Source organism: Rhinoderma darwinii, chromosome 6 (genome assembly GCF_050947455.1).
Source record: "Rhinoderma darwinii isolate aRhiDar2 chromosome 6, aRhiDar2.hap1, whole genome shotgun sequence".
NCBI lineage: Eukaryota > Metazoa > Chordata > Amphibia > Anura > Rhinodermatidae > Rhinoderma > Rhinoderma darwinii.
The window spans coordinates 51,013,200-51,143,156 of NC_134692.1; the positions used below are offsets into that span (position 1 = coordinate 51,013,200).

The 129,957-nt window shown below is 41.6% G+C and overlaps 2 protein-coding genes and 1 long non-coding RNA gene across 7 annotated transcripts in view; 2 read left to right on the top strand and 1 right to left on the bottom strand.

Moving 5' to 3' along the window:
- Positions 1-12,882, top strand: part of LOC142655484 (voltage-gated delayed rectifier potassium channel KCNH8-like) — a 421,759-nt gene extending 408,877 nt beyond the window's left edge. The window contains exons 13-15 of one of the 2 annotated variants that reach the window (XM_075829713.1): positions 6,620-6,726; positions 9,416-9,462; positions 11,254-12,882. In XM_075829713.1, coding sequence (XP_075685828.1) covers positions 6,620-6,726; positions 9,416-9,462; positions 11,254-12,003 — 904 coding nt within the window. In that variant the 3' untranslated portion in view covers positions 12,004-12,882. The remainder of the gene's footprint in view (positions 1-6,619; positions 6,727-9,415; positions 9,463-11,253) is intronic. The other variant, XM_075829714.1, reaches the window with a different exon arrangement.
- A 24,537-nt stretch (positions 12,883-37,419) lies between these two features.
- Positions 37,420-121,239, bottom strand: ARMC8 (armadillo repeat containing 8). 4 transcript variants are annotated; one of them, XM_075829715.1, is made up of 24 exons: positions 121,064-121,239; positions 99,868-99,944; positions 99,593-99,664; positions 96,753-96,895; positions 96,557-96,654; positions 93,857-93,949; positions 93,676-93,756; positions 91,319-91,394; positions 90,109-90,199; positions 87,685-87,745; positions 87,044-87,244; positions 84,608-84,757; positions 78,082-78,177; positions 60,816-60,898; positions 59,569-59,650; positions 54,436-54,522; positions 47,140-47,175; positions 46,964-47,056; positions 46,747-46,896; positions 45,363-45,458; positions 44,791-44,886; positions 42,980-43,052; positions 40,898-40,991; positions 37,420-38,158 (listed from the first exon to the last, which is right to left on the bottom strand). In XM_075829715.1, exons 1-24 carry the CDS (start codon positions 121,115-121,117, stop codon positions 38,125-38,127), a joined length of 2,217 nt encoding a protein of 738 aa, XP_075685830.1. In that variant the 5' UTR covers positions 121,118-121,239; the 3' UTR covers positions 37,420-38,124. The 4 variants fall into 4 exon arrangements, with proteins under 4 accessions (XP_075685830.1, XP_075685831.1, XP_075685832.1 ...); XM_075829716.1 differs by lacking the exon at positions 47,140-47,175 and having other exon boundaries at positions 121,064-121,238; XM_075829717.1 differs by lacking the exon at positions 84,608-84,757 and having other exon boundaries at positions 121,064-121,236.
- LOC142655489 (uncharacterized) lies at positions 44,819-93,923 on the top strand. The gene is made up of 3 exons (XR_012849503.1): positions 44,819-44,906; positions 46,564-46,648; positions 93,683-93,923. It is a non-coding gene; the product is annotated as an uncharacterized LOC142655489 (long non-coding RNA).
- Positions 121,240-129,957: the final 8,718 nt, after the last annotated feature.

Consider the following 129,957-nt stretch of genomic DNA (forward strand, 5'->3'; position numbering starts at 1 on the left):
ACATTAAAACCACCTGCCTAATATTGTGTAGGTCCCATCATGCCGCCAAAACAGCTCTTAACCATTGAGGCAAGGAATACACAAAACCTGAAGATGTCCTGTGATATCTGGCACTAAGGTGTTAGAAGCAGATCCTTTAACTCCTGTAAATTGTGAGGTGGGGCCTCCATGGATTGGACTTATTTTTCCAACACACCACGTAGATGCTTAATCTGGCGAATTTGAAGGCAAAGTCAACTATTTTGTTGACCTATTACAATTTTTACAGTGCGGTAGGACGCATTATCCTGCTGAAACAGGCTACTTCCAATAAGGACTGACGTTTCCATGACGGGTGTACTTGGTCTGCAACAATGTTTAGGTAGGTGGTCTGTGTCAAAGTTTCATCCAGCAGAACATTGCCCAGAGCATCACACTGCCTCTGCCAGCTTACATTCTTCCCATAGTACATCCTGGTGCCATGTCTTCCTAAGGGGAGTAATGTATGGGCACGCAGCCATCTACATGGGGTAAAGAGAGGCCACCTTCTTCCATTGCTCTATGGTCTAGTTCTGGTGGTGCTCATATGCCAATTGTAAACGCTTTCGGTGGTGGAGAGGTCAGCATGGGCAGTAACTTTTTTCAGCAATTTTTGCTACATTATCACTTCTGTGGAATTGGACCAGACAGGCTAGCCTTCGCTCCCCACACACTCCAATGAGCCTTGGGCGCCTAAGGTCGGTTAACCGGTTGTCCTTCCTTGTACCACTTTTAGTAGGTACTAAGCACTTCATACTGGAAATACCCCACAACACCTGTCATTTTGGAGATGCACTGACCTACGTATCACAATTTAACCTTTAACAGAGTCGCTCAGGGGTATTACATCCTAAAGCATTTTTCACTTAACCACTGGATAGGTGATAAATGCTAGAATGGTGGGGGTATGACTGCTAGGATCCCCACAGATCACTAGAACTGGGGACCCTGGTACCCCAGCCACAAGTGCTATGCTTGCTATTTCCGTCAGTGCCATAGACTCTGAATGGAGCATTAGGTCTGACCACCGCTCCGTTTAAACTCCCCATACTGACATCTTAAAGGGAATGTGTCGCTAAAATTTTTTCTTTTTTAGTTAAACAATTATTATTTAAGTGATTACACATTGTTTTAATTTTTGTAATTTTTTCACAAGTCAGGAAATATTATAAATTAGATTCTAATTTATTATATTTCCATGTGCTGGCCACTAGAGGGAGTAATTCCCAAAATTGCAGCATGGTCAATGTGGTAAAGCAACCTCATTGCTTTATGCTGCAAATTTGGGGTAGACACACTCTCTCTAGTGTCCTCACACAATCCCCCCTCCCTTATTCTGGCTAGTGCCAGGAGAAGGAGGGGTTTGAATCCTCAAACCTCCTACACTGTGTGCCACCATTTTCTGAGTGACTGCACAGTGTAGGAGGATTAGATACAGTGCTCAGCAGACAGTATCACACGAACATAATACACACATCACATACACGAACATAAATTACCTTCCCCAGCCGCCGCCGCCTCCGCTGCTATTCCTTGCGCCTACGCTTCCTTGAACATATGGGCGGAAGCCGCGGCTGGAAGTCGTCATCTTACTGTCTGGCAGCAGCTTCCAGTCTACATGAAAATGGCGCCAGATTTCGCTCTGCGAACGAGCTTCGTTTTGGTCTGTGTGGGAGCGGCAAATGCGCCGTTCCCACATAGACGGCGTACGCTTCAGAGAATGGAACTGCTCCCGTTCGCATTCTCTATGGGGTTGTATGTGCCGTATTCCATCTATGTATGTGTCGTTAATCGACACATACAGAGATGAAAAAAAAATGGCAGCACCCATAGAGAAGTAAAAGTAAGAATAAAGTAAAAAGTAGAACATGAGAACATAAATAAATAAAATTTATGTTAATATCATATTAAAAACAATATGATAAAAAAATAAATAAATTCATGACACCTTCCCTTTAAAGCTGGGGGGAATGAGACACTGGGATCCACCGTTCTGGCAATTATTAGGGGTCCCAGCGGTTAGATCCCCATGGATATAGCATTAATCACCTAACCAGCGGATAAGTGAAAATATGCTTTATACTGGAACACCTCTTTTTGCTTGCCAATTTTTTTTTTTTGCTTGCAGCACATCAACTTCAAGAATGGACTGTTCACTTGCTACCTAATATATCCCACCCCTTAACAGGCACCATTGTAACTAGATAATCAATGTTATTTATATCACCTGCCAGTGGTTTTAACCCCTTCCTGACATCCGCTGAGTATAACCGGCAGAGGACGGGTGGGGGAGTATGGAGCAGGCTCGCAGGCTGAGCCCGCTTCATATAATGAGCATGTCGGCTGTATCTTACAGGTGCCTGTCAGAATTACGATATACTGCATTACATTATTATTACAATATATTGTATAAGTGAATTAACAATCGCTGGATAAAGTCCCCTAGGGGGACTAGTAATAAAAGTTAAAAATAGTTTAATATATATAACATTAAAGGTTTAAAAAAACACCTTTTTCATTTCCCCCCAAAATCAATGGAAATAAATGTAATTAATTAACATAACTGGTATCGACGCGACTGTAGTCGAACTAGCAAAATATAACATTATTTAACCCGCTCGGTAAACGCCGTAAAAAAAGACCTGTAAAACGCCACAATCTCTGTTTTTTGGTCACCTCATCTCCCACAAAAAAAATTAATAAAAAGTGATCAAAACACTGAGTGATTGTGTAATGACAGGGTAGGGAGACAGACAGGTGAGCCCTAATCTACCCGCCACTCAGTCCCTGCCTACTTGCAACGACCCGTCCTAGGCGACGGGGTACAACTGTGCGACGGTCCCTATGCTCAGTAAGTGCACGACAGAGAAACAGACAAGGGTACACAGAAGCTAGGGAAATGGGGCAGCTGCCCACGGAGACACCGTGAGCAATGAGAGTAGTGAACGAGTCGAGTCAAACCAGGCGTGTACGAGGTACAAAACGCTGAGCAGGAGAGTGGTCAGTAAGCCAAGGTCAATAACAAGCAGAGGATCAGTAGTTCAAGCAGCAGCAGCAGAACCAGGAAACAAGCAGAGCAGAATCACAGGCAAAGGAGGAACAGGAAAGGCAGGTATATATAGACAGTGGGCGGGAGCTAGCTCCGTCTGGCCAGGCTGTGATAGGCTCTCCCACTCCTAAGCCTGCTATCCTGAGTGGTGGAAGATGGAGTCAGTCTCACAGACATAGGAGCAGGTGCAGACTGATTACCCACGGGCGTCAACACAGAAGCTGTGTCTGGTAGATCCTTTACAGATTGTTTTTCTTTTTTCTCATCGGTCTGCCCCTTTGAACCATAGCTGTGTTTATGGTCTGCGTGTCGTCATATCACTATTCCCTCTCCCCCTCCCCATTTATTTATTTATTTTTTCTCCTTGCTAATTCTAAACGCCAACTTTTAATACACAACTGCAGCTGCAGCCTAGTAGTCTGGAATTCTGTACATTGAGAGTAAGACACCACACCCTCCTGTATTTCCGCAAGCTCCCTATTTGGGCTCACCCTGGATGACCTGCTCCCTGGAGTCCTCTCATCGGAATGACCCCTAAACGACCTAGAGACTTTTCTCAACTCTTTAATCCTCCCACCCCCTCCTGTTCTGTTCCTGTTTGCCGTGAAATTCCATGGCTGGTTGAAATAAGTTCAAAAAAATTTTACAATGAAAACATGTTGATAAAAAAAAAAAGTGATAAAAAAATCTCATATACCCCAAAACGTTACCAATTGAAACTACAGCTCACGCTGCAAAAAACAAGCCCCTTATACTTCTTCATCAAAAATCAAAAAGTTAATTTTAATAATTCATTTTTTCCTTGTAAGAGTAGTAAAAAAAAAGCAGTATAAAATTGGTCTCGCCAATTGTATTGACCTGCAGAATAAAGTTGACATTTTTACCGCACGGTGAATGCCATAAAAACTAAACCCCCCCAAAAAAAGGTAGGAATCACTTTTTTCCCCATTCCACCCCACAAAGATTTTTTTTCCCGTTTCCTAGTAAATTATGTATACGGTACAATAAATGGTAACATGAAAAACTACAACTCGTTCTGCAAAAATCAAGCACTCATACGGCATTATCGACCGGAAAAATAAAAAAGTTATGGCTTTTGGAAGGTGGGGAGGAAAAAACTAAAATGAAAAATCTGAAAAATGGCTGCAATGAGACAGGGTTAATGTTATGGTTGATTAGTGTTTATTCGCCAGACACACAATGCAGTTTGGTGTCGTTTTTTTGTTGTTTTTTTTGCCAAAACTAGAAGTGAACACCTCTTGCACACCGATTTCGGGTCGTGAAAAATAGTCCGAGTGTCGGCTGGATTTTCTGGCCCTACCATGATACAGGTGAACGGGACTCCTGGCATCATAGACATTTTATGATGATAGGAGTCCCTGCCTTCCCGCGGAACTGCAGTTGAATACAGTATAATTTTGTTCAGTACAGAACAACGGTTCCATGAGAAGGCAGCAAATCCAAGCATCATAAAATGTCTATGATGCCAGGAGTCCCATTCACCTGTACAGCAGTCGGGCCAGGAAATCCATCCGACATTCGGACCATTTTTCGCGGCCCGATCTCGGTTGTGTGCAAGAGGTGTTAATAGCGGAAAAGTATAATGGATGGACTTATGCTTCTCTCTTTGGATCCAAACACAATTTTGATTATTGCGTCCATTGATTGGCCAAGAGGCACCACATCATGTGAGTGAATTTTCTGTATCATGGTGATTGCCCAAAAAGCACCATCATTTTCATAGGCTGCATGTTTTGTGACTTCGGGCCGCCAGGGCATGCTGGGTGTTGTCGTTTTGTAACAGTTGGAGCTCCACAGGTTGGGGAACACTGTCTTGGTGACTGATCCTCTCGATTGAAATGTATCTTTGCTATTAAAGATATAGTGTTGTTACTGCATGCAGTGCTCTACAGAGCATTGTACACTAGACAAGCTCATCTGCCGATTGCAGTTTTTAGTTTGCAATTTACGCTCTACAAACAATGTCAAAATCATTTTCTTTTGTTGCACAACGATATGAATATACTTCAGCATTAAGGTCCTGTTCACATCAGCGTTGCCCTTCCGTTGAGGGGTTCCATCGGAGGTTTCCTTCGGGTTAACACCTCAATGGAAAAGCAAACGGAAACCTTAGCTTCCGTTTGCATCACCATTGATCTCAATGGTGACGGAAATGTTGCGGGGTTAACCCAATGGAAACCTCCGATGGAACCCCTCAACTGAAGGGTAACGCTGATGTGAACACGGCCTAACACACTTTTTTTGTAAGCAACAAAGATATTTGAGAACTTTCAACCAGTAAGAGTGTCTGTGCTATTATAAGGAGCTTAGCTTTATAATTACCTAAAGGCTTCTACATAATAAACTTAACAGGATTGTGCCAAAGCATAGGACTAGTACCAGTACATAGAAATATTTGTCATTAGGAATTTATGTTGCCTTTTATTATTATGTATTATAATATTCTCAAATATACTTTACAGATGATGAAGCTATCTATAAAATCAACCATTACACAAAAAGTGAAAAGTAAATTGTGGGGTACAGTGAGACTATACACCGGTACTTATCAAGTGCACCAAAGCAGGATTTTATGCTGATTCTAATTCAAAGGATGTAATATGTGGTTGTCAGGGTTGGATACAATTCTATTGTGGCCCTTTTGGGGCCCACTTCTCTATTTTTGGAAGTAGGGAAATAGCTAAAAAAATTGTCATACCACAGGTAAAGATGGGAATTGCACTACAATATTACAAATAGCAGTTTTGTACAGTGCCTAATTAATACCACCATTCACAGCCCAAATAATACCACCTTACCATGTTTAATTACTGGTGCTATAAATTGCCCAAGCAACAGTGTCTGGTTATGGGTTTCTAAGGGCTTATTCACACGAACGTTGTATACGTCCATGTGACGACCGTTAAAACAACGTCCATCATAGGGACGCATGTATTTCAATGGGGCCATTCACACGATTGTTGTTTTAATAGACCGCGTGAAGGGTCCATTGAAAATAGAACTTGTCCTATTTTCTTCCGTTTTCGTGGAGCCCTCAACTGACTCAAGTCTATGGGGATCCGTGAAAACAGGTCCCACACAGGTGCAACTCGGACATGAAAAACTGCCATTTTTCACTTTCGAGTTTGCACTCGTTCGTGTGAATCTGCCCGAAGTCTGTTGATGTTGATGTATTGGAGATCTGCTGTGAATTATCTTTAGCAGGTGGAGGCCCCAGGGTATTTGCCCACATTTTATGCTTTTTGATATAACTCAGAGACACAGCAGTTTACGAGAAGGTCGTCTAGACTACATACAAATATAGAAATCTATCAGTTGTGAGAAATATTAGCTTCGTACCTAGTTTAATCTTCTGGATGTAAACAATATTATTAGAAATTTTTCCATTCACTGACATCAAGCAGAGATCTTGAAAATGGTGGGGATTTCAACAACCAAGTATATTAGAACGTTACATAACTTTTTGTTATGGAATGATTGTTTCATTTACATAAAACCAATTTACGTGTAATAAATGCTTTATTTGAACAGGTTTGTGGATGGCATCGAGACTGAGTGCAGCTCTCCCACAACTCACACATTTGACTTTAATACCAAACAGCTAAGCCAGGAAAACTCACCAAGATGTTCTAACTCAGGTAAGGAAGAAAATCCATGAACATAATGTATCACAATCATTTCTAGTCAGTAGTAATTATCATTTTATTTATTATTCCCAAAGGAAGAAACTAAGCAATGTAATACTTTTTTCTCATTTTCTGAGACCCATAACTTTTTTATTTTTCCGTCATGAGCGGTGTGAGGGCTTGTTTTTTGCAGGCTGTAGTTTGTATTGGTACCATTTTGGGGAATATGCTACTTTTTGTTAACTTTTTATTAATTTTTTAAGGAGGTGAAATGACCAAAAAACAGCAATTTTGGCGTATTTCTTTGTTTTGTTTTTTTAAAGCCTTCGCCATGCAGGTTAAATAATGTTATATTGTAATAGTACAGATTTTTATGGACACGGTAATACCAATTATATTTATTTATATTACTTTAGATAGGAAATGGGAAAAGGAGGGTTTTGGAACTTTTTTTGTATATAAAAAATACTTTATTCAACAGTTTTTAACTTTTTTATTAGTCTACCTAGGGGACTTGAACAAGCAATCATTGAATCGCTTGCACAATATTCTGCAATATTGCAGTACATTGTGTTTTTTTTTTATTGCCTTCCATTAAGAACTGCATCTGGCACAAAGATGGCAGACCTAAGGACTTTCAGTGGGCCCCTAGGCTACCATGACAACTATTGGCACCCTGCAATTGTAATTGGTAGGGGGGTCGATGGGCTGACATCCCTACTTTCTAACTGCTTAAATACTGTGATTAAAGGCAAGTGCAGTGAGGTGTCAGCTATAATGCACAGCCAACACTCGCTGAGTAAAGAGCAGGCTCAGCCCTTTTTGGCTATGACATAACTGTACGTCAAATGTCGGGAAGTGGTTGTCTCATGAAGACAAACTTTTTTCTAATAGGAGATGGTTTTGCTTCCCTAACTTGGATGCCGTAAATTTCCCCTGTAGCGGCTGCTACATGTATTACGTATTATGTATTACTACGTATATTACGTGCCAGCCATTTAACGGACCGGGTCTACCAGAACTGGATCTGCCCTTACTTAGAGGCTCTCTGCTCTAACTCATAGAAAAGCAATGCCCACTCCTCCTGAGAGAACCCCTTTAAGCATGTAGTTTGCGACCAGTGCCATAAATGTACCTCTGCCACCACCCGTGTGTAAAAATTACAATATAGCTAAGAAATTTGTATGCATGAGATAGAATTGTCTGGTGCTGGGCCTAGGAGGATCCTCTGTTAAACCAGTCAAAATGTGATGCAGTTTCTCCCATTCATGTGACAATCCATAAGTCCTTAGAAACAAGAAGTTCGAAACATGATCCAAAGCATGCAACGTGACCCCTCTTGGCACTGTTGACGAACCAAGAGAGACCACTGAGAAGTAATGCCATCACATCTACACATTTATAAACCCTAAAAGCTCATGCACACGGCAGAGCCATGTGCACGGAGCCTATACAGAGGCTGCACCGAGTCACGCGGAGTCCCTGCACTACAGATTGATAGGCACTTTGGGTGCCCCCATATGGTGCCTCTGTACTGTGTTGTATTATGAAGATATTCTCTCTAGAAGCGGAGTTTAAGCGGAGAATATCTCCATAATAAGGCATGTGATGAATGGAACATGGCACAATTAGCTTTTTTGTTGGATTCATATGGATCGAAATCAGAGGCATATAGAGGTACCATTGTAACACCCAATAGAAGTCCATTGGTGTAGTTTTACGGCTCTGTACAATTCGTAGATTATACGGAGCCATAGAATGGTATTGTGCATGAGCAAAAAGTCCAATTTTTCTAATGCTAAAATTATTAATTTTTAGAAAGTATAAACGTTGTACTTACTGTTTGCCATTGGCATCATGTCCATTTTTTTAAATCTGATTTTCATAAATAAGGCCCATCGTTTATATAGTGAAGTGGATAGAATTGCACCCACAAGTTATGCAATACAAATTCTTATTTGAGGGGGTTATCGCATAAATCATTTTTATACCTAAAGTCCTGAAATGCTGTTAATAGCTGTTTTAAAGTATTTTACAGTGTTTCTAGCCCCTTAGGTGCTGCTGCTAATTTGTGCTGCTGGGGAAGGAGCTTTAAATAGAATCAGAGTCCTTCCCTATCTGGCGGCCGACAATATAGTTCCTTCTTACATCCACTGCAGAAGGTGTCTCCTCAGCTATACTACCATGCTACTTATATCAGTCGCTCCTCTCCTTCCCTGACAAGCAGGCCAGAAATTTATTTTAATTGGCTACTCTGTAGTGAACAGAAAATCACTTTGCATAGACCTGGCTGTGGGAAGAGTGACTGAGTATGCGTGTCCACTAGCACTCGGCCCAATAGAATGTGCACATTGCTATACACTGAACACTAGGTGGCACCATACAATGTAAGTAAATGTCATAACACTTCACTTGACCGTTTTTTTAACAGCATGTAGTTTGCAAACATTGTTGGTTTTTATGATCTACACAATGAATATGATATTTAAAGGTGGGATAACCCCTTTAAGGAACTATTCTGATGACAGATTTCTATGATTATGATGATATTAATTTAGCCATTTCTAGTCTCCAGTGATACAACGCTGAGATTGCGCTATTATGATAAAAGAAAAAAAAATGGTACCGTGTTAGCTACCGTCTCTCCTATTATTATGTAATTCATTGGTTATATATAACTTACCTTTTCTTTTTTTAAAAGCAGAAAATGCAGAGACCAGGAAAAGCATTGTGAAATTGAATCAAGAGGTGAGTTCTATATTAATGAAAATATATTTGCGGAATTATTTTTTCCTCTTGTACTATAACCCAGTCTTGCCCATGTGCATGCTGCTCAATTTTGTCTAAAAATGAAAAGATATTTTAATAATGTCCTCATTCATAGCAGTCCTTTATATGTAACTGGCTTTTCAAAACTGCTATTTATTAACTTAGATTTGCTTCTTAAATATAAAAGTAAATGCATCAATACATAAGGAGAAAACAATATTTGGTTCTCTAACCTTTCTGCAGCCTTGCAGCTCAGCTCCATTTACTTGAATAAGACTTAGCTGCAATACCAGCCAAAGTCCATGGACAAGAGTGGCACTGTTTTTGGAAGAAAGCAGACATGTCTTTTTAATCTTGTACAGCCCCTTTAACAAAAGTTAAAATATTTTAATAAGATTGTAATATTATATGCAGCCATCTATAATGAAATGTATCATATCTTGTATCATATATCTGGTTTCTACAGAGTTTAGGAAACCAAAAGTTGATAAAATTGTTCTAATAGGCAAGTTTAAATATGAAGCTTGTTCTCACCACATGGGCATTTAACCACCTGAGTTAAAGTAGTCGTTCGGCATTTAAAGAAAAATTGCTAAGAGAAGGAACGTTGACAAAATTTAAAAAAAAACAATACTCACCTATTCAATATTGTCAAGGGCCATCGTTCCGACAGTCCCCAACATTCCTTGTTGACTTGAACTGCAGCAATGACGTGCCACTCATGCACGTGACTGCTGCTGCCAATCACTGGCCTCAGCGGTCTCGTGCGGCTCCTCGCTGAGTCCATTGATTGACGGCAGCAGTCACGTGCAAGGACAGTAAGTCACCACTGCAGGGAAGTCAACAAAGACCAGGGATGACCACTGGTGCGGTGCGGGATTCAAGAGGTGAGTATTGTTTCTGTGCCTGATATATTATTTCTTGACAAATTAAACTTGGCTAATAAAATCCATTAACCCCTTCCTGACCGCCCAATATCTTTTGAAGGCAGGCGGTGCGGGTCCCCAGTCTACAGCGATGTCTTTTGGCGTCGCTTTAGAATAGGCATATGAGCGATCCAGGGAGTGTTTATTTTCCAAGCAGAAGCTGTAACTTAAAGCTCCTGTACTTAGAGGACCCTTATAAGTACAGTTGGGATCGAAAAAAGTTCAGATCCCAGCTGTTTAACCCCTTGATTGCTGTCCTTGACCGCAGCATTATCAAAAGGGGACCTCCCTCTTTGATAGCATCACCGGAAACCCGGTGACACGATTAGAGACTGGAGGAATCCTCTGCAGTCAATATTGGAGTCCTAGAAAGTACCACTGGACTCTGTTCAGTATGCTGCCCTAACTCTGGACTCTGAACACTATATATATGCTGCCCTAATTGCAGCCTGTATCAAATTGTATTGTCATACAGAAGTATGCTAATACATTATAAGTAAATAATAAAGTTGTAAATAAGGTTATTCCTTCATGGGATTAAAAAAGTTAAAAAAAACAAATCATTATTTTGCATAAAATATCTTTTATAACTTACACAAGGAAAAAAACATTCTACCCCCCAAACCTTGCAAAAAAAAAATACAATTACTTCTGCATAAAACAAGGCCTCATATAGCCATGTCAATAAAAAAATAAAAAAGTTATGACTGTTGAAAGGCAGAGAGGCAAAAACGGAAAATTTATCTGGTAATTAAGGCCTTTTTGGGCCTGGTCATTAAGGGGTTAATAAATATACATATTTATTCTTAACATTTTGTTTTTCATGTCATTTTTTTTTCTTCAGATGACCATCCTTTCTCACCAAGTTACTCAGCTAAGTAAGGACCTGAATGATATGCTTCAGCTTCTGAGGCCTGTTCTCCTAACCCAGAGCTACGTGCAGTCTCCTTCTGTAGGCCTCCTTACACCTACCCTGAATAACACCTACAGCAACAGCAGTGGGTTTTACAGTGGACAGCAGTCCCAAATTACCATTCCTAGCCTTGTTGGAACATCCTGTCCTGGTCAGACAAGGGCAGATGTAGCACAACCTAACACAACTTGGATGGAGGCCTTAAACCAGCCTGTTCAGGCTGCCCAGCCAGAGAATTCATGCAGGAAAAATGTTCACCCTGCCCTTTCTCTGGATTCATTCCTCAGACATTCATGTACTCACCACAGACAGCACAAGAGTTGTGGACCCATGACTGTGAACCAAGCACTGTCCCCTTGCCATAGCCACTTTCCCCAAACACAAATGAACCATGTGAGCCAGGTAATGCATAGTAAATCATCCCCAGTGATGGCTCTTCATCAACCATCCAACATGCAAAATGAAGCGCAGAAGTCTAGCCCTAGTTTCATATCCAGCAGATCATTCTGTAGCCCTCAAGATGCTGAGCCGGTAAAAGACAAAGTGGCTGACCTCTTGGGATTGATGTCAAGAGACTATAGAGAGGCATCTCCAGCAGCTCTGGAACTGGTGCGTAGTTCTTCTGGAGACTCACAAGGGGACATCATCAGGTTTATAGATGATGAGGGCACTAACGTGTAATAATGGAAAGATTGTGAAGCCAAAGCACTGACCATGGGGATGTTTACCAAAGTAGAGCACTCCAAGACTGGACCAAGCTACTGTAGGATAATATTATCCTGTTGACAAGAGAATGTCTAATACTGCCAGATTTCATTCTCATTGCCACAACATTGCCCGCTAGGCAACGAGAGAAACAATCAACGCCCATCGGTTTTTTTTTTCTTACAAAACTGCAATTTATATTGAAACAAACACTTTCTCTCGGTTCTTTCGGCTGACAGTAACTCCAGCCGCATCATTTTTAACACTCTGTGCACATTGACTTACTGTACAAATTTTACAAGTTACTTGTAGCGACTATAGATAACTGCTACCTGAGCACAAACCATCTTATAAAAGGGGCCAGGCCCTGTACACAAATGGTTAAGGGGAACAAATTATTCTAAGTGCATGGACCGTAAAAAAATAAATTAAAAAAAATCTTATAGCATGATCTTAAATTTGTTAATATTAACACTTAGAAAACGAAATACAAATTTGAGCCAAATATTTTAAAAGGGAACATTTCTGGAGGGTTTGAATTTTTGTTGCTTTTTCTTTTTTGAGTAAAAAAAAAAAAGGATCTTATTTTTCTATATTTGCTACTTGAAGGTTTATACTAAACTTTTTTTGTTTTATTTTTCTTTGTCATTCCAAAGCAGATAGATTTATTTAACCCTTTCATTGCTAGAGGGGACTTAAAAAAAAAACACATTGATTTGCTGTGATACTGGACCCTCTGGCAGGGAAACATACAGAATAAAAGGGATCAAACTACAGGTGCATGCTGTGCAACGCATGGAGCATTTTCTGGGAAGAGGTATACCTGAGCAACTGGAAGAATCTATTTATTTTGCTTTAATAAAGATAATGTATTACAATAAACTGTGTTTCTTGTTGACATTCAACATCAATTTCAAAATTAAATAAATAAATGCTAAGCTCAACAATCATTTACAGTCATGCTTCTCTAACTTTCATCACTCTAAACAAGCAGATTGGTATTAACGGAATAATTTACTTAAAGTGTACCTCCAACTTCATGCCCCTAACTAAATACTAGCACCGCTGCTTTCCCAATCCCTAGCAAAATAAACTGATGCCCATATTGTGGCACTTACATATAGTACCGGAGTTACTTTTTTATTACCAGGTTTCACATGATCAAAATCAATAACAGGGCCATGGAAGATGGTGGGAGTTTTCTGCTTCTTATGTCGGCGAGGGTACTGTACTTAGTTCGCGATTCCCTCACTTCCAGCGCTGCTAGGCGGGTATTCTGGTGAATTTGCTCGACAGCTCAGGCAGTTAGTGATTACAAGTCCTGGCCTCAGTTCCCCTCAACTGAGCTCGTACAGTAAACGCCTCCCCACTCCCCATACTCCAGTACAGAATCCGTATCCTGTGTCTCCAAAAGCTGAATACGGAAACCCCAGGACAAGTAGACAGGGCAAAAGTAAAGTAGAAAGACATACATGAATAACTGAGGCAAGACATGCTGATGGCAAGCAAACAGCGCAAATAAGGTTAAAAATATGTATGGCAAAAATGATATGTGTACAATGATATACCAAAAAATATAAAGTTAGTAAAGATTACAGGTACACCTTAAGGCTTCATTTACACATGAAGTTTTTGATGCAGTTTTTTTTTAGACAAACAGAGAAGTGGGTACAAAAGCAAAGAGAAGTAGACGTATTAACTTTATACTTTTCCTTCCTTTTTGGATAGACTCCTGGCTGTGACTAAAGAAAAACTGCATTTGTTTATCCAGCCTAAGGCCGGGTTCCTACGGGTCGGATACCCTGGCAAAAACTGTGCAGCGTATCCCACCTGGAACTTGCAGTACATCCTTTACGAAAAAGCACACCACACTTTTCAGACGTCATTTCCTATGATGACGTTGCAGGCCATGTGACGCTGCAGCCTGTGATTGGCTGCAGCAGTCACATGGGATGCAACGACATCCCAGGAGGCCGGACTGCAGGAAGAAGTATGAATTTCCGCACAGAATACGATTGTGGAAATTCCGCAGCGTTTATGCTACGTGGGAACCCGTCCTTAGGTTACTTTCACACAATGCAGATTTGATCCGTTTTTTGCATTCATATTTAATCCAAATCTAGGGGTGGATCCTAAACACATTTTTTCAATGCATTCCTGGTTTTGGCTTAAAAATACAGATTCAAAATACTAATCATATCTGCACTGTGTGAAAGTGGCCTAACCCATATGTTTATGATATGTTAAACACATAATTTTATTTTTGGGGGGTACATTCACAGAATATTATTGCCCACATGTTTCAGACACTGGTCGGTTGCATGTAATAAATTTTACTTAACACTTTTGATCTCCTTATGCAGATCAGTTAGGGAGGTCTGTCGAGGCCCCATGCACACGGACTGTAATTGCGGATCAAAGTATGGACCCATTCATTTCTATTGCCCACGGACACCTTCCGGTATATTTACAGTAAGGTGTCCGGGCTGTAGAAATGACCCGCAAAAAATAGAACATGTCCTATTTTTTTATTTTACGGACTGTGCTCCCATATTACTTTATAATGGGAGCACGGCCCGCAAATGCGGGTGACTGTCCGAGGCCATCGTGATTATGGGCACGGCCGTGTGCATGGGGCCTAATACCACCAGCATTTGCAGCCTTTTCCCTCCTCTTGCCTCCTACGTCATCAGTTCCTGTAAACCCAGAGAATGAAAATCTTCAGGAAGTTTTGCAGTAGTGTGCGTATACCCTTTCTTGTATAAGCACCTAATACAACACAAACATGAAAATTTATAAAAATGGAGTCTGAGAACATGTCCCATGAATGACTCATAGGATCTCTCACAGTATTAGACATATATGGTAAGCTGAACTTTAAATGTACCCCTAGTACTGCCTGTGTTAGGAAACTAAAATTCGCTATTATAGTAGGCAGTAGTTCCATGCCCTCAATAACTGGCTATTTAAAGCTGCTGTAGTCCCAAACTCCCATATGCCCACTGTCATTATGTGTACACCTGTAGTCTGAGATTCTGCTTTGAGTTTCTCTATGGCACAGCGTTCATTATATCAGCATTGTGCCCAACCTAAAACTTCCCCTACCGCTCCTAGATACGCAGTGTAGGAAGTTTCTACTAGTGAAGAGGCCGTGCAAGCAGGGGATGCAAGGCACTTGTGAGGCTGGGCTCTAAGAACTCATTGACATCACTTTGCTGAGTCTCACCGCCCATTCAGCATCAGATCGCAGGGAGAACAAGATGGCGGCCAGAAAGTAAACATCAGAAAAAACGAGATGGAAAAGTAATCAAACTTTGTAAAAAGGCAGGGAGGTGTTGTATGCTATATTACTGTACTGGGGACAAGTTTTTATTATGGGGAATGCAGTTTGATCCTCTCCTCTTGATCCATTTCACAGCGATTTGGTGATTCTCCCCTGAATGTGATACGGACCACTTCGAATGGATTTTATTTGATTTAACATCATAAGGTCATACTAAAACTGCACCATCTCTTTCTACATGGTTTATATTTTAAATATGAAATAAAAAAAATCTTCTTAATGACTTTTACTCTAATCATGGATTAAAACTATATGTTGGTACAGGATATGCTGCAATTCAAATGTATATTTACAGAGAACATTCTAAACCCCCAAAAATGATATACAAAATGCAAGCTGCCAGTGAACACAAGGGTTTCTGTAAGACTAGGGTTACACGGCTACTTTGGCCATGACATAGATCGCACAGCCAAAGATCGCCATGTAATTGTCGCAGTGTAGCCCTAGCCTAAGTACTGAGCTTGCTAGGCAGCACCAAAATAAAACCACATGGCTACATAGCAACAATCACCATAACCAGCAGAAGATAGTGCTTGATCTCCACGCTCCTACATGTGGTAGCACCTGGCAAAAAGCGAATGGGCTGTTGGAGTATATTAGTATCTGCCATCATCACTTCTAACACTGAACTTTGCAGGGAAAAGCTGACTGACATAGACAGTATTTTACACCCCGAATTACGTCTGAAAAACGGCTCCATTACGGCGACAAACATCTGCCCATTACTTTCAATGCGCTTTACGATGTACTGTGCCGACGACCTGTCATTTTACGCGTCACTGTCAAAAGACGACGCGTAAAAAAGACGGCTCATCACAAGAAGTGCAGGACACGTCTTGGGACGTAATTGGAGCCATTTTTCATTGACTCCATTGAAAAACAGCTCCAATTACGTCCGTAATGGACGCCGCGAAAAACGCGAGTACGAACAATTACGTCTGAGGGTATGTGCACACGATAACGGCAAATACATCTGAAATTACGGAGCTGTTTTCAGGAGAAAACAGCTCCTGAATTTCAGACGTAATTGCTCATACTCACGTTATTCGCGGCGTCCTTTACGGACGTAATTGGAGCTGTTTTTCAATGGAGTCAATGAAAAACGGCTCCAATTACGTCCCAAGAAGTGTCCTGCACTTCTTTTGACGAGCCGTCTTTTTTACGGGCCGTCTTTTGACAGCGACGCGTAAAATGACAGGTCGTCGGCACAGTACATCGTAAAGCCCATTGATAGTAATGGGCAGATGTTTGTCGCCGTAATGGAGACGTTTTTTCAGACGTAATTCGGGCGTAAAACGCCCGAATTACGTCTGAAACTTGGTCTTGTGAACCCAGCCTTAAACTTATACTTTTGTTGAATTCTCCTTTGACTTTATGACAACATTCAGTCTTTTTGGGTAGAAGTCTATCAGCATGGCCCATCTTGACTTGGCAATTGTTGCCCACTCTTCCTTGTAAAAGCACTCCAAATCTGTCAGATTGTGAGGGCATCTCCTGTGTACAGCCCTATTCAGGTCACCCCACAGGCTTTCAATGGGATTCAGGTCTGGGCTCTGGCTGGGCCATTCCTAAACTTTGATCTTCTTCTGGTGAAGCCATTCTTTTGTTGATTTGGAGGTTCTGCTTTGGGAGGTTGTCGTGATGAAAGGTGAAATTCCTCTTCATCTTCAGCTTTTTAGCAGAGGCCTGCAGGTTTTGTGCTAATATTGCCTGATATTTAGAACTGTTCATAATTCCCTCCATCTTGACTAAAGCTCCAGTTCCAGGTGCAGAAAAACAGCCCCAAAGCATAATGCTGCCTCCAACATGCTTCACTGTGGGTATGGTGTTCTTTTGGTGAAGTGCAGTGTTGGCTTTGCGCCAAACATACCTTTTGGAATTATGGCCAAATAGTTCAACCTTGGTCTCATCAGACCATAACACGTTTTCCCACATGCTTTTGGCAGACTTGATCTAGGTCTTGCAAAACATAGCTGGGCTTGGATGTTTTTCTTTCTTAAAAAATACTTCCGTCTTGCCACCCTACTCCACAGCCCAGACATATGAAGAATACGGGAGATTGTTGTCAAATGCACTACACAACCAGTACCTGCCAGATAGTCCTGCAGCTCCTTTAATGTAGCTGTAGGCCTCTTAGTAGCCTTCTGGACCAATTTTCATCTTGTCTTTTCATCAAGTTTTGAGGGACGTCCAGTTCTTGGTAATGTCACTGTTGAATCAAATGTAATCCACTTCTTGATGACCGTCTTCACTGTGTTCCATGATATATCTAATGCCTTGGAAATTCTTTGGTACCCTTCTCCTGACTGATGCCTTTCAACAATCAGATCCCTTTATTGTGTTGTAAGCTCTTTACGGACTATGACTTTGCTGTCCCATGCAACAAAGTAAATGTCAGGAAAATCCTAATAGAACAGCTGAACATTATATGGGGTTACTCAGAATCACTTTAAATAATGGCAGCTGTGTACTGACTACTATTTAACATGAGTTTAAATGTGATTGGCTAATTCTGAACACAACCACATCCCTAATTATAAGAAGGCATTCACACTTATGCAACCACATTATTGTAGTTTTGTTATTTTTATTTTTCCCCTCTAAATGATTTCTGTTTGTTTTTCAATGAAATTGTACAGATTATGGATCACACTAAAGGTGGAAAAAGTTCTGAAATGATTCATCCTGTACTGATTTTTTGACATGACAAAAACCTGGCATTTTAACAGGGATGTGTAGACTTTTTATATCCACTGTATGTATATTGTCAAGTTGGGGTTTGTGGACCCACTGGGCCGTACCGCCTTGGCGGTATGGCAGCTGGCCAACAGAGTGCAGGTAACAGTATATAGTTCATATAGGGTACCTGTGGAAGCTCAGACAATAGCAAGGCAGGCTCGGCTGGGACTAGGCAGCAGGCAGACGTCAGGCGTGGTGTAACAGGACAGGCGTGGTATGCAGCACAGCACGACTACAGCTCAGCACGGCACTTGACCAGGATAGCACAGGATACAGGACCTGGAAGACACTAGGAGACCATTTGCATAGACAAACTTTGGGTATGACAACGACACTCAGGCATGGGAGGAAGGGGCTGGGCCCTTATAGCCCAGGGTGCTCTGGGAGCAATCAACACAATCTCCCACCTGCGTGCGCTTTGGCTTCTTAAGTCTGGACTGAGCTCACGAGCGCACCCTGTGGAACAGGACGGCTGTATGTGCAGACATCTCTGGAGAGAAGGGCGTCGACTGGATGGAAGGAGTTTGTGGTCAGCGACCACGGACGTTACATATATATATATATATATATATATATATATATATATATACACACACCGATCAGCCATAACATTAGAACCACCTGCCTAATATTGTGTAGGTCCCCCAGTGCTACCATAACAGCTCTGAGCCATCAAGGCATGGACTTCACAAGACTTTTGAAGGTGTCCTGTAATATTTGGCACCAGGATGTTAACCAAGTATCCTTAAAGGGGTTGCCTCACAACTGTTTGTGCCAATCACTAGATATGGGTACAGTTAGGCTATTGATAGAGCGGTCATTTTCACCACACGTACACTTATTCGTCTGTTTTTAAGTCCCCCAGCAGCTATATCCTGATTGCTAGGCGAGCTTATAGACCACCCACACCTGACCACGATTCAGAGCAGTCTGCTTTAAACTGCCAGAGTCACAGACAGATGAAACATAACTTTTCTGAAAAATAATAAGTATAGCCGTCGAAGGATGAGTGCATTAGTAAAGATTAGAAAAGAGAGAGTTTGTCAGCTCACCATGAATAAATCCTCTTAGGTTTCACGTAGTCGACGTTGCAGGGAATAGAGGAGGCTCCGTGTCGGCTGCTGGTGATTAGACCTTGACTTAAAAAGATAAGTAGTTTCCAGCACTCATCCAGGAGATTAAAAACAGTGATATTTATTCCATCCATCAGAATAAAAACATTGTGCGCACAAACATAAATCCCCTGAACAAGTGCTGGATACTACTTATCTTTTCAAGTCGAGGTCTGAGAACATTTAGAGCATTCAGACTGATAATAGAAGGACAGTTCAGATGAACGCAAGCTATGTTTCCGTGTACATACAATCTGCCCGGCTTGTATGCACTGCGCATGTCCGGAGTTGACCATGCAATCTTTATGGTGCTTTCTGGAGCAATCACAGGACAGCACACAAAGAGATCTGCACATGGCTGGTCACCACAGGAGGGACTGTAGGGGACAAAGGCGCTCAAACAAAGAAGATGGCGTTTATTCTAGAAGTAAAACTCAAAGTAGGGCCATTTTCTATAATACTTTATATTAAGATGCTATCGTAGTTGTGAGACTACACCTTTAAGTTTTGTAACTTACAAAGTGGGGCCTCCATGGATTGGACTTGCTTTTCCAGCACATTCCACAAATGCTCGATCAGATTGAGATCTCAAGAATTTGTAGGACGTCAAGACCTTGAACTCTTTGTCATGTTCCTCAAACCATTCCTGAATAATTTTTGCAGTGTTCATTATCCTACTGGAAGAAGCCACTGCCATTAGGCAATACTGTGGCCATAAAGTAGGGCACTTGATCTGAAACAATGTTTATATGGTGCAAGTCAAAGTAACATCCACATGAATGCCTGGACCCAAGGTTTCCCAGGAGAGCATTGCCCAAAGCATCACACTGCCTCCCCCAGCTTGTCTTCTTCCCATAGTGCATCCTGGTACCATCTCTTCTCCAGGTAAGCGATGCGCACACACACACACACAGCCATACATGTAATGTAATAGAAAACGTGATTCATCATACCAGGCCACCTTCTTCCAACGCTCCATGGTCTAGTTCCGATGCTCACGCACTTTTTGTAGGCGCCATCATCGGTGGACAGGGATAAGCATGGTCACTCTAACTGGTCTACAGCTATGCTACCCCAAATAGAGCAAGCTGCGATGTACTGTGTGTTCCGACCCCATTCTATCATAGCTAGCATTAACTTTTTCAGTAATTTGTCTTACGGTAGCTCTTTTGCGGGATTGGACCAGACGGGGTAGCCTTCACTCCCTATGTGCATCAATAAGCCTTGGGGACCTACGCCTTTTAATAAATTTAGGTGCATCTCGGGCACTCCTTTAGAAAGAAAAAGAGCAAGCATAGATTTGTGCTGCAATTTGTGCCATTTCCTGTGCTTAAAAATAAAAAAAATGTTTTTAATTGGCCTGGCTTAGCCCCATCCTAAATAACCCAGTCCACTTTCACATAAATTTTGAAAAGTAGCAAAAAGAGAGAAAGATCGCAAGTTATTGTGCAAATGTGATGTGCGCCTTAATTTGCGACTTTTTATGCCACAAATTGCTTAATAAATTCTCCCCAGTTTGTTCCTGCCAGCAGGTTTTTTTTAGGTACCTTGTTACACTGGTAAATGCTCCTCAATTGTACAAAAAGAAATAGTTAAAGATGTAAGATGTCTTACGCGAAGACATTTAGCTAAATGCCGTCATTACAGCAAACTGATTTTAAGAAGACTCCGAAAATTCCCTCAGGGCCAAATGCTCGGCTGCTTTTCCTCCTCTATTTATTTTTAATACGAATCTCCCAGAGAGTGGGAGATTGACAGGATACACTGTGATGTGAAGAAATTAGACTATTTAACAAATCTCCACTTTGAAGGTGTCAGACAGGTCTGCAGTGAGTTGCTGACTGAGAGTTACTAATTCAGATTTTAATTACTCTAGCTCTCCGAGGATCTTCAGATGTAGTAAGTGAAACATAACCCTTTAATTGCCTTGAATAGCCTTTTTCTTTTTTTACGTCTTTTCCTATTTACAGCATTTTCCAGAGGCATACACAGGTTTTTTTCCTCTCACTAATTCTGTATGAATAATACCTTATGTGTATTATTGAGACATTAGATATAACAAAGTTTATAGAAGAGAGAATCATCGTAACTCACAGAGACACCTGCAAGCACGTGCTGGGTCTGTCTGCGCAGCAGTTCTGTATGTATAAGGCCTTAGGATTTGTTTTTTCACAAAGTTGATGGCTCCTTTAAATGAAAATGTACTCTCAATGGATGAAATAGTACATGCATCTTTATGTATGCTCTAAGTCTACATATGTGACACCCACTGAGTTCTTGTCCTGTTCTGAATCTTTTCCTGCAAATGGAATCCACTTCGGTGGGGAAACTCTCTTTCATAGTCACTATAAACCGGTGTGTTTAGGAATACATTAGATGTTTTTCTGCTTTTGCCACTAATGTCCTTTTGGGAATTCTGTTCCTCTGTATAAGTAGAAAGGGGGTTTAAATGTCAAGTACTTATAGGAAATTCCTTCCGTGTTTGCTTGCATTTTTTTGTTCATTTCACACATCTTAAAGGCCATGTATAGCTTTGAAAGCATTTAAAAAAAAAAAAAAACATATCAGTGTGACAACTTTGTAGTTACATTTTATTAAAAATAATTTTTACTTATTCAGATTGTCGTGGAAGTCAATGGCTCAAAATATATTTTTAGACTGAAATTTAGATGAGTGTTCCAACAGACACTAACGCCAGGAACTTTATCCAGCATCCTAATCAGGAGATTTCATACAGATATATATCGAGAGAGGAGAAATAACACACAGACGCTGCTGGTATGCTCAAAATACTTCTCTGGGGGTTTATTGCCAAACTCAATTACAATAGTATCATTCAAAAAGGGGTGTAGGCTTGAGGTTAACCAATCAGAGGCAATGTGACAATAATTCTTATTCAGACAATAGCAGACCATAAGAATATTTCAAATACATAATTATAATTCTTCATTAAAATGTTGACATCAGGTAACAGGGAAAGAAGATAGGATCCAGCGCTGGATCCTATCTTCTTTCCCTGTTTCCTACTTGCAACCCGTGTGCCGACACGAGGAACCGGGCGCTTTCAACGACACACAGGTGTGTGTCAGGTGAGCTGGAGGATTCCTCCACATGCTTTCTTTGGACATCAGGTAACACCTGGAGACAAGCATACAATTGAGTGGTGGTTACTGTTCTTTCCCATGAGGGAGTTTGTTGTGATAACGACAAATAGTTGCATTTTATGTCTAGGCGTTCAGACAACCCGCTAGCCATGGATGTATGAAGGCCACACGATGAACACATAAAGATAACACATTTCTTTGAGACTCGAGCAGAACTATGTAGAGGAAAGGTCATGAAAATAATGGTGAATATATAACTTAGTAATTCGGCATCCTGCTTGAGAATTCATAATGTAATTTAATACAGAGAATATGAGCAAATAGACCGTCCTTCACAAACCCGCCTTTTTGTCATATTAAATTACAGAAAGTATATATTATGATTATAAATCTCAAACAATACAGCAATAGGGCCACAACTAATAATATAATGCCATCACCAATCTTAGGTTTGGGTATAGGGTCCCACCAGTGCATTGACAAGTCCTGTACATTTTCATCCTCTTCCGTTTTCTGTTCTTCACTGTCTGTCACCCTTAGGGTAACCAACACAATTGTGGAGTCAGACTGTACAGTTGTGTCCAGTGGGGGATTTATTATTACCCTCCTCCTAGTCACTTACTGATTAAAACACTTGGATGCTGCTGACGGGTTCACTCAGGTTTTTGGTCTGTGCTTTACTATGACCTTTGCTTTACTTTGATCTTTACGGATGTCATCAGGACTTGGCTTGGTCCTTCTCATCACGGTCAGACACCGTCTCTTTTAGTATACATCACCGGGCTGTACACAGCACCTCATGCTGTGAGCCTAGGGTGAGATCCCACATAGACAGAGTAGCAGAGTTTTATTGTGACTACCACAAACCCTCCGCATCTGTCCTCTTCCTCCGGTAAGTTGCTTGTCTGCACGGCTGCTTAGAATTGTGACACTGCCATCAGTTCATAACAAGCACGTTGTATTGGCACAGGCTGCGCCTGCTGCATCTCAGTGATGGAGTTCATCATGTTAAAATATTTTAGTTCATGTTTACTGGCACTTACTGGGGACTCAACCCTTGTCAACTGTTAAAATAAATGCTAATCTGTTGATAACATTTACATAATATAAAAATTGTTCTAAGTACATACAATAACAATGTCAGGCCCTTAAACTAAATCAAACAAACACCTTTATAGAAGAAAAACTTCTCTGTTCCAATGGACAGGGCACCTAGAAAATGTGTAGTTACTGGGTAAATTTTATTTTGCTCTTGGTGTTACACTTTTCAGCAGGATTTGTACCTTTTTTTGGGCTGATTACCTGTAACAGCTCCTACCGACAAAAATATACACAGATAACATATGTTTATCTGACAAGTGTCTCAAACCACTCTGATTCCTTTCTTCTGGAGTGTGCAGAGATATTTCCATCTCTGTATATAATGTGTTGTGCTGTGCATAGCTCAGTGCTCGCTCACAGTATTATAGCTCAGTGCACGCTCACAGTATTATAGCTCAGTGCACGCTCACAGTATTATAGCTCAGTGCACGCTCACAGTATTATAGCTCAGTGCTCGCTCACAGTATTATAGCTCAGTGCTCGCTCACAGTATTATAGCTCAGTGCTCGCTCACAGTATTATAGCTCAGTGCTCGCTCACAGTATTATAGCTCAGTGCACGCTCACAGTATTATAGCTTAGTGCACGCTCACAGTATTATAGCTCAGTGCACGCTCACAGTATTATAGCTCAGTGCTCGCTCACAGTATTATAGCTCAGTGCTCGCTCACAGTATTATAGCTCAGTGCGCGCTCACAGTATTATAGCTCAGTGCACGCTCACAGTATTATAGCTCAGTGCACGCTCACAGTATTGTAGTTATACCTCAGAGTTCACTGCCCATGAAAGATACAGACAATTCGTAAGATCACACACAGTAAGACACGCCCCTAGCAACTGCCAGAACCAGGAAGTGTGAGAAAATAGATGTGGACGGTTTCACAAGAAAAAAAGCTGCAAAAAAGGTACTTTGAAGTGAAAAAAATTGCTAGGAATAATGTATTCACATAGAGGGACATAATAGCAGTTTAAATATTATTTTTTTTTGCAAAGGTTTAGCAACGCTTTAAATACCATTATTAAACAAACTAACTTTGAAACAACATCTGGAGAACTGCTGATATCTTATCATTGTACAAACACCTGTTCAATACTTGGGATAAAAACTATTCCTGTCACTACACACAACTTCTGCAGTGGGGAAGATACTGGCCAGTCTTCAGGCCAACCTGAGAACAGGTCTACACATACAAGCACCGTTTCATATACACCTACCTCGGGTAGTTTTATGTCCTGCAGTCACTGGAACAGGTAATCTGGCCAGAGTGCACTTTTCATAGGTACCTTTACTGTTTTCCCTATGTCATGCCGTGCGCATATCATGCAGGCTGCTACAAACCTAGCGGTGGCATTATTGAATCCAGAGACAAGCCAACCTACTGATACCTGGCTGCACATACTCTTGTTGTCAGGTCTGTCATCTCTTGGTTCATCGGGTAAGCCAATTGCTAGAGCAATAAAGGTCCTACTACCATTGGGCCCATAATTGTGGGCGATGCCAAAAGCGTACCTAGTCAGTGTAAATGTCGGCCGTCTTAGCTTTTGCTAGGTTACAAGCCTCAGCGAGCACCTCCAGCTCCGCTTCTTGAGATGAACAAGGTGGTGAGAGTGGTTTTTGGATAATTTACCTTGTGCCTCGTATCATGTCTTGTACATACTGTATATGATCAAGTATCTCTACATTACAAACCCATATCGCATATAGATAGACTATTTAAAAAGGGTAGAGTTTTATTTTTCCACATTCATCTGATAATCCAGAACACTTATAAATCCCACCCCCATCAGGTCCTGTAAATACCTGATTAATACAAAAACAAACAAATAATTTTACTAAAATCTGTAATAAAATGAACAATGTTCAGACAATTTTTGCCTCCTTCCCATCTAAATCTGTAAAGACTCATCTGTGAGTGACGTCACCTCGGCCTACTGTGCAGATTAGCTGGAGGGAGATGGTCTCTTACACAATACCTCATATTCAGTGACGTACAGTGAAGGAAATAAGTATTTGATCCCTTGCTGATTTTGTAAGTTTGCCCACTGTCAAAGTCATGAACAGTCTAGAATTTTTAGGCTAGGTTAATTTTACCAGTGAGAGATAGATTATATAAAAAAAAAAAAAGAAAATCACATAGTCAAAATTATATATATTTATTTGCATTGTGCACAGAGAAATAAGTATTTGATCCCCTACCAACCATTAAGAGTTCAGCCTCCTCCAGACCAGTTACACGCTCCAAATCAACTTGGTGCCTGCATTAAAGACAGCTGTCTTACATGGTCACCTGTATAAAAGACTCCTGTCCACAGACTCAATTAATCAGTCTGACTAACCTCTACAACATGGGCAAGACCAAAGAGCTTTCTAAGGATGTCAGGGACAAGATCATAGACCTGCACAAGGCTGGAATGGGCTACAAACCCATAAGTAAGACGCTGGGTGAGGAGACAACTGTTGGTGCAATAGTAAGAAAATCGAAGACATACAAAATGACTGTCAATCGACATCGATCTGGGGCTCCATGCAAAATCTCACCTCGTGGGGTATCCTTGATCCTGAGGAAGGTGAGAGCTCAGCCGAAAACTACACGGGGGGAACTTGTTAATGATCTCAAGGCAGCTGGGACCACAGTCACCAAGAAAACCATTGGTAACACATTACGCCGTAATGGATTAAAATCCTGCAGTGCCCGCAAGGTCCCCCTGCTCAAGAAGGCACATGTACAGGCCCGTCTGAAGTTTGCAAATTAACATCTGGATGATTCTGAGAGTGATTGGGAGAAGGTGCTGTGGTCAGATGAGACTAAAATTTAGCTCTTTGGCATTAACTCAACTCGCCGTGTTTTGAGGAAGAGAAATGCTGCCTATGACCCAAAGAACACCGTCCCCACTGTCAAGCATGGAGGTGGAAACATTATGTTTTGGGGGTGTTTCTCTGCTAAGGGCACAGGACTACTTCATCGCATCAATGGGAGAATGGATGGAGCCATGTACCGTCAAATCCTGAGTGACAACCTCCTTCCCTCCACCAGGACATTAAAAATAGCTCGTAGCTGGGTCTTCCAGCACGACAATGACCCGAAACATACAGCCAAGGCAACAAAGGAGTGGCTCAAAAAGAAGCACATTAAGGTCATGGAGTGGCCTAGCCAGTCTCCAGACCTTAATCCCATCGAAAACTTATGGAGGGAGCTGAAGATCCGAGTTGCCAAGCGACAGCCTCGAAATCTTAATGATTTACAGATGATCTGCAAAGAGGAGTGGGCCAAAATTCCATCTAACATGTGTGCAAACCTCATCATCAACTACAAAAAACATCTGACTGCTGTGCTTGCCAACAAGGGTTTTGCCACCAAGTATTAAGTCTTGTTTGCCAAAGGGATCAAATACTTATTTCTCTGTGCACAATGCAAAAAAATATATAATTCTGACTATGTGATTTTCTTTTTTTTTTTAAATATAATCTATCTCTCACTGGTAAAATTAACCTAGCCTAAAAATTCTAGACTGTTCATGTCTTTGACAGTGGGCAAACTTACAAAATCAGCAAGGGATCAAATACTTATTTCCTTCACTGTAACTATAGGGGGTTGCACGGGCCCCAGTTGCCATACAGCAGGCTTGTTAAATACATTTTCTGTGTCGTGAAGCCGGCACTTCCTGGTTATGATCACATGTGACCATGTTGTCACGTAACACGTCTTCCAGCCAGTACAGTGGAAGAGCTGGTACGGAGGACTCTAGGTGAGCTGCAGAGTCTGTATTATAATGTGTAGTGTTGTAATGTAATGTAATGTATTGTGTTGTGTTGTATTGTGTTGCCTTGTAATGTATTGTGTTGTATTGTGCTGTTTGCTGTGGGCGTTAAATTACAGCCCCCCTCCTCTCGCCACCGCAAACTGCACAATACAACACAATACAATACATTACACACTGTGGGTCGCGTCCCCCTGGGGGTTCGTGTGAAGGCCTCTAGGGTCACTGAGGTCTCGGCTCCATTCAATGCTGGAGCAAGGCGCTGACATCTCCTTGATCCAGCATTCACTGTGCCCTGAGCGGCCCGTTGCTGGCAGGGGATGTAGCCTGTCTGCGCCGAGTCACTCATAGCACACACCGGAGGAGGCGAAGGATCCTCCACCCGTCGTGGGAACGAGGATAGGTAAGTGATTATGCTATTTTTCTATTATGCACATATGGGGGCATTATACTGCATGGGGGGGGGGCTGATATTGCGGGGGGGGGGCATTATACTGCATGGGGGGCTGATATGGCATAGGGGCTGATAAGATGGGGGGCATTATACTGCATGGGGTCTGATATGGGGGAATTATACTGCATGAGGGACTGATATGGGGGGCATTAAACTGTACGGAGAGCTCATAAGGGGCATTATACTGTATGGGGAGCTGATATGGGGGGCATTATACTGTATGGGGAGCTGATATGGGGGCATTATACTGTATGGGGAGCTGATATGGGGGGCATTTTACTGTATGGGGAGCGGATATGGGGGCATTATGCTGTATGGGTAGCTCATATTGGGGGCATTATACTGTATGGGGAGCGGATATGGGGGCATTATACTGTATGGGGGCATTATACTGTATGGGGAGCTCATAAGGGGGCATTATACTGTATGGGGGCTGATATGGGGGGGCATTATACTGCATGGGGAGCAGATATGGGAGGCATACAGTATGGGGAGCTGATATGGGGGCATTATACTGTATAGGGAGCGGATATGGGGGGCACTATACTGTATGGGGGCAGCTATGTGGGGCATTATACTGTGGGGACTGATATGGGGAGCATTATAGGGTATGGGGCTGTTATGGGGGGCATTACACGTTATGGGCATTATTCTGTGTGGGCGGAGCTATGGGAGCATTATACTGTGTGGGGGCATTATACTATGGGGGCTGTTGGGCATGGCGTCTGGGCATAGGCGCGTGCAGGGTTCTTATGATGGTGGTGTTGGGGAGGGGTAGGGGGGCCCAAGCTGAATTCTTGCACCCGGGCCCATGAGCCTTTAGCTACGCCCCTGCTCATATTGGGTGGAGACTACAGCACAGCATACACCATCTACACAGAAAAACTCAAAATCTGGGTTACTGTCATACACATTTAATCTAGGTTACTCATTGGGGTCTCATACACATTTTGTAGACCTCCTAGAACCAAATTAATGAATTCAAAACAAAACACATAACAAAATTGTACCTGATCAGTCCCCTCACTACTCCCTCCTATTTGGACTCTACGAAAGTAAGATAGTACATATCTCAACATAGTAAGGTCGGGCACTCTATCTGGGGGGCACTAGTTTGGCCCCCTGTAATACACAATAGCCTGGAACAAAAATGACTTTCTCCTGACAAAACTACATTTTATCTTTTAAATAACTTGCAACCATTTACTTTTAAAACATTATAAATTAAAAAAAATGACATTTAGGCAGTACTATACCACTAGCCTGCATGTGTGAATAAAACCAAAACAATTGTAATTATTTATCCAATAAAACAGAAAATAATATATCTGCTAATATTAATTACTGCAAACCAAGAAACTATATGTGAGAAGAAGAAACAGTAGGGGGTACATACATTTTCAAGACCCAGAATCTCACAATATCTGTATTTTAATTCATTTGAATGAACTTCAAAACTTACATTAAATCTTATCACATCATAACACATAAAAATGCAACATAATATTTATCTTTTTGCAGACAAATTCAGCCGGCTGTAATATTTTTCTCACTTGGTGTACTTACGGACAACAGCGCATGCTCACAGAGAAGAAAAATTCCAAAACACACAGCAGAGGAACTGATTTTAACCCCATACACAAGACACTAAAAATTTTAGACAGTACTGCTGTTAAAAATAAGCGCATACAATATAGATCTGCTATATTGTGGCCACTAGTTTCAAACTTCACACATGTTACATTACACACGTCTAACACATCACACAGATGTCACATCACACCCGTTCACATTACACGCAAAGTCACTGCAAAGTACCTGGCTGCTCCGTTTTCTTGACTCTTCCTTTACTCCTGTAATTTACTCCTGTATTCAAATTGTTCTCTCTCACATCAACTTACTTGTAACCACCTGTAATCATTTACTTTGTCATTTTAACTTATGCCTAGTTAACAGAGGTTAAAGGGGTGTTCCCATCTTGACAAATATAGCTCTAAAGATTAAAAACCTAAAATTAGGAATTTTTGTAAATACCTTCTTTTTTTAAATGCTGTACTTTGCGAGATATCCTGGCTCCATCTTACTGACAGCCCCTCTTTGTTTATTGCTCGTTGCCTAGGGATCCGGCCACCACTGCTTTCCTCTAGCGGTGGCCGCGCCTGCGCTGTTTTACATCTTTATTTGCAGTGGGGGCCGGGATCTCAGGAACGAGCATGCGCAGTAGCTCCCTGCCCGACCACCTCTGGAGTTCTATTCAAGTCTATAGCACGGCCCCAGGCATGCGCAGTAGCCCTGGAGCCGTCCTGTACTCGGCACATCAGTAAAGGCCAGCCGAGTTAGCTGAGCCCTTATCAGGACTGGTATGTAACATTGTCTGTTACATACTTATGCAGCATGGACTGGCCCCTGTCCTTGGTGTAAGCTGCACATAAATCAGCTGTATGAGACAGTGTCCTGCTCGGTCTTCTGTGCTCTCATCTGCTGTAAGGAAGCCAGCCCTGTAACAGTGTGTCAGTGCGGGCTGCTGTACTGCCAACAGGAGCACAGGAGACAGAGCAGGACGCTGTCTCGTACAGTTGATTTATGTGCAGCTTACACCACGGACCCTACAGTCGGGGGATCCTCCAGGACAGGAATTCCTGGCTAGAGTGTTGGAAACTACACTCATAGGAGTCCCAATGGAGTTAGCCACAGGGAAGGGAGGGGGGGGTGGGTAACGACGTCGGGAGCGCGCACTAACAGAGCAGAGCGGCTTGATTGACATCAAGCTTGACATCAAGCCGCTCACGCCCCCTTTTAGAAAATCTAACCAGCACTAGCTGCATTATCTAGATGAGGAAAAAGGGAGTTAGGAAGGGAGTATATATTTCGATTTTTATTTATGTTTAGGATGTATTCAAAAAAAAAAAAAAAAAAAAAGACTCAACTTGGGAATAACCCTTTAACTCCTGGCCATCCACCATCCCTTATTCAGCTTTCCACTAACCACTCTATTTATCACATGCAAAACAACTGTCTTACCACTGCCATCCTCTTCACCAATAATTATTTTTTTTTTACAGTGTGTTATTTTGTCTTCACATTCTTCCAGCATCACAAGATCCAACTCCCATCACTATTTAACATTCTTTACAATTACAGCCTCAGCTCCATTTGCTCATTCTACTATAATGGTGGCCAGGACCAATGCCCCAAGGCTGTCCCGCATTTTTGTCGCACTTTCTCCTGACCCCATGGTCGGAGATCAGTAGGGTGATCTCCGGTATATCCCCTACCTCCAGGCAAACTGGCCACGTCTGCCGACAGATATTTTAGACCAGTCTTTCTCCTAGACGGTCTTACTAAAATGATATCAAAAGTTGTTCCTCCTGACATTCTAGCAGTAGGGTATCCTTTCCTCTGATCCCTCACTGTTTTGAACATCAAGAACAGACAAAATGCTGCCAATCAACAATTACACAAGCAAATTCTTCAACACAATCAACATTCGTGAACCTCCATTGAATCAAGCAGGAGTTGGTCACATAATTTCAAACATCTACAAACCCCTCACTGCCGGGGTATAGCTTTTTGTTCATACAACCTGTGATGTATTTTGGTGAAAATTTCTTTAGGGGCCCTGGGTGTGAGCCAATACCAAATGTCTTTCACTGTAATTTGTGTAGATAGTTATATTACTGTGACACAGATGGCAATTGGGGTAAGTGTCAAAGTCATTAATTGAATACAGGATGTTATTTTACAATGGTATTCAAGCCGGTGGTCAGATGTTATATTACTACAGACTGACTGACTTTGGATGCTATACTACATCAAAAGTCCATGCCGGATTATCAAATGCGTGCTAGAAATTAGTTTGCACTGATTCCCACCTTATGCCAGTCTGACAATGCACAATGCATACAACTGGTAGTTGTTAAGGACCCTTACACATTATTACAAGCTGGCAGTGTCTGCTAAAAGTGTATCAATGATTATTCAAAACAACATTCAAAGTTTTCCCTATTGCACTGGATTCTCCATTATCAGGCCTTAACCATTAAAACCCTTGTGGTACTACAGGATATTACTCACAAATATCCAACTTTTCTGTCACCTACAGACAGTCAGCACCTCGCCAGACACTATCTCAGAGCGAATAGGCAACAGGATAACTATTGATCCTTAATGATTTTACACAGCATCTAAATAACAAATGGCACAGCAGCACAAAGTTTTTTTTTCCTCATTGTCCAAACTACAATCCTTTCATTTCAAAAACTTCACAAGTGAGCTATAACTTCTCTCAACCATCCACTACGTCACTGCATTCCAAAGGGGGAGGTCATCACTTCTCACAACTTTTTCAATAATTCATTGAATCTAAAATTCATAATGCAACGCGTTTTGACCCTGCACCGTGGTCTTCGTCAGGCACATAAAAAAGTCTGAGAGCACATCTCTATAAATACAATCTCTCAAGCAAATGAACACCCAGTTCAAATGTAAAAGAAGAAAAAATAATTATATGCCCTGAAAAAACCTAAGAATCAAAAAATAATATAGATCCAAAAAACGTCATTAGTTATAATCAATCGCCGTAATCCGATGTAGTAGGATAGGAACAGGTCATGCTGCAACATCGAGTAATCATTAACATGAAGAGGAAATGTCCAATTAGAAGTGACAGCAAAATAACAACCAATGAGAATACAGCCAAAAGATGACAACCAATCAGGAACGTGGGAAAGTAAACAATGATGACGTAGGCATGGGAAAATAAAATGTAAGTAAACAAAATAGTAAAACCCTGCAGGCAATACAGTTTTATAACACACATTTTTTTTCACACACATCAATAGAGCAAATAGAAATAAAACTAATGTAGTTCAAAAACCTTTTATAAGAAGTTAGAATAACAGCAACGGAATTTTTTTGAGAAAACACGCCCACAATGAACTTTTACCTTTTACATTTGAACTGGATGTTAATTTGTTTGAGAGAATGTATTTATAGAGATGTGTTCAGACTTTATATGCCGGACGAAGAAAGGATGCGGGGTCGAAACGCGTTAAATAGTGTATTTTAGACAACTAATAAAACAATGGTTTCCTGATAACAGACTACGAATTTATACCATCGTGTGAGCGCCCCATCGAGTTTTTTATTTTCTACAATTCCTATAAACAAAAATTATTAGTAAGCCTCTTTGAAAAGTACTATAAAGCGAGAACATTTAAACAGGTTTTTTTATTTTATTTTCGTGACAGTTGGATGAATACACCAACTAATATTTTAATAATAACAAGGACCTATGGCAGTGAAATTTTTATGGACGGAGACAATTCATTGTAAGATCACTAATCTTTTCAATGTGTGCCTGACTGTTGTACAAAGTAACAATCTATAGAACCTCTAATATAAAAAGAGCAACAACAGAAAATAGTATCTGTATAAACATTACGCACGGCACAGGGAAATAATATCACACATGGAGCTTGAGAACTTTGTGCACCTCGAGTTTTAATAAACTTTTTTGACATGTAAAACGTTTTCATATTTGGGGCTCCAGTGCACTTCTGAGCAGTCCCAGATTTCACCCATCCACCACCGCTAATAAACACATATGACTTACCTTCAACCACTCCAATATCGTGGTATATCGGCCATACCGGTATACAGCCAAGCTCTAGATTATGTGTGCATGTGCTGGGTGTATCCACGGGAGAATTTTTTTTTTGGGGGGGGGCTTCAGTACCTCAAAATATTTTAACAAATAATGAAAAAGTCTCTCCTATCTAAACATGTATCATACACATACCTGGAAATACACATACAGGAATACTACAAATCAGCCTCACACCAGAAGAGCGAGACTTCGTAAAATGTGCGAGAGTTCTGGCACAAATTGCACCCATATTGAGTACATGGTGTGCGTTTAATTTGGTGCCGTATCTGCCTGTCTGGTCTAATCAGAATTAATAAACAACTCATATTGTTTAAGACCTTTTTACAAATGTCCCCAAGTCAATAAAGTTACAGACGATGGCAGGATTGATTTAACAATTGGACTTGTGTAAATGATATACAGTAAGGTGCAGATACATATATGCTTAGAATTTATTTGTAATGCAAGTTGCTAGATTTTAATATCACCGGGAGATAAAGAACTGTGGATTGTCCACTTCTAAGGCTCATTTACTTCAATAATCTAGTGCAATTCAGTTACTAAGTTCATACTAAACACCACATTGATTGGTGCAATCAATAGACTTTTAGCAATTGTAGAGTTCATGTAAATGAATTATGCATTGGCTCAGCAGTGCCACCTGCAGGGTAAATATAACACAGCATACGACACAGCAGCTCTGTAGGAACAGATGAAAGGGCCCTGACCGAAAGCCAGCGCTGATGTGAACAGGCCCTAAGATTAAATGATTCGTCAGAGCATCGGCAAACTAATGCCAAGACTACATGACGATTACTTACACCTTACCCAGAATGTATTGTGTGAGGCAACTTTTAAAGGACAGTCCTGCAGGTTGTCTGTAAAGCTCTAAGATAAATGGTGCCATACTCTGTCCAAAAAAAAAAGAAAAAGAGCATACAGTGTCCAGATAACTATGAGGGTATGTTCACAGGCAGTGACCAGAAACGTCTGAAAATACGGAGCTGTTTTCAGGCGAAAACAGCTCCTGATTTTCAGACGTTTTTTTTAACAACTCGCGTTTTTTACCGCCGTTTTTCAATGGAATTAATGAAAAACGCATCCAAAAAGTCCCAAGAAGTGTCCTGCACTTCTTTTGACGAGCCGTCATTTTAGGCACCCTATTTTAACAGTGACGTGTAAAATAAAGGCTCGTTGGAACAGAACATCGTAATTCCCATTGAAAGCAATGGGCGTATTAGGGGCGTTTTTTCAGGCGTAATTCAAGGTGTAAAACGCCAGAATTACGTCTAAAACCACTGTGTGTGAACATACCCTTAGAGTGCAAATAGAATTTAGGAGTTTTGTAATAAATACGGTTATTAAAAGTGCCCAGATAAATAGATCATACACCATCATACATGCCCAGATAAATGCTCGTCATACAGCGTCCAGTCAGAGTCCTGCAGTAAGCAGAGACTGTTATGCAAACTTAAAATATATAAAAAACTTGAAATACAAGACCCTGAGTTTTTCTCATGTGTAAAGTATTTTAACATTGTGTGAAGGGGTTTGAGTTATTTTGGAAAAATTGATGGACGACTCAAAAGGTGACGAGTAATAATGGCAGCCAATAATCCAAAAATACAAAGATCAGATAAGAAAGTTTACAAATACAGTTGCTTATATCATTCACAAAATATGTATAAATGGAAGTCTACAGAAAATAATTGGAGATAAAGAAGCGATTATGGGGGCGGCCAGTTCCTAGTCCCAAATATTAGCTGACAGACAGTAAGGCCATGTTCAAACTGGTCAGATACATATTCGTCCTCGAACCCACATGGAATTCTGGCCGAAATTTTTTTTGTAGAATGGTACTTACCCCGGTCTCAGTTGCCCATCCAGGCCAGCCTCCTGGGATGACACAGCAGCTCATGTGACCGCTGCAGCCTGTGATTGGCTGCAGCAGTCACATGGGATGAAACGTCATTCCAGGACGCAGGCCTGGATGGAGAACAGAACAAAATGTCGCTCTGACAACGCCCGGGTGGTAAGTATAAAACTTTTTATCCATTTTAAACCATAAAAAGTTTTTTTTTTTTTTCCTGAGTTGCAACATTTACCATTTGTCGCAGGTTTTACCTCCCTATTAAATTCAATGTAGAAAACCAGCAACAGAAAAGCAGCGATTCCGAAGCATAATTTGTTTAAAGCAGATCCACTCTGCTACTACTGTAATACGCTGCGGATTATCCACAATGGAATCAGTTGTGGAAAATCTGCAATGTTTACGCTACATCTGAACATATCCGAAGGGCTCATTCAGACGAGCGTAATACTCGTCCATGTGCTGTCCGTTGAATTCATTCCAATGGGACTATTCAGACATGCGTTTTCAGACAGCGAGTGTCCGTTGAGTGAAACTCACTGCATGTCCTATATTTGTGCATTTTTGCTCACCTTGTCTTCCATTGAAGTCTATGGGTGCGTCAAACTAAGGACACGGAAGTGCTTGCACGTACGTGAAAAACACATGCCACACGAAAAGCACACTGATGCATACGGACATGAAATGCACAAAATACGCACGTGAAATCAGACACACTCGTTTTGTTGTGTAGTTGAATGCAAACATTTAGGCTACAATCAAAGTAGATCATATAAGCAGTAGGTTTAGTGACCCTTTAGGCTACATTCACATGTGGCAGCTTTGCTGTGGATGAATCCACATTAAAACGGTGTAGAAAATTGGCAAGGAATAAAAATGTCCGCAGGTAAGTCATAGCAAAATAGTAGTTATTTTTTTAAACCCCATTCACTTTTAGTGTACTGTATACATATGCGCCGGTGGCCTTACAGTGCTGCTAGCGGAGTTGTCCCCCAGCAATCCACAGACCGTGAATGACCTAGAATCTGCATTGCTTGGCACTATGGCATCTGCCACCCACCTGTTTCCTCTCTCCTACTGCTTTTTCTTTGTATAAGTAGTTCCGTCAGTTCTTACATTATATTCATAAAACTCAAGGGAGTGATACAGTGAGCAAAATTTAAAGAGGCTCTGTCCGCACATTACAAGTGCCCTATCTCCTATATAAGGAGATCGGCGCTAAAATGTAGGTGACAGTAATGCTTTTTATTTAAAAAAACAATCTATTTTTACCACTTTATTAGCGATTTTAGACTTATGCTAATGAGTTGCTTAATGCCCAAGTGGGAGTATTTTTACTTTAGACCAAGTGGGCGTTGTACAGGGGAGTGTATGACGCTGACCAATCAGCGTCATGCACTCCTCTCCATTCATTTACTCAGCACATAGGGATCCTGCTAGATCCTTATGTGCTGTCTTATACTAATACATTAACAATACTGAAGTGTTTAGACAGTGAATAGACATTCTACGGGATGTCTATTTACAATCTCTGAACTTCGTTACTCTGTCTGTGGTAGTTACAGCAGGGGAAGCGTAATCTCGTTGTAACCGGTCATTTACCGCGTAATCTCGCGAGATTACGCGGTAAATGACCGGTTACAACGAGATTACGCGTCCTCTGCTGTAACTACCACAGACAGAGTAACGAAGTGCAGAGACTGTGAATAGACATCCCGTGGAATGTCTATTCACTGTCTAAACACTTCAGTATTGTTAATGTGTTAGTACAAGACAGCACATAAGGATCTAGCAAGATCGCCATGCGCTGAGTAAATGAATATAGAGGAGTGCATGACACTGATTGGTCAGCGTCATACACTCCCCTGTACAACGCCCACTTGGTCTAAAGTAAAAATACGCCCACTTGGGCATTAAGAAACTCATTAGCATAAACCAAAATCGCTAATAAAGTGGAAAAATAGATTGTTTTTTTAAATAAAAAGTATTACTGTCATCTACATTATAGCGCCAATCTCCTTATGTAGGAGATATGGCACTTATAATGTGGTGACAGAGTCTCTTTAAGGGAAGACACTTTAAATTCACATATTTTACAAGACAAAAAATTGAACAGATGTGACGGCCATGGTCATAAGTCACCGAATGCATGGCAATAATGACACATTTTGAATTGACAAATTATTATTTTCCATTACGCACCGGCAACTATTAGAACCAGACACATTCATCAACATTGACAGCCCAAAAAAAAATCACTAAAAGACCTTAAAGAATTTTTTTTAATGAATTCAGATTTGATTCAACAGGCAAACAGTCACCCATTTATCTGTAGAAAACCAAAAATATATACAAAGACTCACTTCAGAAATGCATATAGTTTACTTACAAATATCTGTACGCTCAAAAATTTAACATAAACTTTAGGGGCACTTATTGTCCTGCACATCTGTGCATGTATATATTTATATATATTTATATTTTTACATTTTTTTTTTTATTAAATAACATTTTACAAACTGTATAGAACATTTTGTTTTTGTACAGCAAATTCTTTGCCCTGGTAAATTAAAGTGGAAAAAAAAAAAATGATGGAAGGTCCATGTTCTTGTGTGAAGTCTCAAGAGGTGTGCAAGTAGAGGAAGGAAATGAAGGGGTTGAGGTATTTAGCCACGCACACAAAGAGACTGCAGCAACAGCATTAAAAATCCAAAAGTAGCTCAGAAAATCCCAAAATGTGAAAAATAAAATAAAAAAAATTAATACTAATAACCCATTTGGGGCAGGTTGGTTATATATAAAGTAGTCCATTCTGCTGACACAGCTCTTTTTCGCTTTACATGCTGCATAGAGCAGTCCAAGGTGACTGTGTGCACTAGAGAGACAGACTAGTTTCTTGCTCATCCGTAAGTGAAGTGAAAAGGAGGCGATGTAAGAAAAAGTAGAACGGAGGATATTCTTTTCCAAGATCATGCAAAGTATTGCTGTAGAGCCGTTTTTGCCCTAGAAGAAGGTAAAATGACATTTTACATATCGAGCTCATTCAAAACTTTGCTTCTCCTGACTAAAGGGTAATGACAACATCTCATATTTCAAGGTCTTTTATAAATATAAGAGCAGTTCAAGTCTGTCATCAGCAAGACCATTATGGATCAAGCATAGGGTGTCCTGATACAGAACCTCTGATGAAAGGATGCGGACAATCCTTTATAGTCCAATTCTACTGTAGCTGGGTTATTGGAATTTTTCTGTACTTTGCTACCTACGGGTCCTAAACGTTAATAAAATCATGCCTAAAAGGCAGCAATAGGGATATAATGAAGCTTTTGGATATATTCACTGGCCTAATTTGCCTACAGCAGCGATTGCGAGGCGTCTGGTAAGGAGTACGCGCGCGTAGCAGTTTGCTGACCATTCAGTATATTAGAAGGTTGCACCTCATCCCAACTGCTGCCTACGTCGCATAGCATGAAAGTACGGAACTCCTTCAATTCAATCGTCATTTTAAAGTGCAGCTTTAAGAAAATGTATCTTCCTATACTTTTATGCCCTTCCCATGATCACTTTAACGGCATGGTCCTTATTGCCCTGAGCCTGTTAGTTTGCGTGCTCACTTTAATGGCACTGTGCACTCCTGCACGCAGTGCTATCGGCAGGATGGAGCTGGCACAGGGATAGGGAACTGAAATAATCACCATCACGAATACACCTAAATACAGCACTCATAATGAGTGTCGTGTCCCAGAACGCAGAAGCCGCCAGGATTCCCTGTGCAGAGAGGCTCGGAGGCATGCAGAAAAGACATGATCTACGTTTTATTTACAGGTCAGTGTAAAAAAGATCACCGATAACCGTGATCTACTGGGCCGTTGCCATTAGATCATTATTATTGATCATTGTACGGGGTCGGCAGGGAACAAAGGTTATTTGTTTCCTGCTAACCTAAACTCCAATAGTATAAAATAAAGAATTAAAAAAAAAAAAAACAATTATATATTCTATCTATCTATATATATTTATAAATCCAAAAAAATCAGGCAGCACTCCAGCAGTGTATCAAAAATAGTAGAAAGGGCTTTATTGATCCATCAAGTGCAATGTTTCAGCTCTACAATAGAGCCTTTCTCAAGCTTTTTTGGATTTATACGTTTGGGTGCCATTGGTCGTGTCCGTGGCGGGCTTGCACCCCCTACTATTTTGGCTGTGCAGCTGACATTTTTTGTATTTCTATATCTATCTTATATATCTATAAATCCATACATCTCTAAATATATCTATATAGTTTTTTTTTTTTTTTTAAATGGAGAGTAAAAAGAAAATAACCCCCACACCCCCAAAAAATGCCAACTGTGCTAATTCCTATGCACCAGTATTACACATTCTGAGTGACTCCAATGCATTTTGTATAAGCGTCAGATGCTCGGGTATTAGAACACATAACGTTCATATCTCGCAGAATGTAGGGTACCCTAAATATACAATAATTTCCATGGGCACCAATTTTTGGCTGCTCTACCCTGCCCCATCTGCTGGCAGAAAAAAATTCTATACTTTGATTATTACCGTTGTACAGATGCTGCGTCTACAGGGAAGAGATACATTCAAAACTAAATTGGGCTCTTTGTTCTCTGCACTATAGTGAAGTCATATGTGATACAATGTACACATATGTGGCATCCCTATGCACTGAAGAATTAGGCTGGGTTCACACCTACGTTCGGCTTATCGATGTCCTGCGCCATCAGAGAAGAATATCGGAAATACCGGAAGCATTAGTTAAGTTGCACGACGGATACCTCCAGCGGCCAACGGTACCTATTGACTATTGTTTCCAGCATTTTCGGACAGATCTGCCACGGTGGCCCCTGACGGGGCCTCCAACGCAGGTGTGAACAAGGCCTTAGAGAATTAAGTTTTGGGGAAAATAAAAAAAAAACCTTCACCTTTAGAATTCAGCATTTTAAAAATGGTGAGATTTTTTCCTCTGAGCAGAACACCCCATGTCATAACAGGTTAATAAAGTTTAGCTGGAGTGGATACTTTCCCTTTGGCGAATGTAATGCAAAAGCAACAATATTTTCCTTCGGCCTAGAGGTGTTAAACCATTGACATACTTATGACTGTTAGGGCGGATTTACACGAACACGATATACGTCCGTGCCACCCGCGTGTCGCACGGACCTATGCTAGTCTAGTCTATGGGGCCGTGCAGACAGTCCGTGATTTTTGCGCAGCGTGAGTCCGCTGCGTAAAACTCACGACAGGTCCTATTTTTCTGCGTTGTTCGCGCATCACGCACTCATTGAAGTCGATGGGTGCGTGAAAATCATGCGCACCACACGGAAGCACTTCCGTGGGACGCACGTTATTCGCGCAACGCGCAACAGTAGTCAAAAGTATGTTTGGAAACAGAAAAGCACCACGTGCTTTTCTGTTTACAAACATCCAAACGGAGTGTCATAATGATGGCGGCTGCGCGAAAAGCACGCAGCCGCACATCCTATGTGATGACACACGGAGCTGTTAAGTGCCTTTTGCGCACGCCAAACGCACCATTTTTTGCATGCGCAAAAACGCACACGTGTAAATCCGCCCTTAATGTACGTTGATCGTAAACGAAGACAACCCTTTTACTGATGGAATGTGCTGCAGCGGACTTCTCACCACTCCGGCAAACATGAAATGTAGAATTACATGATGGCCATTCAGATGAATTCAGAGGACGATGCCAGAGCTACTTACTTGTCACAGAGATTTGGATCTGTTGACTGACTCAGCTTATGCAGGATGTCAACAATTCCAATTTCACGTAGCTTGTCCTGCCGTTCTTGTGAACCTAAAAAACACAATTTCAGTAAAAACAACACAATTACTAATAAGATATCAGCAGATATTTTGAACATTTCTGGGGTCTTGATAAAAAAAAAACTCAAACATTTAAAAGGTAACTATTATTTAAATAAACTTCTGATATGTCAGAAATTGACATCAGCGGGGGTCCAGGTGCACCTTGAGTTGCCATTGGCATATATTGGCTCTTTTTGAGAGCCATCATGTGGCTTTCAGCAACTCTACTAAGTAGAACATTTTACAAGTCTAGGTGTTCGGCCCTGTTCACATGGAGGATTTTGCATGGCAGGCCCTGCCGCGGAATTATTCCTGCCGTCTGCAGGAAGATTCCTCCTCCCATTGACTTCAGTGGGAGCTCCGGCCGGAATCCGCCCAAAGACGGCTGAAAAAAAATCAGCTAGCGGGAAAAAGCAGCGCCCAATTCCCTGGGCCTTATACAGTATTTAGGACATACAGATACAACACAGGATATTAGCAAGCTTCAAGATGACTTGGTTGGACCAATATTAGGTCACTAAATGAACTCTGAAAACTGAGATTACTGTTACTGGCAATTATTCTGGTCTCCATGACAGCACCCAGCCCAGGGCAAAAAAATCTGGGGACATAACAAAAAGATCACACCCCTCCACACCTCAGTGACTGGAAAGGAAAAAACCAAAATGGAGTAAGGAGGAAAATATATGGCTCTCAAAGCTCAAGAGCAAACCAAGAAAAAAAGAAAATAAATAAAAATAAAAAAAACACTGAATAAAAAGAGACAGGATTAATAAATACAAACTTAAATTCTCTCTTTCTTGTAATCTCTACTTCCTATCTTATTTTCCTCTTTCTTTTTCAACCCGTTGGCGCACGATGACATACATGTACATCATCAAATGCCTTTAGGTGACGCTCCATAATGTACATGTAAGTTAAAGGGATTGCACTGGCACAGCTTCTGCGCCCGTGCGATCACTGGAGAACACCAACGGTGATTGACAGTCAGGCGACTGTTGTAATAGCTGGGATCATTGAAACCTGTAATCCCAGCCGTTAAATCTCTTAGATGCCGTGTCAATAGCGACCTCCTTGGGTATGTTCACACAGGGTGGATACGCTGCGTAAAAGTACAAAGCTTATCCATCCTGGACGCCACAAGGAATTAAGGCCGAAAAACAGCATCAAATTATGGTGAAGTTTTTCGGCCAGAATGTCCATTACAGAAAACAACATGTACATACAAAAAAGTCCATACTTTCCTGTAGCCATGGCGACGCGTCCCTCTGGCATACTGTTGCCTGACCTCCTGGGATGACGTTCCGTCCCATGTGATCTCTGCAGCAGTCACATGGGATGAAACGTCATTCCTATAGGCCCGGCTGGACGCGAGAGCAGAGATCTGGGTAAGTTGGAGATTTGCTTTTCTTCTGTTGCGATTTTTCCTGCGGAATCACAGCTTTTACGTTCAATAATGATTTTATGTTTTAAAAATAGTCCACCATGAAAACAAAATATATATATGTTACCAAAACAAAAAAAAGTTATGCTTTTGGATGGCGGGGATGAAATGGCGGGGATAAGAAAACGAAAAAGCGAAAACTGGCTGCAGCGCCGAGGGGTTAATATTTTTCCCAAGTGTGGGGTATTTTTGAAAATCTGTAGCATGCGCCGATTTCCATCTGAAAAATATTCAGCAGCACATGGATGAGATTTCCACACAGAAAATCTGCAGCTTTTCCATCCCGTGTGAATCGAGCCTTAGGCCTGGGCCTTCCCTAGCGCCCTGGGTAAAGTATGTCAAACAGAGCTGAGAGAGCTCCCATAGGTCCTGTGTGGAGGCGGTGTGAACTTTTTTTTTTATGTCCCCAGTTTTCCCGTCCTGGGATGTTGTAGTCCTCGAATGGGTGCTGTCATGGGCGTTGGGGAAAACAATATTTTAATTTACAAAAGACTTCTGTAAGGAAGCATGAGATTGAGTGCGGCCTATTTTACCTTCCTCTTCATTCCATGTGAGGTTTGCTATGCAGAACATAGCGGCCAGCTGGAGCTTCAGGTTGGAATGACCCTGTGATGAGGGAACAGAACAACAAGATATCAACTTTAGGTTGTGATAGAACGTCTCCTCTTGTGTTTAAGGGGTTACATTTTTAATAAACTCCTCTTCAAAGCTGGCAGAGAACTGATCACCACATGTTAAAAAGTGAACAAATGTTTGTCTGTTGTCTTGGAATTTGTGCCTCTGAAGAAAAAAAAAAAAAAAAAAAAAACCGACAGGGATCTGTGCGGCAGACAAATGATCAATTTCACTGGCGGCATAAACCATGCGATCAGCATAAATGATGCGACCAGGAGTTCTAGATTTTTGAAAAATGTATAAAATACTATGATAAAGGAAAATGAACAAAGGTAAAACAAAACCAAGCTTCTATACTGGTAACAGATGTGCCCCCCCTCCTCCATTTTTAACACTAGTTTGGATGCATTATTGGGTGATCACTGCAAACAGCCATCAACAGAGAGAAAAGAGGTTAAATGTGCAGCCACAAAGTTTATAAACTGTAGATTTTATGGTCTCAAATGATTTAGGTCAATAATGGCATAACATTGGAAGCAAACGGATTTAATGAAGGCTCCGTTCACATCTGCGTTGGGACTCTTCATGGGTTCCGTCTGACCTTTCCGTTTGTCTCAGTTTTGTAAGGGTTCCGTTGTTTTGACAGAATGAATAGCGAAGTCGGCTACGGTATTGATTCCATCAAAGCAACGGAACCCTTGCACAACGGAGACAAACGGAAACCATTTGCACCGGATGCGTCACCATTGAAATGGTTTCCGTTCGCTTCAGTTTGGATTCCGTTCATGGGTTCCCCTGACGGAAAGCTCAGATGGAACCCATGAACGAAGCCTAACATTACTTTCTGTAAACATTCAGATTTTTGTTATTTCTTGTATCCAATTTATTTTTATTTGGTTTCATTTTTAAGCAATTAATATAGTAATAAAACTGCAATTGAGAAAATGATCATTTAGGGTTATTTCAAAAGGTAGGTGTTTGTGTCATAGTGGGAAGCTAACAATAGTAAATGTCACTTCATAGCTTTAAACGGTAAGTCCACAAATAGCGCACTTTCACCGATGCGGGTCTTTTAAACGTGGCAAAACCTGCATGTGCTGCAGGCTCTGATTTCCGCTACTTGTGGACGTGGTTTTAAAATCAGCGACAAATCAATACTCTTTATTTATAAAGCATTAACAAGCGTTGTATAATAGCGGAGCACAGCAAACGATATACTGAGAAAACCTTAAGGTGTAGTCTACAAAATACAAAGAAAAAAATGCATACAAATGTTATCAATTTTAGAGGCTGCACAAAAGAAATCCAAGAGCGACAGCATCCTCTTTATGTGATCTTTTATTGATCTCACATCCTTTATTGATCTCACATCCTTTATTGATCTCACAGCTTCTCTGCCTGTAAACCGATGTGAGATCAACATAAAGAGGATGCTGTCGCTCTTGGATTTCTTTTGCGCAATACTAGATTGGAGGATTTAGAAAACTATTCCCCATCTGCGACCCTGCCCCCTTTTTTTTCCCCCACATCCTGGTGCTGTCCTCTCCTACACATTTTGGTAAGTTTCCCAGCTGTTCAGTGCTTACTCATTACTACACGTTAGCAAAAGGAGGAATGTGGATAAGGGAATAGAGACAGCGGATTTCTTTTTACTAGTTTCTTATTAATGGACAATAATGAAACATTAAGTGGTGCGACCTCCTGCTGCCCTGCACAAGTTGTTACTTACCACATAATACTTGATTTTTTGCAGGATATCATCATTCGTCATAATTAAGTCCTTAGCTGTAGTTCCATCTGCTATGTTTGCAAGGATGCACAATGTCTGGAACACAAGTAACGCAGGTAAAAGGTCTCACTTTTGCCAGTTTTGACCAAACAATAACATAAATGGCACCATGAATGAATTCATGTCAGTGGAGCGGAGCTGCATTACCAGACCCGGCCAGAGGACAAGTGTGGTGCGGTTTCCGTGAAAAAGGCAGACCTTTTTTTTTCTAATATCAATAACCCGCTGCCTGAACAAATTAACAGATTCTACATATAAAAATACAGGACGGTGGGGAAAGATACAACGACGATACTATGGGACTTACAAAGTCTAATATAACATACAGAGATCAGTAATTCTGTATCTTGGCTTCATCAACTCAGTGAACATATAATGATCTTCCGTGTTCCGTGTGCTATTAAAATATGCAATTCTACTGGACTACTAAGCAGTTGTTAACCCCTGCCAGTAAGATTAAGTACCGCCGGTCATTCATTACAATATATTGAATGAAACCTGTGATGACATACCTGTTCCTTGACCTCTATATTATGCTCTCCTTCAAGAATGAAGGTCACAGCTTGCATTATCTGCTTCCCATGTGTGCTCATTATCTGGTCTATATGCTTTAAGTTCAGAAAGGAGAAAAAAAAAAAAGGAATAATGTTACCAATTAAAAACCCTGAATGTGAGATACAATCACCTTACAATCGTTACACTAGCATAAATAAATAGAATAACTGAAATAATTAAAAACAGAACATTAGCGTAATAGCCTTTACTGTTAGGTTATGGGACCACAACAGGGTTAATTATAGGACACAGATGCAGATTGCTTAGGCTTCGTTCACATCTGCGTTGGGACTCGATTCATAGGTTCCATCCAAAGTAAATATTACAGCACTCAATAGGTTTAATTTAGAAGTAGGAATAATCACCAGATGACATATGTAAAATAGTGGGATTTGCATGTATTTACTCTGGAATACATACATTTTTGGGTATATATATATATATATATATATATATATATATATATACACACCCACACATATATACACATACACACACACACACACACACACACACACACACACACACACACACACACACACACACAATAGGCTTGTAAACTAAAGTAGACAATGAATTGTGGACTACTTATGATTAACTGCAAACTAAGAAAAAGAATTGTATTTTTTTGCAATTCTGTACAACACAGAAGTAGATGTAGACCAACAGATTTTCCCTGCATGCATTATTGCATTGCTCAATTAAAAAAATTCTGACTTGTTTTAGAGACTGGTCAGAAGTTGTGATCGGTGGGGATCTGGGTAATGAAACGGTTTAAAGGTGTTGAGATTTTAGATGTCCCGAATACATCTCTAAAGAGGAGAGCTGAGGAAAGATTTTGCAGGTCCTTTGCTGTAGTAATTTATGGGTGCCTTAGGACTCAGACCCCACGAACTATAACTTGTGAAATTTCTGAAAAGTTACGGAGCGGGACCCTTTTTTTTTTTTCGTTTCTTGACACTATTAATGTATACCTGAAAAATTCCAATAATTACAACTTTGATTAAAATATTGGCACATCTACATTTAAAAAAAAAAAAAAAAAAAAGACTTCAACTTTACAACAGAAGAGCTACCAAAAACATAAAATATCTCAGGAAGCCCATAAACAAACCTACGTTTTAAAGCGTATGTTCCCGTTTATTTATCTTCTGACAGGTCATTAAGACATTCCTGAGAATACCATCTACAGCGGTCTGAGCTGAAACGTCACCAATCGCTCAAATGAAGGGCCAACAGAATTGTAAGTATTAACGGAGAGCCTCCCGCTGATGTCATCTTTTGACATCCGTAAAGGTTAACCATTAGTTCAAACATTACAGATTTTAGAATCACACTTACTGGACGCGTAGACAACAAGTTTCTGAGAAGTCCCAACGTTTTCATCAATACATTGACGTCTGAATCAGAGAGTAGTCGAAATAATTGTTCGGTGCTCAAACTTCTTAAAATGTCCGATTTGATTTTCTGATCAGCTTGAAACGCCATGTTCTAGGAAACACGACATAGTTATAAAAATACAATGATTCGTCAATGACTCCTAGAGAAAACCACTTACCATTAAAGCCCAGATACCATTGACCCGCAGAGCCGGATTCTCACTAAGAGTCAGACTACACAGCAGTTCTATGGCTCCAGATTCCAGAATAGGCTGGAAGCAGAGAAATACAAAAATAAAACATCGGTGTACAAAGATCGTGATACCACGTAATTCATTCACATTCATTTGCTTACCTGCTTCACTCTAGAGCAGCATTCTACAGCTTCCATCTAGATATAAATTACAAATAATGTTGAGTAACTTTGCAAGTTTACTTATACTGCAGGCTTCCTTTAAGCGGACTTTACATCTCCCAGCATCTCCTGCTGGTTCAATGTCTGCACTCTGCTGTTTTACATTCATTGCATAATGTAGTGTTTAGACTAGCTGCTATACAGTAGTCTGATGTAGAAAACAAAAATAACATCTCACACAATGCAAAGGAAGAATGGACAATGAATTGTAGGATCTTTCCCGAGTTGTAAGGTTGTTACTGGTAGAATAGTGCTGATGGATTTCCAGCTGTAACCATCAAAATTCTGGATGCAACTCTACACCAAAATTGACAATTAAATTTTGTAGAACGTACGCAAAGTATTTGCAAATTTACTCAGCATTATAAAATTGTAAGTTTAAGTTTCTCAATGGATATCTAGATGTAGAGTAAAATGATGTTCAGAAGTGGAGCTATGCTTTAATATCATCTATAGGAGAAGTAATTGGCAACAAGGATGAACCTCATTAACGTGTGTGATAACAGTGTAACATGTAAATGGTCGTCTCCAACTTGCCTTGCTGTCCTAGTATGAGCAGAGGTGTACAAAATAGTTTGTAGTATGTCAGATAGCTGTAATCTTATTGGTCATCAATGGTGTAAGAAAATGCATTTATTGTAAACTGAATATAATTCAAAGTGCATCCTGTTACATTTTGTTTTTTTGTTATACCTTTATTTCCGACATGGCATATCAGTGAGAATACATTTATAAAAACATAAAAAGACCTAAAATAGCACAGGATGGGTCTAATATACACGATATATGCCCTAACAAATGTCACACAGGAGTATGCTAGTTTGTGCTGAAAAACCACAGACCATAGTAAATGATCCGATATTGACAAAGGGTTAAAACGGCTGACTCATGCAGATGGCTTCCATTAATTTTCCCTACCCAATTCACTAATTTAATTTCTGCTAAAAACAAAAGTACAGGATGTTTCATGATGAATGTTACTAGTAGTAATGGAAAACAAGGTGGTGATGCAGTCATAGTGCTCATTGGGGAGTCATTAGAGGTCTCTACAAACGTCATTCCTACTGCTCCTTCCCAAAAGGCACAGGGAAATGTGGTTCGCCATTGGTCATGAATTTTTTATATTGTTCTATCCATTTTCTGCCAGATGCATTAGTAACCTTCACAAAATAAGCTCTGGATTTTTATAGAACAAAAAATGCCATTGTATTTTGTAGGAGAGCTTAAAAAATGTAGAGGCCATAAAACACTCACCTCTCCATGGGTCAAAAGGCGAATCTAGCTAAAAAGTCAAGCATAATACACCGCTACCCAACTCAACTAGTGTAGAACAAGCGTATGGACGCACCCACAATGCAGTCTACAGGAAAATGCTTAGGAAGAAGGTGATTATACCATAAGCAAATTTTGCTTTAAAAGGGGATTGTATCATGCATTTAATTCTAGATTAAAATGGATCGGTCATATATTTATGCTACCCTGCCTGAGGAGAGCATAAAGAAGTAACAGACACGTTGATGAATGAATATATGAATATACTTGGACTCAAGCTTGCAAGTGCTGGCTGCATGCAGAAAGTAAAACGACTAAATTCTCAGAAATGACGGCCCATTACGTAATAAGTGACAGGCCACTGGAATCAGCGGATCTTTCACTTCTTTATGCTGCCCTCAGACAGACCAGCATACATATATCATAGATCCACTTTAAACAGGCACTGCACTTTAAACAAACTATGCATAGCTCAATAGTACAAGCGAATATAAGAAACTTTGTAACATATCATATTAGAGAAAAATGTCTTTTTCTCTACTTGTCACACCCCCCCCCCCCCCAACTGTTCACTAATTTGAATTTCCTGCTTTTTCACCTCCTCAAGACAAGATGAAAGATCAGCTCACTGGGGGGGGGGGGGGAATCAGGTTATAGCTGCCCATAGAAGTCTATGGAGAGGGGAGGAGGGAGCAGGAGCAGAGTGAAACAGACAGAAAGACACTGCTTCCTAGTAAGTGTCATATGTCACCCCAGTGCAGGATTCACATCTGCACTGCTTAGCATTGCTGTATAATTTCCTCAATGCTGCTGCATCTAATTATATGACAGAGAAAAAAAAGACATCCTGCTGTCCTATTTCTATCTGTGTGCGCAGCGTATAGAAGACATGATAGCAGTTAGGCTCCACCCACTAGCTCAGAGACTAATAATTAGAGATAGAGCCTGCAGAGGGGAAAACCGCTAAAAAATTAAGAATATAATTTATATAACGGTCAGAAATAATGTTATTCTTCATGTACACACACTGCAGCTTATTCTGAAGAGTCATCTGAAAGGTTATGTACGCTTAGGTAAGAGAAGCAAAATAATGTGTTTGTTATTTTATTTTTTTATATTGTAGCAATTAAATAAATAAAAATATTTACAAAATAGAAAGTAACAGATGATACACATCAGGTTGTTTATTTCTCTAAGGGCCAGTTCACAAGGAGTTTACGCGCTTTTTTTTTAACGCGGAAACCGCGTCGGAAAATGCGCCAAAAAACTGCCGAAAATGACGTTCCTATTAAAATCAATGGGAGGCTGAGGCGATTTTTTCTCGCGAGCAGAAAAAACGTCTCGCAAGAAAAAGAAGCGACATGCCCTATCTTCGGGCGTTTACGTCCCTGACGTCCCATTGACATCAATGGGAGGCAGAGAAAGCGTATTTCGCAGCGTTTTTTGCCCACGGCACTCAATGGCCTAAGGCCCCATGCCCACTTCAGTGTTTTTCTTCAGGGTGCTAGCCGTTTTTCTGACGGCTAGCACCCTGGCCCATTCATTTCATTGGGGCCATGCACACTTCAGTTTTTTTGACGGTCCCGTTGCTCCGTTCCGATCCAAAGAAGAGCATGTCCTACTTAGGTCCGAGATTCCGTGACCGTGAGGCCCATGCAAGTCAAAAAAACTGAAGGCACACAGAAGGCATCCGTGTGCCGTCCGTGTGTGACGGAGCCGTTGCCTAGCAACGGCCGGGCGGGCTGAAATACATTACAGAAATATTACACTAATCGGCAGCCACTTGTCTCTATCAATCACTGATAGAGAAAAGAGGCTGCTGATTAAAAATAAAATAAAAATCAGTTCATACGTACCTGGTCGTCTTGGTGACGAGTACCTCTTCTTCCTCCAGTCCGACCTTCCTTTCTGACGCAGCAGCCTGTGATTGGCTGCAGAGGCCGCTGCAGCCTGTGATTGGCTGCAGAGACGGTCACGTGGGATGAAGCGTCATCCCTGGAGGCCGGCCTTCTGACGTCATCCTGACGTGCGTGACCGCCACTACAGCCTGTGATTGGCTGCAGCGTTGTCATGGATGAAACGTCATCGCTGGAGGCCGGACAGGAGGAAAGTAAGTATGAACTTTATTTATTTATTTTATTACATTAAAACTGTATTTTCCGAGCGCCGAGCATGGTACTGTCCAGGGTGCTGAAAGAGTTACCGCCGATCAGTGCAGCCCATTAACACTTTCAGCACCCTGGACAGTACCATGCTTGGCGCTCGGAAACATGGAGAGCACACGGCCGCTAAAACGGGCACACGGATCCGTCAAAAACGGCCGTGAAAACGGTGTCGGAAGTGTGCACGAGGCCTAACCATTTCAGTGCCTCAACAGTCTAAATGTGACATATCCTCTCTCTCATTGGGAGAAGTGCAAAATAGCTTTTCTCCAGGATAGCTTTCTCTCTCTAGTGCCACCTGTAGGTGATTACTCTTTTTTTTCTACTCTTAGTCAAATGTCCAACATTTTATATAGCCTTGAAGCAGGACAAGTTAATAGCCAAATCAGAGACATCCATCTGTAAACAGCATTGCTTCAGAGTTGCTAGTGGCTAGTAAGAGGTCTATTGGGAATTACCCTGTAAGTCAATGTCCGACCATTTATACATACCTATAGGTGGAACTAGAAAGACTGCTTTCTTCCTTCTGGAGGAGAGCTATTTTGCATACTTTTTTTTTTACCAGGGAGCATTGCCCTTAAGACTCATTGCCAGCTGGATCTTCACAAGGAGAATCAGTACCTTCCAAGAAATGGTAGGAAGGGTGATAACATGAAGAAAAGTAAACGTATAACCCAGTTATACGATCTGTAAGCGGATAGGTTTTTACTAGAGGGACCATCCTCTATCACAAACGGGAGACAGGTTGAAGCCGCATTACATAGGATACACTGACACGGCAGTTAGGGGACAGCAGTTCCATGTAACTAATCTATCACTTGTTGCACTTCGATAGGACTCAGGGCAGAGCAAGGGCAGTGTAATGAGACTGACCCCTCTGAACAGCCAGATGCATAACGGGAACCATAGAGGGGAAGAAGGAACCAAGAGGGCATCAACTCAGAGGTATACACAAGTCAAACCTCTACATTATTCTTTAATAATGACCTATGCTGCACTATAAAAAAAAAAAAAGGCTAAAAAATAATTGCTGGAGTGCCTCTTTAATTTCCCCTTTAGTGAGGTTGCAAGGTAATTGCGCTCTTATACAGTGATAATTGCTTATGTTCATAAAAATGTATTTCTATAGACAAGACACTATCCATTCTAAGTAAAACATAACAAACTACTATGACCAGGCTTGCAGGGTGTGAGGTTAAAAATGAGAATCAAGGCAATGTATAAACACCAGACATACAGTGCATTCAGAAAGTCTTCAGACCCTTTCAGTTTTTTCACAATTTGTTATATTGAGGCGTTGTGCTAAAATAAAAAAAATATCAAGTTTTTCCCCATCATTCTCAATCATCATACTCAATACCCCATAACGACAAAGTGAAAACAACATTTTAGAAATTTTTGCAAATTTATCAAAATTGAAAAACCCTAATTTTGCATGGACGTAAGTATTCAGATCCTTTGCTATGACACTTGAAATTTAGCTCTGGTGGCCTCTCATTTTTCTAGATCTTTGAAATGTTTCTACACCTTTATTGGAGGCCACCGGTGGTAAATTCATTTGATTGGACATGATTTGGAAAGACAACCCCCTGTCTGTATAAGGTCTTACAGCTGACAATGCATATCAGAGCAAAAACCAAGCCATAAGGAGGAAAGAACTGCCTGCAGAGCTCAGAGACAGGATTGTTTGGAGGCACAGATCTGGAGAATGGGACAAAAGAAAAATCTGCTGCACTGAAGATTCCCAAGAGCACAATGGCCTCCATAATTCTTAAATGGAAGGTGTTTAGAACAACCAGGACTCTTCCTAGAGCTGGCCGCCCCACCAAACTAAGTAATCGGGGAAGAAGGGCCTTGGTAAGAGATGTGACCAACAACCCAATGGTCACTCTGGCTGAGCTCCAAAGATTGTGTGCAGATGGGAGAAACTTCCAGAAGATCAATCATCACTGCAACACTCCACCAATCTGGGATTTATGGCAGGGTGACCAGAAAGAAGCATCTCCTCAGTAAAAGACACATGAAAGCCCGTCTGCAGTTTCAAAGAAGCAATTAAACTACTCTGACTGTGAGAAACAAGATTCTGTGGTCTGATAAAACCAAGTTTGAACTTTCTTGCCTCAATTCTAAGCGTCATGTCTGGAGGAAACCAGGCACTGCTCATCACCAGCCCAATATCATCCCTACAGTGAAGCATGGTGGTGGCAGCATCATGCGGTGGGGGTGTCAGCAGCTGGGATAGGGAGACTGGTCAGGGTTGAGGGAAAGATGAATTGAGCAAAGTACAGAGATATTCTTAATGAAATACTCATCCGGAATGCTCTGGACCTCAGATTAGGCCGAAGGTTCACCTTCCAACAAGACAATAACCCTAAGCACACAGCCAAGACAACACAGGAGTGGCTTAGGGACAACTCTGTGAACGATCTTGAGTGGCCCAGCCAGAGCACTGACTTGAACCCAATCGAACATCTCTGGAGAGACTTGAAAATGACTGTCCGACGGTCCCCATCCAACCTGACAGAGCTTGAGAGGATCTGCAGAGAACAATGTCAAAAAATCCCTAAATCCAGGTGTGCAAAACTTGTAGCATCATACCCAAGAAGACTGGAGGCGGTTATCACTGCCAAAGGTGCTTCAACTAAGTACTGAGTAAAGGGTCTAAATGCTTATGTCAATGCAATATTTTTGTTTTTCCTTTTGAATACATGAGCATCGATTCGGAACATTCTGTTTTCACAGTCATTATGGGGTATTAACTGCAGAACGATGAGGAAAACGTGAATTTTTTTATTTTAGCACAAGGCCTCAAAATAATAAAATGTAAAAAAATGTAAAGGCTCTGAAGACTTTCCATTGGCATTGTATGCGATTAAGGCTGAAGTCACACATGCAGTTTTTATGGCACATCGTGGATACAAAGGAGCGGAGACAGATCAGTCTTTTCTTCATACTTTTCCTACTTTTTAGATTCACTCCAGTGTATAGCTACAGACCTGAAACAAAAACTGCATGTGTGATTTCTGCATAAAAGTTTGGGCCACTTAATTTTTAATTCGACAACCTCAATGTAATACATTCTAGTGACAGCAATGAACAGCATAAGCATCAGCTAGCGCAGGCTCATTTATTTGCAAGGCAATTATTTTGTGTTCATTTAATATTAATTTGGTATCCCAAGGAAACATTAGATGAAAAGTAAATTTTTTCCAGAAGACTCCAACCCACAGTCAGTCATTTAACAGTAAAGACATATCAATTTAAAAATTCACCGTGTGTCATGGGCATGTAATAACATGCGCATAGAACAGGATGATATAATGTGTATAGTATGTTGTGAATCTCCCTAGAGTTTATCGATTATCAACATTTAATTTTACATTAACCGCTACCCGCTGCAGCCATTTTTTCATATTTGCAGTCTCACCTCCAGGATCCTCACCATTTGGGAGTGCAGGAGCCCCTGTGACCATGATTTAAGGATTTTCAAGTGACTGTCAGTGGCCATTTTTACCATTAAATTAAACAGGCATGCAGGAGCATCTCTCCATGCCAGACGTTCGTTCAAGCAGGAGAATACAAGAAGGACACTTTAGGAGTTTTATGCCTGGGCTACATGGAGACTTTTTGTAGCGGTACTGATTTTAACTCGAGTGACCTCTGCAGTCCACAAGATTGCATACAACTCAATGTATTCCTTTGGACTGCAGGTGTAAACTCAATTAGCAGTGCTACAAAAAGTCTCTGTGTAGCCCAGGCCTTAAGGCATGGGTCTGAATAATGACAAAAGAGTAACACAAACCTCTTTACTAGGAGAGAACTCAAGAAGAAGGTTGCATAATGTTGATGAAGCCACCACCAGAATATCATCAGGGGCATTCTGTAAGACCTACAGAATATAAGAAATTCCACAGTTTTTATATCTGTCAAATACTCAGGTGATCAGTCTTGACTATGGAAAAGATTTTGCATAAAACTTGACATCCCATTGACAACCAAGAACAATGTATGGATCTGTTTATTTTATAGGATCGCATTTAATAATTAATGTAAAATTCTTGGAAAACCAATTTTAATGTCCCATCCTTAGGGTAGGCAATCAATGTTTAATCAGTGGGTGGCCAACCCCTGGGTCCCTGACTGATCAGCAGTACAAAGGGGTGGTAGCTGTCAGTGGAGCATTGTCGCCCCTTCGCTGATATATCAATATAGCAATACATTGGTCCATGGAGCAGTATCTGGTACTACAGCCCAGCGCTTTTCACTTGTTGGCATGGACAGCAATGTTATGGGTACTGCATTAAAGAGCCCTTTTCGTTTAGCTGATTAGTGAGGGTCCTGGGGGGGGGGGGGGGTCATATCCCCACTAATCAAGATAAGCCTTCAATGTAAAATTCTAACTTTTTCCCTGACATATATCATACGTACTGGCAGAAAGGAACTTCAGTAGCCAAGGATATCTGCTACGTCCTTGCCATTAACAGCGGTAACTAAAACAAGCCCTGGATCGCAGCTCTAGCTAAAATCCTGCCTGAGTTAAAACTGGTTAAAATGGGAGCTGCATATATTTGCAACTCCCATTTCAGTCTGTGTGGAGTAGGAGAGGGGGCCGGCGGAGGGACGTGCTGGCAGTGTGCAGGAAGAGGAGCAGCAGCTGCAATACTCCTCCTGTCCCTGTATGCCTGTAGATGACCGAAGGAGGAGCTGAACTAATTCCCCCTCTGCGCCTAATTAGGCCATTTATTGCCTCAACGACCCGGACATTTTCCAGCATTTGGTTCATGGAGTCAAATAAATAGCACCAAGCACTTGCACCACGTACAAACATCAATAAAGTTTGTATATTTTACACTGTGCCTACTTTAGCATGAAACCCACAGACCGGTATTTTAATAATTCCCTTTATAAGCTACCGTCATAGCAATAACACTTATCACTAGATCAGAATTTCGAATATATTTCTGATGGATGGAAAAGATTTCTGTCAGGTAGAAAAGACATTTTCATCCACTGACGTTTGCCATTAACGATAGTTTCCAATTAGCTTCAGCTAAAAAATAAATAAATCTATTTGTTAACGCATTCGATTAAGTTAGATTAAGAGAGCCATAACTTTTTTATTTTTCTGTCAAGCGACATGAGGAGTTATTTTTTGCAGGGCGAGCTGTAGATTTTATGGATACCATTTTTGGGGTACATGTGACTTTTTGATCACTTTTTATTAGAAAAATTTGGGAAGCTAAAGTGACCAAAAAACAGCAATTTGGGTGTTTTACAGTGGAGGAAATAAGTATTTGATCCCTTGCTGATTTTGTAAGTTTGCCCACTGTCAAAGTCATGAACAGTCTAGAATTTTTAGGCTAGGTTAATTTTACCAGTGAGAGATAGATTATAATAAAAAAAAATAAAAAAAAATTACATAGTCAAAATATATATTTATTTGCATTGTGCACAGAGAAATAAGTATTTGATCCCCTACCAACCATTAAGAGTTCAGCCTCCTCCAGACCAGTTACACGCTCCAAATCAACTTGGTGCCTGCATTAAAGACAGCTGTCTTACATGGTCACCTGTATAAAAGAGTCCTGTCCACAGACTCAATTAATCAGTCTGACTCTAACCTCTACAACATGGGCAAGACCAAAGAGCTTTCTAAGGATGTCAGGGACAAGATCATAGACCTGCACAAAGCTGGAATGGGCTACAAAACCATAAGTAAGACGCTGGGTGAGAAGGAGACAACTGTTGGTGCAATAGTAAGAAAATGGAAGACATACAAAATGACTGTCAATCGACATCGATCTGGGGCTCCATGCAAAATCTCACCTCGTGGGGTATCCTTGATCCTGAGGAAGGTGAGAGCTCAGCCGAAAACTACACGGGGGGAACTTGTTAATGATCTCAAGGCAGCTGGGACCACAGTCACCAAGAAAACCATTGGTAACACATTACGCCGTAATGGATTAAAATCCTGCAGTGCCCGCAAGGTCCCCCTGCTCAAGAAGGCACATGTACAGGCCCGTCTGAAGTTTGCAAATGAACATCTGGATGATTCTGAGAGTGATTGGGAGAAGGTGCTGTGGTCAGATGAGACTAAAATTTAGCTCTTTGGCATTAACTCTACTCGCTGTGTTTGGAGGAAGAGAAATGCTGTCTATGACCCAAAGAACACCGTCCCCACTGTCAAGAATGGAGGTGGAAACATTATGTTTTGGGGGTGTTTCTCTGCTAAGGGCACAGGACTACTTCACCGCATCAATGGGAGAATGGATGGAGCCATGTACCGTCAAATCCTGAGTGACAACCTCCTTCCCTCCACCAGGACATTAAAAATGGCTCGTGGCTGGGTCTTCCAGCACGACAATGACCCGAAACATACAGCCAAGGCAACAAAGGAGTGGCTCAAAAAGAAGCACATTAAGGTCATGGAGTGGCCTAGCCAGTCTCCAGACCTTAATCCCATTGAAAACTTATGGAGGGAGCTGAAGATCCGAGTTGCCAAGCGACAGCCTCGAAATCTTAATGATTTACAGATGATCTGCAAAGAGGAGTGGGCCAAAACTCCATCTAACATGTGTGCAAACCTCATCATCAACTACAAAAAATGTCTGACTGCTGTGCGTGCCAACAAGGGTTTTGCCACCAAGTATTAAGTCTTGTTTGCCAAAGGGATCAAATACTTATTTCTCTGTGCGCAATGCAAATAAATATATATAATTTTGACAATGTGATTTTTTTAATTTTTTTTTATATAATCTATCTCTCACTGGTAAAATTAACCTAGCCTAAAAATTCTAGACTGTTCATGTCTTTGACAGTGGGCAAACTTACAAAATCAGCAAGGGATCAAATACTTATTTCCTCCACTGTATATATATTTTTTACGGCGTTCACCAAGCGGGTAAATAATGCAATATTTTAGTAGTTCGGACTTTTACGGACACAGCGATACCAGTTATGTGAACTTATTTTTTTTAACATTGCTTTAGGAAAATAAATGTTTTTTTTCAACTGTTTTTACTTTCTTTATTAGTCCCCCTAGGGGACTTGAACCAGTGATCATTGGATTGTTTGCATGATACACTGCAAGATGGCAGACCCGGGGGCATTCCTTAGGCCCTCAGGATGTCATGACGACCATCGGCACTATACAATCGCGTTACAGCAGATGGCACGTCGGAGGGGGCCGCCCACTGATTCTAACAATTTAAGGGGTTAAATTGGCAGAATCCGCACGTGAGCCTACTCTATGCTTTCCCTTAATGGCTGTCCCGTACATGTACGTAGCATGTCGTTAAGGGGTTAAAGTTTGTACAGGAAGGGAGAATTATACACCTAGAGACTCCCCAATTTAATATGCATGAAAAATTGGTTTAACACATGCACCTGTGAAAGTAGACATGTGTTATGTATCAACTCCTTATATCTTACAGTTCCTTGCAGAATACATCTTTTGCATAAGGGGTCTGCTTAAGTTGAATTTTTATGCAATTTTTGCTTCTACTCACTGTCATACAAAGTTGCATGAAGGTGGTAGTGTGTATAAATGATCAAGCCGCATATTTATACACAGTATGCAGTGTGCTCTCAAAAATGTCGATTTTGGTAGCTTTTTAAGATGTTTGCCGCAGTATATATTTTTTAACACATTTGCTGATGAGGGCCAAATATTGCATGACTTGTGTCAGAGATTTTAAAAGCACAAGCTCTTGTTGATGTACAAGTATGAATTCTGCACAGCTTGGTCTATTATTTTTACATTGTTTTTGCGTGAAAACCTTTGCTTTTATGTCCGTTTTAGGCACAAATGTTATAATGCATTTAAAAATAATAATTCTTGTTTGTTACAAAGTTACATGAAAGTGGACATGGCTGCCAACAACATGTCAATACAATTTGGGAAATAAAAAGTGAGCGCACTCCCTCCCAAACCCTATATAAGGTGTGCAATTCCTGTATTTTATAGGTTGTTAGCTGGCTTTAAGCTGGAGATTAAAAAAAGTGTTTGGTCTCTTAAACTCTGGTGATTTTATGACGAATTACACGACAGTGCCGGTGTGTATAAAGTGCAGTGTCATTTTAACGAGTTGCCAGGTGTCTACTTTCAGAAAATACATAGGTATGGGGTTTTAGTAAGATTTTTTTAAAGTCAAATCAAAAAGAGAATACTTCATAACTCAATGCGGTTAGGATAGACCAGGGTAGGTGTCATACACACGGAAAGACTCCAACCTTCTATGCAATGAAGTGGATGTATTAACGAACATAGGCAGTGACGTAAAGTGTTCTGAGGTCAGTGGTTCTCCATTTTTTCCACTCTCACTGGTCTCCGGTATATAGGGTTCCAACGGTGGAATAGGTTTGCAAATCCAAAGTGTATCATCTCTCAGATCTGCAAACATTTTCCACCGTTGGAACCCTATATACCAGGAACCAGCAAGAGTGGTAAGAGGGGAACCACTGGCCTCAGAACACCTTACGTCACTGCCTATGTTTATTAATACATCTACTTCAGATGGATAGCAGGTTGGAGTCTTTCCACATGAGTCAGACTGATCCTGGTCTATCCTAACAGGGTCAAACGGTGAAGTATTCTCTTTTTGAATAAAAAAAATAATATCTGCAACGGTGTCCATAAGGCTCTATTACACTGGCAAATTTTGGGCGGTACAACGAGCGCCGAACAATGAGACATAGTTGATTGGCGCTCCATTGCTACTGTCACAAGGAGCTATGGATGGGGACGAGCGGTTGTTACTCCGATCGCTCGTCCCCATATGTTCTCATCATGTCGGCAGATGATTGCCTAGTGTAAAACCCCCCCATAGGCTTTAAACCCTTATGTTTATTATATGCACACACTAGTCTTTCCTTGGTGTAAAATAGATTCAAGTACAAGTTACTGGAATAAGAAAACATAACAATAGTGAATTACCTTCATAAGTGGCTTCCACACAGCATGGTCCTGAAAACTGGTACGGAGTTGCTGCACTGATCTGGATAAACTATGTAAACATCTAAAGAGAAAGATGCAATTAAGTGTCCGTTATTCTGTTTGGTGAAAGTATTTTATAAACTATCGAGTAACAATCTCAAGTATATATCCTAAATCATCAAGGAATCTTCTCAGAAAAGTAAACCCCCCCCCCCCCTCACCCCAGTTGACATATAGGACCCCTTTTGCCTGATAGGGTAACTTAAGCACTGAACAGCAAGGTCTAAATGAAACCCTATTCAATGCACGAATGTCAAGCTTCATCACCTTTTGTATAGACAGCAGCCAACAGGATAAACACAACGTCTCACCAATGAAATCTGACATTAGGCATGGAGAGGTGCTGGGAGGTACAGTTGCCGAGGCAAACGTAAGGCGGCCGGACAGCTTGGTGCTCGGTTCCTATTAAAGGGTTATTCCCATCTCAGAAATTCAAGGCATATTCACAGGATATGCCATAAATGTCTGATAGACGAGGGTGCCAGTTCTGGGTTCTGCAACTATATCAAGAATGGGAGTCAATCAACCCCGCCCCTGGTGAGGCGGCCTGCGATTCCAGGTGAGGACTATTTGGAATGAGGTTGCCACGCATGCCCATGGCTCTCCCTATTATGTTCTATGGGAATTTATGGAAACTGTATCCACAAAATAGAGCCACGAGCATGCATGACCAGCTCTTTGTTTCTAGGGTTCCAGTGGGGATTTTGTAGACCATTCTAATAATTTTGATGGCTAGGGTAGTGCAGTCTGCAGTGCTGCTCTTGCTTTTAAAAATACTGGAACCCTGATGGACCGCATTAAAGTCAATGGGCCACGTCGAGATTGTCGAGTATCTGAGACCAATGTGAAAATGAGTGGTCATCTATATAGATATTCTGAAAGATTATTACCGGAAACATATCTACAATAACTCAAGCAAATAGCCAAAGGAAGAAATTCCAAAGAGGACATAAAAAAATTTGGACAGATAATCTAAGATCAATGTTTAATATTTCTACAAAGCTATTGGATAAAAAAAATAAAAATATATGTATATATAATATAAATGGAATAGTATTTTTTTTAACACTTTGTCTATGGGAATCCAATTAATCAATTCAGTCTCGTAATGAACGGACAAGGCTGTATCCACAAACGCACGACTTGAGCTCCAAGAGTAAACAGAATAAAGAGAATGTAAGTCATACCTGACGGCAGATAATCGCACCTTGACACTGGTCTCAGACAAGCCATTCACAATCCGGTCCATCATATGCTCAGCCTCAATGATCTGGAGAGAGATGTTAATGCAGCATAAATAACATCACGGATTTCATGCGGGTCTGCTCGACTCCTGTTTATAAAAATTATGCAATACAGGTTCCTGTACTTTTTATGATGATATATTATGCACTTTCAAGTTATGAAACTAGAAGAAAGGTGCATAAAAAAGATCTTTAATGATTTCTATTACAGCTTTAACGGTATTGAGTTTTTGCTACTTTTTTTTTTTCTATTAGCACCATGTAATAATTCAAACAACCTCACAGTAAGCAATAAAAAAAAAAATGAATTCACAATCCAAGTAATTAAAGGGTTTTTCTGACTTGGTCAGACATGTCATGAAAGTAAGCCATTTACTTTCTCTGCCAATAACAAGAAAAAAGGGGGACAGTCTCTGTTCTTGAGGTCTGTGGTTAAGTCCAGTAGCTCGGACAGAGTAATCTGAAAACCAAAAGCTTACACAGCACATAAAACAATATGGATTTGTGCAAAAACAGGTTTAGGCTACGTTCACATCTGCGTTGGCGGCTCCATTAGGGGCCTACGTCGCAGATACGGCAGGGTTTGCCGGGAAGACAACAGCGCAGCATGCTGCGCTACCGTCTCTGGTAATATCACAGACACTGTCGGAAACCCGACGGAACCCATTAAAGTTAATGGGTTCTGTCGGCAACCGGCGGTTCCGTTATTTCCTTCTTCTGCTCCTCTGACGGAGCAGAACACACCCAGCCTGAGTTTATTAAAATGAAAAACTTTTCTGCAACATTGAATTTACTTGTAATGATCACCTGCAAAGGGCTACAGTATAGCCAGGTTGGTCATTAGCATAATTTATTGTATAACGCAACATGATATAGGATAGACAGAAGTATAACAAAATGATACATTAGGAATAGTTGAATCATAGCTCTTCATTTGAATTACTCCAGGGTCAGATCCAGAATACAGATCTTCAGTTCTGTTATAATTATTTGCAGTTTTGTTGTCCATAATAATAGATACAAGCAGGAGTATGACTACAGGGGTGCAGTAGTAGCAGTCGCACCCGTTCCCCTGCTGCATGAGGCGGCCAAAAGGCTCCTCTGCCACATAAGATGATAGCAGGATTATGGTGGATAGGGACCATGTTACAGATTTTACATTGGGGCCCAGGAGCTTTAAGGCTATGTTCACACGGAGTATTTTGGGGGAGGAATATCTGCCTCAAAATTCCGTTTGGAACTTTGAGGCAGATATTCCTCTCCCTGCACGCCGATTTTCGCGGCAATTATCGCGCCGTTTTTCGCCCGCGGCCATTGAGCGCCACGGGCATAAAACAGCGAGAAATACGCTTTCTCCTGCCTCCCATTGAAGTCAATGGGAGGTCAGAGGCGGAAGCGCCCGAAGATAGGGCATGTCGCTTCTTTTTCCCGCGAGGCAGTTTTACTGCTCGCGGGAAAAAGACGCCGACGCCTCCCATTGAAATCAATGGGAGGCGTTCTCGGCCGCTTTTGCCGAGTTTTGCGACGCGGTTTCCGCGTCAAAAAACTCGGCAAAATACCCCGTGTGAACATAGCCGTAAGTTCTTTCTACTGTTCCTTGAATACTTTTTTTAAATACATTTCTGCAATTATGAAATCTTGAATGTCATTTTCTCTTCATTAAATGTTAACTGCAGCAAGCCACTTCATATAATAATAATAATAATAATAATAATAATAATCTTTATTTATATAGCGCCAACATATTACGCAGCACTTTACAATTTAGAGGGAACATGAAACAAACAATATCAGACATTACATAGTGACAAAGTTCATTTACAATTCAAACCTGGGGAGTGAGGACCCTGCTCGCAAGAGCTTACAATCTATGAGGACATAAGGGAGACACAAAGTGTAACAGTGTTTGTTCTGCACAATAGTCCGGCCATTTTTATACACATGCGGTGGTAACATAAAGCTGCATGAGCCGGTCACCAGCCACTATCCGTGTATGACGGACATGAAGAGAAGGAGTGTGAGGGAATCTTATTCTGATGACTAATCTAAATGGAGGGCCATGGAAAGGAGTCAGATTAGGGAATGTTATAGGCCTGTCTAAATAGATGTGTTTTCAGGGCACGTTTAAAACTGTGGATATTGGGAATTAATCTGATTGTCTGGGGTAGCACATTCCAGAGGACGGGTGCAGCATGAGAGAAATCCTGGAGACGGTAGTGGGAGGTTCGGATTATGGAGGATTTTAATCTAAGGTCGTTGGCAGAACGTAGAGCCCGAGTAGGGTGGTAGACAGAGATGAGGGAGGAGATGTAAGGAGGTGCAGCACTGTGGAGAGCTTTGTGGGTGAGAGTAATAAGTTTGAATTTTATTCGGAAGGGGATGGGCAACCAGTGCAGTGACTGGCACAGATTAGAGGCGTTGGTGTAGCGGTTGGTCATAAAGATGAGCCTGGCTGCTGCATTGAGGATAGATTGGAGAGGGGAGAGTTTAGTGAGGGGAAGACCGACTAGTAATGAGTTACAGTAGTCAAGACGAGAGTGAATCAGAGCAACAATGAGAGTTTTGGCAGTTTCCTCCGTAAGAAAAGAGCGGATTCTGGAGATGTTTTTGAGGTGAAAATGACAGGAGCGTGAAAGTGATTGTATGTGAGGAGTAAAGGAAAGATCTGAGTCAAAAATAACCCCGAGACAGCGGGCGTGCTGCTTAGAAGTTATGATAGTGCCACACACAGAGATGGAGACATCAGGTTTAGGGAGGTTAGTAGATGGTGGGAACACAAGGAGCTCAGTTTTAGAAAGATTCAGTTTCAGATAGAGAGAGGACATGATGTTAGAGACAGCGGACAGACAATCACTGGTGTTCTGTATTAGAGCAGGGGTGATGTCACGGGAAGAGGTATATAATTGGGTGTCATCAGCGTAGAGATGGTACTGGAAGCCAAATCTGCTGATGGTTTGTCCAATAGGAGCTGAGTAGAGAGAAAAGAGGAGTGGACCTAGGACTGATCCCTGAGGAACCCCGATATCAAGGGGAAGAGGAGAAGAGGTGGAACCAGCAAATGACACACTGAATGAGCGGTCAGAGAGATAGGAGGAAAACCAAGAGAGAGCCGCGTCCTTGAGGCCAATAGAGTGGAGCATGTTAAGTAGGAGTTTGTGGTCTACAGTGTCAAAGGCTGCAGAGAGATCCAAAAGAATCAGGAGAGAGGATTTACCGTCCGATTTAGCCGCCAAGAGATCATTTGAGACTTTAGTAAGGGCAGTTTCTGTGGAGTGTAGAGTGCGGAAACCAGATTGTAAGGGGTCAAGAATGGAGTTAGCAGAGAGATAGCGGATAAGGCGAGAGTAGACCAAGCGTTCCAGGAGTTTGGAGATGAAGGGCAGATTAGAGACTGGTCGGTAGTTGGCAGCGCTGGATGGGTCAAGTGTTGGTTTTTTCAATAATGGGTTTATAATGGCATGTTTAAAAGCGGAGGGAAAGATACCAGAGGAAAGAGAGAGGTTAAATATTTTAGTGAGGTGACTAGTGACAGCTGGGGAGAGGGACTGGAGGAGGTGTGAGGGGACAGGATCACTAGGGCAGGTAGTAGGACGAGAAGAAGAGAGGAGCCTCGAGACTTCTTCTTCAGTTATTGGGTCAAATGCTGAGAGTGAAGAAGAGGGAGTGCGGGGGGGAAGGGGATCGATGTTACTAGGGGACTGGGAGATAATATCATGCCGGATGTTGTCAATTTTAACTTTAAAATAATTGGCCAGGTCTTCAGCACTGAGATCTGTGATTGGCGTCTGCACTTTAGGACTAAGGAGGGAGTGAAAAGTATCAAAGAGGCGTTTTGGATTATTAGATAGTGTGGAGATGAGAGAAGTGAAGTAGACTTGTTTGGCGCGGTGAAGGGCAGAGTTGTAAGTTTTGAGCATAAATTTGTAATGGAGGAAATCTGCATCCAAATGCGATTTTCTCCACAGTCGTTCAGCACATCTCAAGCACCGGTGAAGAAAGCGGGATTGAGGCGTGTGCCAGGGTTGTCGTCGTCTTTGTCGGGTGGTTCGGAGTGTAGTGGGGGCTGCTTCATCCAATGCATTTTTGAGAGTGTTATTATAAAGTTTGGCAGCCAGATTGGGACAGGAGAGGGAAGAGATAGGGGACAATGAGGACTGTAGACTGTCTATGAGTTTCACAGTGTTAATGGCATGTAGATTTCTGTATGTCTGATACGTAGGGATGACCTGAGGAGGCAGAGAATATTTGATAGTAAAGCAGAGAAGATTGTGGTCAGAAAGCGGGAGAGGAGAGTTAATAAAGTCAGAAACTGAGCAGAGCCGGAAGAAGACCAGGTCAAGTGAATGCCCGTCTTCATGTGTAGGAGAGTTAGTAAGTTGTGACAGACCGAGGGACGAGGTTAAAGATAGAAACTGGGAGGCAGATGGGGAGATTGGGTTATCAATGGGGATGTTGAAGTCACCCATGATGAGAGTGGGTGTTTCAGAGGATAGAAATTGTGGAAGCCAGGCAGCAAAATGATCCAGGAATTGGCGGGGTGAGCCCGGTGGGCGGTAGACAACTGCCACTCGGAGGGGAAAAGGGTGAAAGAGTCTGAGGGTGTGGACTTCAAAAGAGGGAAATGTGAGTGAGGGGACCGGGGGAATGACCTGGAAAGTGCAGTGTGGGGAAAGAAGTATACCTACTCCTCCACCCTGCCTGTTCTCAGTTCTGGGGGCATGAGAGAACTGGAGACCACCATAAGATAGAGCAGCAGGGGAAGCAGTGTCAGACAGGTGTAGCCATGTTTCTGTAAGAGCCAGAAGGTTGAGAGAGTTAGAAAGGAATAAGTCATGAATAAAGTTGAGTTTGTTGCACACGGACCGAGAGTTCCAGAGAGCACAGTTAAAAGAGACAGGAGAAGACATACAAGGAATGGCAAGAAGATTTGCAGGGTTTCTATGTGTGGCAGGTAAGTGGTTGAGCTTGGCAGAAGAAAAGGGAGGCCCAGGGTTGGGAGAGATGTCCCCTGCAGCTAGTAGCAGGAGAATGCAGAGAGACAGCATATGGTTATGTGATTTATGAGAGTGATTTTTATGTTGGGCAGTGGGATGAGATGGGTTAAGTTGACTGAGGAAAGTGAATAGTGAATGGGAGCTGTACATGGGCGAGGCAAGGAGAGAGGGACTGATGTAGACTGTTTTTGGGCAAGTCTTAAATGGGTGATAGGATTGAAAACCAAGAGCAGCTATAATGATGAGAGCGGTGGCAAACATCTTTGTTTACAGATAGTTAGAAATCTAATATTGAGAGCGTGGGCTAGTTTGTCTGGTTTGGTAATGCGGCTTACCTGTCACTGACCCTGTGCAACTGCCATGTATAACTGCCAGGACACTTAGACAGAGATGACTTCTGCCGTCGTGCCCCCCTGCACGAGTGCCTTCCCCATATGCTACATCTAAATTTATAGGGGAGTAGATGCTCAGATCTAGGCCTAATTAAGCTCGTTCAGCTATTAATCAAATCAACTAGACACATGAGGTGAAAAGCTATGCAGAGATAAACAAACAAACTAGCAGGTCTGGATGATCATAAAACTTAACGACGATCAAACACTTTGACAAAACTTTGAGATAACATTAGACTATATAGCAAGACAGGAAAGCAGAGTTATATACCATAAAATAACAGTTTCAGCTTTTTGAAATGCAGCTACAGCAGGGATGAGGTTCATGCAGGAATGAAATGGATTATATACCATCAAATAACAGTTTCAGCTTTTTGAAATGCAGCTACAGCAGGGATGAGGTTCATGCAGGAATGAAATGGATTATATACCATAAAATAACAGTTTCAGCTTTTTGAAATGCAGCTACAGCAGGGATGAGGTTCATAAAGAACCGTCTGACAATTTAAATGCAAAAATGCTTATAAATGACCTCTTCCAAAAACAAAAGGTAAAAAAAGAGATGTTGAAAGTTAACAAATAACTCAGCACTAGATGTATTCTAACTTTATGTACTTTTCTGTGCCCAAGAGCTGAACTCAGGAACAGGCTGCTCTAAGTGTGGAATATGTACATAGATCTCCACATTCCATCCATAGACTGAGGACTATGGACTAGAGAGTGTTCTGAAGCTTTCAAAGGGCTTTTCCACCTTCTGACAACAGATGAGCATCAGTACATGATCTGTGGGGGTCTGACACCCGGGCCCCACACAGATCAGCTGGTCTAGTGCCTCTGTGCATTGGACGTACATGCCGGACGCACTTAGCTCCGGCCATGGAATAGCGGCCGAGCTCCAGTACTGCAGCTCTGTTCCTATTCAAGTAAATAGGAGCAGCCCTGCAGTACGGCCGCTATGCTATGTACGGAGCCAACTTCTTCCGGGCTCCGTACATAGCATTATGTGCCGTAACATCCAGTGGTCATCAGTTGTCAGAAGGTGGACAACCGCTTTAATACCAGAGTTCAGTTTTTTCAGCACAGACTTTTAAGGCTAATGTATAATCAAAAAAGGACATATTATTTAAAATCAGGTTTTTATTATACTAATTTCTTTTAAAATGTGGGTATTTTTTTTATGTATCTATCCACATTAAAAAAAAAAAAATTCTCAAGATATTCCAGTTTTCAGACTGGCCACTAGAGCAATCACTAAAGTGGATATTCCCTGTTCTCTGTAGCTCACTTGTCAGCTTTGCTGTACATACAGACACAGGATGAGAATAATCTCATTATCATTAAAGGGTGAGCAAGTTCATAATGGCTCAATTGTATTACTGGAAGCCTCGATAAGGTAGGATAGCCACACTATACACGAAGAGAAGGCTCTGAATACATCTTCCCCTGGCCTCTGGGGGAGGGGCTATACTCAATCACTTCCTGGAGATTGTAAAAATTGATGTCAATTGATATTCTTTTCAGCTGCCATAAAGCGTAAATACCCTGTTGTACTGACTACACAGAGAGTTCAGGAAGTAAGAGTGTGTGTGTGTGTGTGTGTCTTTATATGGCTGCCCCCCCAGTAAATGTTTTACATATAAATAAAAGATAGCTACATATAAAGAAAAAGACCAAAACACATGATTTACCATCTATATACTTTTAATTCTAATAATTAATAAAACTAAAATTAAATAAATGACACAATCCCTTTGAGACTGTAGATTAGAAAGGTAGTGATTAGCCAGGCTGGGATATTAGACCCTTGCTTATTACATAACAGGTAAGGAGGGCCCCTCTAATGGGGTCATGATTTATTGAGTGGTGGTTTGTAACCACAATTTCAACCTCAGTCAGAGAATGTCTGGGAAAAATACTGAGAAAACACAAGACGTCCAGTGAGTTATTCAGTGGAGATGACTTTATTTCATTTTCCTCAGACACACATTGAACAAATGTAATCAAAACATCAAAAAATGTTTTACAGGTTATAAAATGGGAAAATCCTTAAAATAAGTAAAAATCACAATCTGCATGTCAAGCGTTAATAACTATTCACTTTTAGTCTGTAACTGTATTTGGTCCCCCCCCCCAAATGCATTATTATGCCCAATTAAGAACATAGAAGCAAGTTACTATGACAACTTAATAATGGAAGTTGCACAGCACACTCACAGTACCCAGTTCAAAACATAGTATAGGAAAATAGCTAAAATAAAAACAAAAACGTATGCATTTGTAACATACGCTTACGTTTTTTGCAGTAAATGTCGTATACGTTTGTCTCAGTTCTTCTAAAAACGTATATGTCTGTTCTAGAGCTAAATTAAACTTTGTAAAGTCAGGATTTCCCATATATGGTGACGAAAACGTATACATTTTACGTATGCAAAACGTAGGGTTTAAGATTGCATGCATCGCCATTAACTTCAATACAAATAAAAACGTATATATGTGTGGTATACGTTTTGGAAAAAGAACTGAAAAAGCATAGCAGACTTCGCTTTTCAGGACATGAAAAAAAAAAGGATAGAATGTAAGCACACTTGCACAATCCACACTCTGTGGTGACGTGTTGACACGGTTTTCTTCATGCCAAAACGTGCATGTCAGACGTACAGTAAAAACGAAATGTGAACTTAGCCTAAGCCAAGACATGCGTTTTTTTGAGAGTATAGAGGATGGAAACACTTACACTAAACCCCACTTGTTGCACTACAAATAAGCGCTATAGAGCAAATCTGTGGCGTTCCAGTCCCAGGAGCTTGCATTATGTTAGTCAAATTTCACGAATAGAATATCCAGCAGAATAAGAATTATTGTTAGATATGGTAAAAATCTATTTTCTGCACTAACGCTTACATCAAACGTGTCCATTTGTGAGAAATGCATACCTCCCATGTGGACACTGTATATAGAAATACTTGTAACCATGGCCTCGGAGATCGACTCCATGAGTTGCTTCAGCACGTTACATAAACTCATTGCAAGTACCTTTATTTATACTAATCTGATTACGTTTATGTATATTTATATGTTTGAATGCACAATAACAAGTCTAGGGATCTTTTTGTGACACTTAACGCCTCATGAACACGACCGTTGTGCCACTCGGGACATTTTTGACGGAATTCGAGTGGCAACCAATAGTCTTCACAGACCCATTCACTTTAGCGGGTGAATCGGGTCCGCGAAAAATGATCCGAGTCAAGGAAAGATAGGACATGTTCCATCTTTCCTCGGATCTCTGAAGGGACTTGGCTGGCAAGCACGGACGTGTGCATGATGCGTAAACCTAGAACGGAATGAGAAAGAATTTTCTGCCATCTCCTGAAGCAAATAGTTTGTTCTCCATTGCCGACATAGTAGAGTTAGGAGATTTCTGCTGCAGCAAGCTACTCCAATCCCCTTCCCAAAGTGCCTATTTCAAATGCACTAGCACAGGAGGTGGTAGAAAATTAGTATTTTTTTTTACCCCTTGGTTTTTTTAAAAATACCATTAGTGCCCCTTTAAGCGAGGAGGAAATATAAAGCTTGATAGGCTTAGGGGGAAGTAAACCACTTGAAATGAATTAACTCATGGAGACGCTGTGTAAGGCCTAACGTACACGACCTTGGATTCATTGTCTGGATTTCCGATCCATTTGCTCGCAAAAAAAAACCTTCCGTAGTGCAATTACATTGTAATCTTTAGTATGGGGCACCCTCTCTTCTATGTATGCCACTGTCAGCTCATGTAAGTCAAACGGCGGTTTACACAGCTTCTTCCAAGTGTCAGCAGTGTCATTTTACACAAAGCCCTTGTGTCCCACTAGCCATTAATAAAGAAAGTGTTCGAACTTCAGTAGACGGCTATGATTTTAGTCTGAATAAATCACAATTCAGCAGCTGATAACAGGTCTGTAGAGCACTTTATGGTAATTGAAAACATAAGTGGAAACATTAACTTTGCAAAAAAACTGATTTGCAGGAGACAAAAGTCAATTAAAAAAATAATCATGCACATTTTATGTGTTGCTACAAATCCAAACCCCCCTACAACAACTTTCCATTCTAGGATCATAAACAAAGAGTTTTATTTGCCCATGAAATATTAAAAGAAAAATATAAAATTGCACAAACCGCAAAAATCCAGGCCAGACCAAAAGCAACACTATTTCTGTACCTTTTACAGCGAAATGTTTCTTTGGTCATAGAACATATCACAACAAAAGCGTTAATAGACAGCAGGTCTCTTTTTGCCATACCGGTCAAACAGTAGATAATAATATTATTAGAGCACCCAGTGCTAAAAATAAATTAAATAGAAGACCCTGTAAAATCACCTAGTACAGAGCATGGAAGTCCTACGTCGTGTGCCGGCAAACCAATGTCGCCAGTTAGTAAAAATTAAAAACATTCAGAACGCTACAGTCACAACTGTCCAAGGCTGCTTAAGAAAATAGAAGACTAAAATATATATTACAATATGTGCGCTCTGCATAAAAAAAAAAAAACGGGCTGTTCTATATTTTGAAGCATGTATACAGGTAGCGAAAGTGTGATATCCCAATGTTTTTAGGAATTGCCTGCTTCGAAAAACGCCATATTAAATGACCGCACTAAAATGAATGGACATATGCGGCCCTGCGTTTCGGCTGTCCGTAATAGAGGGTGGATGCACCAATTAACCCACAAAATTCTAATAGGAAACATCATGTCTAACAACCCCTTAAAACCAGTAATAGAGCATGAGCAGGTACCTGCTAGATTGTAAAATGTTCCGATGTCAATCAGCTCAATAATAAGAATACGGAAAACTTTAAAATCTCCTTCTCTCGATCCTGAAAACTAGAGCTATCTTTGATCCGGCTGTTGCCAAAGGAGAGTGTTTGCCAATCGTAGCCATTCTCTGGTGGGTGAGTTTGTGGGCACAACTGCTCCTGTGCCAGCTTAGTCCACACGATCACATAGTTCTATGTGGGAAAGCAGTAATATGCAGCTTTTCCCTACGCATGTTTACGTGGATTTGGTTAAGGAAGTGCAGACTATGGAAGTGCCTTCATAATTTTAGTACCGTTAATTACCTTAATGACCAAGGATTATTTTTCGGTTTTTTTCACTGGCATTCCAAGAAGAATTATTTTTTTCCTGTCAACATAGCCGTATAAGGGCTTGTTTTTTTGCGGGACAAGTTGTATTTTTCAATTGCACCATTTTACCAACAACCTGCATGCATCATATGTCCTAGGGGGCGCTACACTGGCGGATTCACTTGTTGAGAAGGATCTGGGTGTACTTGTAAATCATAAACTCAATAACAGCATGCAGTGTCAATCAGCTGCTTCAAAGGCCAGCAGGATATTGTCGTGTATTAAAAGAGGCATGGACTCGCGGGACAGGGATGTAATAATGCCACTTTACAAAGCATTAGTGAGGCCTCATCTAGAATATGCAGTTCAGTTCTGGGCTCCAGTTCATAGAAAGGATGCCCTGGAGTTGGAAAAAATACAAAGAAGAGCAACGAAGCTAATAAGGGGCATGGAGAATTTAAGTTATGAGGAAAGATTGAAAGAATTAAACCTATTTAGCCTTGAAAAAAGACGACTAAGGGGGAACATGATTAACTTATATAAATATATTAATGGCACATACAAAAAATATGGTGAAATCCTGTTCCTTGTAAAACCCCCTCAAAAAACAAGGGGGCACTCCCTCCGTCTGGAGAAAAAAAGGTTCAAGCTGCAGAGGCGACAAGGCTTCTTTACAGTAAGAACGGTGAATTTATGGAATAGTCTACCGCAGGAACTGGTCACAGCAGGGACAGTAGATGGCTTTAAAAAAGGGTTAGATAATTTCCTAGAACAAAAAAATATTAGCTCCTATGTGTAGAAATTTTTCCTTCCCTTTTCCCTTCCCTTGGTTGAACTTGATGGACATGTGTCTTTTTTCAGCCGTACTAACTATGTAACTATGTAACTATGTAACTTTTATTAACATAATTTTGGGGGGGGGGGGGGGGGGGATTGAAAATAAACAGCTATTCCAGCATTGTTTTTCACGTTTTAAATTTACGGCGTTCACTATGCGATGTAGATAACATGTTATCTTTATTCTATGGGTTGGCACGATTATGGGGATAACAAATATGTATAGGTTTTATATGTCAATGTAAAACGGTCAGGCAATCAACAGGTGAAGGCAGACCTGAGGGCCTTAGTAAGGCCCCCCGCTGCTATGCAAACCCATTGGAGCCCCGCGATCACGTCGTCTGTGGGCCAATGGGGTGACAGAGAGAGCTCCCTCTCTGTCAAACACCTTAGATGCCGCAGTCGTTATTGACCACTCCATCTAAGGTGTAAAACTGCCGCAACAGGAGTACTCTCAAATTCTAGCAGTTGTGGCCGGAGCCAGGCTGCGTATAACAGAAGTGCTCCTGATGCTGATCTCATGGGTACATGTATATGGGATGCACACCTATGTTGACGGTGTGGTGCAAAGGAGTTGGGATGAAGTCCCAATGTATATAGTCACGATTACCACAGCACTCACAAGAAAATATATTGCAAGTTGAATAGATTTATTTTTTCACAAAGCTGTATATCATATACTATTTCATACGTAATCAGCGTTTTTATATTAATACATGAGTTGAAGCGACTTAATAATGACGTTTTGACCTATCCGCGGCCTTTAACACTGTCGCTGAAAATGTAGTGAAGAATCGTATATGGACGTCTGCCAGACTCCACACTGGTATCGCCGTAATCCTATTGACCCGCAGAATAACGTTACCTTGTCATTTTTACCGCATGGAATGCTGTAAAAACGAAGTCCAAAAAATAATGGAAGAGTTGAAATTTTTTCCATTCCACCCCACAAAATAAATGTTTAAATGTTTTACATGGTTCATTAAAACATGCCAATAAAAAAAAAAAAAAAAAAAAACTCATCCCGCAAAAAAACAAGCCCTCATATAGGTCCGCAGGAAAATAAAAAAGTTCTTGGAAGGTGGGGATGAAAAAACGAACACTCGCCTGGTCCTAAAAGAGACCATCTGCACACAACTTTAAAAACCGGAAAACCCCTTTTATATAAAGATAACAGGCACGTTAAAGGACTTGTATACATGAGGTTTTTTCAATTACTTTTGGTTCTATGCTTCTAGTGCCAGAACTTTCTAGTGCACGGAATTATGGAAATGTTTCCACAGGTAAATGATGCATTTCCAATAATAACACTATATACAGGTCACCTTGGAGTTAAACAACAATAAAGCTTGGGTGACATGTCCATACTGAAAAGTCCAGCAGTCGCGAGACCACATTGATCAATGACCCTAGTGTTGTATGAAGACCCACTTAACAACAATCAGTTAACCCTGGTTTAGTGCAATAGTTTCCTGTACAATATATGTGGAAGAATATGGATATATACAAAAAGTTAAAGGTTTTTTCCCATAATCATTATTTATCACCTATGCACGGGATAAGTGATAGATCCGAAGTGTCTAACATGTAAAGATCTTATCGCATTAAAAGGGGTTTTCCGATCCTATTAAATAAAGCTTAAAGGCTATGTAAACCAGTGAAAGGTAATTTCTTTTTAATAAAAAGGTGTAAAGTGTAGATATGATAGATTACAGGCGGATCCTGCGTGGCAGGCCCCGCTGTCACTGAACCAGACAGGTCTGCGGGACTGACGTATTTGCTGTATCTAAAAAAAAAAAAGTAAAACAAAAAAGCCAAAACACAGTGAAACACCTTTTTATATAAAAAAATATAAAAAGAATTTTCAAATGTTTACATAGCCTTTAAAGGGGTTTTCCCATAATATTTATCACCTATCCACAGGATTGGTGATAAATATCTGAAAAAGTTAAAAAGCGATGGTGTTTCAAATGCGACGATCAAAAAACTGAAAAAAAATGGATTCATTATTAAAGATGTTTTGTAAGTATCTGATCTGTGGGGCTCCGATCGCTGGGACACCCCCCGCAGATCACGATAATGGGCTTACCTTGCCGATACTGGGAGCCCCATAGGAACGGAACAGTAGTGCGCATGCTCGGCCACCGCTCCATTCATTTCTATCTTCGACAGCCCCATAGAAATGACCCTATGGGGCTCCCAGGAACGGCAAGGTAAGCCCGTTCTCGTGATCGGTGGGGGTCCCAGCGGTCAGACCCCCACCGATCAGATATTTATCATCTACCTTGTGGATAGGTGATAAATAATGATTATATGAAAAACAGAAGATGGAGGATAAACCATGTTAGTACAAAAAGGTCATAAAAAACACTATCAGGCTTGGAATAAAGAAAAGGTAATTTTGCAAACCTACAGTGCACAAATTATAAAAGTATGGCTATGTTCACACCTGCGTTGGGACTTCCTTTCAAAATGAAAGCCACCATACTGCCGATTCCGTCATAGGGCGTATCCCAACTGCACATGATGGACCCAATTGACTTGGTCTGTTGGGCACGCAGCGCTATGATTGGCGTCAAATATAACGGAATAAGAGGTTTTCCGGCCTTATGAAAAATACAGAAAAGTATCTATATGTGTCTGAATGCTCACCAGATGATGCCACCATAACTCATGAACAGCTGTTTTTCATTCTGTTGCCCAGCTCTGTGCAGCACAGTTGTATCCGTTTTGCTAGGGCTTGCTATGGGTGGGATTACTATGTAAAGGACTATGTAAAGTTCCCATGATTCCTCTCCCCTCTCAGAAACATTGCGCAGATGTTGAGACTTTTGCATTTTTAAGACACCTCCAATACTTATATTTTTTAAAAAGGTGAGTGGGGCTTAGAGGGAGGGGCCACCTGTTGCCCAACAAATTCACTCTAATTTATGCCAGAAACTGGTGTAAATTATAGCAGAAATGCATTTCAGCTCATAGTTAGTGTAGGCTTCCTTATCGTGCGCACGGGCGGCCAGAGATGTGCCTAATTGATTAAAGTGCGTGTGCCCCTTAATAGAGAAGGTGCATTATACTCCAGTGCTCTTCATATTAAGACTAACTTATGAACGCCAGTCTGAATAAATTCCCCTCATTGCCTGCAATTACAGTTGCCTACATTCCCCTCCATTACAAGGTGGTGCGGTTATTACTCACTGACTAGTACGGAGACACAGCTCTGCTTTTCTGCTGCTAGACTCTGCACTCTCTGCCGCCCAGCAAGTAAAACATGATCCCTGCAGGGAGGAGGAAGGGGGGGAGGCAGTGAGCAGCGAAGATAAAGAGGCACCTGATGCGTGAGGAGAGGAGATAATCACATGCTCAGAGTGAGGCCGGATTTACACGAGCGTGTGCGAAAGCGGCGTTTTGTGCGCGCAAAAGGCACTTAACGGCTCCGTGTTTCAGCAGCGTATGATGCGTGGCTGCGTGATTTTCCGCCATCATTATGACACTCTGTTTGTATGTTTGTAGACAGAAAAGCACGTGGTGCTTTTTTGTTTTCATTCATACTTTTTACTGCTGTTGCGCGAATCACGCGCGTCACACGGAATTGTTTCCGCGTGCTGCGCGTGATTTTCACGCACCCATTGACTTTAATGGGTGCGTGATGCGCGAACAACGCACAAATATCGGACATGTCGTGAGTTTTACGCAGCAGACACACGCTGTGTGAAACTTACGGACAGTCTGCACGGCCCCATTCACTAACATAGGTCCGTGTGAGGCGTCTAAATAAGCCCTTAGCCTTTTGGCGTGTCCTATAGCTTCTGCCAGCTGCCATTGTAAAAGCACTCCCAAAATAGGAGCCGGACAATGCTTAGCAGTTTGAAGACACCTTTTACTGGCTTGTAGCCAAAAATAGGGTGGGGGAGTGAGTCTCCCTCCCACATTTATAGCAGCTGTGAGTCAGGTTGCTTTCCCTTATTCATCTTGCTGTAATTCTGGGAAGTGCTCCCTCTGGTGGCCAACATAGGAAGACGTCACATTTTTTAATTTTTAATACTGCCCACCTTGTGGAAGAAAAAAAAAATGACAGCAAAAAAACTTTAAAAATATAATAAAAATAAGTAACTTACTTAAAAATAAAAAATAAATGTTTAATCCGCGACACATTCCCTTTAAACCATCTGAACACAATTTTTAAAGACCGGAACACCTTTAAGGCTTTCTTCGCACAAACTTTTTGCGTGCCGTTTTATTGCCCAAACACGCATATAAAAAAATTCAAATTTTATTAGAAAAATGGTCTGTGCTTTTTTTGATGGCATTTTCTACATTGCAAATCATGTGATTTAAAGAACATGGGATGCAAAGATTCCTTTTTAATTTTTTCATAGAAAAGCCGCTAAACAAAAAACGGACTTTTGATTCTGTGACAACCCCTTTAAGCCATCCTTAGTCAAACCCTACTGCTAACAACAGTGGGAAGACAGAAAGCCAAAGTCAATTTGGCCGATAAGCATGTCATTAGCAGGGCTGAGAAATTCTTATAGCATCATCTAAAGCATAATCCAGCAGTCCATTGTATCTTGCAAACAATTACCATTTGGTGAGCTCTAGGATGATACGGATGGGTTATATCTCCTACAATAAACTGTGCAAAATAAACATGGAAACTATATTCAGCCTACAAATTCAGTATAAATAAAAAGGACATCAAGGCACAGAGGAGATCAAAACTAGTGCAAAAGAAAAAGTGGAGTAGTTGCCATAGCAACTAATCAGGTTCAAAATCGTATTTTTCAGAGGCCCTTTTGAAAACGAAAGAAGCAATCGGATTGGTTGCAATGGGCAACTACTCCACTTATTTCTTTGCACCAGACTTGTAAATGTCCCCAGAGTGGCCCATGTCAAAATCAATAGTTGAAGAAGAAAACTGACCAGCACGTCCAGTTCTCTCGGATTACCACAAATCCCAGCACCATGCACGTACTCCCGTTTGACTCCCATGTGATAATAGGCAACAGGTGGTGTCCGTGGTAGATCCAGCCGGATCCATGAAATGCACGTATAGTGAGTGTAACCACGGCCTTGACCAAGCTTGTTCACATGAGAAACGGCCGTAGGCTAACACTCCACATCCTACAACTGCTGATGCTGAATAAAGAGGATATTAATAATGCTATATAGTGCGCCGTGGATTTTTCTCACTATACATCCACGTCAAAATCCCCTCACAATGTTGGATAGGAATTGTGCATTTAATGCTCTGCTTACATTTGTGTTCATTTCCGTTTTTACAGGAGCCATAAGCGATACTTTTTTTTTCTTATTGACTTTTAATGGATAAGTCATGTTTCCGTCAGGTATCGTTTTTTGGCTGGATGCAATCATGCTACGCAATTCTGACCGTCACAAAACAACTAAAGCCTGACGGAAAAGAAGTAACGGAGGTGTGAACAGAACCTAATAAGTACGCAGGGTAGACAAATGAATAGATGCAGGTTTATCTTGGAAGTGTTGTTCTGGCAACAGCAGCTTTGGACAGTTCCGACACTGTAGTGTTATTACTCAGGAGTACAGGAAACCTGAACCTCAGAGAACGAGGCGAGCTCGAACCAACGCATGCGGAATGTGCAGGGTTAAAGTGGAACACAGGAAAAGAACGCAAATCATTAGTCGTCCCCTTACCGTCACACTATCCTATGTTTCTACCAGCAAAAAAAAACAAACAATGGCCTCATTAATTCATTCTTCTGTTAACCCTTACAGTCTCGGCCTTTGGCTTTACACATGACAGTCACTGATCATTCTCTTCCTGGAGACTTTTTCAGGTGGGTGTCACACCCTGTCTGCTGGCAGACAGAACGGGAGGTCGTCCCTCTCCCAGACTCACCTTCTTCCGGATGTCTTCATCATTGGCTCCCAGGGAGGCGTATAACTTGAAGGCGGCCTGGCGCAACTCGTGGGCATGTTTTAAATCATGGTCAAGCTGAGATCAGAAAAAAAAGAAGATTAAGAAAAAAAATAAAAATACTGTAAAGCTGCACATACACTTAAGATCCGAGCGCTCGTTCAACCTCCAAGCTATTCCTCCTGACTCCTGTATACATCCCCATGTGTATTCAATAGGGAGAGGGGAAAAAGCTGCCGGACACCTCTGGCACCAGTTTATCTCCTGCAGAAACAGACAATCGGGCATGTTGAAATCCAACATGCCAAATCCTTCTTGCCGCCCCCCACATCTGACGTTGCGGTGAGTCGGGACACCACATACACACTAAATAGTCGTCCAGTCCTGCCGTGATCAGCAAACCGTCATCTGATGTGTATGGGCACCCTTAAAAGGGGATTTCCAATCCAAGTTATTTAAAAAAACTGCCCAATGTTGGAGGGATGCAAAAATAAAAAATAGCTATTACTTACCTCACAGATCTAAGTGGTTCAAGCGCAGCCGCTCCGTTCATCCCCGCTGCTGTGTAATAACATAGCTGCAGCGGTGACGAACCCGTATAACCACGTGATCACTGCAGCCAAGCACTGGCCTCAGCGATCCGGTGCCGTATAACCACTGAGACTTGTGATTGGCTGCAGCGATTATGTGGGTATACAAGCACGTCATGTCAATACACAGCAGCAGGGAAGAAAGGAAGCGGCGGTGCTGGAACGACGGGGATCCGTGAGTTGAGCAATGGCTCGTTTTCTTTTTTTGCACCCCTCCTAACGTGGTCAATTTTTTAAAAGCCATTTAAAAATTGTACTGCTGAACTAAATTCTAACCAATTACTGACAAATCTAATAGGACTTCCATCCAAGAAATTTTATTGAGACAGGTCACTTATACACCGTCTGCTGCGACCGTTCGCTACCCTGTTACACTCAGATGATTGCTTATAATCATTGCATGCATGTAGGTAGGTATGGCATTCTGCTGCGCCTGCACTACTTAGTCATATAATAAGTTCAAGCCAAGCTTACAATGCAAACATTGAGATTTTTCAATACATGATCATAGGAGAAAATTTGTTATGTGGATGTCCGCTAAAGCAAATAACACGTTTGCAATAAAAACCACACACAAATAGCTCTACAAATATTTAGATATGTCGTCAAACTTCAAAAAGAATGAAATTCATTCAACTAGAGATCAAATAAGATTTGCTTTTGTATTTTTCAAATGTTCGCCACGTGGTCTGTTACAAGACAGGCCGCTACGAAATAAAATAAAAAAATGAATCTACGTTTTATAAAAGAGATTGGCGATATTTGAGCTCTATAAATAGAACTCCATTCTGTCCCTGGAGGAGTAGCAACACATTGCTGAACAAAGCTACAGAGCCTAGTGTGCAACAGAGTCTCCTGCTTGTCTTCAATAAAGTCGGTCAAGCTTAGTGTTGATCTCAATTTACGCAGACTAAGGGTATGTGCACACACACTAATTACGTCCGTAATTGACGGACGTATTTCGGCCGCAAGTCCCGGACCGAACACAGTGCAAGGAGCCGGGCTCCTAGCATCATACTTATGTACGATGCTAGGAGTCCCTGCATCGCTGCAGGACAACTGTCCCGTACTGTAAACATGATTATACTACGGGACAGTTGTCCTGCAGCAAGGCAGGGACTCCTAGCGTCGTACATAAGTATGATGCTAGGAGCCCGGCTCCTTGCAGTGTGTTCGGTCCGGGACTTGCGGCCGAAATACGTCCGTCAATTACGGACGTAATTAGTGTGTGTGCACATACCCTTAGGCTGGAATCACACATGCAGTTTTTAGTGGCGTTTTTTGAGCTAAAGTCAAAAGTGGACCCAACAGGAAGGAAGATAAATGTTTCTTTATAGTTCCCGTTCCTGACTTTGAGGTTTTTCTATGCATTATTTTGAGCCAAACTGCACTAAATACTGGATGTAGGACTCTAGCCTTAGTGCAGTTGGAAGTAATATTATTTTAAAAGGGAACCGGTCACTAGATTTGGAGCCACTAGATGCCATTATGCAGCTGGGGATTCGTGCCCCTTTTAAAAATGGCCTTTCCTGGGAATAGTTCGTAAAGGAACGTAGTTTACTGAGATGAGCCCGGGAGCGGCATTGGGCGCATGCACAATTCGCACATGATGCAGAGGACACTAAACTGCAAATGCAGATAGAAGTGAGGTTTACTTCCCTTGGCCTTATGTGCGCAATGTGCATACGCCGGATTCCTTACCCGGACTCCTCTCGGCAAGTTATGATTTACTTGACTAACTATTCCCAAAACTGTCATTTTTGAGGCAGGTTTGGAACACTAAACCCCAGTTGCATAACTAAATGCTGGTGGTTTAGTGGCTGCAAACATAGTGACAGGTTCTCTTTAAGGCAACTTTCACGCAGTGCAGATTATATCAGTATTTTGCAACCGTATTAGTAAATGGGCAAAACATTTTCAAACAACTTATGATAAACTAATAGTATACCTGATTTAGATCAACTTTGTGATTTACTTTTATAATGTAGTTGTTTTAATCAATGCAAATTCTGTGTGTAGCTACTGCCATTAGGTGTCTCCTTTCCAGTAATCTGCGTTCCATACTGTTGCCAAGCAAAATGTATCCATAGTTACAGAGCAGAGACCGACTACAGGAAATGTGTGTGTTTGTGTGTGTGGGGGGGGGGGGTGTCTCTTCAGTACCTGCCAATAGAAGTCTATTGAAAGTGGAGGGGGGTAGAAGAGAAAGACATGCTGCCCATGGAAGTTTATGGAGAGGGGAGGGTGAAGCAGGGAGAAAAAGGAACAGACATGCTGTATTGAGAGGGGAGGAGGGAGCAGGAGAGGAGAAAGGGACAAAGACATGTTGCCCATAGAAGTCTATGGAGAGAGGAGAGGGGAGCAGGAGGAGAGGGTAGGGAGAAAAAGACATAAATATGCGGCCCATAAATAGGAGGAGGGAGCTGGGAGAGGAGACACAGGCTGCTAGTAAGAGTTATACGTCACCCCAGTGCTGAAGTTTTAGCTACACTCATTATTGGTGTATAAATCTTCTCCATGTTGATGCTGCTATTATATACAGTATGTGATAAATAGAAATAGGAGAGCAGGAGTCATCTCTTTTCTTTGTGTGTGTGCAGTGTATAGAAGACATGATAGCAGTTAGACCCCTCCCCCCCCCCCACTAGCTCAGAGAAAACTCAGAATTATAGATAAAGCCTGCAAAGGTGAAAACTGCTAAAACAAATGTGAAATACAAGTCATGTAATGGCCAGATATAGTGTTATTCCTCATGTACACATGACAGCTTATTCTGAAAAGTCACCTGAAAAGTTAGGTAAGCCTTAAGCCAGAACAAACACAGAATAAGTACAATGGAAAGATTTTTTACTTCTCTTTTTTGATGCACACCTGGTTTTGCAAAATACTGAACAAATCTGCAGTGTGTGAAAGATGCCTAAAGGCCTGTCTCCGCTCACACAACCTTTAGGCAAGGGTTGCAATCCAAGTAAGGCCTCGTTTACACGAGCGTGATATACGTACGTGCAACGCGCGTGCTTTTCACGCACCTATATTAGTCTATGGGGGCATGCAGACAGTCCGTGAGTTTTGCTCAGCGTGAGTCCGCTGAAAAAAACTTACGACATGTCCTATCTTTGTGCGCTGTTCGCGTATCATGCACCGATTGAAGTCAATAGGTGCGTGAAAACCACGCATGCCGCACGGAAACACTGTCAAAAGGATGAATGAAAACAGAAAAGCACCACGTGCTTTTCTGTTTACAAACATCCAAACGGAGTGTCATAATGTTGGCGGTTGCAAGAAAATCTCGCAGCCGCGCATCATACGCTGATGACACACGGAGCTGTTAAGTGCCCTTTGCGCGCGCAAAATGCACACGCTCGTGTAAATGAGGCCTTAGGCTGTAGTGAACGGTTTTTTTTTTTTTTTTTCTTTTGCAATTCTTGATTAACCCATTAAGGACCGAGCCATTTTTAATTTTTCCGTTTTTCACTCCCAGCGTTCCAAGAGCCATAACTTTTTTTATTTTTCCATCAATATAGTGGTGTGAGTACTTATTGTTTGCGGGAGGAGTTGTAGTGTCTAATGGCACCATTTAAAGTACTGGGAAACTGAAAAAAAAAAATGTGATTCCTATATTGGTTTTTTGGTTTTGGTTTTTATGGCTTTCACTATGCGGTAAAAACGACAACTTAACTTTAATCTGCGGCTCAATACGAGTATGGTGATACCAAATTTATACAGGTTTTTTTTTAATTTTATTACGTTAAAAAAAATAAAATAAAATAGTTTTGTTTCACCACATTCTGAGAGCCATAACTTTTTGATTTTTCCGTGGATTGAGCTGTGCGAGGGCTTATTTTTTTGCGGGACGAGCTGTAGTTTTTATTGGTACATACAACTTTTTGATCACTGTTTATTACATTTTTTGCGAGCTAAGGTGACCAAAAAAACAGCGATTTTGGCGGTTTACATTTTTTGGTTTTTACAGCGCCCACCGTGCGAGGTAAATGCTGGTGTATTGTAATAGTTCCGACTTTTACGGATGCAGCGATACAAATTTTGTTTATTTTTTGCATTACATTAATAGTTTTTTTCACTACTAATAACTTTATTAAACTTTTCTTTTTTTTTTGTTACACATTTTATTAGTTCCCCTAGGGAACTTGAACCAGCGATCGTCTGATCGCTTGGACAATATACTGCAATACTATTGTTGTCATTTTCACAGGCTTCTGTCAAGCCGTGCCAGATACACGACTTAACAGAGGCAGCCCAAAAGGCAGACCTGGGGAACTACATTAGGCCCCTTGGCTGACATGACAGCCTCCGGCACCGCCCCAATCGCTGTGTGGGGGCACCGATGAGCTGTCGGAGTGGGCCACCCCCTCTTTCAACACTTCAGATGTGCTGCGGTCGCGATTGACCACAGCATTTGAGAGGTTAAACGGCTAGGAACAGCGCGATCACTTTTCCCAGCCGTTGGTCCCGTGTGTTAGCTGTAAAACACATGAGCCCATGAGTGCGCTCCATACTTCCCTATGACGCTTATCACGTACATGATATAGCGTCAAGGGGTTAAGGTCAATCTTTCCTTTGGGACGGTTTTCGTTCTTCACTTAAAGGGGTTATTGCACCAAAACAACTTATCAGATATCCACTTGATCGCTGGGGTCTCAACGCTGTACTCTGCTATCTCCGGCAGTCCCATATAGAAAGTATGGAGCGGCAACGTGCATGCGTAACCTATCACTCTACGTTCATATAAGGGGCACGGCACCCCTGTTCACGAGATCGGTGGGGGTCCCAAGGGATTAGACACTTATCACCTATCATGTGGATAGGTGATAAGTCGTTTTGGTGGGATAACATCTTTAACGGAGTCCAATTTTGTTCTACCCAAAAATAATCCGCGGCATTCACTGACATTTTAAGCTAATTAAAAGTTAAGACATTTAAAGTGAAGCTCCGTTTTGTTAAATATATTATTTGACTAATAAACATATGTAGGAGGAAATAACTGAATAGTAGATGCCGGTAACTTACCTTTTTTTCTTGTGTTAAATCCCTTAAATTCTGTTGTAAACTACAAATCCCAGTGTGCCCTGCTCCCCTCACTTTATTGTGCAAACCATTGGGCATTTCTTTCCTCGTTCCCTGCCTCTCCATATTTGGGAGACATTTGAGGGAAGTTTTAACACAACCATTCCACAAAAACCTGGCTGTAGGATTGGTCAAGTACATCAACAAAAGGTCAAATTCAGAGGTTTACGCTCAAAACAATCCTGCCGAACATATGGACAGACTTCTGTAACTGTATGCCTATACAGTTACATGTGTATGCCATAAAAATAAAATACACATTGTATGAATTTTTTTTGTAGACCGTTGCCTAGAAAAGTGCAGTGGATTGTGCTTTCCAATAAAGTTGGGGCTGCAGGATCCTGACATCCAGCTTTTGGCATATATGCTAGCCCACGAAAGTAAAGTCTGTCTATACGCCAACAAGTGCACCACAGGCGCGGTGTGGATAGAGCCTAAAATTATTACTATAAAAAATAATAATAAGAAATATTTATTGAAAAGTGGGGTTTTACTTTAAAATGAAGGCAAATCAGACAGGCTACAGGGACACACTGTTAGTAAACACTCAAGCTCTGATGATCCAATAAATACTAAAAAAAGAACCTGTTCATTTTCTCCGAAAGTTAAAACATACAATTTGCCAAAATATATTAAGTGTAAGCTGCGCTACATATTTTGCCATACAAAAATGCCCTTCTATTGCGGATTTGGGACCTTAAATAATGGGTAAACATTTTAGCTCTATTTTGAATGGATTATAAACTGTGGGGTTCTTTCTGTGCATAGTTTACGCTGATGCCACATACACTCAAGCACCTACCTATCAAACTGTACAAGTAATGTATACTCACCTTCTCCTCTGATGTCGGTGGTGAGACAAGTTGTGTTTGCTGGGTCATTTGTGACAGTGGAAAGGTTAGCAAGGCTGCAGTGCACTGGGACTCATCTATAGCCCCTCTGGAGTCTGCGTCCTCAGTATCAGATTGCTCTGTTTCATGGTGCTGTAAAACACCAGGGAAAGAAGAGGGGGAAAGAGGACAGGTTTGTGCCAACTACTGAGCAGAAACCCAGGGGACTAAAGTGTACCCCCTATGCACTGCAGTCTAAACATACAAGCACAAATAAGTGAAAACCTCGGCAAACTTTATAAGATAAGAATAAATCTATCACTATACAGTAAATTAGTGTCAGTCAATTTAGTGGACTGCACTGCCCCTAACATTTTCTGTCTATATCGAAGGCAGGAATAGGGGCCCGTTCACATCTGCATTGAAGGCTCCGTTAGGGGCCTGTGTCACAAATCCAGCCGAAAACAATAGTGCAGCTTGCTTTCCAGTAAAACCATGGACACCATTAGGGTAACTCAACGGAACCCATTAAAGTTAATGTGTTTGCGTCGGCACTGATGTGGTCAGTCATGTACTGAAACCGGAGCTTGCGGTATTTTAGTTGTTCTGATCCTCTGAGCAGAACAACGGAAACACTGATGCAGATGTGAACAGGCCCTAAATCATGTACACGTAAGTTTGTGCAGCCCATGGTCTCCTTGGGCTATACTTCCTAGAATGTCCTTTCTAATGTCCTTTACTAATGTAGTAAAAACATTAGCTAATTAGCTACAAAAATGACCGATTTTCTTTTGAAGTGTCCCTCCAAAGTTACTCTACCCCCTGATCTCACATCGAGCGGTACAGTTGCCGAGGCAACTGTATAACGCCCAGTGGCTATTGTGCACGGGTCCTATCTTAATTAATAGGACCTTTGCATGATATTCACTGGGCGTCGTACCGTTGCCTCAGCAACTGCACCATGCAGTTACGTCTCTTCACGCCCGATGTCGGGCGGCAAAGTAACTCTGGAGGGACAAAGAAATAAACACTTAAAATATCACCATTGGAAAATTTTGCCTTGAATATAGGGGATTGTAAAACAATTCTCTAAAATGCTAAATTTGTTAAAAAGTGATTTGGTTAAAAGGGGAGATGAGTAGCATGGAAATAAAATTTCTCCCAGCTCCTCTACTGGCGGCGTTTACCACAGCCTTTGTTCCATTAATGGACGGAGCGGCGGGGGATCAGCCCGGTGTGAGAGCCCCTCTGGTCATTTAACAGAACACAAGCACCTTATTCTGCCGACTGCCCAGGGAGAGCAGATGTGGGGGATTTGATTTCTCTACAGCTACTCTATGGAGTTACGATCTAAATTGCTATTCCTAGTAAAAGGAGTGGATTTCTATAGCAGATGTATACAGACTTTCGGACAATCCAACTCCAATTTTAATTGCTCCAATATATCGAAAAGGGAAGCAATTTTGCAAATAGTCTTGTGTAAAAGTCATTGTGTGTCTATTATTTGCTATGTAGAATGAGGTCTCCATTTTTACAGGTTATAGATAAACCATGTGTGCAGTCTGATTCTGCCGTCATTGGGGGGGGGGGGATGTGTCAAAACTCTTTTCTATTTCAAAAATAAGAAGCGACAACCTGATTGGTTGACATGAGCACGACTCCATTTTTTCTTTGTACTCGTTTTGATACATCTTCCCAATTGTGCTACTCTTGCATTAGACTCTTGCTTCTTGCTGACCAACATGCAAAAGTACATAACACATGACAGCAGGTTTAGACTACACATAGGGTTTGTTCGTAGACTGTACCAAGGAGACACATAGGTCTTCATATTAGCTGTATAAACAAAACGGTAAGATATGTTTAATTTAAAACTATTTGCAAAGGTGCTTAGATTTTCTTTTTATGTTAGATACCCTGGAGCGGTTAAAAATGGAAAAGATCGGTTGTACAGAGGGAACAACCTGTGAAAGAAGTTGTCCCACGTGAACAACCCCTTTCCTAAGCTAGGACCCACTGGCGATCGCCAGGGGAATCTGCGGAGTGCTGCACATCTCTCCTGAAGAAGCTGTCACAGAAGAAATAGGATATTACTTGGTGCCTATTAAAATGAATGTAAGACATGGTCGCGCCGTGTCCTCCAGAGCGGGAGAAGGGAGTTGTTTGCAGGGGCGCTCTACTCTATCTAAGAGGGGGTTCCCAAGCAGGCAACCACCCTCTATTACATCCATGTTGCCCAACAGGATACATGGAAAGGAGTTGTCCAAGTTAGAAGCTGCAGGGAACACCGTGTGCCACTGTACAGCCTTTTGCACATGGATCTGCTGTGTACATGAGGACTAAAAATGCTGTTAATGTAAACCATTAACAAGAATGAATAAATAATACGTATGCTTGTATTGTACAGAGTGTTTACTTGAAAACTAGGACTATACGCACCCTCTTAATATCGGTGATGGCACTAACGGAGCTCGGGTACTTAAAGTAGTCAGCCAACATGGAGATTAGATGGTCTGTAATGCTGGCGATCCGCTGCAGTTCCACGTCAGGCTCAATAAGATAAGCCAGGGTTTCTGCCCCGTCCACCCTCTCCTCCAGAAGGCGTTCTTTATTGCACATTCGTACCAAACAGGGAAGAGTCTGAAAGTTTTTGTAAAAATGTATTTAGTTGCTTCCAAAATAAAAATACATTAAGTGCATTAGCCATGCAAAACAAAACAGATCGCACTCCCAAGATAACGCTACAGTGAAAAGCTTTTAATACTCGTGTGTTGCATAAAAATAATACAAACATAGCCTAGTGCCTGACACACACACACACACACACACACACACACACACACACACTAATACACTACACAAACGCATGGGCTTTCTTTAAAACTACACTTAACATTGCTTCTCAAAATGAAATGCAAATACAAAGCACTGGTGTATATTCATTTTACTGAAACTTTTTCTATACTTATTTTTAAATGCATAGATGTGTTAACTAAGCCAAAATGCATTTAATCAGCTGTATCCTGACTAATATGCAACGCAACAATCATTTTTGAGATTCTGGAGATTATAATACTTACTTTTAACACAACGCAGTTGTCATCTGTTCTTATAGAGCCTGCTCTACACATGTACGTTAAGCTGAAAGAAGAAGGTCGTTGGTATCAAGTTTTTATTTTATTACTAAGGCCTCCTGCACGCTTCCATCACCGTTTTCACGACCGTTTTATACGGATCCGTGTGTCCGTGATTGGATCAGTGTGCTTCCCGTGTGTACTATGTGTACACTTCCATGTTTCAGTTTCCGAGAGGAAACTGTTCCCATTCACACTATGTACACAATATTGTGAGAGCCAGCCATGGTATTCCCCTGTCCAGCGGTAGTCACTGTCCAGGGTGCTGAAAGAGTTACTGCCAACCAGTGCAGCCCCTTAACTCTTTCAGCACCCTGGACAGGGAATACCATATGCGGCGCTCACAATACTCATTTTAAAAAAAACAGCAAAAAAAAAAAGTTACTACTTACCCAGAACCCCCTGCTTGCCTGCTTCTTCCTCAAGTCCGGCCTCGAGATGACGTTTCAGTCCATGTGACTGCTGCAGCCAATCCCAGGCTGCAGCGGTCACATGGACTGCCACGTCATCCAGGGAGGTCGGACTGGATGTCAGAAGAGGGACGTGTCACCTAGACAACGGCCGGGGTACGTAGGAACTTATTTTTCTTTCTATCACTGCGTCCCAGCACTGATCAGCGGCCTCTTCTCTTTATCAGTGCTGACAGAGAGAAGGGGCTGCCGATTAGTGCAGTGCAATATTTGTCTCTATGTGTACCTCTGCCCGCCCGGCCGTTGATAGGCAACAGCTCCGTCGCACATGGACGGCACACGGATGCCTTCCGTGTGCCTTCAGTTTTTTTGACGGACCCATTGACTTGTATGGGCCACACGGTCACTGAATCTCGAAGAAAAGTAGGACATGCTCTACTTTTGTCGGAACGGAACAACGGGACCGTCAAAAAAAGCATGCAAGGCCCCATTGAATTGAATGGGTCAGGGTGCTAGCCGTAAATAAAACGGCTAGCACCCTGAAGGAAAAAACGCAAGTGGGCATGAGGCCAAAACATTATTTTTGAGAATATGGAATGGTAAATCACTTTTAGTCTCATCCTCGGATGTTCATTAGTTTCATAAAAAAATGTCACTGCAATTTTGCACTAAAAACCTGCAACAATTGCACCAAATAGTAACATGACTGTAGGGCATGATTACACCCTGTGGATGGTTTCTGCAGCATAACCTGAACACCACATATGAATTTCAACTATTTCAATAGAATGGGTGACATTTTCAGAATTTTCACAATCCAGATTTTTTTCCCACAACATTTCGTGTTTTTGTTTTCTTTTAAACCCCATTTACATGCATTGTACTATACTTTGTTGTGGATTTTCGGTGTAGAATCTGCACTGAAAATCTGAAGCAAATTAACTATGTATCAATGTGGCCTTAAAGACGTGCTATACTTTTTTTTTTTTATTGCACCCTCCATTTGTACATTGGTGTTTCAGTGGGGTGATGTGTGCAGAAATACTTACTGATCCCCGCATCTGGTCTTTTTCGGGTCCAGCGCCACTCATATGATCTTCATTCTGACTTGTTTGGAGTCACTGTGCTTTTGAGTGAACCGGAACTCAGGCACTTAATGCATTACTATGGGAGCCAGCCAGAACGAGACTCCATAGGAATGCATTGAGAGCCTTACTTCTGGTTTTCTGAAAAGCAGCGATTCCAGACCAGGTCAGAATGAAGATAACGTGAAAGGCGCTGGACCCGAAAAACGACAAGATGCGGGGATTGGTAAGTATTTCTGCACACAGCACACCACTGAAACACCAATGTACAAAAGATCGCAATAAAAAAAAAAAGTGGTTCTTTAAGGCCCTTTTATACGGCCAATAATCAGGAAAACGAGCGTTCACATGAACCTTTGTTCCCGATCACTGCCCTTTGCAAACAGGGCAACGATTAACCATTGAACGAGCAAATGCTTGTTCACCGGCTGATCTGCTCGTTTATGCAGCAATAAATATCATAGTCGGCAGCACATATTCTTGTGTAAAACAGGGAGATGTGCTGCCGACATGATGGAAATCTATGGAGATAAATGATTGTAGGAACGATCGCTCGTCCCCATACATAACCAATAATTTCTTCTTGTGAAAGGAGCAAACGAGCGGCGATCAACGAGCGGTCTTCTTGATCGGCGCTCGTTTTCACAGCCCATATCAGGCCGTGTGATAGGACCCTTACGCTTTCTAAATCATTAATAAATAGTGCAGGGACTAATTAATAACAGAGAGAACTAAAAATTGTGTTTGAGTGCCCATTAGTCTCCCAATTTCTACATGTGTGTAGCATCACATTTAATGCTTTCCTCTGGTTTTAACAGTTTTGTCCTTTCCGCACATATGATGAAAAAATGACAATGTACATCTACCATTATTACCATTTTGCCGCCGTTAGCTGCATCTCAATAGGTTTATCACGCTGTAACATCTTCCCAAAAATCTGTGGCAACAGTTCCCCATCAACCAACACTACAAAAACAAGCACATAGGCCAATATGTTATTCATAAAAACAGTTGATCATTTTCATTAAAGTCCTCCCAATGCAGGAGGAGACATCAGAAGGACTAGAGACATGTTCACATTTTGAAATGGTCCCTTTGCTATTTTTTTCAATAAAGCCTTCCAAATACAATTGAGCTGCATATTGCACAACTGAATGAAAAAAGGACTTGGTAATTTTTAAACGGCTGCATTTGTTTAGGACCTGTTTACATCAGCGTCGGCTTCCGTTCATGGGTTCCGTTAGACCTTCCCATTGGAGGAACCGATGAATGGAAAGCAAAAAAGGGAAACCATCGCTTCCATTTGTATTACCATGGATATCAACGGTAATGCTTCAGTTGCAGTTCCGTTCAGCTTCTGTTTATTTTTGGCGGAAACAATAGCATAGTCGACTACACTATTGTTTCCGCAAAGAAAACAACGGAAACCTCATGGAACGGAAACAAACAGAAACCAATTGCAACAGAAGCATTACCATTGAAATCAATGGTAATGCAAACGGAAGCTATGGTTACCATTTGGCTTTCCGCTCATAGGTTCCTCCGACGGAAAGGACGAACGGAACCCATGAACGGAAACCAACGCTGATGTGAACACAGCCTAACACACGGTGCGAGTACTCAATACATCTCTGAAATGGATTTGAAATATTTATATGTATCTCATCTGTTATTGTGCACACTTTAAACATAACCAGAGTCCCGAAATGCAAAACGGTCTTACTTTAGAGAGATATGGCCGGTGGGATGTATTGCTACATTAGGTAGATTCAGGACTCTGGGGAAACAAGGCAACAACCCCTATCAGAGTTAAATATCCATATCAGTGATCACCCAGACTTCCCAGAGACCGAATAGGAAAATTCTATATATTTATTGCTTATTCAATTTTTTTTTTTTTAATTCTGAGGAAATGCTTCTTCAAGGCTTGGGTACATCAATGCATGCTTATAAGAAATAGGTCTACGAGGGCATCCAGTATCTAACGACAAACTCACGTATTTAGGAAAAAAAATTAGAGAGCGAAGGGAACTGAAGTAAAAAACTGCACTATTGTAAGCAACATCTGAGATACAAAACACTTACCATTTACAAGGGTCATTGATACCTGGGGATTGTCATATGCTAAAACTGAAAAGCACTTTAATGCTTGCATGCGTACCTAGGAGGGAACAAACATTTATTCAATATTAAGTACTAGAGAGAATCTTTTCTTGGCAAAAAAAAGTGAATTGTGTTCAACATGCAAATTCTACATTTCATTGACTATATCGTTTATAGCAGACAAAAAATAGGACATTGCTACACTCTTCTCTCCCTGCTTGTACGCCAGGAAATTGCATGGTGATCACTACAACCCTTACAATGAAGAACAGCAAAGTGGAATTTTACTATCCTAATAATCTTAAAAGGGCAGTGCAGGATTTATTCCCAGTCCCTTAAAGCATATCTCCAGTGACCCATTTAAAAACCTCTTAGGATATGCACCACATTGTAAAAATTCAAGTCTCTAAGCTAAAATAAAAAAGAAATAAAAACCAAGTGCTCTATACTGTTCTGTGCAGGCTGCACACTCCATTCATTTCAATAATGGACAGGGTAGAAAGAGCCTAAAATGATTAGACCCCCTACTGACGTCAGCTGCTGATAGATGGAATAAGATATATCTAAAATAACTTCAATATCTGACGCATACGAAGAATTACAAAATCTTAGACTGTCTGTAGATGAAACTTCCTACCTAATAAAGTCCTGTTATTACAGCAGCATCAGCGGTGTTTCAAGCAGGCAATCTCTGCTGTGTGAGCAGGTTTGACACAGTACTAAGAGGAGGAAAGGAGCGAGACGGGGCAAGAGTAATGTGATTGGGACGCAGCTCCACTATATGTTTAACATGGTAGACAACCTCCTGTACAGGGAGTCTATTTTATATGGACAAATCCAATTTTTGACCGCTTTTATTTGGACACATCCAGCATTCACTCTAATGTACATTTATAAGATATCTAAATGCTCTAAACCAGCGTTTCCCAAACTGTGGGTAGCAACCCCCTGGGGGGGGGGGGGGGGTCGTGTGAAGGACTCTGGTGGGTTGCGAGCCACTTACCCATGTCCCGGTTTCAACTGTATCTGCGTCCTCAGGACGCAGGTACACTTGAACCCAATGATGGAGCAAGGAGCTGACGGCTCCTTGCTCCAGCGTTCACTATGCAGTGAGCCGTGAGTGGCGCGGCACAGACAGGCGTGGCGCAGTGACATCATCGTACCGGTTTGTGCTGAGTTACACACATCACAGACCAAAAGGAGTAGAATGATCTCCTTCACTCGTTGTGGGAACAAGGTTTGTTGAGTAATTATTTTTTTATTTAGACACTAAGGGGGCAATATACTGAATAGGGGTAGCTATAGGGGCATTATACCCCTCAAATGTGTTTCGCCCCCCCTGGGCTAAACCCCTAGCTATGCCTCTGATAGCCGAGTCGGATCACATGACCCACCATCAGCGGCCATAGTCTGGCCTCAGTGACGCACAGCAGCAGGATATCTTGAGCCCGCCCCATCCCCCACGCTCTCAATCATTGTTTTCAATGTTTAAGGAACTTCTTTTTTTAATGTAGCTAACCAACGGCATCTAACTACAAATGATGTTGAAATACGTCAGACGAAATGGGGCTAAATACAGTAGTAGGGGGTCCCAAACAAAAGTCTCGGCCAAAAGGAAGTCCAGACCTCAGAAGGTTTGGGAACCGCTGCTCTAAACGACTCTTATCAGCAAAGGGAAGAGGAGGAGAGAATAGTTTTAGTGATCTGCTCCATCTTATGTGCCTAACAGTGAGCTGGGGCAGTTGCATAGACTGAAATGTAAGGATATGTGCACACAATAACGTAAATTACGGCTGAAATTACGGAGCTGTTTTCAGGAGAAAACAGCTCCTGAATTTCAGACGTAATTGCTCGTACTCGCGTTTTGCGAGGCGTCAATTACGGCCGTAATTTGGAGCTGTTCTTCATTGAAGTCAATGAAAAACGGCTCAAATTACGTCCCAAGGAATGTCCTGCACTTCTTTGCCGACGCTGTTATTTTATGCGCCGTCTTTTGACTGCGACGCGTAAAATTACAGCTCGTCGGCACAGTACATCAGCAAACCCATTGAAATGAATGGGCAGATGTTTGCCGACGTATTGGAGCCGTGTTTTCAGGCGTAATTCGAGGCGTAAAACGCCTCGTTTACGCCTGAAAATAGGTCGTGTGAACCCAGCCTAACAGTAACACCTAAGCTAGGGAAAAGAAAAACTATGAGGCTTAGAGCTCCACTTAAGGTTAAGACCAGACTTCTTCACATCAGTGAAATACATTATTACTACTATTTAAATGTTCAGTACTAGTAAAAAGAAGTAAATCTTCTCTCGGAAACGGCAATGATTAAAATCCATTAACTTACTTTATAGGACGCCGATGTTAGCAAATGAGCAATATTTTGGACCACACCGTGATTAAATAATATTGTCTGATGATCTGGAGCCTGCAACAAACAAAAGAGGCATTCAACCAATACAATGTCTGAGCAATTCATTGCAACATCGCAGAACACAAAAAAAAATTAAAGAACGACAGGAAATTACTTTGCAGCAGTGAGCGAAGATCTGGCAGATGTATTCCTGTGAGTGCAGAGATCGGCTGAGCAACAACATAAGGTGCGGGATTACAGTGGCATCCTAGGAGAGGGGGGAAAACAGTTAAGGATGCACTGGTGAATAGATAGAATGATGCAGAACACTTGCTTTACATAAGCAGAAACAATGACAAGATGTAAGTTATAGGGCTGCAATAATAATCGTTAAAGGAGATATCCAGCACTTTAATTGATGGCCTATATGTAGTACAGACCATCAATACATAATCTGTAAGGGTCCGACCCCCACCTATTAGAACTGCACAGGCACATACATGGTACTGTACCTCAGCCCTGTTCACTTAAATGGGCTGAGCTGAAGTGTCAGACACGCACATCTCCGTATGTATAGCACATCGCTTCCTTATTCTGCCGACCTATGAGTCCCCCACCAATTATACGTGGATGGCCGTCCTATCCTTAAAGTGCCAGACAAATTCTTTAACTCAGGGAATGGCTTTAAGAGTAACTGTACTTTCAAAAAAAAGTTTTGATCGGTGGGGATCCGGGGACTGAGACCCCCACCGCTGCCGAAACAAAGGTGCAGGAACACTCATTTGAGCATCCTGCATCTTTGACTGTGATCGACGGTCCTGGTCAGGCTGAAGACGGGCTCACATAGAACATCTATGTGCCGGTTTTCAGCCTAACATAGTTTCAGTGATTGCGGGGTGCTCAGCACCTGGACCCCCACCGATCAAAACTTCTGATATGTCTCTATGAGATCGAAAGTGCAGATATGCTTTAAAGGCAAATAAGAAGCACATAATCTAGGAAGTCGGAGTAGTTAAAGAAAAATAATCCTATAGATCTATATTATGTACATACATATACACAAGCGCGCACACACACACACACACACACACACGTCTCATACTTAAGGCACCTGCTTGAAACCCTAAAGTATAATTTTTATTTGTATCCTCTAGTATAAACCATTTATTTTGATACAAAACCTGTCACAGAGAAATTGCATCAGGGCTAGGAGTCTGGCAGGGGGGCCTCCAGGCTCTTTACATATGTCCTGGCAATCATATAAATGTTGGGAGCAATAGAGGCAGCGGCTCTGCCACTTTCTCTATTGTACACACAGTGGTCACTGCACTTTCTTCAGGGTTTTAGGCGGTCTCAATTCTTAAAGAGGCTCTGTCACCAGATTATAAGTGCCCTGTCTCCTACATAATCTGATTGGCGCTGTAATGTAGATAACAACAGTGGTTTTTATTTTGAAAAACGATCATTTTTGAGCAAGTTATGAGCTATTTAGATTTATGCTAATGAGTTTCTCAATGGACAACTGGGCGTGTTTTTACTTTTTACCAACTGGGTGTTGTAAAGAGGAGTGTATGAGGCTGACCAATCAGTGACCAATAAGGGTCATACACTTCTCATTGTTCCAGCCCAGCTTCTTTCACTGTACACACATTACAGCGCTAATTAGTGTCATACACTTCTCATTGTTCCAGCCCAGCATGATCCACAGCACAGTGTGATTGTGCAGTGAAAGAAGCTGGGCTGGAACAATGAGAAGTGTATGACGCTGATTGGTCACTGATTGGTCAGCGTCATACCCACCTCTGTACAACACCCAGTTGGTAAAAAGTAAAAACACGCCCAGTTGTCCATTGAGAAACTCATTAGCATAAATCTAAACTAGCTCATAACTTGCTCAAAAATGATCGTTTTTCAAAATAAAAACCACTGCTGTTATCTACATTACAGTGCCGATCAGATTATGTAGGAGATAGGGCACTTATAATCTGGTGACTGAGCCTCTTTAAGCATTGATTTAAAGCCTCTTAATAGCCACAGTAGAAACACAAAGGGCAGTCGTGAAAGGGGTTATTCAGGACGTTTCAAAATCTTCATTATGGCAGCGGATGGTATAAAATAATTATCAGGTACTAATTATCGGAGAACGGGGTCCCAGCGCTAGAGCAGGATGCATTTCAGATGGCGAATACCTGATTTTTTTATTATTATACCGCCCTACTGAAGATTTTTAAACGTCCAGTATAACACCTTTAAGTAGATAAGATTGAATAGATCATTGGTAGCAATATAGAAGATCGAGATCTACCAGTAGATTGTCCAGTTTACACGAGGGAATGATTTTATGGCAGCATAAAACATTCAATCTGCTAAAACAGGCGTTTGCTCGTTCGTCAGCCTACCGCTGCCATGTTTACATGGGTCAATGATCGGGAACGAGCGTTTGTATGATCGCCGACCCCTGTAAAACAGCCTTTAGATAAGTCTTGAATAATTACAGTTTATTCGATGTGGAGGAGTGCTGTGTTCACATTGATTTGAAAGTAATTGAGCTATAGACCTACAGGTAGAGGGGTACTACTAAAGACCAGCACCCAACTATAAAAAGTAGAGTGTGCGCTGCTGTAACCACACAGCTTAAGCTTCACAAAACGTAGATCCCAAAAGGAAAAGGTTTGGCTTGACCTACATTGCAACATAATTCAGGATTTATTTGTATTGTACGGCTTTACCCGTTGGGTGTCTCTTGACTGTTTTTGAAAATAACAAAGAATTAGATAAGGTCACATGCTTCCTACTGACATTTTATTTTCATATCTGATTTCTACAGGATCATTTCAGCCATACTCATAGTTTAAGTCAAAAGGGAAGCTCTTACTGTATACAAGAGTTCCACTGGAGTGACAGGGCTGGTGAAAATTGTACGGAGACATCGCAAACAAGCTTCATTGAATCGGATGTCTGCTGACCGTAATCCTGAAAATGCAGAGTAATGCGTCTGTCAGAATGAGAAATGGCTGGCAGGTCAGTACAGTATATGAGGCCAGAGGGCTGCAGAGTAAGGTCACCACTACCTTGCAGCAGGGCTGGAATTATGTGACAGTCTAGCAGGGATTTCACGTTGTTCTCTGTGCCCATAGACAAGCTGCCCAGGACCACAGCACATTCTGTCTTCAGTTCTATACTTGAAGTCTCTTGCTGGAGTAAATATAATAATCTGTCAAAAGAGATCATGATGTTAGATTGTAAGAAATGGGAATTGGATTACAAAAAGTACTGTAATAAACAAAGAGGATAATAGATCAATAGATATTCAAATGTATCCACAATAAGTAACAAGTCATTGGTCTGTTTATTAAAATCAACCTCTATGAATCTCAGACATGAAGAAGGATAATGAAGTTATAGCTGGCGAAATAATTCACAGAAGCCACGACTATGCAGGACAGACAGCACCGTCTGCACATTAACCATTTAGTGACCACCCTTTTTTGGGCCCCCGACGACAAAGCGATTTTTTCTCCCATTTGTAAATCGTTGCATTTCAAAAGCCATACTTTTTTTTATTTTTCTGTAGACATAGCCGTGTGAGTGTTTTTTCTTTCTTTGCGGGGCAAGTTGTATTTTTTAATGTCACCATTTTGAAGTTTATATAATTTATTGATTAGCTTTTATTATTTCATTGGGGGGTAGTGGGAAAAAAATAATTCTGCCATTCTTTTATGCGTCTTACGCCGTTTACTGTGTGGTATAAAAAACATAACGTTATTCTGCAAGTGGTATATCACATTTATATATTTTTTATTGTTGTTTTACTACCTTTGCACAATCAAAACAAAAGTATTTGCTTTTGTGTCGCCATATTCTTAGAGCCGTAACTTTTTTGGGTTTTTTTCGCTCATGGAGCTGTATGAAAGATTATTTTTTGCAGGATGACTTGTAGTTTTGCTATTGGTACCATATTAGGGTACATACGACCTTTTGATAGTTCTTGATTGCATTTTGTGGAATACAGGATTAACAGAACACAGCTATTCTGGCACTGCTTTTAGTTTATTTTTTACAGAGATTTAATAAAGTTTATTGTAAAACATACACGTGTGTAATTTTTTTTTCACAGATTTTTTTTTTTTTTAAATTCATTTTACCTTTCACCATAAGGAGATTTTTAATTTGAATCTTTATTTTATATTCAAAAAACATTTGTTCACATTTCTTTTAAAATAATGTGAAAAAAAACAAAAACATAATTGGTATTGCTAAGTGAATAAAAGTCTAAACTATTACAATAAAAAAAATTATTTAACCCCAACAGTAACCACCGTAAAACAAAATAAATTAAAACGCCACAATTGCGTTTTTTTGCTTACCTTGCCGCCCAAAGTTATGGCTCTTAGAATAGGGCAACACAAAGTTTATTTATTTTTTTAACTGTCTTTTCTTTGTAAAAGTCTTACATCATAAAAAAAAATAAATATATAAATTTGGCATAGTGGTAATCGTATTCACCCAAAGAATAAATTTAACATGTCATTTTTACCGCAAGGCAAGCGCCGTAAAAACAAAACCCAAAAAACAATGGAGGAATCGCTGTTTTTCTTACAAATTCCACCCCACAATTTTGTTTTCAGTTACTTCATATAAGGAAAAATAAATCGTGCTGTATAAAACTACAACTCGTCCCCACAACAAAACAATCTCTTATACGGCTATAATCGACAGAAAGATCGAAAGTTATGGCTTTTGGAGTGGGGAGGGGGAAGAAAAATGGCTGCAGCAGCAAGGAGTTAATGATGAGTAACATTCAATATATTAATTGCTACCGTTACAAGGTGGTATCCCGGCTTGTTTTTCTTTGGTCAGGTCATGTAAATATTGGTCTACAGATTGGTTAACAAACACAAAGTGTAGTGTGGGCATCCGGACAATTTCTTAAATAGTACCTAAACTTGGTGACTTTTCAGAATAAGCTGTCATATGCATGTACATGATGAATAACACTATTTTTGGCCATTATATGACCTGTAGTCTGCATTTTTTTAAGCAGTTTCCTCCTTGCATACTCTTTTTATAATTCTCTGTTATCTCTTAGCTAGTGGGCGAAGCCTAACCGCCAGAAAAGAATCCTGCTCTCCTATCTCTATCCATCACATACATACAGACGTATACATATAGCACAGGGATGACATAGAAATCTTACCAGCAGTCTGTGTCTCCTCCCTCACTCTGCTCCTACTCTCCCTTCCCTCAGACTTTCATGGGCAGCGTGTGTCTCCTCTCTCTGCTCCTGTTCCCCCTTCCTTCTTCATAGACTTCTATGGGCAGCAGAATCTTTGTCTCCTCGTTCTGCTCCCCTATAGACTTCTATGGTCAGCAGCATGTGCCTCCTCTCTCTGCTCTCCACTCCATAGACTTATATGGGCAGCGTGTATGTGTCGCCTCTATTTGCTTTTGCTCCCCCTCCCCTCTGCAAACCTTTATGGGCAGCACGTCTGTCTCCTCTCTGCTCCTACTCCCCCTCCCTCTCCACAGAATTCTTTGGGCAGACTGTGAAGCTACACACCCCCAGTAACCGTAAGTACATATTGAGATAAAAAAAAATCATATATATATATATATATATATATATATATATATATATATATATATATATATGTATATATATATTTATATTTCTTAGGCATACTATTAGATTAGCATAAGTTGTTTGAAATAGGCAACTTAACTATAATCATTCGAACGTGTCGGTAGAATTGTAATGACCATGCTAGCAATCTTTACAGGACCTCAAAATTGTATTCCTAAAAGCAACAATGTCTCATAAAAATACCCTCTGAAATTGCCAATCTGCCAGCCAACTCTAACTTTAGACTGCCAGGCAGTGTAGGCAAAAAGAAAAAAAACCTGTATGTACCTTGGCACGGCACCCAAAACTATCAAGTTGGCTTTTTGCTTGTTGTTTCCAATAACTGCATTTTTCATATCTCTGTAAAATTAAAAACAGACAATTTAGAGCTCACATGCAATAATAAGGGAATAGGTATGACTGCAAACTATGCTTCCGAAAATAACATAGAAAGTAACCAAATCAGAATTTATTGCAATATACCAAGATATTTTGGAATAAAAAAAAGTTGCTTCCAAAATCAAGTAATAAGAGCGACCGGAGCAGTCAATAGACATACTTACATAACTCCCTGTAGAACCTTTTGTGGATCAGGATCAAACAGTCTGTCCACATAATGGCGACTGCTAGCTGTAACCTCCTAAAACAACATAGATATCACATTTATCGTAAATTCAGCATTCAATACATTCTGGATAATCTATATTATAGTACACATATATGAACTTATGCTTACTGGTGGTTTTTATTTTTGCAGGAAATAAGTATCCAAATTCCCCACCATTAAAAGTATGAACTTTTTTTTTTATTTTTTATAAACCCGTTTTTTTCGGAGGGTTATAGAGTGACGGTTCGGACACAGGAAATATATCTCCCTAAATTGTTCTTCAGTGTTTACAGACATTTCCCGCCTTCAGATTAGGACAAGCATACGGACATATTATGGCCCTGTTTTGTACGGAGCAGTAAGAGAGATGCCATTGCGGTCCATGAGGCTTCTGCCTTTATAAGCATTGCTTATAATGGAGAAAATCTCAGTGTGTAACATATATATTTATTACCGTCAGGCAACGTTTCAGCTCTTTCCTCTAGAGCCTTTATCAAGCTGAAGGAAAGAGCTGAAACGTTGCCGGAGGGTAATAAAGTACCGATTTTTTCACTTTATTCTACGGAGTGCTGCCTATTCTTTGGCTATACCTATATGGGGCAACGGTATGTTCCCCAGGGCTTGCACCCACACGCTGCCTGTGCTGCTGCACTTTGGATTACACACACACACACACACACACATACATACATACATATATAGCTAGCATGTACGACTAGGCCTTTGTGCACGGGCACTTATTTGAAAATCAATACACTGCCCTCTCTGAAGTGATGTGATATCTACATGTGACTGTTTTTTGTTTTTTTTAAAGTGGGGTTGTAATATTACTCACATAGCTCAGCTTGGTTTGTTAGCTCCATGAACATTTACCTCAGCATTACTTCTGCTCAAGGCTACGTACTATAATGAATCAAACCAACGAAACCCCAGGAGCCAATACTCTTAGAAACATGCAACTGACCTAACTATTTTAGTTATTCAATAATGATATTTCTATATAGTCTACAGAAGTATTCGCCAGTCTGTGATGCGCAAGTAGTTGTAAGGCCGTATTCACCCAAACGAGTGTCAAATTGGTCGTGAAAAATTTCTCATGTCAAATTTGCACCCGTGTGGGACACATTTTCACAGATCTCTCATAGACTTGCGTCTATTGAGGGATCTGGAAAAACGGTCCAAAATAGCACATGTCCTATTTTTTCCACAGCCCGTTCCCGCGGTCCGTAACAAAAAAAAACAGCCATCTGAAAAGCCCCATAGACAAGCATTGACTTTAATGCAGCCATGTGACAACTGTTAAAAAAAAATGGCAGATTAAACCGGAACGCGTGAATAAACCTTTAGGGCAAGCTGGGAGTTGTAGTTTCTCAACAACTTGAGAGTCACAAGATGAAAACCAAGCCCTCTCATGTTTCATGTAACAGACAGGAGCGCTTCCTACTAAAGCATAATGCTATAGGAAGTGCTGAAGTCTTGTGGTTACAATATATGGAGTCAAATATGGAAAGAAAACTAGAAGAAGGAACCACAGAAAGAGGTTTGGAAACATGATAACCGTAAACCAATAATGGCGTACAGACATTTTTTTTGCAAAGAAAATAAACCAGACAAGGCCAAATCAATAACCAAAAGAGGAAAATGTAAGCTTTATGATGGGCAAATTCAATTTAAGAATTTCCTAATGAAGAAATGCAGATAATACTGCAACCTTATTGGAAAGCATGAATCCATTTCCTTCTTTCCACATAACGGACGCCATATAATGATATGTCTGTATAAGAGATCAATTTAAAGAAGCACTCTGGCAAAGTTATTTTTGCACATATCACTCTAACTCACCAACAATATTCTAGCAGTGTCATTTGTTTCTTCGTAGCTCAGTTGCCTCTAAACATTATGAACCCTTTTATTATGGTGAGATGTGTCATGTGATCTCACTCTGACCCCCAAAAAGAGATCATGTTCTCATGTGTAGACAGGGGGGGGGGGGGTCCCTCTCCCCTGTGTAGATGAGATGACTTCCTGTGAACTACAGGATTACATTATCACCTATCAAATCGCTCTTGGCAGCTCGGAGACCCCGCACTACCCACCCAGCTTCACCCCCCTTCCCCAATGCATATACTGCTGATGAAGAGGTAACATCTGCCCTATCTAAGGGACCGGGAGTGCAGGGATATAATAGGCGAGTCCATACAATGATTTTACCTGCAGAGTTATAAAACTCCCCTGACTCACACTGCCGGACTATACTATCTGTGAGGGCAGGGGGCAGAGAGTCCAGCGTATCACTAGGAGACGCTGCTCCTCACTACCTCCTGTGTTAAAACGGACAAGATGGAGGCAGGTTGAGCAGTGTGAAGCTGCATCACACAAGAAAACACGAAGACTCTGCAGTCAGGGGACAGAAGTTCTAGAATTTGGAGACAGATTTTGAACTGCCTGCACTTATTTTTCCGCTGCGTTTTTCGCCCGCGGCCATTGAAGCTAATGCAACGACCGTGGGTAAAAATGCAGCAAAAACGCTCAAACTATCGCCGCAGGTTTTTCTGCCTCCCATTGATTTCAATGCAAGGTCAAAGGTGGAAACCGCGGCAAGAAAGAATATGCCGCTTTTCTTAGCTAGTCTTGCTTTTTTTTTTTAAATGAATCAAATACAAAAACCGCAGCAAAAAGCGCTTCAAACGAGCGACGCGTTTTATTTCTGCTTCCCATCGATGTCAATGGAAGGACAAAAGGCGGAAAGAAAGAGCATGTCGCTTTTGTTTTCCGCGATCGGTCAAAAGTGCGGGAAAAACAGTCTCTGCCCCCCATTGAAATTGATCGGCGGTTTTTTGGAGCCTATTCCAAAGCAGTTTCTGCGTCAAAAAACGGTGTGAACTGACCCTTAGATAGGACTGAGAGAAAAGCAAGTGCAGTGTGATGAGGCTCCGCCCCGCTGCCTCTGCAAAGTTAGAAGCATCATGTGAAATCTAGGCTGCAGAGGCACAAGGAACCAAGATGGCAGACAACTAATAATGTTCTAGTTAACTAGAACATTAATACACAAGAGCCTCTACATTATTGAAAAGGATTTTTTTTGTCAAAAGTAAAAACACGCCCAGTTGGTCTTTAAGAAACAAATTAGCATAAATCTAAAATTGCTCATAACTTGCTCAAAAATTATCGTTTTTCAAAATAAAAACCACTGCTGTGATCTACATTACAGCGCCGATCAGACTATGTAGGAGATAGAGCACTTATAATCTGGTGACAGAGCCTCTTTAAAGAGGACCTGTCTAAAAACTTGCAGCCGTCACCTCCCAGATTCTGTCGCTTTTTTCTTTTTAGACCCACCGTCCCGGAGATATTGGCGCCGTTAGTTTTGGTGGCCGATACACAAATGAGGCCTTTGACTGTCAAGTGGGAGGTTACCCCTTGGCAAGTAAGCGGTGGCACTTGACAGTCAAAGGTCTATTTGCATATCAGGCACCATAATGAATGGCACCGATATCTCAGAAACAGTAGAAAACTATGAACTAACACACTACCTGTACCAGGTGTAAAAGGGAAACCATTCACTACTCTTTTTTGGGCTCAAATCCTACTAGCCAGAAAAGATAGATCAGTAACCAGCCTGGCTTGGATTGGCTGATAATTTACACTGGTCTTCTGGCGTACATTATAGTGGAAATCTACGCCAGCTCCTAGCGTAGATTTCATTCTATGGGGTGTAGCATGGTAGAGGCCCGTGATGGGCCCCTATCTTGCCACCTCTCGACTAGACTGCCCCCCCCACCTCTTCCAATGTACAGTTAAGTAAATAAAAAAATCATAATAATACAAATTATGCTCACTGCTCCTGCATCACTCTACTGCTGCTAATACAAGGACCTGACACTGGACACCCACCTTACATGTATATACTTATACTGTCAGCGGTACAGTATATACCTACATATAATCCACACGGGTACAGTATATAACCATATAGTGTGTAATATATATATATATCCAGGGTCTAGCAGCACACTGGTCACAGTAATTGGGTGCAGATCACAGGGATTTGACTATCATCCCCAAACTGGCAAAGAAACACAAAATAGACAGCACATCCAGTAGTAGGTGTTAGAAAAGAAGGAGCTTTATTAGCCCAAATGCAATATTTCGGCTCAATGTCCTAGAGCCTTTCTCAAGCATGATGCTTGAGAAAGACTCTAGGACATTGAGCCGAAACGTTGCATTAGGGCAAATAAAGCTCTTTGGCCCCATGCACACGAACGTGCTTTTGCGGCCGCAATTCCCCCGAAAATCCACGGGAGAATTGCGGCCCCATTAATTTCTATGGGGCCATGCACACGACCGTAGTTTTTACGGTCTGTGCATGGCCTGGGAGCCTGCACCGCAGAAAGAACGGACCTGTCATATTACGGCCGTTTTCTGCGGTCCGGGCTCATTGAAAAGAATGGTCGCGGCCATGTGCATGTCCCGCGATTTGCAAGCGGCTCGCGGCTGACAGTCCGCAGCCGGCCCGACTCGAAAATCACGGCCGTGCACATGGCTACGGTCGTGTGCATGAGGCCTTTCTTTTCGAACACCTACTACTGGATGTGCTGCCTATTTTGGATTTTTTTAATGTGTGTGTGTGTGTATATACTGTACCGGTGTGCATTATAATATAGGTATATACAGATTTGTTGCTATGGGAAACTAAGTCACTCCTGCCTTGCACTAGTTTTGAAACATCACCCCCATAATGCCTAAAACTCCCTATTTATGCATGCAGGCTTTGTTGTGAGTAATAGTAACGTATGTCTGAGTCGACTTTAGTTTTGGCGGATTACCCATATATATCGGCCCAACGGACACCAAATGGACTCTCTCTTGGCCTCTGGTCAAACAAATTGCAACCCAAGGACAAGTTAAGAATGTACGTACATGCTAATCGTAGGGAAAACAAGTCACGTGAATGGGGCCTTATGTGTATTTTACCTCAGGTCTCACTGTTTCTCATATATGCACCACACCATATATACACTGTACATTGTATACTAGTAACGTACTATATATATATATTTTTTTTTCAGTTTACTTAATAAAACTAAGGAAGTTGTGATTCAAACAGAAACTCGTCCATAGTGTTGACAAAAAACTATATTTTATTTTTCAGCAAAATCGCCCAGCCGTAGTTTCATTAACAGGTCTTAATCTTTTAGCTCTTCCCCAGGCGCAGTGGTGCATGCAGGGAAGGGGGGGGGGTGTTCCAGTTGCCCAGAAATCCACCTGTGGCCGGGGCCAAAAGGCACTTACATGCTATTGTACGCAGCTGCATCCGCATCCTTCAGACGTGAATACAATTGACAGCGCTGGCAAGGGAACCAACAGTTCACTTCCATGCGGTTCGCCTATTTTCTTGTGCCATTGTCATTCCACTGGAGCGGAGGAGGAGAGGACGGCGTGGGAACAGGGACAGGTAAATGCTTGTTGAAGCGTGCAGATCTACATGGGCACTGTGGCACTACAGGCGGCAATGCGTGGCACTACCTACGCTGGTTTTTACGCTATGAGAAGTGTTCAGAACATATCCACTACCCTAGCCCATTTTTATTACAAGCGCTAATATAAAGGCTTTGGCTGGTAAATACGTGCAGACCACTACTCGTAGAACAGAAAAGAAAGAGGGTAGTGAGAGTGTTGCAAAACTCAGTTGGTTTAAAAAGTACGCATTTGGAAACCCCGTTTAAAAAAATCCTGCGTTGCCCCTGAGGCCGTAGGTTAGTTTTATTTTTACAAGATGTCCTGTGTAAATGTTGTTGCTGATAATTTAGTAATCTCCAAAATAAGTAAATTTTTTCTGGTCTCTCACGGCAAAGACAAAAAAGTTTTCCATCCTGGCCTGGAGATTTCGGTCGTGGTTTCCTCATACAAAACTATAAATCACTTGACAGTTGTCTGAACTGCACAAAAATATTATCATGTATGACCAGGACTAGTCTTCGTAAAGGTTTATGATAAAAACACAAAAATAAAGTCCGGCAGATCTTCTACAGAAGTATTTGAATCAATTCGCACAGCATTTTTTTGGCCCTGATTTTGACGCAGAAACAAAATCGCCCCGATTGATTTCAATGGGAGGCGGAGGTGTTTTGAAGCGGTATGTAATTTCTTGCCTCAGTTCCGCCTCTGACCTCCCATTGAAGTCAATGGGAGGCAGAAATATCCTTAGGCCCTGTTCACACTGAGTTATTTGCAGGCAGAAAAAGTTTGCTTCACAATTCCTTCAGGAATTTTGAGGAAGATTTTGATCTGCCTGCTCTTTTTTTGCCACGGTTTTCGCTGCATTTTTAACCCGCGGCCGTTGAAGCGAATGTAAGGGCTGCGGGTAAAAAACACTGCGAAAAACGCTCGGAAACAAGCGCCGCAGTATTTTTCTATGTCAATGGGAGGTCAGAGGCAGAACCACGGCAAGAAAAGACATGCCGTTTTTCTTTACCGCAAGCGGCTAAAAGTCGCCTGGGAGAAAAACGCCTCTCCCTCCCATTGAAGTCAATGTGGGGTGATTTCGGCCGTATATTGGCACGGATTCTGACACGGTTTCCGCGTCAAAAAACCTCAGTGTGAACAGGGCCTTACACATCCCTAAGAGCTCTGCAAATAAGCACCAGAATGTTTATGTAAATACTAGAAGAAACAGGAGAAGAGCCGATAAAAACGGATCAACTGTCAGTTAGGGCCTGTTCCGCTATTTATTCCGTCAGAAAACCGGAAACCAGCCGGAATGGTGACGAACGGAAAGCATTAGCGATGTTTCCGTCACCATTGAGATCAATGGTGACTGAAAAGGAAGCTGTGCTGTCAGTTTCACTTTCGGTTGCGGGATTCACCCGACGGAACCCCGGAACAGAAATGAACAGTGATGTGAACAGGCCCTTACACAGCCGCAGCTCCGCTCTATAATGGCGGAGATCAGAGAAACCTCTCATCTCCGCCGCTATTCCCCTGAATGCTGACTGCAGCATTCAGGAGAAAATGAGAAGGGGGGGATGCCCCTGGATCGCATCACAGGGAATCCCTGTGACGCGATCGAGGGCCACACCATATATGGCCAGACAGCCCAGGGTCTATTGAAGGACCCCAGGGCTGTCTTACCATATTTCCTGTTAGGGCATACTTAGGTATGTCCGAACAACTGCCTGTGTACTATACGTACACAGGCTAATGTACTGGCATATATCGGATATATGCCAGTACATTAAAGTTTAAAAATAAAGTAAAAACATAAAGTTATATTAAATTAAATAAAATACACCTTTTTTTTTACAATAAACATTAAAATAAGTCTCAATACATAAAACATACACATATTTGGTATTGGCGCAGCCGTAATAACCTGCACAACAATTTTTTTGCATAGTTTATGATGTGTACGCTGTAAAAAAAATAAAATAAAAACGGCTTTCTTTCACTTATTATTGTGAGGAACGAGGTGTGATGAATTTAACCTCCATGTGCCTCACATTAATAGTAATTAACCCCATCAATTACCTTACACATTAACCCATTATGACTGAGAAACATGATGGGGTTAATTACTATTAATGTGAGGCACGTGGAGGTTAAATTCATCATCACACCACGCGCCTCACATCAGAAAATGGAAGAACTTTTTTTATTACGGTTGGCAAAGTATCGTTTTGGTATCAGAATCGCAATACTGCACAAAGTATCGGTATCGAAGTCCAAATTCTGGTATCGTGACATCCCCAGTTTAGACATTTAGGACATATCCATTAATATGATATAACCTATATATATCCCGAGCATAAATCAATTAACAAGACATATAATAATTATGCACAAATAACCAATGAAATGTCTCAAAAGAAAATACAATTCACAATTGTTAAAAAATAATAAATAGTCTTTATTAGTCCACAATATGGACGAAAAAAACACTACAAATTCATAAAATAATGTATAAAAAACACTTCTTTAAAAACAGCTCAAGTGTCGAGCCATCGAAGTCCTAATCAATAAGTTATCCACATAAATTAAATCAATAGTATCAAGCTGGGATCAAGTATCTAGAATTAGACCCCAACGTGAAAAAACTAGTAAGTGCAACCTGTACTAAATAATCGTGAGTTAGTCACCTCATGACGAAGGGTGCGAAACGCGCGTCGAGGTGTTTCCTCAGGTGTATGATTCATACTGCCATCATGTCTTCCACAGGTAATTGATTATTTATAGAATTATTTGGTACAGTATTTACTAGTGTTCATTACATAGGATCTGTGGTCTTATTCACATTGGGGTCTGATTCTAGAACAGTATTTCATTGGTTATTTATCCATGAATATGAGATCGGTGGTTGTCCGACTCTCGGTACCCCTGCAAGATCCCCTACATTGTTTACCAGGCACAGCACTGAACTTTTTGTAGCGGCTGTGCCTGGCATTACAATTCGCCACAGATTTGTCCTAAACAAGAAAATGGGATGAAGATGTAAAATTAAGCATGGCCACTAATAATAGTATGGAGCTGTGCTGTACAGAGCAATGTACACAATGAAGGGGACACCGTGGCCGCTTAAAAAACCTGATTTGCAGGGGTCATAGGCCATTAATAGTAAGGAACCAGAATGCCACTTTGTTTCAGCCAGAACAAAAGAATAAATAAACATCTTCAAAAAAAAAAACAACTCACATAATGTAGTGAAGTTCTGAAACATGGGAAGGGAGAGGAGAGAAGAGTATTGGGGCTAACTGCAGCCATACCAAGTCTTGGGTGGAATTCTGCTTTAGAAAATATTCTAAAGTTATACTCATGTTAATAAATGATCAAAATTACGGAATAAATAATATACTTTGTTAAAGGGTTTTCCGAGAATCAAAAATTATCACTTAAACACAGGATAGGTGATAATTTTATTTTCGTTGGGACCCCCACAAATCAAGAACGGGGATCCCGAACCCTCAGATCCTCCTCCCTGCACCCCCCTTGAAGTGAGTAGGAACTTGAATGGAGCGATGTTTGAGCATGATCCAAAAACTGCACCAAAAATTGCATCAAAACGGTGTGTGTGATCCCGGCCGTAATCTCTCTTTATTGAGAAAAAATGGAACAATAAAAAGGAGAACGATACAAGGCAGATGTTAATCCAGACAGATGATATGTCTTTGCGTTAATGATTTAAAAAAAAAAAAAAAAAAAAAAAGAAAAGATGCATTATAATATAAAATCCTACTAGTCACAAACCACATTAAGGGTATGTTCACACAGGGCGGATACAATGCGTAAATGTGCACAGCGTATCCGCCCAAACTGTGGTGCAGTTTTTCGTCCCGAATGTCTGCTGTGGAAAACAGAAGCACATTTTTTTTTTATTATAAGGCACATGCCTCTTAATAATTTAGGTGCATTTCTGGATGTCTGTGCGCCACAGAGTAAAATCTGGGGTAGACTTCTGTTATTTATGCCAGTTTCTGGCATAAACTATAGTTAACTGGTTCCCGACCGCTGGCTGTGTATTTACGGCCAGTGGTCAGGGTACTTAAAACCCACGCCATAGACTATTTACGGCGCGGGTTTTAGCTTGCTGCCAGAGTGATCGGGCAGCTGAATGTCGGGTCTCCGGCAGTCAGAGACTGCTGGGGACCCTGAGAAGACAGAAGCAGCTTTCACTGCTTCTATCTTCTCTGATCTTTTCTATACAGCGCTCAATGAATGCTGTGTATATGAATAGAGACCAATGATCATGTGACTGGTCACATGATCGCCGGGATGCTGTTAGTGGCCGACTGCTGCTGGGTTTTACTAGACCCAGCACAGCCCCATTAGTGACAATAGTCACTATGAGAGGGATGATTTCCCCAGTTACAGTGGAAAGAGATGGTGTAAAAGAAAGAAAAAAAAAATATATATATATATATATATATATATATATATATATATATGTCCCCCAAGGTCTTTTCTGACCTTTGAGGGACAGACCATAGTAATAAAAAAAATAAAAAGTAAAGTAAAGTGCAAAAAAATTAATAATAAATACACATAAAATACCCACCCCAAACCCCGCCAATCATTGTCGTAACGCTAGCCCTGACCCAATTACTCTAATATAGACATGTAAATTTCCGGTAGACAATGACGATCACAAATAAAAAAGGTCTATTTTAGGGTAAAACTATGTTGTTACCAAAAAAAAAAAATATAGCTGAAAAGTAAAAAAGCTTATTTTTTTACTATTATTTTCAAACTTTAAGCCTAAACATTCTAAAATAGCAAAAAGGATGTGTATAAAAATGATTAAAAAAAAAGAAACCTGCATTGTCTACGGAAAAAACATCGCAAAAATCACGTCGTTAGCCCAACAAATAAAAAAGTAATAGCCATTTAACTAACGCGTGCCAAAAATGGCTAAACGGTGTCTGGTCCTGAAGGCTCAAAATAGCCCGGTCCTGAACTGGTTAATGTGTTTTTGGCTGTGGGTGGCCCCTCCCTATCCACTAGTCTCCAACCACTTTGAAGAAAGGTGCTGAGTGGGGGAAACAGCACAAGTGCAGAAATTCGAAATTCGCACTCCGGGGTCCCCGTTCTCAGGGTTGGTGGGATCCCAGCGGTCGGACCCCACAGATTTGACATTTATCATCCTGTGGATAGGCGAGAAGTCATATTAAGAAAAAAAAACAACTTTTAATGCCACTTTCACATGGCAGTATTCTGGCCAGTCTTTTCCATCAGTATTTGTAAGTTAAAATCAGGAATGGAAAACAAACAGAAAAAGTATAATGGAAATATTTGCACCCCTTCCAGGGGTTATGGACCGGCTCCTAGTTTTGGCTTCCAAGTACTGATGCAAAATACGGACTAGAATACTGCCGTGGGAAAGAGGTCTAAGGGACAGTCCCAACAAATGTGGGAACATTTTTATAACCTAGAGAACCCATGAGCTTTAAAAGGAGTATTCGAGGCTCCAACATTTTTTAGCTAAATGCTAGATCGGTGGGGGTCCGACCACTTGCCAAATCGGTGGACCCGGGTACCCCCACCGATCTAGCATTTTTCACCTATCCATTGGATTGGTGAAAAATGCTGGCGCCTGGAACACCCCTTTAAGGGTATGTGCACACACACTAATTACGTCCGTAATTGACGGACGTATTTCGGCCGCAAGTCCCGGACCGAACACAGTGCAGGGACAGTTGTCCTGCAGCGAGGCAGGGACTCCTAGCATCGTACATAAGTATGATGCTAGGAGCCCGGCTCCCTGCACTGTGTTCGGTCCGGTACTTGCGGCCGAAATACGTCCGTCAATTACGGACGTAATTAGTGTGTGTGCACATACCCTAAGTATAAAGGTCTTGTTCATAGTGCAGATTTTGAATGCATATTTTAAGACTACACCAGAATTGGATCCAGGCGATCGGACCGATGAGGCCACATGCACACGATACGTACTACCAGTGGATTTGCCGCGCTTATTTTTCGTGTGGTAAATCCGCAGTGTAATACACTACTATCAAAGTAAATTAAATTTTAAGAAATGTCATCTACACGTTGCTGGGTTTTTTTCTGCACGTAAATTGACCTGCACGTATATTAAAATCTGCAGCATGTCAATTTATCTTGTGTTTCCGATTGCAAACTGTATCTGACTAGTCTTAAAAAAATAAAAATGCACCAAAATCCGCAGCATAAACACAATTATTTCCCCATCAAAATGTAAAAACTGCATCACAAAATGAACTATTTGGCCTAGTCACACACGCGTTGAATACGTCTGTGATGGCCGTTAAAACAACGGCCGTCACACGGACGCATGTATTTCAATGTGGGTGTGCGCACGGCTGTTTCAACTGAGCGTGTGAAAGGTCCGTTGAAAAATATATCCTCTCCGATTCTCTTCCGTTTTCACGGATCCCTCCATAGGCTCAAGTCTGGACCCGTCCGAGTTTCCCCACGCTCGTGTGAATCTAGCCTTAGGTGCGGATTTTACCTGCATTTACCTGCTGTTTTGATGCAGATATTCTGCACCAAAATTCCACAACGTGTGCATTTAGCCTAAGGCCCATATATATATTTATTTCTTCTGTTTAGGTTCCATTCCTACTTTTGCTTAAAAAATACATGCAAAATCTGCACTGTGTGAACAAGGACAAAAGGCCTCAGTTACATCACTGCCTAGTTCTTTATCCCATGAGATTAAAAAGATAAAAGTCTACAAGGATAAGTAAGAAGTTTTTCAGCTTAATTTTTTTTATAAGCCAAAACCAGGAGTTAAAGTAAAAAAAATTGCAGTGTGAATAAGGCCTAAGTAGGGATACGAGTTGAAAGTCTATGTGCTGTCACATGCATTCCCATGATGTAGTGACGGGTTCAGAGCGGTGCTTTCTAGAGCTTATTCTTTATTCTGGCATATTAACCCATTGTCTGAAAAATAACAAAGAGCTTTATGGAAATGCAACGATGTACACACACGAGTATAAACACAACGGGGGACATTTGTATTTCTCTATTCCACAGTATTAGATTAGCATTACTTCTAGAGAGGTTTAGGGAATAACATGCAACACCCAATCAAGTTCTTTCCACTCGGATTTAACTTCGTTATGGACTTTACCATCAGTTAGGCCTTGTTCACATCCGAGTTGGAGGCTCCGTCGCAGATCTGGCACAACTGGTGTGTCTAGTGGTTTCATTGCTCTGCTCCTATGACTGAGCACAGCAAAGGCAATACCGAACGCAGATGTTAACATAGTGTATACTACCGTATATTTACCACACGACGGTATCCACTGCTGATTGCCCTGCTACTGAGCGGAGAGATTTTCTGCCAAATGAAATTGCACTTTTTAATTAATTAGGAATAAAATAAAGAAAGATAAAATATAAAAGAAAGTAAGATAAAATTAATTAAAGGGGTTGTCCAGCCACACGCAACCGATGACCTATCCACCGGACCCCGCACCAATCAACTGCTCCGGCTACTGGATGTTCATGCCGGAAACAGATGGCTCCGGTCACGGAATAGCGGCCGAGCTGCATTACTGCTCCAATTCAGGTGAATAGGAGAAGAGTTGCGGTTCTGCAACACAGCCGCTATGCAGTAGACAGAGCCATCTGCTTCCGTCACTGAACATTGCATAACATCCAGCGGCTGGAGGCAGCCTGAACAGCGGATCGGTGCGGGGTCTGGGTGTTGGACCCCCATCGATCATATACTAATGACCTATCCTGTGGATAGGTCATCAGTTTTCCATGCCTGGACAACCCCTTTAACTACCGTATAGATCGGCGTACAAGATGACTTTTTACACCCTTAAAAAAATGTCAAAAGTGTGGGGTCGTCTTATATGCCGGATATTGTCTACATTAGGGATGCACGTTGCAGCCGCACAGCTCAGTATAGTGACACATGTATGTATGGGAGCGCGGCTGCGGCTGTGTAATTCAGCCACAGCCCCGCTCCTGAGTCATGATAAGTTCGCGGGGTCAGGATGATGCAATGCGGCCAGCGCTGCACTAATGAGCGGCGGCACTGGAGACAGAACATGGCGGGCGCGCTACAAAACACCCCCATGTTCTGTCTTCAGTGCCTGAACTGCCGCTCATTAGTGCAGCGCCGGCCGCATCACCTCATGCTGACCGCGCGCGCACTTCCTGCCAGGAGCGGGGCAATGGCTGTATTACACAGCCGCAGCCCCGCTCTATAACGGCGGAGATCAGAGAAACCGCTCATCTCCGCCGTTATTCCCCTGAATGCTGCGATCACAGCTGACTGCAGCATTCAGGGGAAAGTGAGAAGGGGGGATGCCCCTGGATCGCGTCACAGGGAATTCCTGTGACGCGATCGAGGGCCATACCATATATGGGCAGACAGCCCAGGGTCTATTGACGGACCCCAGGGCTGTCTTACCATATTTCATGTTGTTAGGACATACCCAAGTATGTCCTAACAACTGCCTGTGTATTATCCGTCCACAGGTTAATGTACTGGCACATATCTGATATATGTCAGTACATTAAAGTTTAAAAATAAAGTAAAAACAAAGTATTGTTAAATTTTAAAAAAAATACACCTTCACCTTTTTTACAATAAACATTAAAATAAGTCTCAATACATAAAATACACACATTCAGTAATGGCGCGGACAACAATTTTTTTGCATCATTTATGATGTGTACGCTGTAAAAAAATGAAATAAACACGGCTTTCATTCACTTATTAATGTGAGGCGCGAGGTGCGATGAATTTACCCTCCATGTTCCTCACATTAATAGTAATTAACCCCATCATGTACCTCGCACATTAACCCAATATGACTGAGAAACATGATGGGATTAATTACTATTAATGTGAGGCGCGTTCAAAATTCATCACACGTCGCGCCTCACATCAGAAAACGGAAGAATTTTTTTTTTATTACTGTTGGCAAAAGTATCGAAATTGGCATCGAAATCGCAATACTAAACAAAGTATCGGTATCGAAGTCCAAATTCTGGTATCGTGACATCCCTAGTCTACATATTGTCTACACACAGGTTGTGTGTTACCTTGTGAGCCTGCAGTCCGGTACACAGGCTCCCGGGATGCACGGAATCCGCCACGGATCTGAGGGAAGCCGGTATTAGCCGCCAGGGAACATCTCTGTAAGATCCTCTGGCCCGCCCTTTCCTCTCATTCCCTGCCTCTCAGATCTCGCGCGATGAAGCAGCCTATCTGCGCATGCGCGAGTTCAAAGAGACAGAGAGTCCTGGGTCCTGCCGCCGATGGCCATAGTGAAGCGCTCCTGCACGAAATGGTGAGTATATCTTAAATTCTATATTTTAAGGGTAAAAGTTGGGGGTCGTCTTATACGCCCAGTCGTCTTATACGCCGACATATACGGTAATTTTTTTTATTGGAGAAACTCTGTGTTTTTGATGGTTAATAGTATCCAGTGGAGCAAACTGTAGGACTGCATAAAAGTAGTATGAAAATACAGCTGTATACGTCACCATCTTATTTGTAATTGGTATCAGTTGAATCCTGACTAGTCATGTGCATGAGACCTTAACCCTTTAATGACCGGCCCATTTTGGCCCTTAATTATGAAAAAAAAAAAAAAATCATAGGTCGCATTCAAAGAGTCATAACTTTTTTTCGTTTTCCGTCAACATAATCATACGATGGCTTGTTTTTTGCAGGATGAGTTGTATTTTTCATTTTGAGGTACCTATACATTTATTGATTAACTTTTATAAAATTGGGCAGAACAGGAAAAACAAACAAAACCAGCAATTCCACCATAATTTTTTGTTTTAACTTTACGTGGTTCGCATGCGGTGTAAATAACACGTTTCCTTTATTCTATGTGTCAATTATATATATGATTTTTTTTTATATTTTTCTACTTTTGCACAATAAAGACACTAAGGCCTTATTCACACGAGCGTATTTACGCGCGTTAAAACGACAGACGTCACACGGACCTATGCAATTCAATGGGGCCATTCAGTATTTTTCACGCAGCATGTGTCCGCTGCGTGAAACTCACGACATGTCCTATTCTTGTGCGGTTTTTGCGCATCACGCACCCATTGAAGTCAATGGGTGCGTGAAAATCACGGACAGCACACGAACATCATCCGTGTGCTCTCCGTGATTCATACAACAGTTGCTACAGATATTATGAGAAAAATGAAAAACACTACTTTTTTTTGCTGACGTAAAAAACGCGTGACATATGGATGACATACGCCCGTAAAAAACGCAGGCGTGCATCGTACACGGATGTCACACAGAAATGCAAGAAAAACGCTGCGATTTTTACACGTGCCTAAAGGACACATTCGTGTGATTAAGGCCTCAAAGAGAACCTTTCACCAGCCCATACATGTGCAGCTGAGTGCCCCATGTAACAGGCAGGGCTGCGCAAACCTTGTGTCACTTTAAACTATGTCTCTAGCCTCCTCCATTATTTAGATATCGGTGCCATTATATTTGGCGCCCCCTATGTAAATAACCCCCTTAGGGCCTGTTTACAGGTGGCTTCAGTCAGACTGTTCCATCGGAGGAACCCCTCAACGGAAAGGCAAACTTTCTGAACGGATTCTGTTTTTCTGACGGGACCCATAGCGCAGTCGACTGCGGTATTTGCTTCTGTCAAAACTACGGAACCCTTGCATAAAAAAAAAAAAGCCTTAAATAAAGTTTTCTGCTTCAAAAACGGCTGAAAATCAGAGGCTGTTTTCCCTTGAAAACAACTCCGTAATTTTCAGCCGTTTTTAATGGTTCATGTGAACATACCCTGAGGCTGGGTTCCCACAGTGCAGATTTGCCGCAGATTTTGCACGCGTTTTTTTAAGCCAAAACCAGGAACGGAACCTAAACAGAAGAAATATATAAAGAAAAGCATTATAGGTCTGCTCTCCTGGCTCCAATTCTGGTTTTGGCTTTAAAAATGAAGGCAAAATCTTCAGCAAATCTGCGCTGTGGGAACACGGCCTTAAAGGGGTAATCCAGAAAGTGAACGTTTTTTCTTAGGGGGCTGCAAATGAAATAAATAAAATACTTGTGAACGGGACTGCCGCCAGAGCACAAGCGCTGGATTGCAGGGGCAAGGACAGGTAAGTATTGCTTTTTTGTTTTATTTATTTCATTTGCAGCCACTAAGAAAAAAATGTCACAACCTGGATGACCCCTTTAAGGAGTTTTTTTTTGCCGTTGATTTTGATGCGGAAACCACGTCACAGAATCAGCACCAGATAAAAGTCCCAAATCGCCCCCCCCCCCCTCCCTCCATTGCTTTTAGTGGAAGGCAGAGTCATTTTTTTCCCTGGGCGGCTTTTGGCCTCTCGCGGGAAAAAAAAACCACACATAGCACGGCATGCCTGGCTCTGACCTCCATTGAAATCAATGGGAGGCAGAAAAGCAATTGGGGCTTTCCTTTCTGAGCATTTTTCGCAGTGATTTTTACCCGCGGTCCTTGCATTAGCTTCAATTGTTGCGGACGAAAAACGCTGTAAAAAAATGCGGAAAACAAGCAGTTCAAATGCCGATTAGGCCGTGCCAGAACCATTACAATGTATACCAAAACATTATATAAGAGGTCAAAACATCGCATTGTGGAGTGCTCTAGTGGGACTAAAAAAACGCTTACATTTCAAATAAAATTGAAAAAAAAAACCAGTGCGATCGTAACAACCCGAATGATAAAGTTAACATGTTATTTAAACCACATGGTGAACGCCATAAGAAAACCGCAAAATACAACTGTATTGATGTTATTCCATCCCCCTTCCCAAAAAATTTAATAAAAGTTAAACAAAGTCATATGTACCCCCAAAATGGCACCAATAATAATTGCCCCGCAAAAAACAAGCCCACAAATGGTTACATCAATGGAAAAATAAAAATGTTACGGCTCTTTGAATGAGACGATTCAAAAACAAGTAATTTTAGTTTAGAGAGAACCTTTCACCAGCCGATACACGCGCAGCTGTGCGCACCATGTAATAGGCAGGGATGAACAAACCAGGAGTCACTTTAAAGTTTTTTAAACTATGTTTCTAGCCTCCTCCTATATTTAGATATCGGTGCCGTTATATTTGGCGCCCGATATGTAAATAACCCCCTGAACGGTCAATGGGGCGTTTATTTTATTGTAAATGGCAATGACGTCAGAGGGCCGGCCTCCTGGGATGACGCTCCATCTCAGGCGGCTGGTGCTGGGATGAAACCGCTAAGTGCTGCAGTTTTCTGCAGCGGACATTCCGGGGCGAAAAACTGCACCACAGTTTGGTGCGCTTTTTCGCCCAGAATTCCCTGCGGCGGACAGGGCGGATACGCTGCATGCTTTCATCCTGTGTCAACTCGGCCTTAGGGTGGATTTACACACGGCAGATTTTGTTGCAGAAATTTCCGCAACTGAAAATCGGTTCCATTCAACTTAATGGAACTTGCAGAAATCCATGCACCTGCACATTCAGATGAATGGAACTGGTTTTGTCTGCAACAAAATCTGCCACGTGTGACAGCACGCGAAGGGTTATATATGCCAAAAACATACCAATAGGGAATTTAGATTGGAAGCCCCAATGGGGACAGTAAAAAAAAAGTAAAAAAAATACAAAAATGAGGACCTCTGTACAGCGCTGTGCAATATGCTATATAAGTAACTGAAGAATAATAATAATTATAATAATATACGCTGCTTGGGATCCGCATCACATTCCGTCTGCAAAACCGTACTACATTGTGGTGTGTTTGTTCAGGCGGAATTTCTGCTGTGGAAAGCAATGCTGAAAAAAAAAGTTTATACTTACCCCCTCCCTCTCGCATGCAGGCCATGAGTCCGTGTTACTACACTATGAGGCACGGGTTTCGTTTTTTTCCATGTGAATACGAATAGTTTATTGGATGACGAGCGAATGTACAAAAGATAAGAACTGGGGTAGAGCTTCTCCCTGCTTTAGGATATATTCACATGCTGCAGATTTGTTGCAAACATTTCTTTCATACATGTAAATGGGGAAGTTTCTAAAGCAGATACATGGATTTCTGGAAGCCCCAGTCAGATAATGGGAGAGCTGCAAAAAGGTCTGCAACAAATCCACCACGTCTGAGCTTACTTAGAAGTCTATAGAAATCCCAGTGCCGTGCGCCCAATGCACCAAAATATTATCTGCTTATGCCTAACTTTATGCCATCCGTTTTGCAGTTTAGAAAAAGAAATGAAGGCAGTGCTTTTATTTTTTCCTTCATTTCTTTATCTACTGTTGCGCGAATCACGCGCTACACACGGAAGTGCTCCCGTGTGCCGTGCGCGATTTTCACGCACCCATCGACTTCAATGGGTGCGTGATGCGCGAAAAACAGCCAAGTATAGGACATGTCGTGAGTTTTACGCAGCGCACATACACTGCGTGAAAATCACGGACTGTCTGAACGACCCCATTGACTAACATAGGTCCTGCAACACGCGTGGTTTTTACGCGCGTATCACGGACGTTAAATACGCTTGTGTAAAAAAGGCCTAACGTTCATTGAAGGGATGGGAAATTAAAGCAGCAGCACCATAAGCAACAAGTACACGTGCTCTGTCACAGTATGGATACATAGGATCTATAGACACATCAGCCATAACATTAAAACCATAAGGGTATGTTCACACGAGGGCGTCCGTAACGGCTGAAATTACGGGGATGTTTCCGCCTGAAAACATCCCCGTAATTTCAGCCGTCACGGCATGTGCAGGCGCTTGAACGCCGCGTCAATTACGGACGTAATTGGCGCTGCTATTCATTGGAGTCAATGAATAACGGCTCCAATTACGGCCAAAGAAGTGACAGGTCACTTCTTTGACGCAGGCGTCTATTTACGCGCCGTCATTTGACAGCGGCGCGTAAATATACGCCTCATGTGAACAGACAAACGTCTGCCCATTGCTTTCAATGGGCAGATGTTTGTCAACGCTATTGAGGCGCTATTTTCGGACATAATTCGGGGCAAAAACGCCCGATTTACGTCCGTAAATAGGCCGTGTGAACATACCCTAAGGCCTAATATTGTGTAGGTCCCCCTTTGCAGTGTGGAAAAGGGCATTATCCTGCCGAAAGAGCTTCACATTGCCTCCGCCGGCTTGCCTTCTCCCCATAGTGCAACCTGGTCCCATCTCTTTCTCAGGTAAACAACGCGCGCGCGCACCCAGCAGTCCACATGCTTCATCAGACCAGGCCATCTTCTTCCAATACTCCATTGTTCAGTTCTGATGCTCATGTACCCGTTGTAGGCGCTTTAGGCGGTGGACAGGGGTCACTGTGGGCACTCTGACCAGACCTTCTGAACTGCCCCAAACACATGTTGTGACACCTTTCTAGCATAGTCGTCATGAACTTTCTCAGCAATTTGTGCCATAGTAGCTCCTCTGTGGTATTGACTCCTATTGCACATAAATGAGCTTTAGGCGCCCATGACATTGATGCCAGTTCACCGGTTGTCCCTTCTTGGACCACTTTGGTAGGCACTAACCACTGCATTCTGGAAACACCTCACATGACCTGCCATTTTGGAGATGCTCTGACCCAATCGTCTAGCCATCACAATTTGTCCCTTGCAGAGTCGCTCATATTCTTACACTTGTCCATTTTTGCTGCTTCCAACACATCAACGTCAAGATCTGACCGTTCACATGCTGCCTAATACATCACATGCCTTGTCTGGCGCCATTGTCACGAGATAATCAGTGGTATTCTTTTCTATCAGTGGCTTTAATGTTATGGTTAATCAATGTATATAATGTAAAACTCCTTTATCCCAGAAATCCAATAATCCAGAAAGTCTCATAAACCGGCACTTGTTACCAGCACAGATGTGAAACCCGATGTGGAAGACTAAGCAGAGAGAAGCCATTTCGTAATTCTGACAATAGATGTTACAGTAACGTTGTGCACATTTTATTTTGGACTTTCCTTACAAGTGAGTTACGCACACTTTTCCATGACCATCTGATGATGGCACCGAACTGGTTCCACTGGTTTGTCAATTAAAGGGAAATATACATACGTATATATATATATATATTTTACTCCCTAACATACAATGTTTTGTACCTCCAGACCAGATCGGTGGATGGTGACCGCTCATGGCGGAAGTCATTATAAAATTGATGTACATATCAGCACCGTGGATAAAGTAGCACATACGTGGCGCAATCATCACGTGGACAACTTCATATAAGAGAAGACAAATATCAGCCAGTAACCTAGCAACACGGACAGTGTGCCCTCATACACATACCAAACTTTTCCGCTGTATACCAGGTCTCCCTAGGTGGGGGCATCACGAAGCAACAGATAGCATGGAAATAAATCAGGTGACCCAAACGTTAGAAGTCGTGAAAATGATATAAACTCCCTGGTAGTTGTAGTACTGGCAGCTATTCACTATAAAGGGGCTCTATATGAATGCCAGGGTGAGAAGGTGCCAGGTGAGCACGATGCCCTACACTCCCCGCTACTAATGATGATAGTCACTTCACTTGTATAAGCCGGGTGCACAAAGGCCTTTGTACCAAATACGATAAACCTGACCCCCAACCGGCCAGCGCCAAGTACCCACACACTGCATCATATCGGTGCCCACGTTGCCCAGGCTGGGTGCGGCCTGACCCCGTTGACATACTCACAGACAACACGCTCATCCGGAGCGGAGGCTCCAGCACACACGCCATCTTGGTCATCCTGCCTACAGCCGCAGATTCCACACGGATACTTGTATATACGGCAGATCTTGCTGCTAACACGGGAGCATAGTCATATTACGGGATGGCTTAGAAAATAAACAGATTTTTTTTTAGGTTATACTAATCTTATTTTAAAATGATAGAGATGCGTCAGCTGTGTGGAAAGTGCCGACTGGAAACAAGCGCAGGTTTACGTGAAGTGACAGCTGTTGTGTACATCGCCGCCGCGCACATTCTAGACGTGGGATTATTTACACGGCATCATAACCGGGGTGACACGGCGGGAAGCGGATGGGTATATTGAATTACCTCATGCTGTATAGTTACTACCGGGTATGAATGAGTATCGTGGCTGTGTGCAATATACATGAAACGTCTAGACGACTATGTTATCACTTCTTACAGTTGCAGGTTTGGTTTGCGCTGTTAGTAAATAGGACATTCTGGATTTCCATGCACAGATTATCTTCTGCTGTTTTTGCTGCAGTCTTTTACAGATGGGTATTCAAGTGCCCCCTATAAATAGGCATTCGAGACCTAGTTCACAGTTCTGGCGTGTAGAAATAAATACAAATACAATACCACCGAAAGAGGGGGCACAGACACAGAGTAATGTTCAATATAAAGCAACGTTGCTGAACAATATGAAATCTACTGTGTTTGCGTCCCAGGTAATGACCAAGATAACCTTGGTGCATCGATCAACAACAATGAATCCAACAAAGAAAATGATCGACTGAAGCACAACAAATTAATAGCAAAAAATACAAAATTTTATTAACATGTAACCATGACAAAGATTAAAACTGGAACAGGGGATGAGACACTCAATAGAAAGACATCGAAAACAGTCATGTACTGGATATAGATGTGACATAAATCTATACAAGCTTGTTTATTTATTAGTACAGCAAAATAAGATAGTATACATGCCTATGCAGACCTGTAGCTAATGAAGCCTAATAAATGATGGCAAAAAGAGGGTCAGCAAGGGATAGAATACATGTATGTATGTACTGCCTGGGTTGCCTCTATAAGAGTATATGTGTGGCAATGATTATATGCAGATACCTGAGTCCAATGATTTATCTGTACATGCATGATAGCCTAATATACGCCATGGTGTGTACTACGGGATCAGTGCTACAGGTAACATACAGCAATGTGCATAGACGCACACAGAGGTGCCAGGCCAATATCAAGCAAGAAAGTCAATGATAGCTGTACAACATACCAGTAGACATGATGAGGATGTCTGGACCCGACGCGCGTTTCGGCAACTGCCTTCGTCCGGGGTTAGGGTCAAACTGCTAAAATCTGACTATATATGGAGCGTAGCTCAGGTGTTTGCGATATAAGAAAGGAGGAGGCAGAATCAAATGACAAAAAACGGCGTCTGGTGCGGGGTACCAAGATGGCGCTGCCCCACTTCCGGTCCGCGTCATCAGAGAGGATGTGGGGCGGCGCGGACTAACCACGCCCCCCACACATCCTACTCCGAGTCTAGACAGCGGTCGGAAGAGGCCAGGGCCACTCCCCCCTCGGACATAAACATCTGATCAGGATGTCATGAACACCAGCGCGCAATCCATCAGCGATATGTGCCAGAAGGAAACAAGGAAAAGAATTTGCGATACGAATGGTTTGCAGGGTATTATGTATAGTTAAAAATAAAATTTAGCATCAAACGGCTTCCTATGGTGTGAATTGTGTGATGCGTAACAAGGAGAAGAAGGGAGGGGGAAGGGAAAAGGGGGTTGGTTGTGATGTGAAGCGATGAATGAATGCACCACTGGTAATAGTGAGATGAAAAGATATGATACAAAATATAAATGTGAAAACTTAAAAATAGATTTGTGAATATAAGAGATGATGAATGTGAATGCTAATGAAATTATGAATGAGGTGACAAATGTGAAGTGTGATGCTGGTGAGTTGTGCTAGGAATGTGATGAGACATGGTGAAATCAAGAAAATCCAGGTTAATGTGTGTGTAAAAATACGAAGTGTAGTGGGCGCATGATTATACTATAGAAAACAATGCTGAGTAACACCTAAATACTAAGTCTAGAAAAACCATAATATTGAAGCCACATGTATTGGTACAGAAATACAATACAAACCAATGTCTATACATACAGCAGACAGTATATATATCACTTTAAGTTCTCTATATTTGTGAAGACTGAACATATATAATTGTACCTAATAAATGCTACGAGTAGCACTAAATAAATTAATAAGGAACACATACATAAGAACATGTTATAGTAACGTACAGAAATAACGTATTAAAAGTGATTTATACAAAATAAAGGATCGGAATGATCCATGTAAACTAGAAAAAAATAGTAGATAAGTAATATGTGATACAAATGATCATTTGTATCACATATTACTTATCTACTATTTTTTTCTAGTTTACATGGATCATTCCGATCCTTTATTTTGTATAAATCACTTTTAATACGTTATTTCTGTACGTTACTATAACATGTTCTTATGTATGTGTTCCTTATTAATTTATTTAGTGCTACTCGTAGCATTTATTAGGTACAATTATATATGTTCAGTCTTCACAAATATAGAGAACTTAAAGTGATATATATACTGTCTGCTGTATGTATAGACATTGGTTTGTATTGTATTTCTGTACCAATACATGTGGCTTCAATATTATGGTTTTTCTAGACTTAGTATTTAGGTGTTACTCAGCATTGTTTTCTATAGTATAATCATGCGCCCACTACACTTCGTATTTTTACACACACATTAACCTGGATTTTCTTGATTTCACCATGTCTCATCACATTCCTAGCACAACTCACCAGCATCACACTTCACATTTGTCACCTCATTCATAATTTCATTAGCATTCACATTCATCATCTCTTATATTCACAAATCTATTTTTAAGTTTTCACATTTATATTTTGTATCATATCTTTTCATCTCACTATTACCAGTGGTGCATTCATTCATCGCTTCACATCACAACCAACCCCCTTTTCCCTTCCCCCTCCCTTCTTCTCCTTGTTACGCATCACACAATTCACACCATAGGAAGCCGTTTGATGCTAAATTTTATTTTTAACTATACATAATACCCTGCAAACCATTCGTATCGCAAATTCTTTTCCTTGTTTCCTTCTGGCACATATCGCTGATGGATTGCGCGCTGGTGTTCATGACATCCTGATCAGATGTTTATGTCCGAGGGGGGAGTGGCCCTGGCCTCTTCCGACCGCTGTCTAGACTCGGAGTAGGATGTGTGGGGGGCGTGGTTAGTCCGCGCCGCCCCACATCCTCTCTGATGACGCGGACCGGAAGTGGGGCAGCGCCATCTTGGTACCCCGCACCAGACGCCGTTTTTTGTCATTTGATTCTGCCTCCTCCTTTCTTATATCGCAAACACCTGAGCTACGCTCCATATATAGTCAGATTTTAGCAGTTTGACCCTAACCCCGGACGAAGGCAGTTGCCGAAACGCGCGTCGGGTCCAGACATCCTCATCATGTCTACTGGTATGTTGTACAGCTATCATTGACTTTCTTGCTTGATATTGGCCTGGCACCTCTGTGTGCGTCTATGCACATTGCTGTATGTTACCTGTAGCACTGATCCCGTAGTACACACCATGGCGTATATTAGGCTATCATGCATGTACAGATAAATCATTGGACTCAGGTATCTGCATATAATCATTGCCACACATATACTCTTATAGAGGCAACCCAGGCAGTACATACATACATGTATTCTATCCCTTGCTGACCCTCTTTTTGCCATCATTTATTAGGCTTCATTAGCTACAGGTCTGCATAGGCATGTATACTATCTTATTTTGCTGTACTAATAAATAAACAAGCTTGTATAGATTTATGTCACATCTATATCCAGTACATGACTGTTTTCGATGTCTTTCTATTGAGTGTCTCATCCCCTGTTCCAGTTTTAATCTTTGTCATGGTTACATGTTAATAAAATTTTGTATTTTTTGCTATTAATTTGTTGTGCTTCAGTCGATCATTTTCTTTGTTGGATTCCGTGTAGAAATAAAACCTGAAATATAAAATCCATTCCGCCATACCCATATATGTATGTATGAATGTATGTATGTATGTATGTGTATATGTATGTATGTATGTATGTATGTGTATATGTATGTGTATATGTATGTATGTATGTGTATATGTATGTATGTATGTATGTAGGTGTATATGTATGTATGTGTATATGTATGTATGTGTGTGTGTGTATGTATATATATATGTATATAATGTGGACATCCACCACATTGTCAAAATCCCCCTAGCACTTTACACTCATGACCGCCTTCATGCAATTTTTATCCTGTCGATAGGTCATCAGTATCAAAAACCGCCCTCTTTAAAGGGGTTTTCCACTTTCCAAATACTATTTACATACACATAACAATTGCCTTTTAAACAAGATTTCTATGTATATATACTTACTTTTTTAAAGAACTTGATTTCTCCTGATCGGAACTCCGGTCACGTAACACGGTCCCATTGGAATTTAGGACTTCCGATGACGTCCCGTCTGTTCAGTTCTCTTTTCTTTTTCCGGATGAACGCCTCTTCCGGTCGGCTAATTGAACGGCACGTCATCAATAACGCCTGTTCAGTGTGTTCTCCCAGGATACCAGGCATCATCTGGGTGCATGCGCGGTTGAAAGAATATCTCTTTGAACCACGCATGCTCAGTACAGTGGGTTTGATATGGCCTGCGATCCCGGTTCACAGCATGCTGGGTGAGAACCAGTTCATGCTGGGAGCAGAGCCAGAAAGTGCTGCAGTACTCCTTGTGGACTCGCTGGTGTGATTATTGTATGAGAATTCAGCCCACGGGAGCAACTGCACCCAGTCATCATGCTGCTTGGAGATGAAGTGGCGTAGGTAGTTCTCCAAGATCTGATTGATCCTCTCGACCTGACGATTGGACTGAGGATGGTAGGCAGAGGAAAAGTCCAACTTTACACCTAGGAGTCCGCAGAGGGCTCTCCAGAACTTCGAGGTGAACTGAACCCCCCGATCAGACACAATAACGCTACGGCAAGCTGTGCAGGCGGAAGATATGTTGGATGAAAAGCTTGGCCAGTTGAGCAGAAGGAAGACGGGTCAGAGGAACTAAATGGGCCATCTTCGAAAATCGATCCATCACCACCCAGACAGTACTGCATCCAGCAGAGAGAGGCAGGTCAGTGATAAAGTCCATAGCTATATGCTGCCAGGGAGAATCGGGCAAAGGCAATGGCTGGAGCAGGCCAGCAGGTCTGGAGTGAGCGACCTTGCTAGCTGCACACACTGAGCAGGAAGAAACAAAGTCCATAATGTCCTTGGGCAGCGTGGGCCACCAGGAATGAGGGGCAAGCAGATCTCGGGTCTTACGGGTCCCCGCGTGACCTGCCAGTCTAGAGGAGTGTCCCCAGCGGAGGATTCTCCTTCTGTCAGCCAGGCACACAAAAGTCCTCCCTGGAGGAATGTCCCCAACTTGCAGGGTATTGACAGAGACAATGCAAGACAGATCAATAATGTTCTGTGGAATTTCCATGGTGTCTTCTGTCTCGAAAGACCTGGATGAGGCATCGGCCCTCACATTTTTGTCAGCCAGTCGAAAATGGAGCTCAAATTGGAACCTGGTAAAGAACAGCGACCACCTGGCCTGACGAGGATTCAGCCATTGGGCCATCTGGAGATAGGTGAGATTCTTGTGGTCCGTAAAAATTAGGATTGGATGAGCTGCACCCTCTAGTAGATGTCTCCACTCCTCCAGAGCCAATTTGATGGCCAGTAACTCCCGATCCCCAATCGAGTAGTTGCGTTCTGTGGAAGAGAAGAGCTTAGAGAAATATCCACATACCATTGACTTGCCCTTGGAACCTCTCTGGAACAGGAGTGCACCAGTCCCGACAGAGGAGGCGTCCACCTCCAACGAGAACTGTAGAGAAACATCTGGATGATGGAGGATAGAGGCTGACGTGAAGGCACTCTTCAGGCTATTGAATGCGGACTCTGCCTCAGGAGTCCACACCTTGGCGTTCATGCCCTTCTTGGTTAGAGATAGGAGATGTCAGTGAGAAGTTTGGGATGAACTGTCTGTAAATATTGGCGAATCCCAAACACTGTATGGCCCTCAAGCCTTGAGGGCATGGCCATTCCAAGATGGACTTTACCTTTTCAGGATCCATCTCAAGACCTCCATTCGAGACGCTGTAGCTCAGGAAGGGTAGAGCATCTCTCTCAAACAGGCACTTCTCCAACTTAGCGTACAGACAATTCTCCCTTAACTGCAGCAAAACTTGACGGACATGTCTCTGTTGAGTCATAGGATCTGGAAAAAAAATCAAGATGTCATCAAGATAGACTACTACACAAACATAGAGGAGGTCACGGAATATGTCATTAACGTACTCCTGGAAGACCACAGGAGCATTACACAGGCCGAAGGGCATTACTAGATATTCATAGTGTCCATTACGGGTGTTAAATGCAGTCTTCCATTCGTCACCCAGGCGAAACCGGATTAAGTTGTAAGCCTCACCACGATCTAGTTTGGAAAAAATCTTGGCACCATGTATACGATCAAATAGTTTTGAGATCAATGGCAACGGATACTTATTTTTCACCGTGATCTGGTTGAGACCCCGGTAGTCGATACAGGTGCACAGAGAACCATCCTTTTTCTTGACGAAGAAGAACCCGGCTCTTGCCGGGGAGGAAGATCTCCGTATGAAGCCCCGCTCCAAGTTCTCTTTAACATAGGCGGACATGGACAGAGACTCTGGTAAGGAGAGAGGCTATACCCTACCACGGGGAAGGGATGCAGCAGGAATCAGCTCGATAGGACAGTCATACGCCCGGTGTGGGGCAGCGTCTCCGCCTCCCTCTTGCTGAAGACGTCCGAAATTGCAGCATAATGACCAGACAATTCTGCCAATGACTGAGGCAGAGGACCGAACGAATCTGTCCCAGGCAACGGTTGTGAAGGAATAAAAGCAAAAGCAGAAAAACGGGTGTCTTCTATGCGCTACTGATCGGAGTAGTCATCCATACAATCCAATTTCCTCAAGGATAGGATAGTGATCGGTGGTAAAAAGGTTTATTGGATATAAAACACGACTGTTTAGCAGTGAACAGTTTCGAAACCGGACCGGTTTCTTCCTCAGGTAGCATACAAATACGTAACTGGGTGGGATGTCTGTTAAATAACCGAATGAAAGGTCAGTTGAGGGCGAGAACTACCGGGTCGGGTACACAGATTAAACAGAAATACGTATCAAATAATGCATATAGTTGCAAAAACGATTAAAATTGAAGTAAAAAAGTATATATGTGTGTATATAAGTTAAAAACATAATTAATTTCCATATATTATAAACGGAACATATCTAACAATTACATAAAACTCTAATTAAACAGAATAAAGCTTATACATATATACATGCGATTGAATATATACATATATATATATATATATATATATATATATCGTGGAAAAATTATTATTGTTTAAAAAATGATTAAAAAAAGTTTTTGTTTAAAAAGGAGATTTGTTTAAAAAGAGATTTTAAAAATGAGCGAAAACTACCATAGCATTCCTAATTTTTTAAATCTCTTTTTAAACAAATCTCCTTTTTAAACAAAAACTTTTTTTAATCATTTTTTAAACAATAATAATTTTTCCACGATATATATATATATGTATATATTCAATCGCATGTATATATGTATAAGCTTTATTCTGTTTAATTAGAGTTTTATGTAATTGTTAGATATGTTCCGTTTATAATATATGGAAATGAATTATGTTTTTAACTTATATACACACATATATACTTTTTTACTTCAATTTTAATCGTTTTTGCAACTATATGCATTATTTGATACGTATTTCTGTTTAATCTGTGTACCCGACCCGGTAGTTCTCGCCCTCAACTGACCTTTCATTCGGTTATTTAACCGACACCCCACCCAGTTACGTACTTGTATGCTACCTGAGGAAGAAACCGGTCCGGTTTCGAAACTGTTCACTGCTAAACAGTCGTGTTTTATATCCAATAAACCTTTTTACCACCGATCACTATCCTATCCTTGAGGAAATTGGATTGTATGGATGACTACTCCGATCAGTAGCGCATAGAAGACACCCGTTTTTCTGCTTTTGCTTTTATTCCTTCACATTCACATTGAGACTTCATAGTTCAAGTTCTCAAACCGGGTCCTATGCTGCAACTCGATCCTGATACCTATATCGTGGAGGCTACCTATTTTGGGAATCTGCTACACTGGATGTTATGCTCCCAGCATAACCGCACCAGGTGAGCACTATCAGTACCTTGTTCACACGTGTGCAAATCACAGTGTCATGCACTATTGTGCGCTTTGTGTTTTTTCTATCTCCCTTCAGGCAACGGTTGTGACACTCGGGGCCCCACTGGAGAACCTCTCCAGAGTTCCAGTCCAGGACTGGGGCATGTAATCGGAGCAAAGGCAGGCCCAGCAGCACGGGGTTAACGGCCTTGGACAAGACAAAAAAACGATAACAGCTCGGAGTGGAGAGCTCCCACTTGGAGCCTCAGCGGCTTGGTCACAGCTATAACTCGGTCTGGCAGAGGTAGTCCATTTTCCGAAGCAACCGTCAACGATCTCTCCAGAGAGGTAGTGGGTAATTGAAGAAGATCCACCAGGTCCCTACAAATTAAATTAGCAGCGGATCCAGAGTCCAGATACGCAGAGACCCGATGCGTTTTCTCGCCGGACACTATGGTCACGGGTATGGACAATTTAGACAGAAGTCCTTTTTTACCCAAGGTT

Excerpts from the sequence above, each read along its gene's own strand:
- ARMC8 (XM_075829715.1), bottom strand. The coding sequence starts at position 121,117 with ATGACCAAGATGGCGTGTGTGCTGGAGCCTCCGCTCCGGATGAGCGTG. Across the intron at positions 93,757-93,856 it reads TCTTCGCTCACTGCTGCAAA|GCTCCAGATCATCAGACAAT; the intron begins GTAATTTCCTGT and ends TGTTTGTTGCAG. Across the intron at positions 46,897-46,963 it reads ATGGTATCTGGGCTTTAATG|AACATGGCGTTTCAAGCTGA; the intron begins GTAAGTGGTTTT and ends CGTGTTTCCTAG.